The 144179-nt window shown below is 40.5% G+C and overlaps 2 protein-coding genes and 1 non-coding gene across 3 annotated transcripts in view; 2 read left to right on the top strand and 1 right to left on the bottom strand.

Annotated features, from left to right (window-relative positions):
- Positions 1–1732, top strand: part of SMARCA5 (SWI/SNF related, matrix associated, actin dependent regulator of chromatin, subfamily a, member 5) — a 41023-nt gene extending 39291 nt beyond the window's left edge. Inside the window, exon 25 of the mRNA XM_032412913.1 lies at positions 473–1732. Coding sequence (XP_032268804.1) covers positions 473–538 — 66 coding nt within the window. The 3' untranslated portion in view covers positions 539–1732. The remainder of the gene's footprint in view (positions 1–472) is intronic.
- Positions 1733–31911: 30179 nt separating this feature from the next.
- Positions 31912–113976, bottom strand: FREM3 (FRAS1 related extracellular matrix 3). The gene is made up of 8 exons (XM_032412914.1): positions 108798–113976; positions 107308–107397; positions 64671–64817; positions 61211–61441; positions 58190–58315; positions 47629–47880; positions 36129–36278; positions 31912–32857 (listed from the first exon to the last, which is right to left on the bottom strand). The coding sequence occupies exons 1-8, from the start codon at positions 113974–113976 to the stop codon at positions 32652–32654; spliced, it is 6381 nt and encodes a 2126-aa protein (XP_032268805.1). The 3' UTR covers positions 31912–32651.
- Positions 71506–71612, top strand: LOC116637660. Its single transcript, XR_004300522.1, has one exon. It is a non-coding gene; the product is annotated as a U6 spliceosomal RNA (small nuclear RNA).
- Positions 113977–144179: the final 30203 nt, after the last annotated feature.

The raw sequence follows: 144179 nt of genomic DNA on the forward strand, positions 1-144179 counted from the left end.
CATGTAAAGAAATAATAGGAAAGCAGTGGCTTTACAACCTCTACTAACTTCTGAGATTTAGTTTATTGTCCCAGTGATACCTTAGCAATGTGAAAACAGGTATTTTAGGAGGAAAAAAAAAGTCATCTTTTTATTTAGTAGTAATTTAGAAAGTCATGAGTAAATGAATGCCTGAGTAATGTCTGGTATTTATGTAAAACCTCATAAAATAATTAGTACTGCTTTCTTTTAGTATGAGGGCATGTTATATTTGTTTGGTATATTGATTTACTATTACAGATTACTTCATTGGCATTAAAATTTTTGTGTTTGTAAAAGGAGTAGATAAGAACTTGGAGAATTAAGATTATTCTGGGTAAGAAAGTCTAATACTTGTTACCGTGTAGCAGTTATTAGTAAAGTAAAAGAGTCCATATATTTTACCTTTAATATTAGTCTTGTGATGAAAAGGAATCCTTCTGTTCATTTGCAGACACAGAAACGTAAAATGGATGGAGCACCTGATGGTCGAGGAAGAAAAAAGAAGCTGAAACTATGAATACATATTTGTTTCATAATCACTAACTTTAAACCAGTAGTTCTTTAATTTACGGGTCTTCATAAGATGTACTGTACAATGCTCAATTGTTATGTCATTCAAAGACATCAGGTTCATCTGTTTACTGAGCTTAGAAACATAGTATGTAGTTCCACTTTTTTAAATGCAACAGCTGTGCTGAAATTTTTTTTTATCATTAACACTTGAAGTAATAAAACAGGCTTCATTTATTAATAAATGTTTCATTTGATTTATTTTTCTGTTATAGTTGCATTTGTGAAGATTGTGACTTTGTTTATCAGCTATAATTTCTACACTCAAAGCTTAAAAAACAAGCAAACAGCTAAAAAAATTGCAAATAACATTTGTCCCTTTGGTCTTCACTTAGTTGTGTAATTGTTTTAATTCACTTTGCCTTTGCAGAAATTTGGGTATCTTTGTAGTGCTATATAGAGTCTCATCTGGGAAGATTATGTAAATTGCATTCTCCTTGATTATTACATGGGTAGAATGGAACAAAAGGCAAGACAAATTATCATTAAATTCTATGCATATTTCTGTTATGCTTTCTGTTTCTGTAGTTGGTTCTGAGGTGTGAATATGCCCTATTCTGTTGGAAGACTGACCTTTTAGTTGTATAGCCAAAGACATTTAGTATTTTCTGGTTCCTTAAAGTGTTACTGTACTATTTTGTAAAAGGAATATTATTTTTAATTGTTTGGTAAATGTTTTGACAAATTACCTTCTCGAAGCAGCCACAACTTAGAAAGATAATGTCAAAACTAAGGTGATTTTTTGTTTTTTTAAAAAGACCCAGCCAGAATAAAGTATGGATTTGTCATACTGTTAAATTGAAATTGGTAACAGAATGCGTGTCCCCTTCCAGTTTACCTTGAGTTTTTAGAGTAATTGAAATTTTTATATTTTAAAATAATTTCTAAGTGTGAACGGCAAGATTGAGTGTAATACCAGTTTTTATTTTCTATGAACAGACTTGATAAACTGGAGACCCTGAAGCAGGATTACCCAAATTGTAGTGTCAGGATTTTAGCTGTACCAGAGGCCTTTATGTGCTACACATAATTTGTATAAAGTTTTATATGTGCAAATTGGGTACATAAACAGTTCTCCATTTTTCTAAGGGAATGCAATAAATGTAGCATCGTGAATAAATATAACTTTTATAATCCTAAAGTGGTCTTTTCTTTCCATTTCTTTAATTTTCTTAATTTGATTTTTCCCCCCTTAGGACATTATCTCTTTACCTTAGATTTCTTCTAAAATTTCTGTCATTTGTCACTGTTGTCAGCCCACACATAATTGAGGTTTTTATGTATAGTGCTGATTTCTAAAGTATTACTAATACTGCTTACGTTTGCAAAATGTGGAGTTGTTGCTGTGTCAAGCAAAATCAAGTGTTTATGGTAAATTGTAATTTGAGTTTCTGTTCTGCTCCCCCCAAATTGACCTCGTTTTAACCTTGGATTCTGGAAACAGTTATGGGTCTAATGTATTCAAAATTTGAGGAAATGGTTACTTTTTCATGAAAAGCGCTATTATTCTTAAGAGTAGTGGCCTAATTTTGGACAACCTACTTGGAAAACCATAAGGCTGAAGAAAACTATGGAAGTCACCAAAGAAATGTTTTCAAGAGGAAAAGAAACAGGCTAATACCATCTGGTTGGGGTGGGGCATTCGGAGTAGGAGTGGGAAAACACAGAGTGGGAATGTATTAAAGGAATCAAGTATAGTGCTTAGCCCTTGAGGGCTGAGAGACTAAAATAGAAACATACAAAGGGAAACAATTGAAAAAAGCATGAAAGAAAAATATCCAAATTCAGCATTGTAATTAGCCAAAGTATGAGACATTTCTTTTCCACGGGTCAATTAGGAAGTTATTGCATATTTAAGAATAGAGCCATGATTCTGATTATATTGCTAATTAAGAGAAGGAAAAATTAGCTAAAAGTACTTTCAAAAGAGGGAAAATGGTAGAGGAGTTAGACTCAAAATTGGAAATGAGTTTCTAATTGATAACCCTCAATTTTCAGTTGAAGAGCTAGGTATCCAAAAATAGAATAGTGCCTAAAGGCAATCTAGAAGAGACTAGGTAGTTTACATGGGTGACAAAGGTCACAGTAATCTGTTACCCAGAATTTATTTTTTTTTAAATATTTATTTGACAGGGAACACAAGCAGGGGGAATGAGCGAGGAAGCAGGCTTCCCGCTGAGCAGGGAGCCTGATGGGCTCGATCCCAGGACCCAGGGACCGTGACCTGAGCTGAAGGCAGACGCTTAACGACTGAGCCACCCACATGCCCCCAGAATATTTCATTTAATAATTAAGGTTTTATATTATTTGTTGGAAAGGTTATACTCTCTAGGGAAGATATCCAGATAAAACTAATAAAATATAATCATTACTTTCAACTTCAGTATTTTAAATAATCAGAACCTTGGAGAAAACAGATAATGGAAGTTTTTCCAATGGCAAACCTTTTAAAAATTTAAGACATTTCAGGGCGCCTGGGTGGCTCAGTTGGTTACGTGTCTGCCTTCGTCTCAGGTCATGATCCCAGGGTCCTGGGATTGAGTCCCACATCGGGCTCCCAGCTCAGCCGGGAGCCTGCTTGTCTCTCTGCGCCTCCCCCCTGCTCACTAGCATTCTCTTTCTCTCTCTCTCTCTTTCTCAAATTTTAGGACATTTAAAATTTATAAAGTAGACTTAAAGTGTTAGTTTTATAGCAGTGCTTGCATATGCTCATTACAGTGTTAGTTTTATTTACTTACGGAATCTGAACTAAACAGCCCTAATTTGGGATAGTTGCATTTATGGACCTCTAAATGTCTTTACAGGATACTCTATGTTTAGTTAAGGGAGATTGATAAATGAGAAGTAGCAATATATTGACCAGTTTTTGGTATCTAACAACCAATTTTAGCAGTTTCAACTTTTTTCCAACTAGAATTATACTTTTTAAATATTACAACAAGAAAATATAAAATATTTTTTAAAGATCTGCATGTCCTTAGAGTAATAGATGGGTTTAGTTCTAGTAACTTTTTTTTTTTTTAAGATTTTATTTGACAGAGACACAGCGAGAGAGGGAACACAAGCAGGGAGAGTGGGAGAGGGAGAAGCAGGTCCCAGATAAGCAGGGAGCCTGACGCAGGGTTCAATCCCAGGACCCTGGGATCATGACCCGAGCCGAAAGCAGCCGCTCAACCGACTGAGCCACCCAGGCGCCCCAGTTCTAGTAACATTTGAAGGAATATTTATAAATTCCATTTCTGAGGCGCTGCCAGCCCTTGACACCTTTGTTAGGGTTTTTGTGGGCAATTCAGTGGGCGGTCTCAAGCTGAAACAGTCTGAAGAGGTTGAATCAAGTGCAAAATGATGGGCTTGCTTTAGGCGTATGACAGTCTGTGACCTGATTTCCTAGGACCATTTTCAAGGAAGGAACAACTCTTTATAAAAATAGTGTAACCTATTTCAGTATAAAGGCATACCTCAGAGATAATGGGGGTTCAGTTCCAGACCCCTGCAATAAAGTGAATATTGCAATAAAGTGAGTCAAACGGCTATGTTGCATATAAAAGTTACACTGTAATATTGTAGTCTAAAAAAGCAATACCTTAATACTTTATTGCTAAAAATACCATCTGAGCTTTCAGCAAGTTGTAATCTTTTCACTGGTGGAGGGTCTTGCTCAATGTTGATAGCTGCTGACTGCTCAGAATGGTGGTTGCTGAAGGTCGGGGTGGCTGTGACAGTTTCTTAAAATAATGAAGTTTGCCACATGAAAGATTTCTTCCTCCTATGAAAGATTTCTCTGTAGCAGGCAGTGCTGTTTGATAGCATTTTACCCAACATTAGAAGTGCTTTCAAAATTGGAGTCCATCTTCTCAAACTCCGCTGCTGCTTTATTAACTAAGTTGATGGGATATTCCAAGTTCTTTGTCATTTCAGGAGTCTTCACAGCATCCTTGTCAGTAGATTCCATCTCAAGAAGCCACTTTCTTTGCTCATGTAAGCAACTCCTTATTCAGTAAAGTTTTATTATGAGATTGTAGCAGCTTAGTCATAACTTCAGACCCCACTTCTAGTTCTTCCCCCTACCCCGACTGCAGTTACTTTTTCCACTGAAGTGTTGAACCTTTCAAAATCATCCAAGAGGGTTGTACTCAACTTCTTCCAAACTCCTGTTACTGTTGACACTTTGACCTCTTCTCAATAATCACGAATCTTTTCAATGGTATCTAAAATGAATCCTGGGGGGTGTCTGGGTGGCTCAGATGGTTAGGCGTCTGCCTTCGGCTCAGGTCATGATCCCAGGGTCCTGGGATCGAGTCCCGCATCGGGCTCCCTGCTCGGCGGGGAGCCTGCTTCTCCCTCTGCCTCTCTCTCTCTCTCTGTCTCTCATGAATAAATAAATAAAATAAAATCTTAAAAAAAAAATAAAATGAATCCTGGGGTGCCTGGGCGGCTCAGTCGGTTAAGCGTCTACCTTCAGGTCATGATTTCGGGGTCCTGGGATCGAGCCCCATGTTGGACTCCCTGCTCAAAGTGGAGTCTGCTGCTTTTCCCTCTGCCCCTCCTCACCATCTGTGTTCTTTCTAGCTCTCTCAAATAAAATCTTTAAAAAAAAAAAAAAGGTGAATCCTTTCAAGAAGGTTTGTAGTGTACTTTGACCAGATCCATCAGAGGAATCATTATGCCAACTATAGCCTTATGAAATGTATTTCTTAAATTAAAAGACTTGAAAGTCAAAATGACTCCTGGATCCATGGGCTGCAAAATCGCTGCTGTTAGCATGCATGAAAGCAATGTTCATCCATCTATCTCCATCAGAACTCTTGGGTGGACCAGATGCATTGTCAATGATCAGTAATATTTTGAAAGAACTTTTTTCTGAGCAGGAGGTCTCAAGAGTTTGCTTAAAATACTCAGTAAACCATGTTGTAAACAGATGTGCTGTCATCCAAGCTTTGTTCTATTTATGGAGGACAGAGTACATTTAGCATAATTCTGAAGGGCCCTAGGATTTTCAGAATGGTCAATGAACATCGGTTTCAACTGAAAGTCACCAGCTGCATTAGCCCTTCACAAGAAAGCCTGGAGAGAAATGAGGAACAACTAGTTAGGGAAGCAGTGAAAACACACATAACATTTATCCATTAATTTTGCCTTCTTACATGGGCATGATTCATGGCACCCCAAAACAAAGTAACATCAAAGATCACAGATCACCATAACAAACATAATGAAGTTTGAAATACTGTGAGAATTACCAAAATGTGAATCAGAGACATGAAATGAGCAAATGCTGTTGTTAAAATGGCACTGATAGGCTTGCTCCATACGGGGTTGCCACAGACCTTCAATTTGTCAATAAATAAACACAGACCTTCAATTTGTAAGTAAGTAAATAAAGTATCCGCAAAGTACAATTAAATGAGGTATGGCTGTATCTGGATCCAAAATACTGGTACACAGGCCCCACACTTAGATTTGTGGCAGTCAAGTTTTAGAATTACCGCCTAAGATTAGGTGGTTGCTGATCGCTGGTAAACTTGCCAGCAGAAGCAGCGGGGGGAGCATTCTAATATCCTCACCGTGTACGACTCTCCTTTCCTGAAGCCACTTTTCTGCTTAGGTCTCCTGCATCACTCAGCAGTGTAAGTTTCACTTGACAAAAAGTATCACCATGAGTCCGATGTATTTTGAAAATTGAGATCACAGTAATCTTTGGACTTAACAGTGATTAGGTGAAGGTTTTTGAACCTTTCGAACCATTTTGTTAGAAATGCAGAATCTAAAGCCTCATACCAGGGGCACGTGGCTGGCTCAGTTGGAGGAGCAACTCTTGATCTTGGGGTAGTGAGTTTGAGCCCCACGTTGGGTGTAGAGATTACTAAAAATCTTCAAAAAATAAGAAAGAAAGCTCATGCCAGATTGGCTGAATTAAAATCTGCATTTTAATAAGATCCTCAAAGGTGATTCATATGCACAGAAAAATTTGCAGAGCACTGCTTTAAAACATTTTGCCAAAGCAAAATGAAATCTTAATAGCTGTTCAACAGATACCTTTATATTAACATGACATCAAAGTAACATGGATTTTCTTTTTAGTATTGAATGATTTTCCTCACCTAAACTATGTCAGAGAAAATGCTTTTATCTTAAATTTTAGAGATGCAGATAGTTTTACCAGGAATTTCTCTGGTATGTTTCAATATACTAGCATTTAAGTCATTACAGCCCAAATATATTAGAGCAATGTTACTCCACTGTGTGGTCTGAGGACCAGCAGCAGTGGCAGCAGCTGGGAGCTTGTTAAAAATACAGATTCCCACATGAACAGACATTTTTCCAAAGAAGACATCCAAATGGCCAACAGACACATGAAAAAGTGCTCAACATCGCTTGGCATCAGGGCAATCCAAATCAAAACCTCAATGAGATACCACCTCACACCAGTCAGAATGGCTAAAATTAACAAGTCAGGAAACAACAGATGTTGGCGGGGATGTGGAGAAAGGGGAACCCTCCTACACTGTTGGTGGGAATGCAAGCTGGTGCAGCTACTCTGGAAAACAGTATGGAGGTTCCTTAAAAAGTTGAAAATAGAGCTACCATACGATCCAGCAATTGCACTACTGGGTATTTACCCCAAAGATACAAATGTAGGGATCCGAAGGGATACGTGCACCCCGATGTTTATAGCAGCAATGTCCACAATAGCCAAACTATGGAAAGAGCCAAGATGTCCATCGACAGATGAATGGATAAAGAAGAAGTGGTATACACAATGGAATATTATGCAGCCATCAAAAGGAATGAGATCTTGCCATTTGCAACGACGTGGATGGAACTGGAGGGTGTTATGCTGAGCAAAATAAGTCAATCAGAGAAAGTCATATATCATATGACTTCACTGATATGAGGAATTCTTAATCTCAGGAAACAAACTGAGGGTTGCTGGAGTGCTGGGCGGGGAGGGATGGTGTGGCTGGGTGATAGACATTGGGGAGGGTATGTGCTTTGGTGAGTGCTGTGAATTGTGCAAGACTGTTGAATCACAGTCCTGTACCTCTGAAACAAATAATGCAATATATGTTAAGAAAAAAAAAAAGAAGAAGAAGATAGCAGGAGGGGAAGAATGAAGGGGGGGAAATCGGAGGGGGAGACGAACCATGAGAGACAACGGACTCTGAAAAACAAACTGAGGGTTCTAGAGGGGAGGGGGGTGGGAGGATGGGTTAGCCTGGTGATGGGTATTAAAGAGGGCACATTCTGCACGGAGCACTGGGTGTTATACACAAACAATGAATCATGGAACACTACATCTAAAACTAATGATGTAATGTATGGTGATTAACATAACAATAAAAAGATTAAAAAAAAAAGAAAAAAAATACAGATTCTCAGATCCCACTCTAATCTACAGAATCAAAATCTCTTGGGGAGCGGGGGCTTGAAATTTAAGTCTTAAACTCTTCAGGTAATTCTTCAGGCATACTGAAGTTTGAGATGCACTGTATTAGTACATCTCAAAATACCTGTTGGTTATTGTTTCCCTTTCCTTTAAAGGAAATAAATTATTGAACTTGTGATTGTGACTTGCTTTGTCTTACTCAAATTTATAAATCTAGTCATGAGACTATAAAAGGAATAATGCTGGGTGCCTGGGTGGCTCAGTCGTTAAGCGTCTGACTTCAGCTCAGGTTGTGATCCCAGGGTCCTGAGATTGAGTCCCTCATCGGGCTCCCTGCCCCACGGGGAGCCTGCTTCTCCCTTTGCCTCTGCCTCTCTCTCTGTCTCTCATGAATAAATAAAATCTTTTTTTTAAAAATAAAGGGAATAGTGCTGAGCATGTAGGTAATTCAATGAATGACACACGAGCAACCTCATTCTCGCAGTGAGCGCAACATCTCCTTACAGGTATGGGGTACAAAGCGTTTAGAGAACTAGACTTGCTGACAATGATTTTGGATGACTGGGCCATCTCTTTCGTAGGACAATTTTTAACATCAGAACATGTAAAAGTAATTCTCAGCACATTTATCTTGCTATATATTCTTTTAAGGCTTACTTTTAAATAGTGAATCTGGTTTGAAGTCATTAAAGTTGTTGCTAAAGTTGTCGAAGTCCCTATGTCGATGTAGACACAGTCAGATCTGCTACCCAAGTATGGTCAAGCTCCACTTGGCAGAGAAGTTCCTTTAAACTTCAGCAGGCAGTGTTGACTTCTGGGGAGTCATCATAACTATATAATGGAGTTACTGTCTGATTGCTCTTAACACTGCTTATAGATGGGTCAGATTTCTCATCTGAGGCCCTGAGCAGAAGGGAAGTCCATAATCCGAGGCTGCTCAGTAATGAGACAAAATGCACCCTCTAAAACGGATATGGTGCTGGTTTGGGTATCCGTACTTATAATTTCTAGACCCATTTGCTCATGAGCCTTGTCACCTGGGAATTAGTTTGGATTGAAGACAACTTATTTAGAGTGGTTTAGGGCGATATGTTGAATATTAGTGCCCCTGTTTTTATCAGCACCTACATTTTGAGATGGGGTCAGGAACCCAGGATTGGCTCTTCCACTGTGTTTCAACCTTTTGCCCCCAGCAAAGGAGAATATGGACGGATGATACTCCAGACTCCTCTTTCCAACTGCTGTTTGCCGGCTCTCTTGATCAGACAGTGTAAATTGTGTGGATATACCACTCTCTCCCAGGTGTCACCTTTGAAGCAAACAAAAATCTGCTTTGAGGAAGTTTATAAAGTATGGGAAGTGATAGGGGCAGCGAAGTTGGAGGCTACTGTTACAGTGTGAGTTGCTGGTCACATACCTGCAGAGGACAGCAGAGGACTGGCTGAAAGCATCGGATCCTGGCGGTTTCCCTAGAGGACGTGCTTCCTTGTGGCTGGCGGCTAACTGAGCGTCAAAATCCACAGTGCCAAGTTTTCTAACTTGAGTCTCTGGGGATGAGCTTTATCTTAGATGATGACAGGAGGGGGGCGCCTGGGTGGCTCAGTCGGTTAAGCGTCTGCCTTCGGCTCAGGTCATGATCCCAGGGTCCTGGGATCGAGCCCCGCATTGGGCTCCCTGCTCAGCGGGAAGCCTGCTTCTCCCTCTCCCACTACCCCTGCTTGTGTTCCTTCTCTTGCTGTGTCTCTCTCTGTCAAATAAATACATAAAATCTTAAAAAAAAAAAAAAGAAGATGACATGAGATATTATTAGCTTTGAAACACTAGTATTAAAAAGTAAGTGGTCCATAAGTTTCTTTCTGACTAAAGTGTAAATTTTTGATTTCAAGAATCACCATTAAATAAAGTTCATGAAACTGGGCTTGACGTATCTAATTGGCCAGCCACATTGTCCACTGGTAGCAATAACATACCCGGTCATTCCCCCTTTTCCCTAAGGTAGTATGTTACTGACCGTAGAGTGGATGTTAACATATAAACAAGAATTACATACCAGGATATTGAACCTGTGGAGTAGGGAGGGTAAGTCAGCCAAGCAACCATATTTCTTATGTTCTGGAATATTTGGGAACACATTTACCTGTTTCTGTACATAGAACACCTTCTCAATGTTGCAGTGTTGGACTGGGTCCACCTCTACATTACCCTAGATCATTGAACCTGAAAGAAAATACACAAGTCTGATGTCATGTTGACCATAGGGGAAAAGTCAGATCAGATTAGATTTCTGTGCTAAAGTGTGTTTGTGATTTTCTTAGATTTTCTTTTCTAGGTGTAAAGCTAGTGATTGCAAGTGTTTAAGAATGGGAAAAAATCATAAGGACCTAAAGGAGACATTTTCCAGATTTTGTCAACAGCAGCCAATATATCTGATGATTAATATAAAGTTCTCCTGGAACTTCCTTATAAAACTCTGAAATACTATAAAGGTATTGAGATAGAGGAGCCATTACACTCTCAAAGTTTTATTTTTTTAACCAGATTACTTATCCCGAAGAAATGAGGACTTTTCAAAGTCTTATTACTGAAAGTGATATTCTTGTGCCTAAGTTCATACTGACTAAAGTGTTTTGTTTTGTTTTTTAACCAAATTGAGATAAAATCTAGAGGGATACATGGCCAATGACAGCACACTCATAGCTGCGGCTTCTGTGGTATTTTAAATCAGAAATAGTATCGGGATGAGTTTCATCGCTCATGACAATTCTGATAATTAGTGGTAGCCACTTGGAGATTCGGGGGTTTCAGCAGGAAAGGGAGAGCATAGTTGATAATAATGTTAATCACATGTTTAAGTTTGGAAAGAGAATGATGTCGCACTGTTCCATGCGCCATGTATTTGCCACTGCTAGGCTAAAGATTATGGACTTACGTAACTATGAATGTAACTCTAAATTGTACCTTAGATATAGAAGGGCCTTCACCTTCAGAAAAGATCACATCAGTTTTTTCCTCGAAATCCATGGACCCATCAGACGTCCAGAGCTCCTTTTTGGAGAAGAGGAACATCTCGGTAGGTATCAAGACCAAATTTAGCTGCAGCTGGGTCGCTGACCTAATAGGTAGGAGAAAGACAGTTATGTAATGAAACCCAGATAATTCAAAATAGAGTTATGATTTATAAATCTGAAATGAGTTAGTAAACAATATAAATCTTCTACTCTCATACACAAAGCTTGCCAAGCACCACAGTGAAAGTGATAGATCCAGTGACTGTGTGGTTTAAAGACATGACTAACAGTACCGTGTTAAGTATCTGAGCATTCCTTTTTATTTATTTATTTATTTATTTATTTATTTATTTATTTATTTATTTGACACAGAGAGAGAGAGAGAGGAATCACAAGCAGGCAGAGTGGCAGGGAGCGGCAGAGGGAGAAGCAGCCTTCCCGCGGAGCAGGGAGCCCGATGTGGGACTCGATCCCAGGGTCCTGGGATCGTGACCTGAGCCGAAGGCAGACGCTTAACGACTGAGCCACCCAGGCGCCCCAAGTATCTGAGCATTCCTATCCTAGGGTAAGTTACAAAGGATAGATACATATTAGATATTAATGTATATCGGGGAATATAACTTATTAAAGAACAAGATCTTTTCCAAAGTGTGAGTGCTAGTATTCCCATACTGATCCAGGATTTTCTGAGTATCTAATAGGGTCAAAGCTACTTTTCTAGTCGGTGTAGACAACAGTAAGGAAGACCATACAAGTGTTTGGTATGGTATTTTGGAAAGCAGTGTGGATCTGAACGCCTTTTAATATCTATGCATAAAAAGCTAGGCTTTGGGAATAAGTTAGCAAGATAGACACAAACTCCCATGGAGTTTCTGTTAATCCTGGGCAGAGAAAGGATTTATATAAAAGAGTTTCTCAAATTCCATTCCATTGACATTTTGGGCAGGTAATTTACGGCAGGGCCTGTCCTGTGCACTGTTGGGTGTTTGGCAGCATCTCTGGCGTCTACCCACTAGATGTCAGTAACACTCTCCCTATGGTGACAATCAAAAACCGTCTCCAGACATTGTCGAACGTCCTCTGGGGAGTAAAATCCTTCCTGACTGAGAGCCCCTGATGTGTAACATTTTCATGAAGTGGTAAATGCTATGAAGAAAAATAAAGCAGAGTTTAAAAGACTGGGGAATAATGAGGGATAGACAAGTGTTCTTCTGGACAGGAGGTTTTCTGAGGAGGGTCCGTCCATTTAAGCAGAGACACGAAGTGAGGGAGTGAGCTCTGTGTAAATAGCTGGCTGAAGTCTGCAGGCAAAGGAAACAGCACGTGTAAAGACTGTGAGGTCAGAGGAGGCTAGAATTATGGAGAAACAGCAAGCTAGACCTTTGTGGCTAACAAGGAATAAGCGGGGGAAGAGTGGAGTTGAGGCTGCAGGGACGGAGGCGGGATAGTGTAGGGTCTTGTAGGACATGGTGGGAGATTGTGTTTTCACTCTGAGTGATACGAAGACAATTGAATTTTGAGTAAAAGAGCAGTATGAGTTATCTGTGGTTCTCAAACCAAATTTTTTTAGTCTTCAAAATTAAATTATTCCAAAAGAAGTATAATTTATATTTTTTTCTAAAACATATTTATGCCTTCTCAAATTACTAAGATTACTACAGAGCCTTAAATATTAAAATGGTGATTAAGGACACCTTATATACTGCTTAATTGTACATCTAGCAAAATAAAGTGCTGGTAGCTACTATAAACTATACAATATTGTTTTGGAAACACTCTGACATACTTTAACTGAATATATCCTGGGTTATATACTTTTAAAAGTAGCTGAAACACACCAAAAAGCTACACTATATTTCTAAGTCCTTCATAAAGCGGAGAGATGCAACGGTAGGTGTGGAGTACTTTGAACATGAATATAGGCCAGTTATGTGAACTGATCTGTAGTTATATAAGCTATCTTTGGCTTAGGTACATTTCTGAGTCTCAACTTTTAAAAACATGAAATACCGGGGTGCCTGAGTGGCTCAGTCGTTAAGCGTCTGCCTTCGGCTCAGGTCATGATCCCAGGGTCCTGGGATCGAGCCCTGCATTGGGCTCCCTGCTCAGCGGGAAGCCTGCTTCTCCCTCTCCCACTCCCCCTGCTTGTCTTCCCTCTCTCGCTGTGCCTCTCTCTGTCAAATAAATAAATAAAATCTTTTAAAAAAACACATGAAATACCACTTTGGTTTTCCTGAAAAACTGAGTTAAAAAAAAGTTCATTTATTTTTTACCCCTTTTTAGCCTTAAAAATCCCTTTGAGAGGATGTGCTATATGCAAGTCAATTGGTTTGGGGTAGAACATGTATGTGGTTAGACACTCCTAAAGATATAGGGATTTAAGGAGGAGATTTAAACAAGTGAATTGATAACCCAATATGAATGGATAAATCCAAACTAAGGAAATGCTAGAAAGCATGTATTAACCTAGTAGAAACCTTGAAATACATAGCTGTTACCAGTTGGAACCTGATGTCAAGGTCAAAGGTAACGGGCTCCTTCAGGTAACAGATAATAGGTAAGACATCCCTGGTGTGGAATCAGCGATACAAGGAATTAACTTCACTGTGTACATTTCAGAATAGCCTCGGATCTGTGCAGGTTTTATTAAACAGGATTTGCAGCATTAGCTTGACTGCGATTATCCAGAAGAGATTATGCCCTAAGAACCAACATTGTAGTGAGAAAAAGACAAATGATGGGATTCTAAATGGGAAAATAAAGAAGTGGGATAACTTATTGGTACACATAAAATATGGGAGAACATCATTTTGGAAGTGGACTGACACCTCACCTTCTCTGCCCACCTCAAGACTGACAACCTGGGGATCCTTTGTGTCTGGAGAGGTCCCTGAGCTCTGATGACAGATTTCATCTGGGAGTATTGAGGCTATGAGGGGACCGAGGGTCTAGGTGGTTGCGTGTAATTCTGTGGCACCCAAGATGGATGGGTCTTATCTCTAGGACATCATTGTTTAATACAGCGTAGCCTATATCTCCAGTACCAGAAAGTCTCTTGGAATTTAACTACAGCTGGTGGCTTTATATGGGCAAAAAGGGCTTTAATTAATGCTTGCAAAGTCTGATCAATTATGCATGTATTTTTCTTGCTACAGCATATTAGCTTTTCCGATGCTGTATTTTACAAGCTTGTCTTTATTTCTCTTCATCACTGAAGAACCCAGGATTTGAATGCCGTACTTGATCATGATAGAAACTTCGTTCTCATCCCAGACTAAATCCAGTCCTGAAAAGTGAATTCATCAGCAAATCAGAGATGAAATTCCAGCGCTGTGCTGATTTATGGAAAGTGGGTCTACTCCTCAAGAGGCTCAGAGTGAAGGGGTTATCAGGATGGGGTGCAGGTAGCACTTGAGAGGACGGAGAGGTGCTGAGTGGTTGGGAAAAGGACAGATCCTAGACAATAACAGCATCTTTCTAGAGCTCGGTTACAGCGAGCATCACTGTCACTCATCAGACATGCTCTGGTTTCAAAAAGGCTAGAGAAATCCAGCAAAGAAGCAGCATTGCTTCTACAGACCACGGGTATTTCTCTATGGTGGATATTTGAATGTTTGCCGAAGCTTCTCAACAGATTGGCAACTTCTCTGGGTAAGGTGGTGCTGTTGCCCGGGAGCAAGGCTTACCTTGATCAGGCGTTCCAGCTGCCTTGGAAGCAAATCTCGGTCCTGAGGTTCACCGGCAGCCTGCCTTCCTCATTCATGTGCACACTGGTTGGGAATACAGTGCCCGAGCAGAGCGGAAAAGAGGAATATTGTTGAGACAGGTTTGCTGTGAAGAGGAAAAGTTCTTCCCAGCTTTCCTTCATGAGTAGGTTGGTGATCAGCAGACTTTCTCTTTTCTAGGAGCTGGTTTGGGGCCATTTGGTCATCCTGACTTTGCAGGGAGTAACTTAACTCACTTTTTCAGTTTGGATGCCTTTTAATCCTAGTACATGAGTGTGTTTTCTTCCTAGTAGGTTTTCTGGTTGTAAAAAGGGTTTTTCCTTAGGGTACTCCCTCACCCCGCCCATTTCTTGCCCCTCTCTTTTTTGAGGAAATTAATGGCGCATGTCCTGCAGGATACCTCTGCCCATCTGTTTCTAAGTGTTGCAGACCCAGCAGTGTTCCTTCTCAACCTTAATAGTCCTAAAACAAGTGAGAGGGAGTTCCTTCAAAGGCAGACTGAGCATAGTTTCTCCACAGTAGGAATGAACCTTAAAAAAAAAAAAAAACCCCAAAACGAAAAACTCTTACATTTGCATCTTCCTCATATCTAGGACCCTGTGCTTGATAGGGGAAGAAACAGTTTAAGTAAAGTGGCATTGCCAATACTCCTAGAGATCTCCTCGGTTCTCACCTCGAAGCTCGGACTCCGTGGCACTGCAGCCCCCCGTCTCTCCACAGGATGGCAGTGTCCCACCTGAAGGGGGGGTCAAGGTGTACAGCCACCAACCCGGGCAGGGGCGCGAAAGACGCAGGAGACAAAGAGGGGCGCACACAGAGTCACGTAGGACTGGACAAGTTTTAACACCTGATAAGAAGAATAGAGGGTCAAACCCTCTTAAGGATACGTTGAGGACATTTTTGGTTTTCTGGCACTAACACTTTAAAACACAGGGAGGTAAACCATCCCTTTGGTTACAGGTAGTGCTCCCTCAGTTCAAATCTCTTGCTGCTTTTGCTTTTTCCACTGCTTAAGTTTCATATGATGGGTTGAGGTTGACACCAATGACTACACGCGCAAGCACATTCTTCCTCGAGCAGTTGACTCTGCTTGGTTTCTGATTTGCAGATCTCAGTTCTGGATACTTCCTAAGAGGAACAGGTGCTTCTGGAGGAGAAGCACCTTCTTGCCATTTTAAATGCCAGGCAACCAACAAAGAAAGGGCCTAAGAAAGTATTTCCTGGTTACATTATAAATAAGTCATCTAAGGTAATTTTCAAAGCTTTTTGTGTCTGGCTGGATATTAGTTCTCTAGATCTGTCTGACCTGCTGCTTATTTGCCCCAAAGGTGAGCATAGGGAAGCTCTGGACTCATGATAATGCACATAGGTACATCTCAGCCTCACCGGATCCAGAATCTCCACTGGTATCTCTTTGAGTTTTATACTTGAGCCCATCAGAACAGTGTACAGTTGACCCTTGAACCATGGGTCCCCCTAAACATGGGACTGGAACTGTATTTTCTCTGTATGGTTTTCTTAATGCTTTTTCTCTGGCTTACTTTGTTGTAAGAATACTGTATTAGATAATACATGTAACATACAAAACATGTGTTAATCGACTTATCAGTAAGACTTTGGTTACCTGTTTCAATCCCCCATCTTTTAATTGTTCCTCATTTTTGAGGAAATTGGGATGATGATCACATAGTTGCTTACTTGTAGGGGCCGCTCTTACCAAAATTAGGGCAATTGGTGAGGATTTTTTCCAAGTTGGTTTCTTGGCAACTTTTTGCCAAAGTTTCCACCCGCCACTATTTTTTTGTTTTTCCATTTTATTGGAGTTCCTAGGAAGCCCTTACTTTTTGTTAATGCCCAAGGCATTGGACGCTGCTCATGTGACTTTTGCCACAAATGCTACTCTGAATTATTAGCAGCAATCCAAACCTAGGAATAGTTTTGTTTAAGAAGTGTTCTGACATAGGGCGCCTGGGTGGCTCAGATGGTTAAGCGTCTGCCTTCGGCTCAGGTCATGATCCCGGGGTCCTGGGATCGAGCCCCGCATCGAGCTCCCTGCTTGGCGGGGAGCCTGCTTCTCCCTCTCCCTCTACTGTTCCCCCTGCTTGTGCTCTCTCACTCTCTCTATCAAATAAATAAATAAAATCTTTAAAAAAAAAAAAAAAGAAGTGTTCTGACAACTTCTGAGGCCTTCTCTGAAGGGTATGGAAAAGCTTCAACCCAACCTATAAAAGGGGTCTACAAATACTAGCAAATATTGAAAATTACCCATTGTTTTTTAGTAAAGTCTACCTGCCATTCTTCTTCGGGTTCAGTGCCTCCAAGTTGTATACCTTTTTAGAACTGCTGGAGACCCACTCTTAGGACTGTTTTTAGGACAAATGTCACATTTTTAGACTATCTTTTGAACAGTTCTCTGAATATTGGGACCCACAATATATTTTTGGATCCACTGAAGAGTAGCAACTCACTCATGATGGGTGCTTTGGTAAATATCACTAATTGTTTTTTTTATAAGATGTTCTGGGATAAGGACTAACCCTTGTTCATTATATTTCCAGCTGGCTTTTTAAAAAAATTTTAAAAAGATTTTATTTATTTATTTGAGGGAGAGAGAGCAAGTGAGCACAGAGGGGAGAGGGAGAAGCAGGCTCCCTTCTGAGCCAGGAGCCTGATCCCAGGACCCTGGGATCATGACCTGAGCCGAAGGCAGATGCTTAATCCACTGAGCCACCCAGGCGCCCTCCAGCTGGCTTTAATGCCAGCATTGTGTTCAAATCCTCATTCTTTAGCTCTTAAGAATAGAGTTGATAGGGGTGCCTATCAGGTCAAGATCCCAAGGTCCTGGGATCGGGTCCAGTGTCGGTGCTCCCTGCTCAGCAAGGAGTCTGCTTCTCCCTCTTCCTTTGCACCTCTCTCCACTCATGCACTCACGCTCTCTCTCTCTCTCATGCTCTCTCGCTCTCAAATAAATAAAATCTTAAAAAAAAAAAAATAGAGTTGATAGTTAAGTCTAGGTCTGGTACTAAAGCCATTATACAAGGTCTTTGTGCAGGCTGCAAGCTTGATCTGCCCGATTGCCCAAAGGAACAATCAAACTGTCTGATTTCTAGTGTTTTTGGCAATGGACGATAGCTGATGGGTCCCCACCAGCTCTTGGTTGTCCCTGATCTATAAAACTACTCCCATCTGTGACCATCTCAAGGTCTGGATTTTCCAACGGTAGGTCCCTATGGTTGGAATTAATTATAATTAACTTGGCCTAATTAATCATATAAGCACAGCAATAGTGATTAACCATATAGGTTTTTGTTGTTGTTTTTTTTTAAATCTGCTTTCCTGGAACTTTTCATAAGGAATTTCAGATTGAACTTCTAATAGCCTCTCAAGGCTGGGAAGCCAGGCTAAATACTTGCCATCCGACTTCACCCTCAATACCTAGAGGTTTGGGTGAATTCCTCTCTTCTTGGGGTTCCCAAAATAGCCTGAGTTTCTTGCACCTGCCAGGAAGTGACCTTCTTTACTCCCTGGGAAGGCAGCTGGTACCCCAGTAAGCAAGGTACCAGGTTGATTTTTCCAAGGGGTTTCATTGGCTTTATAAAGTCTAGCTTAGTTCCTTAAAGCTTTCTGGTCATATCTGAGTCTATGCATAGCTCCCTCAAATAGGACATTCTGGCCAAAGCCTTGGTAATAAAACCAATGTTTCCAGTTATGGCCTGACATAAGGACAACAGATTCTTATTAAACTTATACAAATAAATATGCTGCCATGAAAACAGAAGAATACTCACTAGGAATTTCTGAATTTGGAGAGATCAGGCAGGGAGAAAAAGGTAATGTTTCATATTTGTTTACAAAGGATTATTTTACCAGATTTCGGTAAGTCATAGATAGCTTAAGAGGCAAAGTTTCTTTAAATCTGGAAGAGCAAATGTTAGAGAACCAGCAACATTTCCAACAAGAGTCCTATAACCATCTGCCTCAATTCATTCAGTCCCATCTCATTAAGTCTTGTTCTATTTGATGCAGTTTTCCCATTAGTTCTGGAAATTCTTACTCTATTTAGCTTTATGATCTTACGGCTATCAGAGACCTGTATTTGTCATCCTAGTGCATCTGACAAGGAAATTCTGTGGCACACACTTCAATAATTAGAATTGCAGGTGATGACATTATACCAGGACATATCAAAACCTCAGGAATTTTATATAATTTCTGGAACAGTTAGCAATCAAGCATATAATACAACCTAAGAAGGTTTATCATCACTTACTGGACAACGCTTCCTATGTAATTTGACATACCAAATCAACAAGCCTAATTAGTCAAAAAGGCTTCATTTAGAAGTTGAATTTTGGAAAGTTTGGCAGAAATATCAGAAGGCTTTAATAAGACTCTAAAGGCAAGTACAGGGGTTACGTAGTTGTTTCAGCTTTAATCAAAGACCTAATAAAGACAAAACAGACACTTTGTTTTTCTAGGCAGATTCTATTAAAGATAAGAAAACTCACTTTGTTTATAATTTAGACTAATCTAATAAAACTGTCATTTTAACAGAGAAAAACCAAATTCCAATTTCATATGGTGTACTTCTGATATTAAGACTCGTTCAATCCAAAGGGGAATTTTTAAAAATTATGCAGTCTCTCCTTTTTTCCTCCCTGTCCTCTCCCATGTCGATGTTGAGACAAGGACGTCCAGGGCACTGCGAGGATCGGGGTTCTTGTGGCGGGTGCTGGGATGTGCGGACCAGAATCCCCAGCAGGAGCGAAGGGCTCTGGGCTGTAGGAAGGCTGCAGCAGTCCTCACCTCTCCGAGGCCAGCAGGACTGCTCTGACCCAAGACAATGGCCTCGCCAAGGGCGTGCCCTCCCCCCAGGTGGTCACGTCCAATGACTGTTCAACAGGAGGGTAGAGAAGTCCAGCCCTTTTGTCCCAATTCAGGGTGGTTCTGAAGGGTAATCCAACGTTTGGAACTCCTCGGAGAGTCAGCTAAGGCTTCTGTTGAGGCACCGCTGCTCACCTTCTGCCTGATCTTGCTGACTCTCCCTTCTCCTCCCCGGCTGGTGCTCACTCCCTGGTTAACTTGTTTACACACTAATCTCCATAATCTTAGTCCCGACCACGCACAAAATTCCTTTCCAAAGATTCCCTTTGCTCAAAAACCTACAACTTTCCTTTTATATTCATTCAGATTTTGTCCTAAGTTTTCTCCTTTAATTAAATAACCAGTCTTGCTTTCCTTGCATAGAGTTGTTTCCCTTATTTCCAGTAATCTTAAAACTTAGCATGAAACTGACTTTCAGTAAACACAGGCAGTTCTACAACTAATGCTGACCCCTCTAAAGACCTGTTCATTTTAATTAAACAACCATAAATTATCCTTTATATTAAATATTTTCCCAGATCACATAAACTTAAACATCTGGGTTAGTTTTCATTTTTCTGAGTTTTAGAATGCCCAATTCTCACAAGGGCTGGCCTTTAAACCAATTAAAAAGAGCTCTTTTACAAATTAATTTTAGCAGCACCATCCAGAGGTAGAGAAATTATCCCCCATTTACATCACACACGGACACGCGAACAAATACAAAAACAAGATGCAAACAAAATCTTATAGCCTTTGTTTTACTGGTATCTGTGGAGAACACATTAAAAGCCTAATTTTCAAATATCTCCCTTTTACAAATCTAATTACAAGACAGAATTAGGATTTATGGATCTGTTAGTCATTTTTCTCCAGAGTCTAATGAATACTGTGGCCAAGCAGTGTAGCAACAAGAACAACAAAGACCATCTTATTTCTTTTCATAGGTTCATAACTCAACATTCCCTCATTCCCTGGTTTGGGGAGGATAGAGCCCAAAGGGCTGCATTCAGGGATCAAATGGTCACTTCCCATCTTCCAGTTAGAACATGACTGGTTTTATCAGAAGATATGGAAAGCTGCAGGGACAAGCTAACCAAATGAAGCCCGGAGGACCTCTGTGAGCCTTGACTCCTCCCCAGAAGTCCCGGCTTCACTAATGAACCAAGCAGCTTCCTGGTCACCCCTTTCCCATCAAGCAAGAAAAAGGAGGCTAAGAGAGCCAAACCAAACAGGCAGAAGAAATCAGGGGCTGTTGCACACGAAGTACTCACCAACACAAGTTTGTCCACACTGAAACCCCAACTTGCTGCCAGACTAAAGGCTGAAAGTTGGCGGCACCCAGGAGGGGTGGGCGGACTAGGACGAAGAGCCTACGCAGCTGTTCGGACCTCGCCACTGGACTCCCATTACCAGCTGGGGGCCGGCCCAACCTGGGCAAAAACTCCCCACCGGCTCTTCAACTTTGTAACCAAACCCACGTCCTTCTGCCTCATGCACAGCAGAGCCAACCACTGAGCCGTCAAGGGTGAGGCAAACATAAGGCTTATCCGAGAGGCGGCCAAAGGAGGAGACCGGAGGACAAGCCTCCAATCCACTTCCTGGAAGGAAGAGAGTCAGGGACATTTAAAGGCAAAAAGGAACCTCCATACTGTTTTCCAGAGTGGCTGTACCAACTTGCATTCCCACCAACAGTGTAAGAGTGTTCCCCTTTCTCCACAACCTCTCCAACATTTGTTGTTTCTTGCCTTGTCAATTTTTGCCATTCTAACTGGTGTAAGGTGGTATCCCAATGTGGTTTTGATTTGAATTTCCCTGATGGCTAATGATGATGGACATTTTTTCATGTGTCTGTTAGCCATTCGTATGTCTTCTTTGGAGAAGTGTTTGTTCATGTCTTCTGCCCATTTTTTGACTTGATTATTTGTGTTTTGGGTATTGAGTTTGAGAAGTTCTTTATAGATCTTGGATACCAGCCCTTTATCTGTAGTGTCATTTGCAAATAGCTTCTCCCATTCTGATGGTTTCTTTTGATGTGCAGAAGCTTTTTATCTTGATGAAGTCTGCAAAGTTCATTTTCGCTTTTGTTTCACTTGCCTTTGGAGACGTGTCTTGAAAGAAGTTGCTGTGGCCAGTGTCGAAGACGTTACTGCCTATGTTCTTCTCTAGGATTTCGATGGATTCCTGTCTCACACTGAGGTCTTTCATCCATTTAGAGTTTACCTTTGCGTATGGTGTAAGAGAAAGGTCGAGTTTCATTCTTCTGTATATAGCTGTCCAATTTTCCCAGCACCATTTATTGAAGAGACTGTCTTTTTTCCATTGGATATTTTAGCCATCAGAAAGGACGAATACCCACCATTTGCATTGACATGGATGGAACTGGAGGAGATTATGCTAAGTGAAATAAGTCAAGCAGAGAAAGACAATTATATGGTTTCACTTATATGTGGAACATAAGGAATAGCATGGAGGACATTAGGAGAAGGAAGGGAAAAATGAAGGGGGGATATCAGAGGGAGAGATGAACCATGAGAGGCTATGGACTCTGAGAAACAAACTGAGGGTTCTAGAGGGGAGGGGGGTGGGGGGATGGGTTAGCCCGGTGATGGTATTAAGGAGGGCACGTACTGCATGGAGCACTGGGTGTTATACACAAACAATGAATGGTGGATCACCACATCAAAAACTAATGATGTACTGTATGGTGACTAACATAACATAATAAAATTTAAAAAAAGGTGAAAAGGAAAAGAAGTCTGAGTAAAAAGCTGCAGCTGTGCTTAGTAGGCCCATTAGCCCTTCGGTTACCCGCGTCAAGCTCACCATATTAAAGCACTTTGGCCCATACATTTCAGTTGAATCAATGCAAGCCTCAGTGTCCTCAGCATCCGGGATTCTTTGTACCTTGCATACCTACCAGCAACGTAGATCTGCTCATCTGCTCGTCACTGGTGCCTGAGCGCATGCTCTGCTTTATCCGGCACACTGTGCATGTGTAGAATTTGGGAGTGAGATGATGTGGGTTCAAGTCTTAACTCTGCCCCTGTTGCCTGAGTAACTCTGGGTGTTTTTATTTTGATTGTGCGGTGTTTGTAAATACTTCACATGAGATTAAGGATTAAATGAGAAAATGATTTAAAAAAAAAAAGCATTTTGTCAACTTCAAATAAGGCAACTAGTGGATAGTGGTATCTAAGCTCATTTGGAATTTAATTCTGGAGCAGCCTCACTAATGAACCAGTTTGGCTGGGGATCACCCGCCCTCAGGCTTTCTCCAAGCCTTGCATGGGTCGTCTGTTCTCAGTCCCAGAGTCTGGCATGCCGCTGTGCCCCGTCCCAGCAGAGACTCTCCCAAGCATACCTGGCCATCACCACGCTCAGCCAACAGTTCGGGAGTGTCATAGGAACTACTGATTTCCCAGAGGCAGGACTCTAGGTTGGGGTTCTCCTCCCAGCGAATGCAATTATTATACCTTTGGTTTTATGGTGATGCTTACCATCTGTGTTTGGCCTCATCACAGTTATTTTGATCAGATTGGGGTCATCAGGCCCCATCAGGCCCTGTATATTGAATCTTGGCTGAGGCAGTTTCAGCCCCTCCTGGGCCAAGCAGACGAGGCTGGCTGAGGCCTGGGGAAATGGATGCTAATGAAGACCTAAGGGACTGGCCAGGCCAGGGTTCATAGGAATAAGGAAGGAAATGGTATTTACAATTTTTCAGGCGCCTCCTAAGTACTAATGTACATACATCATCGCATTTATTCCCAACAATCTTACAAAGGACATCATTGTGCAGATGAGAAAATGGAGTCACTGACACAATTTTGTCTTTGTAAATTATTGACTTCTGTATTACAAGGGAAAAAAGCTTGGAAGACATTGACTAGTAATAATAATCCTTAAATGTATTTTTTTTTTAAAGTTTATTTACTTATTTTTAAGAAATCTCTACACCCACTGTGGGGCTTGAACTCACAACCCCAGATCAAGAGTCGCATGCTCTTCCGACTGAGCCAACTAGGCACCCGTCTTTTAATGTATTTTTGTCAAATAATTCCGTGTCCAAAGAGGCCTGATTTCTTGTTTCAACAAGATGCAAACCTGTGGAACACTTTCCTCAATGGAGGCACTCAGCTGACCCTCTGATGGCTTTCTTCTAGTCCTTGAAGGATAGGATTGTGGACATAAAAAATCATAGATACTCATGCACACAAATACATGCTTGGTGAAATTATTTCCTATTCGTTGATTTTTATGTAAAACACAACAGAGCAGATTCAGAATGACTTGAGAAAAGAAAGCGGAGGAAGAAAGGATTACTTATTGCCTACAATGGCCAGCCAGCCAGCTGGAGATTGCTGAGGGGTGGGGAGGGAGTCTGGACCCAGTGAAAACAATGATTATTAGGGCTAAAAATTGTGACATAGAGATTGCATTGATATGAGGTTCGGGTAGTTTGTAGAGGCTTCCTCCTCATGCAGAGTCCCACCCACCCGGCCCCGACCTGGACCCTTTATACACACAATTGCACGAGTGGGGTGTTCTGTTTCAGAGAAAGCTGCTGTCCACTTCACACACTGAGATTAGGCATGCATTCTGTGGGCTGGAGAAGGCTCTCCCTTTGCTTTAACATTCCTTTTATGAGTATAAAATCTGTAAATTTCAAGATTCTCCTCAGTTAATGTATTTCTAGTAGCGTTGTATCTTTTTGAGTTAAGCAATTCAGTTATAGATACCTCTACAATTGAAATCAATACCTTTGTCTGTACATAGTATGTGTAACATATATAATGTATTTTATTAAGTAGACATTGGAAATGTGTTGATCCTGACACTGTAAGGGCAATACCGATAACCTTTAAAAATTATTGTCTAGGAGATGCTTATAGATCTTACAGTACTTAGGGACATCATTACATCTGGTTTTTGTTTCTGTGCAGTCCAGTATTGAGGGACAGGCTGAGCTGGGAAGAACTCTAGCTCTAGAATCAGACTGAGTTGCAATCTTGACTCTCTAGATGACTTCGGACAAACCGTCCAACCTCTCAGAACCTCAGTCTCATTACCTGTAAAATGGTTCTTTCGCCTGAAGGTAATAATACATACCAAATAGGAATGCTGTAAGATTAAATGAAAAAAATGTGTGTAAAGCACTTAACAAGGTTCCTGGCCAATGGTCCACTCAAAATAAACGAGAGGGCCTATCATACAGCCCTGCTAATGTGGACATATGTGTTGGACTCGAACTTAGAAAACTTATAACACCTTGGAAAGTTTAAATTTTTTTTTTTTATTATTGAAGTATAGCTGACATACAATATTCTATTAGTTTCAGGTGCACAACATCATGATTCAGCAATTCTATATACTTTACATTGCTCACCATGTAAGTAGTTAGCGTCTGTCACCATACAACATTATTATAATATTATTGACTATATTCCCTATGCTGTACTTTTCATCTCTGTGACTTACTTATGTTATAACTGAAAGTTTGTACCTTTTAAAACCCTTCACCTATTTCACCCATCCCCCCACTCCCTTCCCTCTGGCAACCACCAGTTTGTTCTTTGTATTTATGAGTCTATTTCTATTTTTTATTTGCTTTGTTTTTTAGATTCCACATATAAGTGAAATCATGTGGCATTTATCTTTCTCTGTCTGAATTATTTCACTTAGCATAATGCCCTGTAGGTTCATCCATGTTGCTGTAAATGGCATGATCCCGTTCTTTTTTATGGCTGACTAATATTCCACTGTATGTGGAATTTTTCTTTAAGAATTTATTTATTTTTATTTATTTTTAAAGATTTTATTTATTTGAGAGCGAGCGAGCGAGAGAGAGCAAGAGAATGAGCGCGAGCCGGGGAGAGGAAGAGGGAGGGGGAGAGGGAGAGGGAGGAGAAGATTCCTCACTGAACAGGGAACCTGATGCTGGGCTCGATCCCAGGACCCCGAGATCATGACCTGAGCCAAAGGCAGACGCTTAACTGACTGAGCCACCCAGACATCCATGGAGTCCTCTTTATCCATTTGTCCACGGATGGACACTTAGGTTGCTTCCATTTCTTAGCTATTGTAAATAATGCTGCAATGAATATAGGGATGCATATATCTTTGAATCAGTGTTTTCATTTCCTTTGGGTAAATACCCAGTGGTGGAATTATTGGATTGTATGGCATTTCTATTTTTAATTTTTTGAGGAACCTCCATACTATTTTCCACAGTGGCTGCACCAATTTATATCCAAACTAACAGTGCATGAGGGTTTCTTTTTTGGAAAGTTTAAAAAAAAATCCATTTATCTTCCATTTGTCTCATTACAGTACAGAAAAAAATGCAAAATGGGTGTAAAAACAATCCCTGCCCCCAAATCTGGTTTATTGTGCTCTTAGATATTTTACATATATCGGAAATCATGTTATTTCAGTGGTAAAGAATGAATGTGACAGGGACCAACTTCCGCAGGTTTCAAGCAGTTCTAATTTTCTCTTTTCATTCTGCAGCCGAGGAATTTCCCATTGGGCTACTACCAGTGCCCATCTTTGTTTACGATGACAACTGGACTCAGAAGCGCAAGCCCCCATCACCAGCGGTAGTGACAGCTCGAGCTGCGCACTGTAGCCTTGAGCTGGCTTGGACGTAGATGGGGTCAAGTGTGATTGATTTCGTGTCGGTGAAGAAAGTGTTGCATCCGATTCCTGCGGTCCCCGTCGCTGGTGCTGGGAGCTGCGGCCAGCCGGCCACACAAGGTCAGGGTGTCATTAATGCTCTCGGCTGAGCAGATGGCTCTTGTCTTCTCGTAATTGGAAGATTTGGGCTGAAAATGAGATTTAAAAAATGGCAGAAAAAGATGCATTCTTTTAGGTTATGTCTGTGTGGATTAAATGTTTTTACAGACAGTAGCTCTGATCGCAAAAAGGCCACATACATGTTACCCTGGGGAGCTGAGCAAGAAGCTGAAATGACAAAACACTTTAAAATTTGTGGCTTGTCTCAGTAAGGAAAATTTTCTATTTTCATCCGTACTGTATTTGTTTTCATTAAAATGTTTCAAATACATATCACGAATGCTTGAGGGAGATGCATCAAATTTCACATTACGATCTGGTTTGGCACGCCCTGGCACCCAGGCAGATACCCATCGGGAAGCACCCACCCTCCAATTTGAGAAGAATCGGTATCTATTTACAGACTGAAACGCCGCATCAAGGTTTTAAAGTAATTCGAGCCTTAAAGGATTTCCGATTGTAGAGAAGTAAGAGTCAGCTAAAAGAGGAGGCTCACAGATTTTTGTCTACGTGATAGCTGTGGATTTGTTAGCTCGGAGGGCAAGTGACTGTCCTGAGGGCTGACGTGTGCTGGGATGAGCAGAGCCCTGGAAAATGTGTCCTACGGTCCTACACACTAGTGGGAAGCCAGGAGAGGTCTGTTTTTGTTTTTGGTGGCAGATGTGTCATCGTCGATGAGAAGAGACATCACTTGGGGCACGGCTGGAGAGGTAACATGTGTGACGCTATTGTTTCTTTCAATGTACACGATAGCTTTGGCCATCTGACATAGAGATATACAAACGTCATTTCCAAAACAGCCAAATGGGCCACATGTGGTCCCAGTGTATTTGCCATATTTGTTGTTAGATTATCTCAGTGTTCCGCTCTGGGATGTTTACTGACACTCCTGAAGTGACTGTACCGAAGAAACTGTAGTTCTTATTTTATTGCATTCATTGTCCCTTTGTCCTTCAGATTTGGATGTAGAACACCCACCCGGGGATGATGAACTGAGCTTCCTCAGACTCGGAGGCCCATAAGTCCTGTCAAGGCTGTCCATTCAGTTCACCTGTGAGCTGGTTATCGTCTCGGTCTGTCTCCCCCAAATGCACTGTCCCTGCTTCTCTGGTGCCTGAGGAGATGAGTCCAGTGGACCATGGCAACTGGGCTCCCTTTCCCTCTGGCCTCCTGTTGGATCTGCCTGATGGGAAGTGCCCACAGGAGAGCAGGGTGTAGGAGCAGAGAGCTTAGGAGACTGATTCCCTGGCTCGCCCTGCATATACGGCTCCTTTGGTTGGTTCCTCTCTCCATAGGGTTTCAGCTACTCTCCTTTCGAGGCTCTGGTCGCCGCTCTGTGCTTTCCCCTCAGGCCTCATGGTGGTGATGACTCCTAGTTGTCCCTGGTCCCTCAGTGCTTCTGCACCCCTTTTAGTTCCCTTAATCCTGCCCACACCTCTGCAACATTCCCCTCATTGAACACCCTCCAGTTAAATACTTTTGAGTGTGCCATGACTTGCCTGCTGGGACCTTGACCCAATAAAAATTCCTTTAGGAAGAAGAGCACTTTAGTCATATACTTGGGTCATCAATTTATTTACTCATTTACTTGTAATCTTGAAACACAATCCTATGTGCCACGTGTGGTGTCCGGTGCTGGACATAAAGAGTAACATGACACAGCCTCGACCTTTCTTTTACTGAAGGTGTTTTTAAGAATGTCAAATGCATAATCTGCATTCAGTCATTTATGCGGGTGCTTAGTGCTACTCACAGTCAGGAAATGAGGCATAATGTACAACACCCCAGTCTCGTTTCCTTATGGAACACTATCACATCCACAGTGCTTACCTCTTATAGAAGCAAACTGGTTTGTTTTTTTTTTCTCATTCTTCCTAACATTTACAAAACAAATAGATCATACTAAGAACAGTAAGCAAACTGCTCAATTTCTGGAAAGATGGTTGAGTAGTTCTGGTTAATTAAACTTTTTGGTTAGTAGAGAGTCACTGCATGAATCACCAATTTTTAGGGAAGTACAATAAAATATTCTTTTTTTTTTTACAATAAAATATTCTTAACACAAAATTATGGTAGACTTCTTTGGGGGTTGTAATTTTGAACTCAAATTCCTAGTTTAACATTATAAATGTGGGGGTGGGGTAGAAGAGGCAAGCTTTTGTGATGATTTCTGACTGCCTATCATTTTTTTTTTTTAAAGATTTTATTTATTTATTTGACAGAGAGAGACACAGCAAGAGAGGGAACACAAGCAGGGGGAGCGGGAGAGGGAGAAGCAGGCTCCCCGCTGAGCAGGGAGCCTGATGTGGGACTCGATCCCAGGACCCTGGGACCATGACCTGAGCCGAAGGCAGACGCTTAACCACTGAGCCACCCAGGTGCCCCCTATCATTTTTTTAAAATTGATATTCCATTGTAGAGTCAAAGAAGAAGGCTTTGTACCAAGTCCAGCAATTTGTGTTTGCTCTCAACTGGATCCAGTTGACATATCATAGTGTCAAGATATGCCACCATACTAAGAATGGAAGGATCTGAGGCACTGGTCCTTCAAATGACAACATGAACCTCAGGTCAAGAGAGACTGGTGAATGAGTAAAGAGAAAGGAAGACAGCTGCATATATGTCCCTTGCTCTGAAAATATCCTTTCAAGGCTATGAAGATCACTTGCCCTTCATCTGAGCATTATGAATTTGACTTACAGAGGGATACAAGTGTAGAAGTCTGAAATCAGTATCACCGGGACAAAGTCTAGATGATGGCAGGGCTCACTTCTCCCAGGGGCTCTAGAGGGGGATCCACTTCTGGCCTCTCCCAGCTCGGGTGGTTGCCGGCCTCCCTTGGCTTGTGGCCCCATCACCCAATCTTTTCTCTTCTATGTGTGCTCTCCATCAACTCTCTCTTACGAGGATGCTTGTGATTATGGTGAGTTAGGGCCCACCCTGGAGAGTCTTCCCATCTCCAGATCCTTAATTTAATTTCATGTGCCAAGATCCTTTCTCCAGGTAAGTGAAATTCATACATTCTAGGAAGACCTGAATTCTTTGGAGGCCATTTTCAGCCTACTACACCTGTCAAACTCTGTTTTGTTTCCTTGTCTCTACCTCATCATATTTAGAGACACATTTGGTGAAGCCCCGTTTCTCTACCCTGCTTACCTTTTCTTTTTATTTTCACTTTTATTGTATTTAGTTTTGGTGATACCTCTTTGTATCCAGCTCATTTTTCTAAAGTCAGGGCTAATGTTCCCAAGGGACCCATTTGACTCTGTCATAAGTTGTGATAATATAACAGAGTGAGGTCGTTATAACCTGCTTAATTTCCTTAATTTCATAAATAGCAAAAACTTGCTCTTGAACATATATTTACCAATGTAACTATAGAGTAAGTTTGGAAAAAAAAAAATGGCTGATAATCTCCTGACCCTAACACAAAGTTATTATCTTTTCCAGGCATGTCCTTTTACTCTTTTCCATATTTTTAAAGGTTGCAATAGCAACATGATCACTGGTAACCTAGAATTCATACTATTCTATCAAGTAGATATCCCACAATTCAATTAACAATTTCCTTAGTATGGGCCATTTAGGTTGCTTATAATTATTCACTATTATAATAAGGTTAGGAGGTACAACATTGTGGTGCCTTGTGACAAAAAATTTTAGAATGCTTGCCTGGTAGAAAATGCATTGTGGAGTCAGCAGTGTTGGGCTGTCCCTTATGGGCCATCATCACCTGGGCTGAGCCCTGGTGGGTACAGCCGTGCATGGAGGACTTAACGCCTGGTGTCTCCTCCACTTCAGTAAATGACTGCCCTTGGCTGCCTGTGGTTTTCATTCACTCTGTAAATGGGATCCTTAAACCGGGCCCTGGATACTAGAATAAAATGTACAACACCTTTCCATTTATAGTTTATTCAGTAATAGTGACATTATGGGGCAACTGGTATAACTCCATGATGCTTTCTAAATCCCTAAGAAAACGGGAGTGTTTTTTTAAAGATTGATTTATTTATTTAAGAGAGAGAGAGAGAAAGAGCATGGAAGGGAGGGGCAGAGGGAGAGGGAATTTTAAGCAGACTCAGCTCACAATGGAGCCCGATGGGGGGCTCGATCCATTGACCCCGAGATCACGACCAGAGCAGAAACCAAGTCGGTTGCTGAACTGACTGTGCCACCCAGGTGCCTAGAAAGCTGAAGTATTAATGAGAAAAAAATGTATATACTTTTTATTCCATAAAAATGTTAGCATGAGAGAAGAATACATGAGGAATGAAAATGAGCCCAATTTTTCATAGTGTGTCAGTCCATTCTTGGTAGGAAATTGGGTATTTTTCACTCCTTTAGACCACTAGATCACTTTCATTCAGTATGTACATTCATTTAGTACAATTAAAGTCATATGTAGAATACACTGGGTTTTATCCTAGAAGCCAAAAAAAAGTAGTTTTGCTTTCTGGCATGTCTTTCTGGGAGGAAACTAGGAATGAAACAGACTTCACAGAAAGCACTGTTGGTAATGTCACCCAGGAAAAAAGATGTATGCGTAAACACAGCATTCTTCTGGATGGAGTTCCTTAACAAAAGACAGGACAAGAGAGTGAGAGAGAGGGATTGTCTGAAAAACACTGAAAGACTGGGATTAATTTCAGGTTCAAAACCAAATCCTCTGTGGCTTTCTTGACAAAGCTGACAATGTGGATTTTTCCCAGGCACAGTGGTACTCAGCGGGAAATTCAGGATGGTTGCTTTATTTGGGGACCGTTGGATGTATCTGACAGTTATCCTGGCCAATATGTAGTTTTTTCATTATTTTTTTTTTTTAACATTTGTGAAGGGTTCATATCTTTCTGACATGTTAGAGAAGCCCGATAAATATCTGTTGAATTGAACTGAGTTTAAAAGGTTTTTTTTTTAAGATTTTATTTTTAAGTAATCTTTATACCCAGCATGGGGCTTGAACTCACAACCCCAAGATCAAGAGTCACATCCTCCACTGACTGAGTGAGCCAGACATCCCGAGTTTAAAAGAATTTTGATCCTGGTACCTGGGTAAATTATAAGATGAAGGAGGGTGATTTTCTGTTGGTAGATAAGTACTCAGACAGGAATTAGAACTGGAAATCGAGGTCAGATTTCTCATTTTACAGAAGGGAAAGTGAGGTCAAGAGTTGCAGAGTAGCTTGGAAAAATCTCTCTGGTGGGGGAAGCTGACACTGTCCAGCAAGGAAGCAAAACCCAGGCTGATGATAGATACACTGCTTATATATGCAGACTGCATGGGAGCCAAGGGCCTTCTTGTCCCCTCTTCAGTATCTGTGGGGAAGGCTTCTTGAAATGGTTTTTTTTTTTTTTAATTGGTTTTTATCATGTGCTATGTTGGCTTGTGAATAGGTTAAGTCATGTCTGAAACACAAATTTAAAGGAATTAGAAAAAAAAATAAAAATAAAACAGATTTGCATAAGAAATACCTAAAAGATAATGACCAGAATGAAGATGTGGTTTTCAAAATAATTTGGAAACTCTGATTTATGTGGTATTAGCTGAGGCATGCTGATGGTATTTATATTGCCAACTTAAACTTAGTTAAGAACAAATTGGGCAGTTTGGGGCTTATGCAACCCTTCAACTTTTCTTTCTTCTTCATGATACTTGCATTTTTAAAGATCATTTTATTTTTTTTATCCTCTTTTATAAAGGAATTTGCAAAGGAAGGGACAGCTGATGAAAGAATTTCCCTACCTAAGTGGCTCTGAGTAAGACTTGTGGAGGAAAACAGAGCAATTGGCAAAAAGGAGCTTTGGGCTTCTCTGCAAATTTCACTTAGGGAACTCTTAATCACAATAACCTGAAACACTGAAAGAGGGTGAGAGTATGTATACAGTTGAAAGGTGCTTCATGTCCAGCATCAATTGGCAAAGAGAAGCTGATCCTTTTGTTCTTAACTTTTGATTTAATTGGTGACAATGGCTTTCATTAGCTTCAGAAACAAAGTAAAAGAAAATAGGAAAAGGAAAATAAGAGCACAGTCTAATCCTTTCTGGGCTCAATCCTTTCTCTGTATATGTGTCTCTCTCTCTATATATATCCATACAGCCACATAAACTCTATTTGCACATATCACCAGAATATATATAACACAATGACAGTACAATATCACTGATATCTCAGAGTTGCTAAGTTCTAAATGTGTACAGTTTCATTCTGTTGTTAAGAGACGTCTTTTGGGTGTTTAAGTCCTTAAAGTCTTTCAATCAAATGAACTACAAGCACTCTGCTTACAGTCAGATGGCGTCATTGATGAAAATGGTGGTTTTATGTGGTTCTCCAAGCACTGCACCCACTGGCATCTGGAGAACTAATTCAAACCTCTCTGGGCCCTCCAAGATGGGCTGTCCCAGGTCATCAAGGATCATCACTTGGAATATCTGCAGATGCACTCCCGGAGCAAAGGTGAGATTTCGGCTGATGCCAACATAATCTATTCCAGCTAGTGGGAAAGGCAAAGTCAAGAGTGAGACTGTAGGATTCATTGTCATAAGTTTTCCTTCAGAGAAAAATTTCCTTCAGAGAAAAATAGCATTCTCTTATGTACACAGCACCCTCAGAATCATATTTTGTGGGCTCAATGCCCAAGAAGGGCAAGTTCCCATATTCTACCAAATGCCATGATAGTCACTCATCCATGAACATGGGCTGTCCTCATCAGGGCTCTCCATGTTGAGACCAAGCACATTACCTTCCAAACACTTCCACAAAAATCTCACTGATAGACTGAAGCCTCTCTGAAAGCAACTTCAATTTGTAATAAAGAACTTCACATTTTTAATTTTTAATTGTTAAAGTCACTATCATGAATTTTATTTTCATTAGGTTTCACTCATTCACCTTTGCCAGATATTTGGTTAATCTTACCACATTCTGCTTGGTTTTACTAAGGCATGGAGTTTCTGCTGCTTTCTGGGTTATTAATTATTTTGTAAGTTGGGTCACCTGATCCTATAGCTTCTTTACTACTTATTTAAAAAGTCATCAAATGTAATGATAGCAATAAATTATAACCAATGGAATAAAATAGAAAACCTTAAGTAATATAAATAAATATGCTAATCAAGGAACAGAATATTTATATTGTCTCAAGGCATCTCTCCATAAAATATTTATTAATTGCAAAGGAAGAAAAACAACTTCATAGTGGAGAAACCTGGCAGATACCACCTTAACCAAGTGATCAAAGTTAACACCACCATTGATAGGATAAATGGAAACTGTGTGCCATTTGATAGAATCCAACGAGAACACAGTGTCATCTCTGCAAACATTCCTGCCAAAGATGCAGAGCCTGAATCTAATTATAAGGAAACATCAGACAAGCCCAAGCTGGGGGACATTTTACATGCTACCAAACCTGGTAATCTTCAAAAATATCAAGGTCATGAAAGTCAAGGAAAGACAAGGAACTATTTCAGGTTGAAAGAAACTCAATAGACATGACAACTAAATAGAGTGGGAGTCTCAACTGGACTCTTTTGCTGTAGAGAATGACTGGGCAACACCTGGTGGATCTCGAATGAGGTCTGAGGACTGGACTGTGGTAATGTATCAGGTTAAGTTCCTGATTTCATGCTTGCATTGTGGTCACAGAGGAGAATGCCTTTGTAGAAATGGCATTCTAAGTTTTCATAGATGATTCCAATTTATTGACAACTTGCTCTCAATGATTCAGGAAAAAAAGTGTTTTTTCACTGTACTTGTCGCTTTTCTGTAAGTTTGAGATTGTTGCAAAGATATTTTTTCTTTTTTTTTAAGATTTTATTTATTCATGAGAGAGAGAGAGAGAGAGAGAGCAAAAGGAGGGGGGGGGGGGGGTTGGCGGGGCAGAGGGACAAGTAGACTCCAAGCCCAGCATAGAGCCTGACTCGGGATCATGACTTGAGCCAAAGTCAGAAGCTTAACCGACTGAGCCACCCAGGCGCCCACGAAGATATTTTTCTAAAAAGCCATTAAATAATTATGATAAGAAAAACAAAACAAGATTACACTGAAAAGTGCCAAGGCAGAGAGTAAGGGAGATAGACCTTGGGATCTTCTGCACTATGGTTTGGATCTTGAGTCCATCGCTTACTTGTACAAACTATTTAACCTCCTTGAGTCTCAGTTTCTTTAACTGCAAAATGGGGATAATTATTGCTATTTTACAAGGTTGCTAAGATGATTAGCTATAATACAGGAAGGATTCTAGCATGGAGTCTGGCAAATAGTAGGCATCTAGTACAAAGAAATTATAATTATTATTTATGTAACAAGTTATAATGATATAGTTAACCACATATGCATAATTATTATTGTGAATTAACCAAGCTGAGCAGATGCATTACTTCTATTAGTCCATCTCTACCTGAGAGCTTACAGAAGGGTCATTACTTGCGTGCAAGGGGATTTATCTAAATGAACTCGAGGGGCTCAGTCGGGTAAGTGTCGGCATTCGGCTCGGGTCATAATGCCAGAGTACTGGGATCGAGCCCTGCGTCGGGCTCTCTGCTCACTGGGGAGCCTGCTTCTCCCTCTCCCTCTGCCACTCCCCTTGCTTGTGCTCTCTCTCTCTCTGTCAAATAAATAAATAAAAATCTTAAAAAAAAATAAAAAAAGTGTAAAAAAATAAATGAATTCGAATTTATTTTCCAACCAGAAGCCAAATAGCCCAATGAGCCAATTAGTCTATTTATTTTCATTTCCACAAACAGAGAGTAAAAAATGATCTTCTCTGAAAATTAAGAAAAAGAAAGAAAAGAAAAAAAAAGCAAAAAAATTACTTGTAAGCATCATTACTAGTGTCATGTACCATATGCTATGATATAGTCACTGGAGGGTTATAACCTGTGAATTCTTCCAAAAGCAAGCACTGTGCTCTAAACCCAATTGGCTGTCTTTATTTCCCTTAACTTTCTGGGTACATGCTGAAACTGGGTTTGCATTTTCAGAGGTAAATGCCTATTTTACTCTCTTTATGCCTCATTGGTTAGTATAGGCTTTTATATTGTTGGGTTTTATTTGCAGGATTTGTGCTTTTCTCTTAAAATATTCTCACTGACTAGATGATGCTAGTCCTGAACTAACTGATCGCCCATAACCCAGAAGACTAAAAGGTCTCAGGTGGCAAAAGAGAAAATGTGGGTATCAATGTAATTGGAAATTTCCCCTTCTTTTCCTGTTGAATTCTTCTTTGCTCTTGGGGTTATTTTTTGGTAAAGCAGCTGACAGGCTCCCCAGAGGAAGTTTTATTCAGAACTGCCTAGCTCCTCTTATGGCCAGGCCCTGATTGTCCCTATCAAGAGAGGCAAAGATGAGTGGGACATGAGGACATGCTGCTTGAAGCCAAGGAAAACGCCTAAGTCCGAATGCAAACCTCCTATCCTTCTAGGGTCTTAACAGGGGCCTGGATTTTCCCAGGAGATGGGCCTTGCTCAGCAATTAAAAGGGTACCTTGGTCTAAAATACTGTTTTGAGCAGCTTACAGTATCTACAAATATTCTGAACTCTGGAAAATTAATTTGGGTCCATGACAAGCCAGTGGGTAAAGAATGAATCATAAAAGTTACTGTTTGAATAGTCATTCATATGCAGACCATTTATGCGCTCAGGTAGGAGAAACTTAAAATCAAAGTCTATCAACAAAGACCAGGCATACTACACTTGATAGACTAGACCCCACCCTATACGTATATCTTGATAATGATATAATTTTTAAATGGCCCTCTCACCTTCTGCTGCTGCTGGCTCTGTCTTCCTGGAGCGCACAGTGACAGACGACGCTTGGGAAAGGTCAGGGCCTGTCCTCCAGACACAGATCTCCACGGAGCCAGCCCTTTCCTCCACATGATACTCGGCATCCCCGAAGCGCAGGGTAGGCTCTAGGGAGGCATCGAAGGACAGACTGAGAATACTTCAGCCCTCCAGGCCAACTATCTCGTTGGTTCCTGCGACCCTGGGTGTTTGTCACAATCATCAGACTTGACAGATCCCACAGGCTCGAGGAGAAAACAACAAAACACACACACACACACACACACACACACGCACGCACCATGTCACAAATGTGATTCCAGGAGGTGCAGTGAGATAAGATCGGTTAGAAATTTATTCATTTTTCCATTTCAAGAGATTTCTGTCGTATAAAGAAATTGCCCTGTGGGGGAAAACTGGCCAGCTAGCTGTAACTCAGGCACATCAGCTATTATTTGGGAAAAGATGGCGTGCAATTTAGAAGGCTTCTTCTCAGGAGAAGTTGCTCTTTATGTTGGGGGACAGTCCATCCAGGGTTCTGAATTCGGGGACTGCTTCTGTTCCTTTTCTCATGACATTTGTTGACCACAGGGATGGACAGAAATGCTGGGGGGAGGCAGGGTCCCATCAGCTGAGGCGCCAGAAATGCTCCCCTGGAGGCAGAGAAGGGGCTCCTTAGAAAGAGAAGGTTGAAGGAAGCCCGAGTGGGCATCAGACTTTGGGGGTCAGGTGCAAGAGTAGTGTACATCTCCTGAAGGCGGGGAGTCTGACAATGAGAAAGTTGGGATTTTTATGGGCATCCCTGTTTATATCTAGTTCTCTGTGTTTCAGGAAGTCGCCTATGAACTTAGCTGACTGTTTAAACCTTGTACAAGGTCTAGCTGGTATACTAGATGTGCTGCCATGAAAAGATTTGAAATGAATGTTTGTTTAGACTGTGAAATCTGGAGGCAAAAAAATGTAAACACCAGGAAGCAGCTTCCCCACGGAGGCACGACCCCCGAGATGGTAAATGGAAAATTAACATCATAGATATGACACCTTTGCAAGCATAATGCAATACAGAAGCATATCTGAGTTAAATTTAAAAAATTTGGAAGGTAGAAATCAAGTTAATAAGTATTATCTTCTCAGGATGTATGTTAGTAGATTTCTTAATGTTGAGGAATGTTTTACTGTAAGTTTTACCATGGTGTACAAGGCTTCTCTCCTTACCTGACTGGAGTCCATTTTTTCTGGAATCACTGGGCACCACAACTGGCCCTGTGCCCTGTTGCACCAAACAGCTCACCATGTACCCAACACACCATGTGTTTAGGGGCCTCCATTGTTGCTGGTGATGTTCTCTGAGCTGGAACTCTCTTCCCAAAGTCCCAATTTCACACATTTCTACTCATTCTTTAAGACTGTGATTAAGAGTTACCTGCTTTGGGAAGCGTATATAACTCCCTCAAGAAATTAGGCATTCTTTACCCCATGCTTAACATTTTGAATAGCTCTATAGCTGCGATGATGGGCCACATTTGCTATTGGTTCACCTCGGGTGTCCCGCAGGTGGGAGGCCTGCACTCAGAGAAGGGGGCGGATCCTCTTTTTTCTTCTTGCCAAGACCTTTCACACCATCTCCCTATTGCTGCTGATGAATGTTTCTGATACCTTTGGGCTTGGGACAGGAAAGAGGGAGGAGAGGCAAGAGGAGCAGGGAAGTTTTTTCTTGGTAGGTATTATCATGGTGATCACACTCTCTGGTCTTAGATGATGGAAGAAAACGGATTCTGTTTCTCATGGGCACTTTTGTGTGTTCTGTGGAGACCCCTCACTCCCATAGTTGGGTATTTCTCATCTGCTGCTCTCTTGAGGATGATGCCTCTCTATTCTTGCTGGTCACTTAATCCTCCCTCAACCTATTAGCGTTGACAATACTTCTGCTGAGGATTGTTCACCCCTCTAGATGGCGCTTTTAGACAAGCCCTAAGACAAGTTCATTCCTGTTCTCTCTTGTGTGTGAGGCTCACATTTGGTCCATGGCAACCCTCCTGCCACCGTTGCCTTGATCAACTCTAGGAACACTGTCTAATCCTGATGCAGCCTCTCTCTTTTGCTCATCCCTCAGAGCAGCCAACCAGTTTGTCTCCTACGTTGTGATGTTCCAGGTAAAGCCAGACCTCCATTCACTGTGTCTTCCATATTGCACATGACACACATTACTTCCCAAATGGTTTCCTTAGAACTCTTTCTTCCGATTTATGAATTTGGGGAAAAGTTAAAATGTTAAAGCTAACAAGCTCACACGTTGCTCTGTATTTTTCTTAGAACCATACAAACTTTTCAGGGTCAATGACCCAAAATCCAAGTGTCTTTGCCCCCTTAGTGACACAGAGGCTAGTATATAATAAGTACTTAAGAATTTGTCGAATGGATAATTTTAACTCACTTCTGATATATTTTGAACTTATTACAAAGGTTTTCTTCTAAAAAAAGTTGGGACAAAGTGATCTGATTTTTTAGCACAGAACTTATTCTGTATGGTATCAGGAAAGGGCAAGAGGTAAGAAAGGGAAAACACATTTGGGTCACTTACAATGCTGTGCAGAGAAAAAATGGATCAAGTCTCTATGAATATAGTCAGATACAAGATGTAAGAGGAGGATGGTGTCACTTAGAGGAAAAATCATGAAACTCTTCTGGGATGCTCTGTATATTGAGCATCAGGGGATTTGTTGAAATAGAGGAAACAGCTCCTCTACGTTGTCCAGCAGTATCTCTAGTTCTCTTTGGCCTCGCTCTGTCTAAAGAACTGAGACAGTTTTTAAGGCAGTAATCCTTAAGGGTGGGCAGTTATGAGAGTATGATGTTTTGACCACATCATGCTTACATTAAATTGATTCCACAGCCATAGATGTATTTTTATCTCCTTTCAAAGAGAATGCTCTTTAAATGGAAATAGGGAAAAGGAATATGACAAGTTGGGAAGTGAAGCTCTCAAAAGAGACCATCATTTAAAATTAATTCAATGTCCAGATTCAGAGAAATTTCATGACAAGGTCCAAAAGGGACTTGCAGATGAAGTGACAGAAACACTATTGGTAAACTTGGAGAAACCACTCAGGACAAGATAGATGTCAAAAGATGGAAGATAGGAAAATGTTTTTTTTTCAGTTGCCTCAGCAGAGAAAATAAAATCTAGAAGCAAACTGGTAAGCTTAATCTCTAGAAAAAAAATCTAGAATAGCTTATTTAAAATGATTTCTGAATTCTTAGAAAAGAAAGAGGTGATGCCTATGAGTCAATATTAATTCTTTAATATCAGGCTTCATGTAGTCAAATTCAATTTTTTTTTGTTGTTCAGTTGAACATCTACTGAGCATCCTCTCTGCTCTAAGCACTCTGGTAGCTATGCGGATGTAGAGAAATACAAATTTTTTGTCGTTGAGGTGTTTTTGGTATGAGAGGGCAGCCACACCAATTTCAATCAGCTAACCCCTGAGTGCTTTGACAAAAGAAGAAACCAGCCTCAAGGCTCAGAGGAAGAGCATTGGGAGAAATAAAGCTAGATCTGAAAGATGAACAAGAATGGACCAGTGGGAAAGGTGGGAGGAATGTTTCAGAGTGACTAATATGGAAAAAGTCATACATGACTGAAGAAGCCCAGTGTCTGGGGAGAAATACAAGCGTTTGTTTCTTAGTGATGTATGAGATGAGAGTAAAGGGATGTTGGGAATGAATTAGAGAGGAAGATAGAAGCCAGATGCAGCAGGGACTTGGATCCATTTGAAGTAGATGCGTCTTTACTTTTTAGACTCTATATCATGTGGGAACCAATTTTAAGCAGTGGAAAGGTGGTTGGTTTTGTTGTTGTTATTGTTGTTGTCTCTGTACATCTGTCTACCTTCAGTGTGAGCCACAGATTTAAGGAAGAGTTAAGGCTACCAATTAGGAAGCTATTGCAATTATCCAGATGAGATATGAGCATGGTTTGAACTATGCACTAGTATTAGGGTGGAAGTGGGAGATGAGCAGCAGGCAGCGGTTGGATGTAGGGGCTTCTAAGATGATGCCCTGGGGATGTGGGAGTGGGACTGTCAATAACTTAGTTGGGAATATAAGAGGGGAAATAGCCTCTACTGGGGGTAAGAGAGGGCAAAATGATGGCATCTGATGGGATATCCAAGTAAATAGGTCTAGAAAGGCTTTAATGTATGAATCTGGAGTTCAAGAATCAGGTAAGGCCTGGAGATAAGATTTGAGAGTGTTAAGCACATAAGTTGGAGTCAATCCTGTAATATATGATATAATCATCCATATGGATGAATAAAGAGAATTGTAGTGGGGGCATCAACCCTTAGGGAGACTGGCAGAAAAGAAAGAGCTCAAAAAGACAAAAAAGAAAAGAAAGAAAAAGAAAGGAAGGAAGGGAGGAAGGAAGGAAGGAAGGGAGGAAGGAAGGAAGGAAGGAAGGAAGGAAGGAAGGAAGGAAGGAAGGAAGGAAGGAAAGAAGAAAAGGACTGATAGCGAAAGAGGAATAGAACCAGGGAAATCAAGAGCAGAGAGTAGTGAGAAGAATGAGTGGTCACAATGTCAAATGCAGCAAGCATATCCAGAAAGATATGTGCAAGCCAACAGTGGCAATCAGTGCAAAATAGCCAAAATACATCTTATGAAACTTTAAGCTGCAAAAAGTGAACTTGGCACCCAAGTTTAAGAATAAGAACTGAAATCAGTTTTTTTCTACTTGTGAAGAAAGTGGCAATTGTATTGCCATAAGAATAGCCCTATAAAGCATAGCGATGCTCTTTCTTCTGAATGGTTTCCTGGTTTTATAGCACTGCAATGTGTCTTTCAAGTTTTAAAAACATTTACATGTTGAAGTTTATCTTGGTCCATGCAATAGTATTAACCCCATAAAAAAAAAAGTTGGATGTGCCAAATTCACCAAAATGACACTTGGTTTATGTGCCATTTTTCTTTACAATGTTTTCTTAAACCTGTCATTATTCTGTTAGCTACCCATTTAATGATAAAGATACTAATCTAGCTGGCAATCTTTACAGGCAAATTTTATGCATGTTATACAAATCTTATTGCCTCAGGACAAAACTAACAGCCTTCTATGAAATTGGACATCAATTCTTTTTTTTGTAGCAGATTTTAAGTTTTCTTTTCTTTTTTTTTTTTTTAAGATTTTATTTGTCAGAGAGAGACAGAGAGCACAAGCAGGGGGAGTGGCAGGCAGGGGGAGAAGCAGACTCCCGGTAGAGCAGGGAGCCCAACGTGGGGCTCGATCCCAGGGCCCTGGGATCATGCCCTGAGCTGAAGGCAGACGCTTAACGACTGAGCCACCCAAGCAACCCGTAGATTATAAGTTTATAAAGCACATGTTAAAAACGGAAAGAAACATCCTCGGTAGAAAAGCAGAAACCTGCTGTAAGTGTTTATATATAAAACAGACACAATTTGTTAATTAACAAGTGTCCTCAGTTTCCTCCTGTCCCTGGCACTGTCCCTGGAAGCTAGGGTCCGAAGCCCAGTGAATGCATATGAAGCCTGCCATGCATTCAGCTAACACTTATTGGCCGTGGTCCGTGGTGTCTGCCCTCATGCAGCTGAGGTTTTTTTTATAAGGGTTCCTGTGGCAGGGTAGGGCCAGGATCTTGGGAGGTAAGGTTGCCTCTGCTTCTATATGATTTATTTTCTTAGCATTACTCCACGGTAGTTGCCTTTACAAAGGTATTCCTGTAGGTGACCCATTTGATAAGGATATATTTGATCTCTGTTTAAGGAAGCAAAACATTTCTCAGAATCTAGCTAAAGAGAATGAAAACACGTCATCCCTGAAAAGGTACAGTACAGTACAGGGAATATGGTCATTGGTATTGTAATAGTCGTGTATGGTGACCGATGGTAGCTATGCTGGTGATGAATGTAACAACATATAGAGTTGTCAGATCACTGTGTTGTGAAACTAATGTAACATCGTGTGTCAACTATACTTCAACTAAAAAAATTATCTAAAAAACCCCAAACGAACCAAACCAAACAAAACCCATTTCATCCCAATTCTAACTAGAAAAAAGAGAGTTTTCCTTCGACTTACTTGAGTACATCTTCAGATTGCTGGATACGGTGTCACCAGTTGGCCAAAAGAAAACATGCTTTCGTTACAAGATGATAGACGTAACAGGTCTGATTAAAGAAAGCACTATTGGTACTTAACGAATGCCTGGACTGTGGCCAATTACATACAAAATCGTAACCTTGGAAAAAGACCATGGACTTTCCTCCCTTTTTCCCAAAATGTCAATTTTGTATGACACTTGTTTTTATTCCTGACTGAAATGACAACTATATTACTACCTGAGACACACAACACATTAGAGTTTGATAAAAGTCTAATGCTTCAAAACTGAATTAGAGGAATTATTGCTTCACATCAGCATTTCAAAAGATCATAATCATGTGGTTAGCTACGCCTAGAGCACTGTGGATGTTTTCTCAAGGAGGAGATGAAGTAGTTCCAAAGGAACCTTTAGCATCATGAATGGCAAAATCTCCGACTATCTTTAGTCTAAAGATAGATTAAAATGGAAATAGTACCGTAGTAGTCACTCAAGGGCACCTGCTAAATGAGCACCTGCTGGGGACCCAAAAGGGGAGGAAGTCACACTTTGGAATTTTACAGAACACCTTTTTGGAAATATCATTAATTCCGGCCATGGAGATTGGGATATCCTAGGGCGCTGACTCAGTAGAGTCAATCTTGGGCTACGGGGAATGTCACCAGGCCGCCTCAGGAGAGTGGGGCTAGATTAGTAGGGTCACATGTGTAGCAAAACTGTTTTAGCTGAAGTTCACTCTGTGTGGAACCTGGAAAAGAGAAAGCAGCCAGAAGAAAGAATGGGCTGCCCATTTTCAGCCATATTAAAGGAATTATTATTCTGACCACGGACCTTGAGGGTCCAGGAGCCCTGGCCATATTTGCCCAGGGGTAGAGGTGGTTCTGTGGCTTGATGGTGTTGCTAAGATCCCACACTTATCAAACAATTTCCTGCTTATAAGGTCGCTGACCGTGTAGAGTCTCCTTTAAGAAGAACGTATGTTAACGAGTGGGTATTGGGGTTTTTCAAGCTTAGCAAAGTGTTCAGTTGTCAATAAATGTTATAGGATCTGAATGCAAGTTTCCTGGATTCAGCAATTATTAACAGTGACTTGCTCAGAAAAATGTGTAGTGATTAAGATTGTTTATACTGAACTAAAAATCTTCCACCATTACTTTTGCACATGATTTTTTTTTCCCCATTCAAAAACCTTCATGAGTTTGAGAATAGTCAAATAAGAGATCAAGTCAGATGTGATAGAAGGCAGGAGAAAGACCTTTATGACTTTGTGGCCCTATCCTAAGCGCACAGTAGGCCATGGTAAATGTTTCTTGAATGAATTAATTACTTAAGTATCTACTAAAATCATTTCAAATAATACTGCAAGTTAACAACTGTATCATATACTGGACTTTGTGTTGATTTTCTTCCCTTTTTGTTCTATTTTTTTCCTTTTCTTTTTATATTTGGCGTTGGAGGGTTTCACCATTTCTCTGTTCTAAACATGGGAAGATTTAAAACTACTACGGTTTTAAAGTAAAAAGTAAGTGGGGATATGTCAGCGCTCAAAGAGAAAATATTTCTTCAAGAAATAGATACTAAGACTTTTATTTATTTTTGCACATTCCTGTTAGAGGCTGTTAGGGTCTAACACGATGCCTGGAGGCCAGCAAAGAGGAAGCCAGGTCCAGCTACTGGCAGAGTCAGAGGCCAGTCCTGGCAGCGCCCCAAAACAAAGTCACAGGAAGTCAGATCAACCCAGACAGGCCCAAGAAGGCTGACAAGGCAGGCTGGAACTCCCCGACCAAACAAGGAAGACAAGGCCCGAAACCCCTCTCCCAGAAGTCCCCGCCCCAAGTAATGAATATTCTACCCTCCTAGTTAACAATATTCAATAAAAGATAGAAACCCAAGCCTTGGGGTGTGTATCTCTCTCTGCCTCTCTGTCTCTCTGTCTCTGTCTCTCTCCCTTGCCTGCTCTCACATCTTGAGAGTGTAATTTTGCCTTAATAAACTTTCCTGCTTGTGTTGCTCATCGCTTGTGTTGTGTCCGTCCTTGAATTCTTTCTTGTGATAAGACCAAGTGGCTTCCGCAACATCTTTGGGACTCGCTGGGTCTGGGCCTCAGGGCCCGGGGTCTCCCCAGTTCACCTAGCAACATTCCTTAGTACAGTTACCCCCTACACGTTAGTCCCATTTAGTTCATCTTACTTTGTTGTTCACATAATGACCCTGTTGTTCATATAATGCCATGGCACTAACAAAATTCATCTCAGGCATTTCTGGCTTTTGCTACTGGAATTTGATTAGTCAGTCTATTGTAACAGTGGCCACCATGACTTAAAGATGTAAGTTTATTACTTGAAATATAAACAACACAGTCAAAGAGAGAGAAAAATGTAGCCAAAATGGATTACCAGGAGATGCAGAGAATTAATGAAGAAAGCACTGATCATCTGTGGTTCCATCATCACATTTTTCTCTCACTGATCCTCCTGCCTCTCTTTTATAAGGACCTTTGTGATTATATTGGGCTTACTTCGATAATCCAGGCTAATCTATCCATCTCAGGATCCCCAATTTAATCCCATCTACAGTCTTTCCCAAGTAAGGTAACATACTAATGAATTTTAGGGATTAGGACATGGATTTATTTGGGGGCCATTAATCCACTTACCACACTGACCAATGGACTTGAATATCCAACCCCTTGACAGCCATTCATTTCTTACTATACATACAAACACTGACATTTGGGTTAGGAAGTTCTGTCCAAGTTCTTCTGTGAGGTGGTTCCAAGAGTAAACTCACTTTTGAGCACACTAACAAAGTTGTAGTCCATGTCGAGCCCTGTGAATTTGCTTGTTTAACTCTGATGTCTGTTGAATCATTTATGACTATCTCTGGTGTTTGTAATTTTAGGGGACACTCTGGTTTTTTGATAAACTCTTAGAAAGAGTTAGGTAAAGACATTGCAGGAAACATACTTCTTATTGGGAAAAAAGAGAATCATTAAAGGTCAGACAATCTTATTCTTTACTTTTGCTTTAGTTTTTCAGGATGAGTCTTAAGAAACATGTCCTCCTAAATATGTGGGTGAGATTGTAATGTACTTCCTTATCAAAATATAACTCATTATATTCTTAGAAAATGTTAAAGCATGGAAAACTATATAGCTTTATTTTGGGGGTCTCCTAGCACCCAAGTAGGGAAAAATAGCATGAGTCAAACAATAGAAATTTATTTATCTGGGGGAAACCTTGGAGAAATAGAAGACAAAATGGATAACCCGAATCACATAACCATTCGAGTTCAGTGATTAGCTCTGTTCTTTATCTGACTTTTTAGGAGTAAAATTTTAACAACAATTTTTAAGTTCATGACAAAATTTTATTTAAAAAATACTCAAATCTCCTACAGGATACTTCATTTTATGAGTATGAGTAATAATTAACTAAAGCCTTCATCTTAAAATGACTTCAAGAACCATCAAATTCTAGAGATAGAAGTGTCCCTAGAGACCACCCATTTAAACCTCCTTATTTTATGAATTGGGAAAAGGAGCCCCAGAGAACTCAACCTGCCCAAGGTCACCTGGAGCGGTAGTGGTGCCCAGGTTCAAGATCCAAGTCTCCAGGCTCCCAGTGCAAGCTTTCCTCACTCTGGCATTCCCCTTCCTGATTCTCCTTCTCCCCCTACCTAACCGCCCCTATCTTTTTTCTTGTGTACTTGGAGCTATAACTAGGTCCAGCAAAAAAAACTCAGATTGTACTGATACCACTCTTTCTGGCGATAGGGAAAGGTATCATAGTGAAAGGAAAAGGAAATTGAAGCTTTATTTTTATAGGTTTCAATCTTTTCATGTGAAGTCCTCCTCACCAGAGAAAACTGAGAATTGGTTATAAAAGGAAAGAGCTACTAAGAAAAAAAGTATGTAGAATAATCTAAGAAGTCCCTCCCTTTCTCTTCTTGTTTTGTGCTGAACTTCTCAGTCTCTGGAACTCAGTCCAGCAAACTTTCCCTACCTCTCAGTGAGAGTTAGATGCTCTAGCCATAATCCTAATCATAACCCCAATATTAAAAATAATCTAATCTGTCATTTGAGCTCCAAAAACCACATAACACCATATTATCATTCTTTCCTTTCAGACAGTTCCTATTTTTTACTGACTCTTCATATTTATCAAATAGACTTTGAGGTATTAGATTTTTCTGGAGTCTCAAACAATTAAATTTACTCAGATTTTCCTTCTCTTCTGTTGGGAAGACAACAGATAACTTATATGTAAGACTATGAATGACATTTCTCTTTCCAGAAAAATTGGATAATCAATATTGATATTCTTAGTAGACACTTCCTAATAACTCTTTGGCTTAGCAGAGAAGATAATACAAATTCTAAATTTCCATACAATGAAAAATCATACACATATTTGAAGAAAACAATAATTCTCTTAATTCTAATGGGGAAATTTTTGAAAAGAAAAGTATACAATGAAGGAAGCCTAGACCTCAGGGTCTATACTTACTCTTAGCCCTTGATATGTGTGAAAATATGTTTTGGAATGGAACTTAGTCCATGCTGATTTTTTTTTTCTTTTCAATGGAACAAAACTGGTCAATTGCACAACTCTGAGATTTTGTCCACAGGGCGCAACATCAACAAATAAACCCACTTTTAATTTCACTCATATCTTCTTTTGTTCTATGGTTGTTAGAAAAACATCATGTCACCCAGAACGTGGAGCACATCTGTCATACCAGCTAGAGTGTGTGCACTCTCCAGCCCCGACTCTGTGTTTATCCCTTGGCACCGCTCTCGGTTTCATGGAAGCTCTGGGCGTAGTCATAAAGCAGTCACCCTAATTTTGGGTCTGTGGTAGCAGCCAGTCTAATCCTGCCTAGATCTGAACACGGCAACTCACAGCCACTCAAATCCTGATGGAGGCATGTTTGAGAGGTGAAGCAGTCTGAGACTAGTAATAAACTAGTCTGATCTTGCCCCTGGCTTGACCCACATTTTCTCTTTTTGAAAGTGCCTCTTGTAGAAAGGGCAGTAGAGACCGAGGAAAATCATACTGGGCTTGATACTTAACTTTGGTCCTCTTCTTGGCTTCTTTTTAAGTCTTAGGTCACTTCTTTAGGCTATTTTTTTTTTTTAAGTAAAGTCATACACAAATATTTTATCTCCCTGAATTGCTATTTTGTTTTTGGTGTTGGTGATATCTATGTATTTGACAAGCCACGCACAGCTTTGGAGAAAGAGGAACACCAGTTATTCCTTTAATGGATACTTAAAGGGAGATTTGTCTCTCAACTGTTGAAGGACAGCGTAAGAAGAAGACAGTTATTGCCAAGAGTTGAAAGCAGGAAATGGACTTACCATCACCACGATCAGCCAGGATAACCACCCTGGTGGTGGGGAACTGGGCTCCCAGTCGCCCTCCCACTGGCAGGCTCAGGGAAACCCTAAAGGATTCCTCCTCTTCATAGAGGGAGTCATCGATGATCAAGACCCGGCAGCTCTTCTCAGCCTCATCCTTGTCAAAGTGGAGGATGCTGGTGTGGTCTTCTGGACGTGAGATGTAGTCAGAGAAAGATAATGCTGTTGAAGGAATGGAGCCTGTGGCAAAACCTATAGGAATATGAGATGGAACAGAGAAGGTGAGAAGAAACCTATGCTCCCACCACTGGTTCTTCAAACTGTTTTGAGGCAATAGCATTGAGCACAAGGCTGTATGAATTATAAATCACACTTATCTCTGACAGTCACAGATATTAATATTGTAATTAGAAGGCTTTCAGAACAGACCCTGTTTTTTTTTTTTTCTAAAGGTTTTTTTTTTATTTTGACAGAGAGAGAGAGGGTACAAGGAGGGGGAGTGGCAAGCAGAGGGAGAGGGAGAAGCAGACTCCCCGCTGAGCAGGGAGCCCGATGCGGGGCTCGATCCCAGGACCCTGGGATCATGACCTGAGCCAAAGGCAGATGCTTAACCATCTGAGCCACCCAGGCGCCCCTGGACCCTGTTTTTTTTGACACGATCCACAGTTAAAGTGGTCTCTAAACAGAGTATATATTGAATAAGGTCTGTTTGGATTAGGGGTTAAATAAACTGAAGGATCGTAAGACACTAGGCCTGGTTTCACTCAATTTGTTCATGTTACAGATGGGAAAACTGAAGTGCAGAGAGATGCGGACCAGAGAATGGGGCCGAGGTCGTGGTGCAGGTGTTTTCCTGCCCTGCCCTACCCTTCCCACCGCGGCAGAGCTGCAAGCCGCAGCGAGCAATCCGACTCCCACGCCCTGACTGGAGGTCTTTGCGTGGCACTGAAATGCAGCCACAAAAGTACCTGTTACTTTACAAGAAGTACAGGATTGATGGGAAGATTTCAGTTTGGATGTAGTGTGTTTTAAATTTTATTATAATAATTTACATACATTAACATTCACAAATTCACACGCACTATTTGATGAGTTTTGACAAATGTATACAGTCGTGTAATCTACACCACAGACATAACAGAACATTTTTATCCACCCCAGGAAGTTGGCGTATACCCCTTGCAACACCTCTCCTTCCCTGTCTCCCGACCCTGGAAACCACTAATCTGTCTTGTCACTACAGATTTACTTGCCTTTGTGAGAATTTCATATACATGAAATATACAGTTCTTGCTCTTCTAGGTCTGATTTCTCTCATTTAGCACAATGCTTTCGAGATGCATCAGGGTTTTTTTTTTTTTCCCTTTGTATTGCTGAATAGTATTCTCCATTGTATGGCTATACTAAAATTTGTTTTTCCATTTACCAGTTGATAATTCAGGTTTTTTTCAGTTTTTAGCTATTCTGAATAATGCTGCCATGAATATTCTAGTACAGGTCTTTGAGTGGATATATAATTTATTTCTCTTGAGTAAATACTTAGGAATAGGATTCCTGGGAATTAGTGCGATGTTTTTATTATGGTAAAAGAAACATAACCTAAAATTTACCATTTTGACCATTTTTGAGTGTACATATCAGTAGTGTCATCTGTTCACATTATTGTGAAATAGATATCCAGAATTTTTTTCGTCTTGCAAAGTGGAAACTCTATGCTCATTAAATAATAACTCTCCATTTCCTCCCCTCCACCCTGCCCCCAGTCTCTGGCAACCACCATGAATTCGTCAACTCTAGGTACTTTATGTAAGTGGAATTATATAGTATTTGTCTTTTTTTGTGACTGGCTTGTTTCACTGAGCACAGTGTCCTCAAGATTCATCCATGTTGTAGCATGTAAGGGGATTTTCTTCTTTTTTAAGGCTGAGTAATAGTCCATTGTATGTTTATCTATCCATTTGTCCATGAATACTTGGGTTGCTTCACCTTGGCTATTGTGAATAATGTTGCTACGAATAAGGGTGTGCAAATATCTCTTCAATTTTGCTTTTAACTTCTTTGGATACATACCCAGAAGTGGGGTTGCTGGACCATATAGCGGTTCTATTTTTAATTTTTTTTAAAGATTTTTTAAATTTATTTGACAGAGAGAGACACAGCGAGAGAGGGAACACAAACAGGGGGAGTGGGAGAGGGAGAAGCAGGCTTCCCACTGAGCAGGGAGCCCGATGTGGGACTCGATCCCAAGACCCTGGGATCATGACCTGAGCCGGAGGCAGACGTCCAATGACTGAGGCACCCAGGCACCCCTATTTTTAATTTTTTGAGCAACCTCTGTGCTGTCTTCCATAGCAGCTGTGCCATCTTATAATCCCCATCAATAGTTCAAGTCAGTGCATTTTTTTGCAGTATTAAAAAAATAACAACACAGATTGAGAGCTAAAAGAGTAAAAATTCGTCACAGTAATTTAAATGTTTTAGGCAGACCAAATTTAGGTAGAATAAAGACTGTGTAAAATAACGCAATATGTTAAATAAGCAATTTTTGAAAAGCCTAAATATTTCCCAACACACTTCTCCTTAATGAGAAGCAGTGGGGATATGACAGTGAACTTCTGAACTGACACTCTAGTCTTGCAAGGGTCTCTCTTGCTTGTAGCCGTGGTGTATGCATATAACATGCGGGCTAACACCAATGTCCGCTGTGTTCTTGCTAATGGGAATCAGCATAAATACAAGTTGATATCTACGGGTGTGTGTTGCATGTATATGTACAGCTTGTTAAAAAATGAAAATGCTTTCCAAATTGACTTCCTAGGTTTTGCTCAAAGGGGCACTAACTCACAAAATATTTCAGGATGATTTTTCAATAGAACAAATTTTAGAATTACCAGGTCGCGACAAGTGGACTGTTTTGTTATTCTGGAAACCGAAAGAAAAGGTCAGAGTCGGAGGGATTGATGAGAATAAAGCTTGTGCACAAAAGCAGAGGGCAAGAACTGCTAGACCTGGATAGCTACAGGGGGGTGAGCATTTGCTGGGACAGCTAGCCAAGTTTCAGGGCCAGACTGTGCCTTGAACTTTATTCCTTCATGACATTCCCTCCCGCTTCAGTCCTGTGAAATCTATGCACCGAAAAGCTCTCTGAGCCAAATCAGGAAGGAGAGGTTGGCCCTTAACATGTCAGAGACAGAGACATCAGCAAGGGCTAGAGAGAGGCATCCCCAGCAAAACAGAGAGGTGAGTGGCTCCAATAAAGAAAGCTCACAGGACACGATGACACACTGTTGGGGAGACTTCTTATGCTTCAGGATATACACAAAAAATGGGAAAAAGGTCAATAACTCTTACAATAATCTGATGAGATAACAAACAACCTTTGGGATGCTTTTTTAAGAGTGCAAAGTTTAAAAGGGGTTATACATGAGAATACACTTTTTTTCCCCCTAGTGATCTGGCTTGCCGAATGTTGATATGACAGCAGATGTGAGAAAACAACCTTATCAGAATCTGCACATTTAGCATCTCAGGATAAATACCAAAAGCAGATACACACTGGACTTGTATAGTGAGTATCTAATGCTGTCTTTATTAAATGGCAACTATCTTTATTAAATCTCTTTCGTAATATATTTTGTCTAGTGAATGGTCAAATAATGATTTATCATAGTTCATAAAACAGAAGTGATTGGGATTTTCCCCTTTTCTGTTCAATTTTTTCAGCTGGCTGATCCACTTGGTGAAGTAGACATTCATTTAATTAGGTAGTTTTCTGGATTCAGTGAAAGATTGAAATATAATTCTTATTGAAAATCATTTGGCTGTGGAACTCTACTAAAACAAAAAGTGAAACAATACATTTTAGCATTTTTTTTAGCAAGTTTTAAAAAAAAGATTTATTTATTTATTCTTAGACAGAGAGGGAGAGAGAGAGCGTGTGTGCATGCGGGGGCAGGAGCAGAGGGAGACAGAGAACCTCAAGCAGACTCCCTGCTGAGCGTGGAGCCCGACCCTGGGGCTCGGTCCGAGGACCCTGAGATCATGACCTGAGCCAAAATCAAGAGTCTGCCGCTTAACTGACTCAGCTGCCCAGGCGCCCCTAGCAAAAATTTTTAAAACACCTAGTGTTGATAGAAGAGAGTCTAATTTGCATATCATTTAATAAAAAAAATTCAGTTTATCTAAATGGCCCATTCTTCCTAGGATTCTGGAACTTTCAGTTTGGAAAACCAATGATGTAATAGTCAAGAACAGAGAATACTGGTATTTATTTTAGTTTAAATAAAAAGCACTGTTTTATTGGTAGCAAGTTAAGAATTCCCAGGATTTAAGAGAGAAAATTCTGTTCTGAGAACATTAAATATAACCTGAGGTATAAGAACAGGTCCTTGGCAATGGTTTGTGCATATCTCCTATGTAATAGTGAAGCATGTCCAAGGAGTATGAATGGTGTTCCAGGTTGTTTTCAAAAAGATGCTTTAGCAACTGAGCCTCAAGTCTTATAGGGCCACTAGCCAGTGGTTGTGTTATAGCATTTTTACAAGGAACATTAGAGAAGGCTCTCATATAATATGTCCCTTGTTGTTTGTGGAGGTAGATTATGAGGCAGGATGGACTGTCTTAGTGAGTATCGCTTAGTTTTCCAAAATTAAGGTTAGACCCAAGGATTCATTTAATACTAACCTAAGAACCACCCTCTCCCCTCCACCACCAGCATGAAGGTTCGCTGGTAACGTCTAACAACTGGCTCTCCTACATCAAAAACTGATGATGTACTATACAGTGGCTAACTAATATAAAAAAACCAAAAACCAAAAACCAAAAAACAACTGGCTCTCCAAATAAACAAAACACCCAAAAGCCCTGATCTGTAGTCTTTGCTGATTATTGTCATGTAAATATTCCCACCAGCCAGTTTCACTATGAATGTGAAGTCAGAACCTAGATTTGGGATGACAACGTACACAACTGACTCTTACCCACAGTTTCTAGCCGGATCCAGCATGCCACTGCATCCATAATGATGATGGCATAGATTTTCCCGGGTCCAAGCCCATCTCAGACATCACTGGGAGTCTGAGAATCTATGAAGTTATAGTAAAAAAAAAAAAATTGTTTCTTTACAGAGAGTATATATGGCTCCTTTTCTGTGGCTACATAGTACATTTGCTTTATAAAGGTCATAGATCATACTTAAAGTCAGAGAAAGCCCTATCAAGAAACTATACTAAAGGGCAATTGAATCACTATATTATGGTATTTGATAACTTTATGAGGTAGCGAGGCATTTTATCAATGAGAAAATTGAGGCAGGGAGCGCCCCGGTGACTTATCCGTGAGTCAAAGACACGTCTCCTGATGGGGCAGATTTTACTTCGCCACATTATCTTTAGTTATTATATTACTTAATTATATATTCTTTTAAACATACAAATTTCCTTTAGTATAGATTTTAAATAGGGCAGCAAGACAGGAAATCACCCATCTTTAAAAGCACAGCATTTGACTCCTGGTTGGAGCCGGTCTTAGTCAGAAGCCCCAGGCACAGTTCATGTCATGCCCAGGAGGGTCTGTGACTGGGACAGGTTGGGGAGCAAGTGGAGAGAAAGGAAGGGTGGGGAATGCTGGGCTGGAGTGGCACGGGAGCTCTGTCTAGAAGAGTCTTTGGGACACTCTCCCCAGTAGTTTGGCTGAAGAGGTACTCTGGGGTGCTCTCCCACTACAAAATATGCAGAAGAAATATTATTCTGGCTTTTCTCTGCTCATAGGAATAATGAAAATCATCAAGGGTCAGAATAAAACAAAAACAATATCCTAAAACCCCTAAACTCCAAATCCCATAAAACTAGAGAAGGGAATTCCATTTAGAAGCGGCGTGGTCCCGAGAGTAAGTACAGCATCAGCCCTGCAGGGGACGCTGTGCTCCACCAGGGAGCAGAATCTGAAACTCTGCAATTAAGCCTGGGGATGCAGGGGAGCAGGAGTGTTTCTGGGTCAGCACTGCTCTTAAATCCTGGAAGAAGCAACACAAATCCTCCTTGGAAGAAAGCCTCCTCAAGTAAAGCCCTCAGATCTTTCACAGATTCAGTCAAATAAAAGCGAGAAGATCTAGAACCCATAGAAAAGACAGATCACTGCAAAGATGACTTTAGACCATAGGCAGGCTTTTTAACAACAGTGGAAGGTGGAAGATGCTGAAACTTCAAAATGCTGGGAGAAAGTAACTATCAACCTAGAATTGCAAGACTGAGGTTGAAATAAAAACATATTCCAATAAACAAAAAACTGAAGTTTATCCTCCACAAGTCTCCAGTCAAGGACCTTCTAGATGATCTAAAGGAGCCCTCCGAGATGCAAGGTGTAGCTTCTATAACCTATATACACTCTTATAACCAAATAAATAGACACAGAATTTTTTTTAAGAAAAAAAAAAAAAAAGAGAGAAAGTCTTCTGTTTGGATGTGCTTGGAACCTGCTCGGAATAATCTGCTTTCTACCTCCTCCTTAACATGACCCGGAGAAACAGCCCAATCAAAGAAGTGGGGCTGGACCATGGCTTGTGGTTCACCACACAATCCTTTGCAAATGGATAAAGTCGATCATTTAAAAACCTCAACCTATTTGACTTGGGGCTGACCAAAACCACGGGATGATTCACTACCATTCCTGGACTGTTGGTTTTAGGTTCTGTGGTTTGCTCTTCATCAGCTGTTTTTTTCCTATAAGAGCAGCTTCCTAACAAGGAAGTGACTATTGAGAAGAAAAAGATGAACGACATCTATCTTAAGAATAAAACAGGGCCAAAAACTGACTTGCACACATCCGTTCCCAAGGTATCCTTGAGCTTAAAATGTTTCTCTAGAGAGTCATAGTTCTCCATCATGGAGGGAGTTAATCCCTCCAACTCTTCTTCTCCCAAACAATTTTTTTTTAATACAATGCCTCCATGTCATTGTCTGAGAATACTGATGATAGATATTATAGGCATGTAGCAAGGACAGGCAATGCCATGGCAGACTGGGACGTTAATGGTGGGACCTTGACATCCCCATCAAAGCACAACATAAAACTAGTCACTCCTTTCATCTACAGCAGGTGTAATATGCGTTCAGTGTTTGTGAATTACTACTAATGTACAAAGCATGAGTTTGCTTTCTGTTCAACTGTTCATACAGCTTATGCTTATTTTACTCATGAAAATAAGAATTGGTAAAGATTCACTTTAATAAGAATTCCATAAAGGTTTAAATAACCAAATTAAGGAGTGTCTGTGTGGTACAGTCAGTTAAGCGTCAGACTCTTGGTTTTGGCTCAGGTTGTGATCTTGGGGTCATAAGATCGAGCCCCCATTGGGCTCTGCACTCAGTGGGAAGTCTGCTTAAGACTCTCTCTCCCTCTCCCTCTGCCCCTTCCCCCATTCTCTCTCTCTCTAAAAAACAAATAAATAAATCTTTAAATAACCAAATTAAACTCTCACCCTCTGAGATTTTTAAGTATCTGTGTGGATTAGGTGAGGATAAATACCACAATGCCACTCAAATGTGCATACAAAATTTACAAGTTCTTGGTCTCTTGTGATTCCATAGAGGTGTGCAAGAATCAGGGTGTGACCATGAATGCCGTGGCTTTGTGCTCCAGGGAAGGACCTTGGCCCTGTCATACTTTTTAAACTTTTTTTTTTTTTAATTTTTTACTGAAAGCATGAGAACTGTCTTTTGTGTGGGTCAAGACTCAGGCACTGAGTACTATGAATTGTGTGTCTCCAGCTAAGTAGGGAGTTTTCTGGGACTATCAGTCTTGAACCTGGAGACCTTATCGGAAGTTGGGTCCCATTGAGGAGTTCTATGGGAAGCTAGATCTGGGTGTAGCTTCTTTCATGTGGGGCAGAGGCATCCCTTTATCCTAACTGACTCATGGCCAAGTCTTCTGAACTTCCTAGTTTGTTCTGCTGATCTTTCTACAATGTAGCTCTTTCCAGAAGCAGAGGGATGGGCAGACTTTGGTGGTCCTTTAGCAATTGCCACTGATCTTCCAGGTTGGGCTATTTACCACCTCTTTTCTCCCATTCACATCTGGTAAACTCTAGAATCCTTGTCTTCCACACAGTATGCATGTGGGCAGAGAATATGCCACTGGTACCAGAAGAAGCCCAGCTGGAAGCCTACAGCAGAGAATGAGCTTCTCTGCTGAGCTGCAGCCCCTCCCCTGCATGCCCAGGTCCTCATTCATTCTAAGACTTAAACTAGAGCCCAGTGTGGACTTGGAAGAGAGAGCGAAACACATCCTCCCAGGGATCACTTGGCAAAGAAGACCTCAAGGACTGCCTCACCTTGTAATTTCTTCTCCTTGCTTTTCACTTCCTGCACGGGGTAACACCAGGTTAAAACGTAAGTTACATGTAGCTGGCAGTGTCTGATGCCTTCAAGAGGTGAGTCTTAGTTAAAGAATAGGCTTTAATGAACAGGGCAGTTCATCTCTGGACATAAAGCCAAAAACAAACGTGAAGATCTCGAAGATGTACTACAGAGCCTTGTCCTTGTAGTTGACTTTGAAAATCTCAAAATAAATTACCTGCTTACTGCCAAATTCCTTGTCCTCGGGGCAGAGGAGAATTTATTCTCGTTCCTTTCCTCAACCTTGGCACTATTAATAGATTTGGTAGATGATTCTTAATTGTGGGGGCTGTGCTGTGCGTTGTTGGATGTTTAGCAAGTGTGAGCATAGATTTGGAGAGATTGTATAAATGAACGGAGAGTGGTCAGACCATATATAAAAATAGAAATCTGACCCACCATCTGCAGCAACTCGTTTAGGAAGTGAAACCACTACCTCTGTGACATTTGGCCTCAAATGGTCAGGACTTAATAACTGCCAATTTCTGTAATTTTTGCACTGGCTTCCAATTTAGGACCGACCAGAGAAAGCCAAACATACTTCCCTAATCAACCACGTAGGCCTCCAGCTTCCTTATGCCAACAGCCTCCAATCAGGGTACACCTTCCCTTTTTTCTATTATAAAGCAGTCCACTCCTCTGCCTGCCTTTGAGTCTCTGCCAAGTGCAAGTGATGGTGGCTGACCCTCTAGCTATAGTGAGCTCTGAATAAATTAGCCTGGGACATAAGTAATATATATATTTGGTTCCTGTCCCTGTTTCCTGGCACACAAGCTCCTTAAACCCTTAGAATCTTTGAAGTGATATGTCTTTCTGCATGCTAATGAGATGACTGGTGCTGGGGGCTCCTAGATGGCATTGGTGGTGGGACACTAGTTGCCAGGGAAACCAACCAGTGATTAGAGTGTTAGGATTTTCTGCCCCACTCCCCTAACCCCCCAGGGAGGGGAGGGGATCTGGGGGATGATTTAATCACCAATGGTCGATGATTTAATCAACCATGCCTATGTAATGAAGCCTCCAGAAAAAAAGCCTAACCAAAGGGGTTCAGAAAGCTTCTGGGTTGCTGAACACCTCTAGGTGCTGGGAAGGGCATGCTCCCAGAGAGAACGAGGGAGCTCTGTGCCCCTTTCCACATACCTTGCCTATGCATTTCTTCCATCTGGTTGTTCCTGAGTTGTATCCTTTATAACAAACCTGTAATCTAGTAAGTAAATGGCTTCCTGAGTTCTGTAGGCTATTCTAGAAAATTATCAAACCCAAACAGGGGTAGTGGGAACCTCCAGTAGGTCAGAAACACAGTGACAACCTAAACTTGGGATAGGTATCTGAAGTGGAGGCGGTCTTGTGGGATGGAGCCCTTACCCTGTAGGGTCTGTGTTATCTCCAGGTAGATGGTGTCAGAATTGAATTTGAGGACACCCAGCTGGTGTGCACAGAAATTGGAGAATTGCTTGGTATGGTAAAAACCTGCACACATCTGGTATTGGAGGTGAAATATTGGTGTGAGTGTAGAAAAATGTAGTTTACTTTTATAGCTTATTCTTCTCATTTGTGTGGTCTTCTTATAGGTCCATTGTTTTTGTCTATTACATAGTTCTAATGAGTGAAAACATAGGACCTCGAGGGATTGGACAGAGGACAGCTAAATTTTGACTGTATAGAAATAGAGAGGTCAGAAAGAATGGGACATTGTTTTGAGGGGTAAGGACACCTGGGCCCATGATTAGGGGACATTTTTCATTGTTGGAGTTGGGGAGGGAGGAGAAGAGACCGAGTCGTACATACAGACTATTTTACCTTGTTTCTTCGGTGCAATGCAGACCATTAAAAGTAAGAATCCCTTATTTATATTTTCCACCAGCATATAAAAACCAATTTCACATAAAATGTCTCATTTGACCCTCAAACAACTTTATGAGGTAGTCACAACATGCGTTTTCATCCCAGTTTCCAGTGAAATTTTCCCCTTGGTTGAAGAGACCCGATCCCCCAGAGTTAGAGCACCTGCACGTGGTCGCAAGGTTGTCAGGTAGCAGGGCCCGGACCAGGGCTGACCCAGGCTTCAGTCCTCTGCAAGCGCTTGGCCCACCACCCAGCTACTCCCCGTAGCCCCACGGTCCTAAGAATCTTATTCCTGGATGTCAGTACCCCGCAAAGCCTCCTACCTTCATGTGTAGAGCAAATGACCGTTAGTTCTTGGCTAGCATCTCCAGACCGTCTTACTGGAATCAAAAGCTCTCCAACATGCTCCTCTATTCTGTATTCTGCCTCTGGAATATAAACCGTTGGATCTAGAAAAGATGGTAGAAGACACTTCAGCAAGACGTCAAGTGGACTGGTGATATTGGTGATATTCTAACCTGAGTAGAAATGTACATAGTCTTTGACCCCTAAATTTTTCTAACATGATTAACTGTATGAGATACAGTGGGAATAGGAAATGTTTCTTATTAAGTGGAGCTGGAGAGGCAGTGGAATTGGGTTTAGGAGGCTTTTGAAAGGTTAAAAAGAAAAGCTGGCACTAAAATGGAAAGGAAAATCTTGCAGCAGATGTGTCTTTCTTTTTTTTTTTTTTTGAGATCAAATTTTAGGTCTTCTAAATAGAGATCACACATTTCTACCCTTGCTTTCCTTTTACTGCTTACTTTTTTTAAAATGCTTTTAACGATCAAGTAAGCTAATACATTAACACGGAAATAAGTTTTTCCTGATTTATTCCACGAACATTTTATTCAACACTTATTGTGCAGATATTGTGTGAAGACACTGGCCAATTAATATTTTGGGAAAAATAAGTTACTGGTTTTCCCCTAAATTTTTTATTAAGCTTTTTAATTCTGGTATCGTTAACATACTCCTATCCTTAATGTTTAAAATAACATTCCCATTGGAATTTACCGAGCTGTGTGTGTGCATCTGTATGCACGCACATGTGTGTATATTTATGCATATATACACATCACAGAACATCCACTGAAATATGAATATGAATATTGGTTATCTCTTGTTGATGGAATTATATGTAGTATTTTTCTTTTTTTTTCAACATTTTTCAAGGCTTTTCATTAAGCATGCATTGTGCAATTAAATATATGTGTTTGTTTAAAAAAATAGAAATTTAAGTGTGTTGTTCCTACTCACAGAGTCAAATGGACAACTAATCAAACCACATTCAACTTCTTTAGTTCTTTCTTTCATAACATATATACACATAGAGTCTTCCTCTTGCAAGCAAGAAGGAAAAATATTGTATAGACCATCATTTCTTCTTTTGGAACTATTACTAAGTGATAACCCAGAATTCAATGTTGAATTGTCTAGTTATCATGAGTTAATTTTTACTTCTTTATTTTGCTGCCTAAATGAGTTTCAACAGATACCGATATCTACCTCTAGGAAAATAGTGGTCCCGATTTACAGAGGAAAAGACCAGCGATAATTTTCTTTCTGCCATTTTACCCTCCTATGGTAGTCTACTGTCTTGACATCTCTTGATTCAAAAGGTTGGCATCATGGAAGAAGCTAAAAGTAAGTTAAAATTATTATCATCATGTGAAAAAACTGGAAAAATACATTAATACTGAGTTGTTCAGACATGTTTTCTATTTTCTCATTTTGAAAAGCCTGCTCCCTTCCATCAGGGAATCCAAACCCCATTAATTCTTTAAGACTCAGCTCAAACCCTCCCTCCTCCAGGAGGCTTAACTGCTTACGACTATGATGATCTCTCCAATTTCTTACCTCAGAACTCTTGACTGCTTTAGCCAAGTATCCTAACATTGGGCTTTCCTAATTGATTCATGTGTCTAAGTGTTTTCGTCAACAAAACTGATAAGATACTTTGTTCATTGGGTAATGGGGCAACGTTTTCTACTTTTGCCTGCCAAAAACCAAAGTGTATAGAACAATATTTCCCAAATTGTATTTAAAGAAAACTATAACTAAGAGATTTTATAGGATATTCCTTGGGGACAATAAATTAAAAAAAAAAGAGTATATGTTCTAGTTTGGGAAAACCAATTAAACAAAGTTAAACAGGTTTCTTTGTAGGAGAATTTCTTAGAAAGTTTATTATGCTAGCGTGAATTATGATGCTTCAAAGGAAGGAAGATATTTGAAACAGTTTCTAGATTTATTTGGTCCATGGAAAGCTTTCTAATCCTGTTGTAGAAATTCTATTATACTACGGTTCTCTGCTATGCAGTTTGGGACATACGAATACAGAGGACTCTCCATGCATTCTTGTGAATTAACTAAGACTTACGCTTTGGTAGTAAGTCATGCAATTCTAGGGGATGCCTGAATTCTTTCAACTATTATGACAATCAATGTGTCTAATTGAAATTCAAAGATGAATACTAAAACCTTCCTTAAGGGAGTATTCTTCCCCTTTCAAGAAAAGGGGCAACCAGTAGCACAATTACTAGTTAAAACTTCTTTTTCCCTTTTAAATTTATCTTGGGAGGTATTTGCTGTATGAATGAATGAGTAAATGAATAAAATGAACCCGTGAATTCAAGAATATGAGGCACAGCTATAACAGAACTTTGTGGAACACATGCTAAAACCAACAAGTTGACGGGGCCTGGCAGCCACATCTAGGACCAGGTATATCTGAAGTCCTTCCCTGATCTGATGAGGTGCTCCCAGAAAATGGTGAGAAGTTAGCGGGTCTGGAATGAGCCCTGAGGATCAGCCATCTGGAGGCAATGCTGGGCCATACCGAGTGTGTAGAGAGCTAACTATGAGGGCTTGTGCATATTCTAAAGGAATGCTGGTAAAGTCATGACTATTTCAATCTCTTATATTCCTTTTCAAAAATCCTAAGAGCAGGGGCACCTGGATGGCTCAGTCGGTTAAGCGTCTGCCTGATCTCAGGGTCCTGGGATCAAGTCCTGCATCGGGCTCCCCAGTCAGGGGAGAGTCTGCTTCCCCTTCTCCCTCTGCCTCCTCTCCCCACCCCCCACTCGTGCTCTCTCACTATGTCTCAAATAAATAATTAAAATCTTTAAAAAAAATCCTAAGAGCAAAGGAAAAATTACTGCCTTAAAGTGATTACTTAACTTTAAATCCTAAATGGTATGAACATATTCAGTGGCTTATGGAGCCTGAGGGAGGTATGAATGCCTGAAATGGATGCAGGAACATGTACTAGTTAATAAATCATACCAACATAAATCACATACCATCTCCAGGGTCGACAATTTCAACAGTTGCCATTTCCGGAAACTCCAGTGCAGCCATGACAGGGTTCAACAGAATGATCTGGAAGGTCTCCGAAGCCTCGTATTTATTGTCAGATATAATTCTCACTCTCCATGTGGCCGTAGTCTGTCCAGGATTGAAGTGGACCTGTTTCTGGGACTTTCCTTTAAAATCTTTATCTTTCTTTGCAGTTTCATCTTTGGTTACAATGCCTAAATAAAAAGTGGGAAACTATGAATGTAAAGCCAAGTCACTGAAGAAAGATTCTTTCAGAGAGGATTCTTTTGTTGATGAAAAACAGATAACATGGAAGTTGCTTCTTTTAATGCTCCCAAAAGACATTTATAAACTATACTTATTGGCTAAGAGTGTACATAAGCAGAAGTGGAGGGAAGTGAACGGGAAGCAGGGAAGGAGGAGAGACAAAAAAGAGAGAACAGAGAACAGTCATTAACTTATTTATTTTACAAATATTTGCCGAGGGCATCTGATATGCCAAACTCTACCAGGTCCTCAGGATTCGGAGATGAGTATGAAACCGTTCCAGCTTCCAGAGAAGCCATTAGAAGGGGCACCATATGGAGGTGGAGATCTTTGGCTGTTTTGTTCACTGGTGATTACGGCAGTGCCTGGCGTGGAAGAAGTAGTCCATAAATATTTTTTTTAAAGATGTTATTTATTCATTTGTCAGAGAGAGACACAGCGAGAGAAGGAACACAAGCAGGGGGAGTGGGAGAGGGAGAAGCAGGCTTCCCGCGGAACAGGGAGCCTGAAGCGGGGCTCGATCCCAGGACCCTGGGACCATGACCTGAGCCGAAGGCAGATGCTTAACCGACTGAGTCACCCAGGGGTCCCCCATAAATATTTTTTGAATGAATATTTTGTATCTAATAATTTCAATAGTTTTAATTAATGAAATTAATTTTTCCTCATGCAGATCTTTACTCATGGTGGCTTGAATCCTTCTGTGTTTAGTAATTTGTAATTGTAAGAAGATTGGTAGTGATTTTCCAGACACATAGGGCTCTGTTGGTAAAAATGGAGAGGTGGGGTTAGGTTTGAGGTATGTTAGGAAACAGAAATTGGTGACTCACTGAAGAAACTGAACAACAGCAACATAATGTTAAAAGTACCCAATGTGAGATACAAGGTGAAAGGTGCTAACCCCTCCAGGCTGAACAGAGCCTCCCCTCACCACAAAATGTTCAATAGTGTTCTAGATTGTTTGGTTTTGATTTTAACATCCTAATGAAGGCCTAATGAAGCAAGAATACCTCTACCTCATCACTTTGGGTCTCATTATAAGGTGAAGACTCTCCAGTTGTCCGAATGTGTGAAATCAAATATTACCACCCGACACCAGCTATTGTGAAAAGCTTTACATAAAATGAGATGAATAGCTCCTTTTGCCCTTCCCTCTGTCTCATTCTCAGAGAATCTGATATCTTGTAAAAGACACCCAAGCCTATAAAGTGCGAACATAATTTCCAGGATAAGAGCTCGCGTTGAGTTTTTAAAACTGTTGAAGAAAGCTTGTATCGATACTAGTTTGGTAACTGAGAATGAATGTCCGACGTTTAGGAAGAGCCTCCTCTGGCCATGTTGGCCTTGGAGAAGATAAGGAAGAGGGAGTGGTGTCCTTAGCCACAGCTTAAGTACAGGTAGCTGGGACTGCTGCATAAACTGAGTAGGCACGTGACCATTTAATACTTGGTGAGCATCGGCTCTGTGTGAGGGTCTGAGAAGGCCATGCTGAATTCGGTAGGGCCACTACTATCCCTAAGAGGTTTACAAGGGGAAAGAAACACATGATTTCAATTCTGTTTGATGAGTGATGACAGTTAACATTTACTGATTATTTAATGTATGCCAGGGACTATGCTAGATTGATTTACACTCATCATATTTAATCCACAAACAACTCAGCATGGGGTGGGGTGAGCGGATTAGGAGGGCTTCTTGGAGCACTGAGTAAGGTCCTCTAGTGTGGTGTTGATGTGGTTTTCAAGGAGTGTTTTGTAGGACAGAAGAGTTGATTATATGTAGCTTACTTAACAACACATACTGGGCGACTACCATATACCCTGTGCTGTTTTCAGTGTTGGGCATAACCCAGGTTGTGGTGCCTGCCCTAATGGAGCTGGAAATGTACTGAGGAGGACACACGGTGGACAGATGGACATATGATGCCTGCCAGGGATGCTCAGTGCTATGAAGAATAAAGCAGGGCCCAGGGATAGCACCCGTGGAGAGGCTGGTTCAGGTAGGGAGACTGGGGGCTTCTCTCTGAGGAGTTTATTCAAATAGTTCTGGGCAGATAGATGAGTTTTTTTCTTGAGTAGGATATGAAGATACTCCTTGACATAATAACCCAAATCTTGTGCCCATGAGAAATCCCTGAGGTAAAGAATTATAAAGATAGAAAGGAGGCATATTTCAGCTCAAGTTCCTGTGGTAAATTCCACTCTGGGTTGACAAAGTGACCTGCAGTGTAGACTGAGGCTAGGGGCCACCCAGAAATCAGAGTGCTCTTTCGCCAACCACTTTTAGGGGAACAGTCCTATATCAGAGCCTCGGGCCTGGAGAGGAGACTGGGGAAAAGCTTGCCTTTTCTTGATCGCCTGTTCTCAGCCATCTCCTTCTGGCTTGTCTCCAACAGTTTTGATATGTTGGCAGGTCTTTGATTAGATTCCGAACGTCTGGGCAACTCAGAATGCTCATTTGTGAAATGAAGATAACACACTCCTATCTGTTTTCTCAATAGGTTATGAAAATAAAGACAAAATGATCTCTGAAAGTTTTGGCAGCTAAAGATGTCATAAAAATATAATGCATTATTAGAACAATTATTACTATTAATGATGAAAATGACATGTATTATGTAGGCATTTTATATCTGTTTACTCCCAGGAGACATAGGTCTTTGTAGCACATAGAAAAATTTGATGCTGTACATGTTTTGGAAGAATTTAGAACCTAAAGCAGGGTAAAAACAGTTATGTATAATCAAAAGAAATAGCTACAATAAAACATAATAATATATCATGTACTCACAAATAATTTTTCAAAAGAAATAGCTAGAACTAAGCATCATCATATAGAGCATGCTTAAAAGCAATTTTAAAAGAAACTGAGTGACTTGGGGATTGTGGTATATGGCTTTGAAATGTTTTATTTTTCCTGGCGTCTTTTGGGTTGAAACAGAAAGACTTAACCTTCCAGAAGGGGGCAACCCAGAGGAGGAGGATGAAAAGTTGGAGTGTATATTTAACCCTGTAACCCACATGGAATAAAAACTATGGCATAATTTCACACATTTTTTTAGAGCTTTCCCCAAACCTGCTTTTGATTCTTTTCCAATGTATTCTCTCATAATTATTTTTAAGTTTAGATTTCATGTTTCCATTACCTATTGCCGACAACCAATCTAAATTTACTTACTGATAAAAGATGTTTCTTCAAGATAACCTCTGCGTGTGAGGGTCACTTCTAAGAACGTGGAGTCTTCATCCACAATGTAGTACTCTTTCTCCAAAGAAATCCAAGCCCAGTTCAGATGGAAAGGCTGCTGTGTTAGCTTATTTCCTTCTGCAATTGATAGGGGTACAGGAGATAATGGACGAAAGTTGAATCATATGGAAAAATCATCTAATGCAGGGTTTGCATTTTGCTTCTAAAGCCAAGGGTTTCAAAATATATGCTCCTTTTTAATATAGAGAGAAGTGCTTTGCTTTTCTAGAGAGTGTCATGAGCACTATTCCCCCTGCTTAATGTGGGATTATTCATATGGGTCTATTCCTAAAAGGCCTTATGCACCAGAGTTGCAAAGAGTCAAAGCTTGGTAGTTTTAAATTCCACTCATATTCAATACTTTCATCCTTTGCTCACTGCTTCCTTTGTTTGCCTCCTCTCTCCCTGCCTCCTTCCCTCCTTTTCTTCCTCTGCCCTCTGATCTACTCCTTTGTATTGTTCATGTATCCATTTGCTCTCACAACAGACTAGAAGTTCCTTAAAGACAGTGCCCACATTATATTTCTTTATTTTATCACTGTGAGGATCTGGTATGGTGTCTTGAACTCAGATTCTTAATATTTAAAAACTGTCTGAGGGGAGTGCAAGAGACAAGGATATAAGGCTCTCTCTGATTTGCCCTTGTCCACACTAGGTCACAGGCCTCTTTGATGATGGTCAATCTAGCCCCATACTGGTGCTGTGCAATGTGTGTGGATTGGAAGAAAGAACAGGTCTCCCTCAACTGGGGAGCAGTCGTGACAAATAATCACTTGTAAAAGGATGTTGAAATAGGACTCTCTATGACTCAGTTTCAACTGATGCACCAGTATAATAGATATCAGATAACAAAGTGAGTGCAGGCAGACTACCATATGCAAAGTTTACAACAGAAAGCTTTACTAACCAGTTCCATAACTACTGAAACCCTAAATCAGATGAAGCATATAAAAAAAGGGCAACACATAGATAAGAAAGGAGGATTTGTGAAGAGAGTACTTTAGAAAAAGCTGGTGGGAATCTCTACCACCACCCAAGATGAGTGTGGGCATGGAGTAGGGCTGCAGTTTTCACCTCCAGCCTAGAGGGTGTGGGCTTCATGAAACTTGTGGAAAGTTGACATGTCCTTCTGTAATTGTAGGTCCATGTGACGAATGCACTCTCCAAAGTTTACATAGGCTTGGCAGGGTAGGGAGATTGGATGGGCCTGCATTTGGGAAGTAATTAAGTATCCACAAAAAGTGGGACAAAGAAAGCATGCATGTGGCCCCGAGGTGGGTCATCTGTCCAACAGGCCCTGTTGAGGAGGCAGTGGGATCTCAGCGGAAGGAGGCTGGAAGCTGACCACCAGATTTCTATCATCAACCGTAGAAACAGTAAAAGACAGGGAACTACAGATTCCAGAGTCAGGAATCTTTAAGGAACTCATGAAAACACCAACAAAAGAGAGAGTCACTGTTAAATAGTTGTCATCCAGTGTCCCCAGCATGAGATGACCATACTTCCCTTACCAGACTGTGCTCTGTCCCCCATCCCCTCTCTCCCTGGGGCCAACCCAAGGATCCAAACCTTGCTAGGCAGCTAGGGGAACCGCGAGCATGGAGAGCGCAAACACTGACCTCTACCCTCCCCCCACTGGCACAGGTTCCGGCTAAGAGCTGCAGAGAAGACTTAACACAGAACAAGTTCTGAGACGTAATTCCTGCTGGGGGCTGTGAATTCTAATGACCAGACTGACACAGCTTTTCATTTAATATGACGGTAAGATGTTTTTATCTGAGAGTGATTAGAAAAGTTGTGTGACCTGCCCAAGTTTCCATTGTAGGAGGAGGGGAAGAACGTCGGGCCTCCCAACACCACCACTGAATAGTAAAAGGACAGACAGCTAAAATTATAATTTGATTATATCACAAATCATGCTCATTTGGCATCCCAGGAACTCACTGAGCTTTAACTGCTGGGTAAATGCACCTGCTGGATTTCATGTTTATTCTCCATCTGTCGTCTCTCTCTCTTTAGAGATAACATTATTGGATATTATTGTGGGTATTCCAATAAATACAGAAAAATGTAAGACAAATATACCAGAAATCCTTTCGTGTTATTAAAAAATATGATCTTGGTCTTTCTAGTTTGAAACCATTTTAATTCTTCCAGTATGCAGTTTTTTGGATTTTGAAATCATGAGTCAAAATAATAGTTTATGTTTACTTATTCTTTTCCAAAGTTCTCTCATGTAATCTTTATTTTATTCTGACAACCACACTACAGAGTAGGACAAATATTAGTCTCATTGTATATCTAAAGCAAACAGTTTCAGGCCAGTGAAGTGACTTGGCCAGGTCATTGCAGCATAGTGGCAAGGTCCTATCTTGTCTGGACTGCAGACTTCTAGTTCTGTGTTCTGTTTTTGACTCTGAACTGCCACTCCTATATCAATGCTCCTGGATCAATGCAACCCAAATACCTCAAAAGGGAACTGGGCAAAATCTATTGCAAACAAGACCCTTTGAGTCAACACATGTTATGTTAAAAAAGGATCAACAATTAGAGACAAAACCATTTTCACAGCCCAAATATATATGATACGGATTTCTCAAAAAAGTGGGCCATAGTATTGAAAATCTTTAGTCCCGAGCAGCTCCCCTAAGTCTCTGCCCCTAGAGCCCTACGGTTTCTTGTTAAGCCTTCTCTCGCGGTGTTTGCTTCATTCTATGTCCTCTGAAGACCAGCTGGCTTTCTCCACTTGTCCATGCATGTGGCCCTGCTCATCTTGAGTTCGCTTATCTTTCTATCACATGACCAGCAGAGAGAGATCCGCATCTTGGCCTCTCAGCGGCCGAGTGTGGGTCTGGTCAGCTATGGTGTTGTTAGCTGTGGCTTTGCTGATTGAGGAGGAAGGCAGCTCTCAGAGAAGAGGGCTCACAGATCTAGAGATTTAAATGGTATTTACCTTTAATATTAGAACGCAAAAACGAGGTGAAAATAGTAGAGGGCCCCTTTTACATTCTCATCTCCAGTAAATTTTCTGTACTCAGATTCCTAAAATAAAATGTGCAGATAGTCCAAGGAAGCAGTGAGGTGGCATAGAGATAGCAGGGACTTTAGTCTGCTACTAATTAGCGACATGGACTTGAAAAAGTTACCGAGGACCTTTGAGGTTTAGATTCCTGGACTGTTAAATGAGCACAATAACAATAACAATAACAAGGACAGGAATACTATCTTCATCACTGAATTGTAAGGATTACCCTGGAGAGTGAAGGGGGCAGTGAGTGGCCCGATGCCCGGCACACAGTAGGCTCTCAAGAAACGGGTCACGTGAAGCTTATGTTGACATCGATGCACACATTGTAATGGAGAGACAGGAGAAAATAAGCACAAATCAGTTTTTTTTAATGCGTGAATCAATTAGGTACATACAGAGGACCATTCACTTGCTCATTTACACCTCCTATAAATAATGACTTCAAATTCCAGCCAGTCAGCAGACATAGTGTGAAGCACTGTGCTAAGTGTTGTGAATCAAAAGAAACGCAAGTGATAAAGTTAATTTGTATATCAGGACCCACACCATGGAGGCCCCCAGTGGCCCAGTCCATGTCACAAATCTAAACCTAAGTCAGCCTGCACTTACCCAAAACACCTGTCAAGGAAACCCAACATACACCAATCACAAGCCTTCGACTCACCTTTAGCTAGTTTACCTTACTCTAGAAAACAGAACCTGCTCAAGGCTTATAAGGAAGTCTCCAACCTCCTAGCCAATCATACTCTGTTTCTGAGTTGTATCTTCTAATGCTCTGTGAGACTTGCTCTTGCCCCAAATCCCTCGGGAATAGTGCTCGGCTGCTGGTGAAGCCCTGTCTCCCCAGTCCATGAATTGCTTTCCCTTGAATAAACAATATCAAACTGGTTGCTCAATTGTATTATTTTTGTCACTTGACACAAGGTATAATTTCTTCAGAGAGGATGTGAACAGATTTCATGAGGCAGTGAGGGCTTAAGCACTGGGCAGTGATAGTGGAGAGGAAAAGGACGGTTTAGGGAGAAATAAGGGAGAATTGACAGGTTTGGGGGACAAGAAACCAGCACGTGGGAGGCAGGCCATCAGAGATGATTCAGAGCTCAAATCGGGTGGCTGGAGGAATTGCATAGTGTGAGCTGATAGAAGTCAGGAGGGGAAGACAGCTTGCAAGTTTAACTTCAGATTTGGCTTTGAGGATGGTAAGAAGTCCAAGGGAAAAGTCCATCCGCTCCTTGGAAACGTGCATATATGGGGAAAAAGGTCTGGGGGAGGGACAAAGGCAAGAAATGTATATTTGGGTGTACTGTGATACAGAAAATTTCTGAAAGGGCGTTTTAAAGTCCAGTTTTTCAAAGTGTAACAATAGAGAGCTAAATCCATATTATACAATCTCTGCATTTTGTCAGGCATTGCCTCTCGAAGGAGCCATGCGATGGTGGAGGCGGATAAGGACACTTATAGTAGTAGGATCCCAGCTGAGCACCTGACAGCAGACATCCTGGGGCCCTGAAGAAGCTGATTCAGGCCTTGCCCTTCTCTGCCCTCAGACCTGTCGGTCCCTGGACTTTGAAAGTCCAAGCCAGGGTGACGTGAGGAAAGGACTTGGTCTCTACCAGCCACCTTGCCTCTGCGTGCGTGGCTCTGATTTAGCCTCCTGGGGTGTTTGGCTCTGCACCATCCATTGCTGAGGAAGGGGGTGGAGGTAGAGGGGAGAAGGGAATGCAATATGAGAAAGAGGAGGCGCTTGGAATGGCCAGGGGACCCCTGCTAAGCTGGAGGCCCCACAATGTGTGAGGGTTGTTTCAGGACCCTCGGCTTTTGAAGTCAGGGAGTTCTGAGGGGGGAGGGGGATGGGAGCGTGACTGGGGGCCCTCCCGGTAGGGGCCAGAGACGTGGTTGCCTAGGCTTTAGCTCTGCCCTCACAGGCTTCCTTTGGGGCACAGGTGCAGCTCCTTCCCCTGGACCCAGAAGCAGGCAGCGGGCCAGCTGATTAACGATTACTTTCCAGGTAATGGGAGGTGGCTTAATGTATAGTGAATAAGAGTGCAGAGTCTGGATTCCAAGTTATGTAAGACTTTGCATAGACAAAGTTCTGTACTTCAATGAGGAAATAACTGTGAACAAAGAGGACCAAGAACTAAACTTTGGGGACAGTTGCATTTGGGAGCCAGTGAAGGAAAATAAGCAACAGAATGGAAAATAAGAAGCCTGTGAGTTTTATCACAGTGTGGAACTCTGATAGAAAACTATCACCTAGAAGGAAAAAAGAACAGTTTCAAGCAGAACTATAATCTTCTTATCCAAGGATGATACCTCTTTATTTGCTATATCAAGCTATCATAGCTACATATCTAGTTATACCTTAGGGAGGCATTTTTCAACCTCAGTACTACTGGCATTTAGGCTGGAGAAGTCTTTGTTGTGAGAGGTCGTCCTGTGGATCGTAGGATGTTCAGCAGCATCCTTGACCTCTACCTACTAGATGCCAACAGCAGTCCCTCACCCACCCCTGTCCTCCACCTGTAACAATAACAAAAATAAAAAACATTTTGCCACATGTCCCCGAAGGAGAAAAGTAACCTCTCATTCAGAACCACTGGTGTAAAGGATTTTACTGCATCTCTGATAAAAGTCTTCCTGTGTTTCATACTCGTGTTTTAGGAGAATGCCAAAAGAAACATTTTAGATTTGAATTTGGCATTGATAATCAAACATTCCTTATTGGCTTTGGAACGTAGCCTGATCTAAGTCAATAAACTATTTTTCCTGTTGGAAAATCAGACTTTAAAGTTGGGGACAAGAGCTATATCCGTGGGATCTGGTTTCCCATCACACTTTTCCTGGGCAGCTGTAGAAGAGGAAGCAAAAGGTCGTCAGGTTTAGGAGGGAGGACTGGAGGCTGCCCTCCCACGCGTGATCTCTATGCCCTAGGCAAGTGCCTCCATCCCCGTTCCCTCACCTGTAAACGGAGGTAAAGATAGGCGCACAGGAGGCGCCGGATGGGTAGGGAAGTGTGGGCGTGTCGTTTTGATGGTTTGCGCTATTATTATTAAGTTCCCTTTTCTCCTTCATACGTCAGGAGAATGAATTGTTAAGAAAAGAACTATGTAGAACAAAATTAATGTTCTAAATAGAACCTATAAGCTCATAATGGGGGGATGGAGGACGGGGGTAAAGAGGGACCAACACGCACCAAGTGCCCGGTATGTGCCGAGCGCGGGGCTAGGAAGTGTGCAATAGGCCAAGGAAAAAGAAAAAGAAAAAGAAGAGACAAATGAGATGAAGCAGACGGGAGTCGGCGAACAGGAACTGATGGCACCTGTCTGGACAATGGAAAGATCTGAGTGCATGGTGAGGGGAAGGGAAGTAGAAAGGCGAATTTTGGAATAGGAATGGCTTAGAAAGCAACTATGGAAATAATAATGGAGAAAAATACCCAACTGCAGAATTTCTAACTTCTTGAATTGAAGAGCTTATAATGCATTTACATTTTCACAATTATATCCTGTTGGGTTAAAAAAAAAAAAAAGGGAAAAATACACTAAGAATTTATCCAAATACTATATTTGGGAAGAGTTAATTTTGATATAACTTATTTACCAATTATAGTTTCTGATATAATCTCTTCTTTTAAAAATGCAATAATTTAAAAAATAAAAAAAAACCCTTAAAAAGAAAAAGAGATTACATATCGCTAAGGCACAATTTTGAAAATACACCTAATAAATGCTGACTCTCGTGCTTGCTTTGGCAACACATATACTAACATTGGAACAATACAGTGAAGATTGGCATGGTCCTTGCTCAAGAATGACACACAAATTCATGAAGCATTCCATATTAAAAAAAAATAATGAAAAAATAAATGCTGACTCTCAAATGAGTAAAATAAAGTACTAAATGATAAGGTAGCTGCTATTGTCAAATGTTAATGGCTTATGGCCTTGAACTTCAAAAAAAGATTTAATTGATTAGGATATTTGGTCTCAAATGTTTAATAATTATCCAAAGAAAATCTAATATTATACTTATGTTTTTTAATACTCCATGACATTTTCAAATAGCTTCTTCATCATAAGCATTTAGGTTCTTCAGCTACCAACTTTAAACTGTATCTGAATTCCTTATGCACCTCCTCATCATAATACTTGTACTGTCAATTGTCACATAGTGTCAGTTAATATCATTCGTCTTTGGAAAATGCTTCACAGTGTCTCATTGTGATGAAATGTGATGAAATTGTGGCTTGCTGTGTACAGCTAAATTGCACGTCTACAGGACATCAATATAATAAATATAATGTATTCTCCCCCAGGAGAGTTATAATTTCAGGGAAAAGAAAGGAACTTGAGATAGAAGAATTAGCAAAATTAGGTAAGAGAAAAAGTCAAATTGCATGTCCGACAGATCTCCATTTTCTTCCCCTAGCTGTCTCCAGTGCTCCTGGGGCTGTGGGTAGCAATTTGAAAAATGTGCTTTGCTGGGTGAGATACGCTACATCCCCCTTCCTGCACAAGGATATTATTCCACTCCCATTTCTTTTGTGTAATTCACTTCTCTTCAGTAATTCCACAGGCCTGCCTGATTCTCCCTTCAGTGCTTCAGGGTGCAACCACGCACGACCCAAAGCGGGGAAGGAGAGGTGGCCTCCTCTAGGTGTCTCCAACACACAGGTGCACGTCCATTCTCTTCTTAAGGAACAATAGCTATCGTAGATTGTTTTGTGCAACCGCACAGCAGGTTTTTCAGAAAAGGGGGGGAGAACGAAAGAAGAGCACACAGATGAGACCTTTGCAGTCATTTCTCTCCTTGTGTCCTTCTAAGCTACAGCAATGTTACCTCCCAGACCATGTTTCTATATCTACTTCTGCAATCTTTGGAAATGTCGGGGCAGGTGGGTGGGTGAGGCAGCGAGGGGGGAGATGGTGGTGGCAGGTGCAATGCAATTTGAAAGAGGTGTTTGGTATAATCTTTTTGGAGATGTCCCCAAACTGTCTTGATGATGTGTCTGGCTCTCCATTTTGAAGAATAAAAACCCAACATGTTACTGCTATGTATAACAAGTTTTCCGTGCCCTTTTTTGCCTTCCTAAAATAGAGTTCTTCAATATTAGCACAGTGGAAGCAGTGGGAAAAAATTAAAGACCAGAAGCTTTTTATTTTTTTTATTTTTTATTTTTATTTTTTTAAAGATTTTATTTATTTTTTGACAGAGAGAGAGACAGCGAGAGAGGGAACACAAGCAGGGGGAGTGGGAGAGAGAGAAGCAGGCTTCCCACTGAGCAGAGAGCCCAACGTGGGGCTCGATCCCAGGACCCTGGGATCATGACCTGAGCCGAAGGCAGACGCTTAACGACTGAGCTACCCAGGCGCCCCAAGACCAGAAGCTTTTTAAAGATTCTTTTGCATGCTCAATAGGGGTACCACATCCTGCTTTTGACACAACACGAAACTACCCAAAGTACTCTCAAAGCAAGATTTTAGAGAATTAAAAAAAGGATAAGACTGTATTAGCAGAAGGTTCCAACTACCAGGAAAGTAAAAACATACCGAGTATATGATCACATGCAATGGCCATTTCTCTTTGGGATTTGGGGCTCCACATGGCTTAACTGGAAGGGAGAAAATTGTGCCTTCTTCATTCTCAAGACTGTATGGGATTCAAGGAGGATGTTGAAGCAAACTCTTCCTTCCAGAGAATGTAATGTCATGTCATGCAATGCAATATATATAGCAAATTCCTCTTTGGAGATCAGAATAATCTTGCTCATTTTTGGATACAATCTAGATAGAGCCAGAGAAAGCAACTGGGTCCTTGTCAGAACCTTCTTATTCTTCTCTCCCATGAGGGTTGGAATTAGAACCTTTCTGAGTTCCTTCCAGGTTTAACATTCCATAATGCTTCCTGCCCCCCTTGGCAGGTGGCACTGTCACACCAATAAAGAAAACATAGACACTTATTATGTCCCAGTTTGGAAAAAGAACATTACTCAACATAAGTTGGCATACAAACTTGATAAATTCGATGTGAACTTTAAGCTCTCAGGAGGCCTACATCTATGTGAGGAGGATGAGTTCTCAGGAAGGCACACAAACTGGGGACAGAGGGGCCCTGCAACATCCCGAGGTGTGATCTTGGCCCCATCTGCGAATTATCATCGAATCCTTTGATATCTGTGATGTCATGTGAAAATCCAGTGCTTACCACCACCCTGAAGAGTGGGAGTGGGCGTATGTGACATTCGACGAGCAAAGTCCCTGTAGCTGTGCCTCCCTCAAGGTCACAGAGCTGGTCGATACATTTAAAAGTGTGCAAAGCCCTCCGTGATCTGGATCCTTGCTACCTCCCCATCATCTCCTACCTCTCTTGCTGCCTTTGGAGTCTATGAGAGCTTATTCTAAGTTATGTGCACTTTGTGAAGCTAACAGTGTGGCTTCACAGCTCTGAAAACTCTTAGTCATCCCTCAAGGCTCAGTTGGAGCCTTGCTCCTGGGAAAAACCTCCCCGGGTGATGGCTCATCTCTGTCCCTCATGCCCATTACCTCCTGGCTAGTGCTGCTCACAGAACTGCAGTGAATCGTCTCTATGTCTGCTTCTCTTTCCACATCAGTAGGTGCTTTTCATCTTGGAGTCCCTAGCGCTTGGCACAGAGCCTAGAAATTACAGGGGCTCGATAAATACCTGCTGGATGACTGAAGGCCTCCTGGAGAAAAGCTGACCTAAATATAGATTTAAAGAAGAATAGAATGAGCACTGCTAATAATTTAACCTATGTACAATTTGTAAATATGTTACCTTGCTTCATAAGAATGTAGATAATGGTTTTAGAAAATCTAGTGATATCATAGTATAGACCTATAGTTTTATTCTAGTTAGAAAGAGAGCCAGAACCTGCTCTCCAGATTCTTATACTCTTAGCTTAGAGCTTCTTGTATGCAATACTGTGTGTATAGGTTGTGAAATGATCTTTAAGTTTGAGGGTCTAGTTTTAGAGAGACCTTTTAAAAAAATAATAAAAATATTATTTTACATTTCCATAGGATGTATTACTTAACGTTCCCCCCCACAGTCCAGTGTTCTGCTCATGTTCTGGAAACTGATCACATCACACCGGGCATATAAGTTTGTGCTTGATTGGCATTAGAAATGAAACGGTATAATAAAAATTATACATGTATATATAATGAAAAGCAATATTTCCTGAAAAGCCATAATACACTCTGTATCTTAGGGAGACCTAACCAGAGAAAGCTCCTACAGTTTTTTTTTTTTAAGATTTTATTTATTTATTTGAGAGAGAGAGCGAAAGTGAGAGAGAGAGAGAGAGATTGAGAGAATGTGTGGGGGTAGGGGCAGAGGGAAAAGCAGACTTCCCGCTGAGCAGGGAGCCTGAGTGGGGCTCCATCCCAGGACCCTGGGATCATGACCTGAGCCGAAGGCAGACGCTTAACCGACTGAGCCACCCAGGCATCCTAAGCCCCTACAGTTTCTTATAGGTGTTCAACACAGGACACATCCCCCTGGGGGTCTCCTCTAATGTCAGTGACTAGCAGCTCTGAAATGGTGGGTATGAAAGTTAGAATCACTTATTCTCCTACAAAGAAAGAGATAAATGTCACATCCCCATCCCAGCTTATGTCCACAGTTAGCTCAAAGGAGATATAAGACTGTTCCAAGAGCAATTTGATTTGTAAGTGCTGGGAAGGAAGGAGCCATGTGAAAAAAGTGTCAAAAGGAAGCTTTGTGGAGGCATAAAAATAAAGTTCCCCTCATTACAGCCCAGATTGTAGAGCCAAGTGTATTCACACACTCTTGTAAGTGGGTTTGGCCAAACCTTGGAACCGTCTAACTAAGCTCTAAGTGAATGAGGAATGATCTCTGGTAGAGTTCTTAGGGTTTGACAAAACAATAATTAGGGAGGAAAGTTTGGAAATTAAAGGAAACCACAGCCTAGCTCTGTGTCATCTCCATTGTTAGTTAGTCCAGGCATTATAAAAATGGGCAAGCCAGAGAGCCAACAGATGTCATTAGCCTAGTTCTTGGCAAGCACTTATCAGGCAAAGAATATAAGCTGAGCTTTTTTTTTCCCTGGGGAGGTATTCCATTTGTCAGCAATTTCTCTCTGCCAGACCACAAATCAACAATTGCTAGATAAATGAAATGCTTCCACTCAACTTACAAACTCTTGGGTAAAGTATTTATTTTCTAGAAACAAAAATGCCTTTTTTATAGCACAAGATATAAATGGTCCCAGTGGGTCCCACTAAAGCAATCAAATGCCAGATCTATAAATCTTATAGACCCTTATGGAAAATGGAAGCAGCTCTGTTAGGCATCACAATGAATGATGCTATAGGTTCACAGAGAAAATGGCAGAATAGGTCATAGCTAATAGGTCAGTGACAGACTGAACCCATTGCTGTGGTAATGGTAAGGGAAATTCAGTGTAACAATAGCTTAAGACATATTTTATGAAGACAACATTTGTTTTGAAGACCTTGGATTATATATTTTTTGAATTATGCTGCAGTATAATTTGACATTAGATATACTATCATATATAATGATCAGGAGACATTCAAATGTGGAAAGAAATGTGACTGTGGCCTAACACATAGTCTAGGCTCTCTGTCTCTCTGTGTCTTTCCTTCACATTTATTCCTTCCTGCTGTGTGTGTGTGTGTGTGTGTGTGTGTGTGTGCTTGCTTTGTTAAAGCCCCTCCTTGCTTCTTTCATCTTGCCCTTCCCATGTATCTGCCTCCCCCGTATTTTTGCATGAGCTCTTTCCAGCTTCTAGAAGACTAGTTAGTATTTGTATACACTATATTTAAAAAATTTAAAACATAAGGAATGGTGATTCCATAAGCAGCATCTACAAAGAGGTTTCTCAATTTATTCTTTGCCTGTAACATACCGAATGGAATCCAATCTGGTAGTTCCCTTGAGGTTTATGATAAAATCTCAAGGTAATGCTTCACTCCCATATCTTTCAATGAACATGCTGAAATATAAAACTGGGTATAAACTAATAAAAAATAAAAAATAAATTTAAAAAATGGGTACAATCTTTGAGGTCATTTTCGGCCTTCGGGTCTATGATTCTAAGTGGGTATAATAACACCCATAATAGTTTTTATAATTTTGCTCTTTTTAAAATAATAAGATGAAAGCTCAATCTATAAGGCATATTAATTCTTTAAAAAAGTGTTCCTTGGGGTTTGTAAGGAAAGGAAACATTTTCCTACTAAGAGCATATGAATTTTATGGTGCCAGCAATAGAACAAAAATACAATTGCCCCTTAAGCTCAGGTCCTTTGCCCAGCATGGAGTTTCCACAGTTATATTCGATTAAATGGCCTTTTGGTTTCCCAAGGCAGGCCCAGGCAAAAGTCATGAATCAAGGACTAAAACATGCTGTTTCTATCAAGACTACCCTTTCCAAAATGATTATTTCCATAATTTTCCAGGTTCTGGATTTCTTTCTGTGTATTAATAACGGGTGACACAACAAACTGGGAATAAGTATCACTAGGGAAAAGAGGAGGAACATGTCTTAAGCCACATGAGGCAGCTTTTCTCTTGCAGTTTGGGCAGGAGATTCCATGGTTGCTGAGGGGGATCTGCAGTCGGCCTCCAGATGAGAGCCAGCCAGCACCCGGGGGGAACAGTGGGATAATCTGGGAAAGCAGTGGGGTTTTGCTGGGGGTGAGCCAAGACCGTAATGGTCTCTGCAAATGCTTACTAGCTCTTCTGTGCTCCCCTAGTAGTTAAGCCAAGAAAAAGAGACACTGTTATGCCTTGACTGGCTTTTCATCAAGTGAGGGCACTTGTACTTGTTTCAGGATGGTTAAAACTTTTTGGCAGAACCATTGCTATGATGGTTACTTTTATGTGTCAACTTGGCTGGATAACAGCACCCAGCGTTTTTGTCTAATGCTCGTCTAGATGTTGCTGTGGAGGTATTCTTTAGCGGTGATTAACATTTACAATCAGTTGAATTTAAGTAAGGCATAACGCTCATGGCCCTCATCCACTCAGCTGAAGGCCTTAAGAGCAATGACAGGCTTCTCCAAAGTGATTCTACCTCAAGACTGCAACATAGAAACCTGCCTCAGTTTCCCACCTCCTGGCCTGCCCTGAAGATTTCGGACAGAAAACTGCAACTTTTATCTGAACTTTAGATTGGCCAGCTCCACAACTGTGTGAACCAATACCTGTCTCTGTGCCTCTCCCTGTCACACACACACACACACACACACACACACACACCTCCTACTCTTCTGCGTTTCTGGGTTCAGAACTGTGACTAATGCAGTCACCATAATACCTGCCCCTCCTCTTTTTTCCTCTGATACATTAAGCTATTCTATTCTAGAAACTATTCTGAGGCAAGCATCTTCCAACATGTCCTTTTAATCATATTTAGATGTTTGGACCCTGTTTTCCTGTTTTATTTGCTTGTTTTAATCCAGTCAGATGCATTTAGCACACAGCCATTGCAAGATGAATTCTCTGGGAAGAATTTTTCCCTTTCCCCAGTGACAGAGATGAACCATTTTAATCTACCTAATTTGCCCAAAGAGCTTTTATGAAGCTTGAAACTCAGATCCTTCAAAAAAGACAACATTAATAGATGGAAAAGAAAAATCTATGTTTCTAAAACTGACTGAACCTTTACCACTGCTTGAAAATGCTAGGAAAGATTGGAGATACAACACAAAGATTTAAGAGTGTTTTTACATAATATATACCTAATATACATTCAAAAATCCTCCAGGGCAAAACTTGAGTTGTAGAAGAGATGTATTAGCAAGGATTACTTAAAGTGTTAGGATATATCCTGATGTATTTTCTGGAGCTAAGGATTAAGTTTTGTTTTGTTTTTTTTTTAACTTAAATTCTGTGGCTTGCAAATCTTAGTTTTACAAAATAGAGTCATTTTCACATTTTAATAAGGATAGTAAAATGAGAATGTCATTTATAGAAAAAAATAATCAGAACAAGATTCTATGACTGGTAAATTTCCCTTGAGTTCTAAATGCATTTGATTGCACTTGTGGATTCAGCCGCACCAGTGTGAAACATTGTAACTAAGTTTTCTTTAGTTATACTCATGTTCCAGATCCCATGTTTTTCCTCTGCTTCTCGTGTTCATCAGGCAACCTCTGATCAGCACTGAAGCTTTCGGAAAACCTCTGCATTCCTCCTGATACCATACATGGATGTATACACACTCTTGTTTATTTTTCCTTTGTGAAAGTTCAATCTATTAATGCCAACCCAGGGAAAGAGAAATGCCAATCTGGGAGTGTTAATAAGGCGCTTCTCAAGATTTAAATTTCTCATTATCTTGAGGCATCAATAAATACCCACTGACCATACTTTTCTTTAATTCTTTACCCATAGTTTCCCCACTCCCCCTTCCTGCCCAGTTTAATTGAGAAAAGTTTAAGGTATGCAGCATGATGATTTGATTTACATGTATTGTGAAATGATTTCCACAATAAGTTCAGCTAGCATCTATTTTCTCATACAGGTACAATAAAAAGAAAAGGAAGAAGACAAGGAAAAAAGGAAAAAAATTTCTCCTTGTGATGAGAACTCTTTAGAATCTATTCTCATGACAACTTTCCTATATACCTAGTGCTTATTTATCTTGTAGCTAGAAGCTAGTACTTTTTGACCATCTTCCTCCAATCCCCCCTCCCCCCAACAATCCACTTCTGGTAACCACAAGACTGATCCCTTTTTCTGTGAGGTGTTTTTTTTTTTTTTTTTTTTTAGATTCCACATTTAAGTGAGATCATACAGTATTTGTCTTTCTCTGTCTGGCTTATTTCACTTAGCATAATGCCTTCAAGGTCCATCCATGTTCTCAAAAATGGTAGGATTTCCTTGTTTCATGGCTAAATAATATTCAATTGTATATATATACCACAACTTCTTTATTCATTTATCCATTGATGGACACTTAGTTGTTTCTATGTCTTGACTATTTTATTTTATTTTATTTTATTTTTTTAAAGATTTTATTTATTTATTTGACAGAGAGAGAGACAGCTTGCTTGCTTGCTGTTGAGTTGTACGAGTTATATTAACTCCTTATCAAATCTATGGTTTGCAAATTTTTTCTCCATTTCATAGGTTATCTTTTCACTTTGTTGATGGTTTCTTTTGCTGTGCAGAAGCATTTTAATTTGATCTAATTTCACGTATTGATTTTTTATTTTGTTGCTTGTGTTTTAGATATCATTTCTGAAAAATCATTACCAGTACTCATGTCAATAACTTTGTCCCTATGTTTTCTTCTAGGAGTTTCATGGTTTCAGGTGTTATATTTAAGTCTATAATCCATTTTGAGTTAGTTTTTGTGAGTGGTTTAAGATATGGGTCCAGTTTTATCCTTTTACATGTGAATATCCAATTTTCCCAGCATCATTTATTGAAGAGACTCTTTTCTCCAGGGAATATTCTTGGCTTCCCTGTCAAACATTAATTGACCATACTAATATGCTAGGTTTTATTTTTGGACTCTTGATTTTGTTTCATTGGTCTATTTGTTTGGTTTTATGCCAGTACTATAACTGTTTTCATGACCATAGCTTTATAGTATAGCTTGAAGTCAGGAAGTGTGATGCCTCCTCTTTGTTCTTTCTCAGGATTTTTTTGGCTCTTTGAGGTCTTTGTTGTTCCATATAAATTTTAAGAGTGTTTTTTTCACTTCTGTAAAATATGCCATTGGAATTTTGATAGGAATTGTATTGAATCTATAGATGGCTTTTATATAGAAACACTACTGATTTTTGTGTGTTAATTTTGTATCCTGCTACTTTACTGAATTTATTGATTAGATCTAATGGATTTTTTGGTTGAATCTTTAGGATATTCTATATTATAAAATCATGGCATCTGAAAATTGAGACAATTTTACTTCTTCTTTTCCAATTCTGATCGATTTCTCTCTTTCTTTTTCTTTCTTTCTTTCTTTCTTTCTTTCTTTCTTTCTTTCTTTCTTTCTTTCTTTCTTTCTTCTTTCTTTCTTTCTTTCTTTCTTTCTCTTTCTTTCTTTCTCTCTCCCTTCCTTCCTTCTTTCCTTCCCTCCCTCCCTTCTTTATCTCTTTCTCTTTTTCCCTCTTTCTTTCTTTCCCTCTCTTTCTCTTTCTTTGCCTGATTGCTCTGGCTAGGATTTCCATTACTTTGTTGAATAGAAATGGTGAGAGTGGGCACCCTTGTCTTGTTCCTGATTTTAGAAGAAAAGTTTTCAACTTTTCACCATTGAGCATGATATTATCTGTGGCTTGTCATATATGCCTTTATTATGTTGAGATATGTTCCTGCTATGCTTAATTTGTTAAGACTATTTGTCATGAATGGATGTTGGATTTTGTCAAATGCTTTTTCTGCATCTGTTGAGTTGATCATATGATTCTTTTCTTCCATTCTATTATTGTGACATACCACACTGATTGATTCATGTATGTTGAACTATCCTTGCATCTTCAGGATAAAGCCCGTTAGATCATGGTACATGATCCTTTTAATGTGCTGCTGAATTTGGGTTGCTAGTATTTTATTGCATCTATATGTAGACACTGGCCTGTAGTTTTCTTTTCTAGGTGTCCTTTTCTCTGACACGCTTTTGAGGATAGGTAGCCCTTCTTGGAAGAGTTGAATACACTCATCACTTTTTATTTTCTATGACACTTTTTAACATGGCTCAGAGTACCTACATTAGAAAGCTGTATACAAATCTTCCTCTCGCCTTGTCTGTCATTCCATAGGAAACTATATATGAAGTACACAATTCATACATGACCTCCATGCACTAGCAGAACTGCTCCAGTTTATTTTCTGGCAAATCAAGGTTCTGTGTTCACATGGGTTAGCATCTTTTTTTGCTTCTGGGGGAAAGTTTTAGGACCAGTTCATGGGACTTGCATAACATTTAGAACAAAACAACCAGTCGTTAAAATTGAACAAACCAATCTATGGCATCTACTTTCATGGCTTGGGCTTGGCAAAACAGGAAGTTAGTTGGGCGTATTCTATACACATTAGTTATGCTTTTTCTATCCTTGTTCCTAATTATTGCTGTTGTCACGTCAATTGTTAACAGAATCATCCATGTTGTTGTACAGTCACTATTCCAACTGTTCATACATCTGATGGTTACAGAACAGAAAGATCTGAAGGGACTCTGAGAAAGACAGTGATATTGGATAAAATTAGCCCCCCTCACCAAAATAGTGGTGTAGACCTGAAAATCTGATAATTTGCCTATCCTTCTGTAGTCACTGTATTTTGTCTGCATAGATGAAAATCAATAGGAGGGACTGTAAATGAACTATGTACGTGTAGCAGCTCTTGCCCAGGAGATATCCAAAGTGGATGCTGTACCTCCCACCATTGGTTCTAACCATCCATAGCTGATAAACTGCTATGAATTTAAAGCACCCACTAGCTAAAGATGATCAGTGACTGGTAGGCTAGTCTTCCACGGTCAATGAACAATGGGACTTGTTGTAATCAGTTATATCAGTACTACGGAATCATTTCACTTTCCCCTGTATGTAGGCTGTGGTCCTTAATTAGTACACAGTGAGCTTCCCCTTTCTGGGATACATGGGTCCCTGACTCTTCCTCTTCAGTGAACCATGCTGAATTTCCTCATTGATATGTACCTCTTTGCCTAGCAAGTCAGCAAACTCAGTGTTCATTTATTTGACCACTGCAGTAGTCTCAGTATTTCTGTATTTCTTTTAATAATCTTCATATGTCTCTATATTATTCACTATGTAAATAAGAAATAATTCTATGGTAGTGGTTTTTCTTTTCTTTTCTTTTTTTTTTGCCAGGTAAGTAATATAACTCCACAGTGTTAAACAAGGACTTAAAAGAACAACAGGATTCTTAAGTGGTTTTTAAAACACATCCCACTCCCACCCCTTCTAACATATTGCTAGTTTTCCTCCAATTGTCACATACTCTAGAAGCAAAGAGTTAATGTTCATCATTAGACAGTTTCTCTATCATTTGCTAAATTTCTTTAAGCATTTGGCTTGCTGTACATGAATTGAGCAAGATAGAAACTTTTGATTTCCTATGAACTCAGTAGGAGTTCAGAGGATGGGTGAAAACATACCTTAAAAAAGATCAACATCCCAATTCTCAAATACCAAATACTTCAGATAAGATGGCTTAGAGTTTCCCTGGAAAGTATCTGACACCTATGATCGGGATGTGCAAATTCAGAGACACAGCACAGGAGGCTGGCACCTGGAGGGCCTTAGAATTCATTTACTAACAGAGGGTAACTTTGCTTTCATTTCAGTGGGGACTGATTAGTAAAGCGGTCAACTAAAATACTATACATCTGTTTCTTTTATTCACGAGTTCATTTGACCCTCAAAACAACCGGTTTCTATATTAATCAGAATTGTGAGCACCCAATAAGGCCATTAGAAAATCCTTTAGCCTCTGAGAAAGAAATGAAAGCCATCCTAAATTCAAGTCTATTTCTCTCTATACTTCTTAGAAGATAAAGGAGGAGAGGAAGGTACAGACGGTATAGGGCAAAGGGATCCATTAAGCACTGAATGGAATTGTGTTCTTTACTTCAATATTACCATAATTTCATTTCAATGGACTAGTTCTTAGTGCTACATTTATTTTAGTCTCTGAAGAACTAATGGTTTAAAATTTTTTTCTATCTTTTGTATTTTTGCGTAAGTCCCCAGCTGCATATAGCATCTCTCCATTTTGTGCTTAATGTTAAATGTTGCCAGTTTCCTCTCTGTTTATTTGGTTTTCTGGTGTGCTCTAAAGACGTAATTTTAAAAATAATTAAACCGTTCCTTCAAATGGACTTTTTTTTCCCTTTAGAAGAAAAGAATAATACGTAAGGGCTTTAAAAGCCATAATGAAAACAATGAATCGTGGATCACTACATCAAAAACTAATGATGTATTGTATGGTGACTAACATAACATAGTGAAATAAAATTAAAAAAAAAGAAAGATTATAGTTAGGTTATCGAAAAAAAAAGCCATAATGAACAATAGAACTTAAAGTTGGAAAATTTAAGAATATAGTATAGATACAGAAATGAATCCCATTCAGCTCTCCAGATTCAGACCTAGTTTGTGATGACATGGCTACAGGCACGAAGAAGGTCAGCATCATTGGTAAATATGGAACCCATTATGGCGCCTCTCTCGGGAAAATGGTGAAGAAAATTGAAATCAGCGCACCAAGTACACTTGCACCTTCTGTGGCCAACCCAAGATGAAGAGATAAGCTGTGGGCTCTGGCACAGGGGTTCCTGCACAAAAACAGTAACCGGCGGTACCTGGACCCACAACAACCACCTTCTGCCATCACGGTAACGTCGGCCGTCGGAAGACTGAAAGAGTTGAAACGCCAGTGGAAACCACTGTTTGAAACATTGCTATCCTATCAGAAATGAGTTAGTTTATGTAACAACAACAAAAAGAAAAAAGTAAAGGAAGGAAGGAAGGAAAAAAAGAGAGAAAAGGAAAGGAAAGAAAGGAAAGAAATCTCATTCAGTCCCTTTGGGGATTGTGAGTTGGACAGACTGAGATGAAGACCATGCATGCTTGCTATAATTCTGACACCGATTCCAATGTGTAATTTTCCAGGACTACCAAGCAATTCTCTGACACCAGCTGGGGGTCCTACAATTCAACTTACTTCTGACACTCTCTACCCTGAGATAGTATCCAGTCCCATAGGTTAAGGGCTCTGTCCCACAAGACTGCCTTCACTTTATTTTTTTATTGTTTAAAGATTTTATTCATTTACTTATTTTGAGAGAGAGAGAGAGACGGGAGTGGGGGGAGGAGGAGAAGGAGAGGGACAAGCAGACTCCCCACTAAATGCAGAGCCCAATGTGGGGTTCAATCTCACGACCCTGAGATCATGACCTGAGCCAAATCCAGAGTTGGATGCTTAACCTCTATTCTTTAATATTCTGGGCAAACCTTACCAGGTATTGGTGGTAAAACTGAAACACAGATGCTCTGACATAATTATTAGAGAGTGGTTCCTGTGTTTGCTTTCTACTGTCATGTAAAAATTGCCATAAACTTAGAAGCTGAATAAAACACACATACATTATCTTATAGTTTCGGTGGATCAGGAAGACAGACATGGCTTAGCTGAGTCCCTGGCTCAGGGTCTCACAAGACAGCAATCACAGTGTTAGTTGGACTGCATCCTTACCCAAAATCTTGACTGGGAAGAATCTGCTTCCACACTGCTCTGTAGCGATAGATGCTTCTGGGATTTGTCCCGCATAACCGGCCACCTGGGTACACAGGCAGGCTAAGGAGTGTTGTTTGTGAGCCTCATGCTGTGTGAAGAACCTTGGGAACCTAGTGGTTTGAAATATATTATCTGGCCTCCAGGTCAGAATGGGCCCTTCTGTTTTGGATGCCAGGAGCCGTAAATCTTGTCTCACATCCCCTCCTGCTCCAGGCTGGGCTGGCCCCACCAGAATGGAATCTGGGAGGGGAGGCAGACACACATAGCCCAGACTCCTTGAAAATCTAGAAACATGATAACATAGAAATGCAGCTTGCTCCTAACTGCACATAAGTGAACAAATGTTTAATTTCAGACCCTGTTATTTGCCCTATAAGTACAGCCCTTACGGGGACGGTCAGTTGGAAGTCTCACCTGACGGGGGGATGCTCCGTGCAGGCCCAGGCCTCTCAGTCAGGACTCCAGCCTGGGTGTCTCCACGGTGCTCCCCCAGCTAACGAGGTTGGGTGCTGGAAGTACCCAGTTTGATGTAACTGCCTTATTCTCATTTCTTGCCTACTATTACCTTCATCTATGTGTAGATTCCTTTCTTCTTCTATTAGGTTTATATAATAATAATAAAGTTTTCTTTCCTTTTCAAAACCGATACAAGGCTGTTGTGAATCTTTTGTTCAGAACACGAGCTCATTCAGACTATTGACAAAATTCATTTTCCTGTTCTTGTGTGACCGAGAGTCCCAGCTTCTTACTGGCTATTGGCTGGATACTGCCCTCAGCCTCTCAAGGCCTCCTGAAGTTTCTTGCAGTGTGGGGCTTCCAACAGGTAGTTTGCAATGTGGCCATTTGTTTCTTCAAGGCCAGCAGAGAATCTCTCTAGTAGGGGCTAGCAACATACACACTGATTTAAATTCAGGCTTCAGAACAACAAATTAAAAAATCTTTTGTCTACAAATTAACATTTAGGAACTTGGAGTGAAATGAAAAAAGTAATAAAATGATTGTTGGTAACAATAAAAGGAAGCGATAAATTAGAGCGGATCCAATTCTTTCAAATCTTCTAGCTGTACTTACTTTCCATTAAATGCGGCTCATGTTTTGCCATATAATTTATAACCAGGTTCTTCCTAAACAACTGTGAGTAAAGCAATGCCATCCACTCATCTGCAGTGGCCCTGTTCTCATTGGCATTTGAAACTCCTGCCAAAGAGAGGGAAAATTCAACTTTCCTAAACTTGCCACACAACCACCCTTCAAGCAGTATTTCCAAACTGGGGTTCTTTCTAGGATACCGTACTTCTTTGCAGTGAACTGTGCTGGGTATGCTGGGCCTTGTAATGAAACAGGTCAGAGTTAAAGAGATATGTAAATGAAGGAATCAGAGCATGCAGGGAGGAATGGCTGGTGGGAATAGTCCTAGTGGAGCTGTTCCCTCCATTTTTTAAAATATTGTTATTAACATATAATGTATTATTTGTTTCAGGGGTACAGATCTGTGATTCATCAGTCTTACACAATTCGCAGCGCTCACCATAGCACCTACCCTCCCCAATGTCTATCACCCAGCCACCTCATCCCTCTCACCCCCCACCACTCCAGCAACCCTCAGTTTTTTTCCTGAGATTGAGAGTCTCTTATGGTTTGTCTCCCTCTCTGGTTTCATCTTGTTTCATTTTCCCCTCCCTTCCCTTGTGATCCTTTGTCTTGTTGTTCAAATTCCTCATATCAGTGAGATCATACGATACTTGTCTTTCTCTGATTGACTTATTCCGCTTAGCATAATACCCTCTAGTTCCATCCACGTCATTGCAAATGGCAAGATTTCATTTTTTCAAGGCTGCATAATATTCCATTGTATATATATACACCACATCTTCTTTATCCATCCATCTGTTAATGGACATCTGGGCTCTTTCCATAGTTTGGCTATTGTGGACATTGCTGCTATAAACATTGGGGTGCACATGCCCCTTCAGATCACTACATTTGTATGTTTGGGGTAAATACCCAGGAGTGCAATTGCTGGGTCATAGGGAACTCTATTTTCAACTTTTTGAGGAACCTCCATACTGTGTTCCCTCCATTTCTACACCAGGTGGTCCAGGCAGGGAACCGAGTCTTGGGGGCAGAGGCTGTAGCTAGGACCTATAGAGACCTGTCAGAGACCCCTTCCAAATATCCCAGTTATATCGTACACCAGCAGGTTCCTGGTTAGGGCTTTTTTCCTAACAAATGTGTTCACAGGAGAGAAAAATTGGAGCTGCAAAGGAAAATCAATTTAAAGCGTGAAAGGTGAAATTGTGTAGAAAAAAAAAATCACCCTTTCATGCTTAATTAATCACAGAAAATGTGTCTGCCAGCGTGCAGCCATTTTATCAGAAAACAGCCCAGGTGAAACAGTTACAGAAATGGCATTACCAATCCCAACACGGTCACACATGAGCAAACGAGAGAAGAGAAACATTGTAGGAGGACAAAACTGTCTTCAGTGGTTCATAAAATTGGAGTGTTTTACATCTAGAGAGTACTCTCTCATGAGTATCTCCTCCCATTTGGGAGGGTTTCTAATTAAAATGTTTTGGTTAACTTAACTTTTGAACCAAAAGGCAAAGGTTTAACGTTTGTGAAATGCTCTGCAGTCCTAAGGTTGAAGGTTGTAGCTGGTAGTTTTAGATCTTTCATTTTGAGCAAGAGATAAGAGAACTCTCTGGCATCTGAGAAGTTTTAAATTAAAGAAACTATACACTTGTTAAAACCGTTATTTCTCAAACTTATTCGAATACAGGATTTTTGCTTTTTTCTTTTAACACAACATCTTTCAACAACTAGTTCTATGGGATTCCATTCAGGAAATACCATTTAAATTATTTTGAAGTCATGTCACACCATATGTAAAAAAAAATTCATTCCATCAGTGCTTCTCAAACCTCACACCAAAATAACCCTAAGGACCTATCATAGTGAACTTGTCCTGAGGAGGGGTGAGAACTAGGGACCTGGCGCATAGCTGTAGGCCATGAGCTTTGAAGTCTTAGAGATATCTTAAAACTTCCCTGTGAATTCTGTAGTCTGTTTCATAATAGAAAAACTTGTGTGTTAATTGAAAGTAAAACTCTGCTCAGGGGATCTGTGCCCAATTTACTGAGTCTTCTCACACGTACCCTAGCTCAGGGACACAAACCCTGTATTAATGTCGGATGTCACTTGCAATGAGCATTATTGAAGTTATGAAGTCTCTAAGGAGAAGAGACTACAATCTTAGGTTACCGAGCCTCTCTCATGCACTGCTCTACAGATTTCTCACCCTGTTATAAGTACAAACTTGAAAACAACTGATTTGTGCACGCTTAAAAAGTGCCTAGTCCTGGGGCGCCTGGGTGGCTCAGTCGGTTAAGCGACGGATTCTTGATTTCAGCTGAGGTCATGATCTCAGGGTCCTGGGATCAAGCCCTGCGTAAAGCTCCACACTCAACAAGGAGTCTGCTTGAGGATTGTCTCTCCCTTTGTCCCTCCCCCCCACCTCTCAAGTAAATACATAAATCTTTAAAAAAAAAAAAAAAGCTTAGCCCTAACATGTGTTTTCAAAAGAAATTCAAGTGATTTCCTATTAGTTGACAATCATTATTAGTCTTCCAACTGAAATAAAGTGTTCCTCAAGGCATCAATGACAGCACATATTAAACCCTGGGTTTTTTTTTTTTAAAGATTTATTTATTTTGAGAAAGAGAGAGAGCACATGTGCATGTGAACAGGGAGAGGGGCAGAGGGAGAGGCAGAGAATCTCTAGCAGACTCCCTTCTGAGCACGGAGCAGCATGCGGGGCTCAATGCCACGACCCCGAGATCATGACCTGAAATCAAGAGTTAGTTGATCAACTGACTGAGTCACCCAGACACCCCTCCCCTCGCCCTGGGTTCTTACAAGTTAGGGGCAGACTTCCACTCCTAGGTATATATCTGAGAGAAATGAAAACATACATCCACACAAACACTTGCTCATGACTGCTCCTAACATTATTCATAACATCCAAAAAGTGGAAACAAGCCAAATGTCCATCAGTTGATGAATGGGTAAATAATAAGTGGTATATCCATATAACAGAATATTATTCATCCGGAAAAGGAGTGATGTACTGATATATGCTACAATGTGGATGAACTTTGAAAACATTATGCTAAGTGAGAGAAACCAGACAAAAGACCACACATTCCATGATTCCATTTATATGAAAAGTCCACCATAGGCCAATCTACAGAGACAGAAATAGGTCAGTGTTGGCAAGGCCTAGAGTGGGGAAGCAGGCTGGGGAAAATGAGAGGGACTGCTGGTAGGTATGGGATTTTTTTCTGGGGCAATGAAAATGTTAGAAAACTAGATTGTGGTGATGGTTGTATATCCTGGGAACGTATTAAAACCCCTGAATTGTGTACTTTAAATGGGTGAATTATATAATATATGAATTATGTCTCCACAAAGGTATTAAAATATTGTATTTACATTTCATATATTTTTATATACTTATATTTCATGCAAATAAATAGATTTTGTAAAAAACAAAACAAAAACTAAGGGGCAGGGGAAGCCCCAGGAGTGGCTGATTATATTCAACAATGCAGAACGTAAAATAACTTAGCAGGGAATTGTTTAGCGCTTTACAGATTTTCTGCTGTTTGCAATTAAAGGCACAAGGGAAAACCAAGCTGTATGTATTCAATCCACAAAATGAAATCCAACAGGAGATACTAGAATTACTTCATACCTTGACTGTTTATTGCACCAAATGAATCACATTTTACATTCGCTTAGTCATATTCAATTATACTGTAAACACATTCACAGTATATCAAGTAACATATTAATCACATATGTACTTGTTTGTGTAATAATGGTTCTCAGAAAGCTTAAGCCTTCTTTTCTCCATAAAGTAGGTTAACGTGAATGAAAATTCTTGAACTGCTTTCCATAAGAATAATCCCCCTTAAACCTACTAAGATCATGCTGGATATCCAATAGATTTTAATAAAGCAGTTAACAGCATTCTTATAATTTTTAAAAAGATTTTATTTATTTGTCAGAGAGAGAGAGAGAGAGCATGAGCGGGGGAGCAGCAGGCAGAGGGAGAAGCAGGCTCCCCGCTGACCTGAGCCGAAGGCAGATGCTTAACCAACTGAACCACCCAGGCGTCCCAAGCAGTCTTATAATTTTAGGGCTAGAAGGGCCCTTGGAGATGAATAATTCAACTTCTTCATTTTTCAGAGGAGGACCAGTATTCCATCAGGGAACTAGCAAGCACTCAAGTGTTCTGATTCCCAGGCTTGAACTCTCCTGCTAAGCCTATCTCCAAATGGTAATTGATGATAGCAACGATGACACTGAATAAGGTTTTAATTAGTTCCTGAGGCACTGATCTCAATCACACTACTTTTCAGTTGTATAGTTTATAAAGGGCTTTCACAAACATAATTTATTAAGAGTCTCATCACATCCCGAGAACCAGACAGAAATCAGCGTCTCTCTTTTGGACAGAGGTTCAAAAAGGAGATAAGATTGGCCCAAGGCCATAGGGCTGGTAAGTACTGGCTCTGGAATGAGAACTTGACACTCAACATTTTCCAAGCAGAATTCATTATTCCTTGCCACCAGGTCACCCAGGTTCTCATGTTAGAAATCTGGGCATCACTTTGTTTTAGGTAATACAAACAGATTTTATTGAACACTTCACGAAGTGACCAGTCTCCTTTAGGAGAACTGCAAAGTGGGTGGAGGGCAAGTTTTTTGTTGTTGTTTTTAAAGATTTTATTTATTTATTTATTTATTTATTTATTTATTTATTTATTTATTTATTATTAATTTATTTATTTAGTTAGCAGGGGGAGGGGCAAAGGAAAAGGGAGAGAGGGCATTCTTAACAGACTCCACACTGATTCCGGAGCCCGACTTGGGGCTCAATCTCACTACCCCTGACATCATGACCTGAGCCAAAATCAAGAGTTGGATGCTTAAGCAACTGAACCACCCAGGTGCCCCAGCCAAAAGCTTTTATAGGATAAAGACCAAGGAATAGGGCACCTGGGTGGCTCAGTTGGTTAAGCGTCTGCCTTTGGCTCAGGTCATGATCCCAGGGTCCTGGGATAGAGCCCTGTGTCCATCATCCACAGGGCTCCTTGCTCAGCGGGGAGCCTGCTTCTCCCTCTCCCTCTGCCCCTCCCCCTCACTTGTGCACTCTCTCCCTCTCAAAATAGATAAATAAAATCTTAAAAAAAAATGAAACAGTGTTTAAGAATAAAGATCAAGAAAGAAACAAATAGAGAATATCTGATTGGCTGGGCCATGTAGTCAACCTTTTTTGGGGTGAGAAGGCCCAGAGTTGGCTTGGTATTTGGAGACTGGATGCCTTGGGTACACTGCATTTCTGGTCAAGCGGAGCATTTGCAGGGACATGGACATTATCTAAGTTTCGGTTCCCTGATGTGGCACCCTGGGCAGAAGCAGCTCCATCTTGGGCCTAGAAATTTATGTCAACAGTCTCCCCTTTTGATTATTCTCTTGACCATTCAAGAGGTTTGATCAAAACTAGCAATCTTAGCGTGACTCTCAGTTACCATTGCCTCTTCGGGTCTCACTGTGGTTTGTACAAAAGGCAGTATTAATTAGGCTTGTATTCTTAGAGCTGGTTATGTTTTTCTGTTCTCTTTTGTTGTTCTAGTGGGAGACGGACCATCTGTTACGGGCCAATGGCTGCCCACATGCATTTAAAACTTGGAGAGAACACAGCATATCAGGGAGATAATCATGTTAGAAGGAAAACACCAAGCATCACTCTTGACTTCCTTTCCTTACTCCCTCAAATTCAAGAACTGTCCATTCTAGCTCCTACAAATTAAAAAAAATCTATCCATCTCTTTCCACACTTACTGCTACCAGTTAAGGTTATACCAACCTTATTTATCACTTATTTTCCTTCAATCTCCTCCTTTCTACTTTTGTTTCTACCTGTGGTCTATTCTCTATAATGCAAAGTTTTGTGCACAGAGTGCCTGGTAATCATCTCACCACTCTGTCTGAACTTTTACTGTTTTTTCATCACCTTCAGGATAAAGTCTGTTGACACATTTAGAACATCTTTCTTGGTCTGGAGCCTGCTCATTGCTTCAGCTCCCACCACAGCCCCTGCTCTCTGGTCTATGTGGTCAGAGAGAGCTCACAGCAGTCCCCAAATTTCCTCTGCTCTTTCTTGCCATTATATCTGTCTTTTCTTTCTTTTTTTTTTTTTTTAAGGTTTTATTTATTTATTTGAGAGAGAGAGCAGGAGGCAGGGAAGAGGGAGAGGGAGAAGCAGACTCCCTGATGAGAAGGGAGCCCCATGTGGGGCTCTATTCCAGGACCCCAGGATCACAACCCGAGATGAAGGCAGACGTTTAACCAACTGAGCCACCCAGGTGCCCCAGCTGACTCTTAATATAGCATTTACCCTGCCTTTTTTTTTTTTTATAGATTTTATTTATTTATTTGAGAGAGAGAGAATGAGAAAGAGAGAGAGAGAGCACGAGAAGGGGGAAGGTCAGAGGGAGAAGCAGACTCCCTGCTGAGCAGGGAGCCCGATGCGGGACTCGATCCCAGGACTCCAGGATCATGACCTGAGCCGAAGGCAGTTGCTTAACCAACTGAGCCACCCAGGTGCCCTACCCTTATGTCATAAGGCTATTAAAAAAAGAAATTTCCAATAGTAATCACCACCAGAATTTCAAAGTAATGATGAATATAAAGGATACTTTGACATCTCTACACTTCCTATAATTTGATATTAAAATATCTGTTATTTCTACTGGTTACAAAGCCCCTAAGGGCTGCCGGTCATGTTGTCGTTTGTTACCTACATTTATAATTGGGGGGAAAGCTGTATTTTAGGTGGAGGTTAGTAAAAATAAAGATAACATTTTTTTTTCATTCAAGTTCACTGAGCCTCTCAATTCTATCTATAGATCTCTTGGGTTAAGATCTACAGATTTATTTTACTAAAAAGAAACTACAAAGGAGAAAAACTGGATTTGCCTTTGATGTTTTTAATTCATCTACATACATAATTCTGGCCACTGAGACTCTGATGCGGGGCAGCATTTATTCATTTAAAAAAAGGAAATGGGAAATCTATTACAAGTCTTCCCCCAAATAATCATTGAACTCCAGCAGTTCTTTGCAGTCACTTAAAAAGACTAGGAAGTCATTGTCTCAAGAAACCTATTATCTTTTCTCTTAATGCTGTGCCAGCTGGTGCATATTCCACTTTCATCACAGGAAGCAGAGAAACAGCCATTTTTAGTCTATCATAATTGCTTCCACAGAGGACCCCAACTGGCTGTCTCCTGAACAAAGATGCTTCCAGCTGGAACTTGGCCAACTCCACCAAGGGCCCGTCCTGAGCATGGGGGAGTATCCGCCCTGATGATTAAAGAGAGGACAGCTAGTTGGGGTACCTGGGTGGCTCAGTGGGTTAAGCGTCTGCCTTCGGGATCCTGGGATCAGGCTCCCTGCTCAGCCGAGAGCCTGCTTCTCCCTCCCCTTCTGCCTGCTGCTCTGCCTACTTGTGCTCTCTATCTCTCTATCAAATAAATAAATAAAATCTTAAAAAAAAATGAGAGAGAGAGAGAGGATGACTAGCTCCTTGAAGCTCATCATGCAAGTGAAACTTTTTACATGGCTGATCTCGAAGGGATTCAATATCCCTCCATTCAGTACGATTTTATTTTCTAGCAGATGTTTCCAATGTCCTTGGCTTCTTTGGGTAGACATCATAACACCTCGTTCTGTTTCAGAAAATTTTTACTTCTAACCATAACAAATTGCACACCTTCCTCAGCACATTTATTAGATATAACTAAGGTTAGGTATTAAGAACGTTCTCATTATGAGATGTAGGGATTGCTTTAATAATTGTATTGCTATCCTTTTTCAAACACTTTTAAAATAAATACACCAAAGGATATTATGTTTTCTGGAAACTGTCTCAGAGAATGGAAAAGAAGGCATAAGGAGGATTAAGTAATGTAAATAAAGTCACAGGTGGAATATATTGTGGGGCTGGGAAAAAACCAAGGGGAATATGATGAGCATCCAGAACTAATTCTATAAGGTGTGCAGAAGAAATTAAAAGCAAATGAGGGAAATAAAACGCATCCGAATCAGCAAAGAAGAAGTCAAACTCTCACTCTTTGCAGATGACATGATACTCTTTGTGGAAAACCCAAAAGACTCCACCCCAAAACTGCTAGAACTCATACAGGAATTTAGTAAAGTGGCAGGATATAAAATCAATGCACAGAAATCAGTAGCATTTCTATACACCAACAACAAGATAGAAGAAAGAGAAATTAAGGAGTTGATCCCACTTACAACTGCACCCAAAACCATAAGATACCTAGGAATAAATCTAACAAAAGAGGCAAAGAATCTGTACTCAGAAAACTATAAAATACTCATGAAAGAAATTTAGGAGGACACAAAGAAATGGAAAAATGTTTCATGCTCATGGATTAGAAGGACAAATATTGTGAAAATGTCTATGCTACCTAGAGCAATCTACATATTTAATGAAATCCTTATCAAAATACCATCCACTTTTTTCAAAGAAATGGAACAAATAATCCTAAAATTTGTATGGAACCAGAAAAGACCCCGAATAGCCAGAGGAGTGTTGAAAAAGCAAAGCAAAGCTGGTGGCATCACAATTTCGGACTTCCAGCTCTATTGCAAAGCTGTCATCATCAAGACAGCATGGTACTGGCACAAAAACAGACACATAGATCAGTGGAACAGAATAGAGAGCCCAGAAATGGACCCTCAAGCCTATGGTCAACTAATCTTCGACAAAGCAGGAAAGAATATCCAATGGAAAAAAGACAGTCTCTTCAACAAATGGTGTTGGGAAAATTGGAAAGCCACATGCAGAAGAATGAAACTGGACCATTTCCTTACACCACACACAAAAATAGACTCAAAATGGATGAAACACCTCAATGTGAGACAGGAATCCATCAAAATCCTAGAGGAGAACACAGGCAGTAACCTCTTCCACCTCAGCCGCAGCAACTTCTTCTCGCCAAAGGCAAGGGAAGCAAGGGCAAAAATGAACTATTGGGACTTCATCAACATAAAAAGCTTTTGCACAGCAAAGGAAACAGTCAACAAAACCAAAAGACAACTGACAGAATGGGAGAAGATATTTGCAAATGACACATCAGATAAAGGGCTAGTATCCAAAATCTATAAAGAACTTATCAAACTCAACACCCAAAGAACAAATGATCCAATCAAGAAATGGGCAGAAGACATGAACAGATATTTTCCCAAAGAAGACATCCAAATGGCCAACAGACACATGAAAAAGTGCTCAACATCACTCGGCATCAGGGAAATCCAAATCAAAACCTCAATGAGATACCACCTCACAGCAGTCAGAATGGCTAAAATTAACAAGTCAGGAAATGACAGACGGCGAGGATGCAGAGAAAGGGGAACCCTCTTACACTGTTGGTGGGAATGCAAGCTGATGCAGCCATTCTGGAAAACAGTATGGAGTTTCCTCAAAAAGTTGAAAATAGAGCTACCCTACGACCCAGCAATTGCACTACTGGGTATTTACCCCAAAGACACAAATGTAGTGATCCAAAGGGGTACGTGCACCCCGATGTTTATAGCAGCAATGTCCACAATAGCCAAACTATGGAAAGAGCCAAGATGTCCATCAAGATGTGATATATATATACACACACACACATACACACACACACACACACACACACACACACACACACACACACACACAATGGAATATTATGCAGCCATCAAAAACCCCTGAAATCTTGCCATTTACAACGACGTGGATGGAACTAGAGGGTATTATGCTAAGCGAAATAAGTCAATCAGAGAAAGACAAGTATCATATAATCTCACTTAATCTCAGGAAACAAACTGAGGGTTGCTGGAGTGGTGGGGGGTGAGAGGGATGAGGTGGCTGGGTGATAGACATTGGGGAGGGTATGTGTTATGGTGAGTGCTGTGAATTGTGCAAGACTGTTGAATCACAGACCTGTACCTCTGAAACAAATACATTATATGTTAGAAAAATAAAAGAAGATAGAAGGGATAATTGAAGGGGGGGAAAGGAGGGGGAGACGAACCATGAGAGACTATGGACTCTGAGAAACAAACTGAGGGTTCTGGAGGGGAGGGGGGAGGGGGGATGGGTTAGCCTGGTGATGGGTATTAAAGAAGGCATGCACTGAATGGAGCACTGGGTGTTATACGCAAACAATGAATCATGGAACACTACATCAAAAACTAATGATGTAATGAATGGTGACTAACATAACATAAAAAAAAAAAAAGCAAATGAGGAAGAAAATGAGGATAGAAGGTGAAACAAGAGGTAGAAAGAAGAAGAAAGTCAAAGCCGAAAACCGGAATACCAAAGGCATCACTAACAATGATTTGGAGGCTCCAAGGGTCCCTCTGCTTATGCCACCCAGCGGAACAATACATTCCCATGTTCACTTTCGTAATCTATTGTCAAAAAAGAACATGAAAGCCAAACATTCTCCTTGCACACCTTCTAATGCACAACATTCTAATAACACACCTAACGAACAAAACACTGTGATCCTTGATCATTTTAGCAGTTATCCCTTACCCTTGAGCTTGGCTTGAGATTTCAAGGGGCAGAAATCACACTGCTACTGACTTTCTGGTTTTGTGCTACTGCGAGGGCACAGCCTCGGAAACCTGACCGGGTTAAGCACCACGTATGTTTAGCATATTTTACCACCTGGTTTCCTGCTAATGAGGTCAGGGTTTGATACACATTCTGAGCTTCTTACATATGTTTTGTTTCTCTGTCAGTTTCTTATAAATTTGGTCTGAGAGTGTGCAGATGGATATATGCATATTCATTCCCACTTTTTGTAAATTACTTTAGGAAAGTCTGAATCACTATCATACATGGAGACAATGTGTCTGTGTCCTGATAGACAATGATGAACAAAATGCCCGGCAGCCCGACTTATTTGAAGCTCGGTCAGAACGCGATCTGTAGATAATTTTTCTATTAAGATTATTGTCTTCAGTGACCCTAGTCATTCAAAACTACAGATGAGTCATCCGACCTAAATTGAAACAGTGATTTCTGATTCCTAAACGTGGCAACGGCATCCAGTCATTTGTGCTTCTTGCCTTCCTTTCCTTCCAAATATTTCCTATAATTTCTGCTTTAAATATCTTCTGCATTCCAGAGAAACATGTAATTTTTTTTAAAGATTTTATTTATTTATTTGTCAGAGAGAGAGAGAGAGAGCAAGCAAGCACAAGCAGGGGGAGCAGCACACAGAGGGAGAAGCAGGATTCTCGCTGAGCAAGGAGCCCAATGTGGGACTCGATCCCAGGACCCTGGGATCAGGACCTGAGCTGAACGCAGACGCTTACCTGACTGAGCCACCCAGGCGTCCTGAGAACCATGTAATTTTTGGACAAAGAGTCGATCAATATGTAAGGATAATTTTAATACTGACTTAATTTCATAAGGATTAGGATTTTGCGATGGTCTTATCCTTCCATATGACTCCTTAGAATGTTCAAGTGCTAATAACATTAATAATAATTTCACTCAATGTCACCAAGACTTAGCTTTTTTTAATCTATAAAATGGGGGATAATATCTATCTCATGATGGTACTGTGGAGATTAAATGAGAGGTGAGGTACTTAAATGTCTAGTATAACACCTGGGACAAGACAGATGTTCAATAAATGATGAGCCTGAATTTGAAGTCAGACTATTTTACTTTATCATCAAGAAGATGGGTACATGTTAACTAGCCATTCCAAATGAGTCAAAATATTTTTCTCATTGTAGAGAGCTCTGTGTGTTCATCTCTACCTCATAAACTAATATATATATGTTCATATATACACATATGTATTTGTTTACTTATAATTATTTATTAGGTACATGTATTATGTACACAGAATTTAGGACCTAATCCTGAGGTTGTCTAGATCCCTGAAGTGATTATTTAAGAGCCTGTTTACATAACACAAGGTAAAAACAGCTTTGCTGTTTTTAAGCAATAAATTCTCTTTTCAAGCAAGAAAGCGTTTCTTAAATTGATGTATGTGGTAATGAGGTTATTTAGCAACTGGAAAATGAAAAGCAAGAGATACACATTAATGTGATCTAAATGAGACACTCCCTGAATATAGTAGGCATTGATTTACCAGTCGAGAATACTAAAAGAGCATCATTCATAGTATTTCTTTGCTTTCAAAAACATTTTCTCCTTTCATTAATCATCTTTGTGAAGTGTGATTATTTTCTTGTACCAGAGCTTTCCTAGGTTACTACATGCTCAACTTGGCTTCCTATTTTTATACATAGAATTGCACTGTTTAAAAAATAGATTTTGGTTAAATAATAAGCCTGTGTTTTATTTTATGGGGAGAAAAATATGAACAAAATGCTTTCATACAAATACTCAAAGATAAGGAGACCAAAGCCATTTTTCTTTGAGGTTATTTGCTGTGGATCATAATTTTTTAATCATCAAAATTTTTTAATTTTGAAGTTTCTTCCCAAATTATCCACAACTAGGATCAATATTATTTTTTGAATCACAACTATAACTAAGCATACAGCCTCTACAAATCATAAAATGGATTTGAGATTTGGTCATTTTTTTCATGAATTTGTATTTATCCTGTTATTCAACCACCATGATTTGAGCACCTATCATATACCAGGTGTTGTTGGGGAGCATGTCAATTCTAACACAGATTATGATCAGGATTATATGATTTGATTGAGCATATCAACTTAATTAGCCAGATTATCTCCTCTTTTTCTTTGCCTGGCACACACAGCCCAGAATACAATTCTAAATAGCTTCCATTTACATAAAGATTAAAAATCAGACAATAAGTAAATAAAATTTTTATCTGCTATCTCCCAGACCTCCAGGACTTTAAACATTAATGGAAGACATAATTACAGCAAGACGTATGTGTGTATGCTAACATTTGCTTATGTAAAAACAATTTTTGGTTTCATGTGGGATAGGACTATGGATGGGAACAGGAGAGAACTTCGCTTTTTATTTTATACTCTTTGGTACTATTTGAATATTGTACTCTTTACACTATTTTGTACTATTTGAATATTTGTACTGTTTGTGCACATATTATTTTTAGTTTTAAAAAATGTGGCCGAAAACATTAGGGATGTTTTAGCACCAACAGAATAAAATGGAGAACTGAGAAAATCATCTGAAAATTATTTCACTTTTACCTCAATATCTGGAAAACTTTTATCTCAAATCCCCACCTAATTTTCTATGTGGAAACTAAGTAAGGAATTCTACTTGTTATTAAAGTATATGAAAAAGCAGCTATGTTTCTTAAGCATGGGCAAGCCGATGTCAAAAAATAAGGTGTGGGACTTATCTAGAAGTAGGAGGTTTAATAGTCAAGCACCCAGCACTGATATACAATGTTTTATAAAATGTTGTGACTTAGACTCAGCTCTGCCGGGTGTCATGTAAATGGATGAGGTTGCCCGTCTCTCTCATTGTCACCGTGCGGTGGTCCTCACGACCCCTAGTGAGGTCGTGACTAGTGAGCTAGTGAGCTAGAAGTTAGCAAAACTTCTTTTGATCTGTACTCAGAGAAGCTGACCATCTTGGGGCAGTTCACTATACCTGTGACTTCAGACTTAATTCTAAATTGCAGACTTAATCCTTGCAAGTTCAGCATGACAGACCTTAAAAACACCAAAATTAGAGACTCCTCCAGAGTCAGCCTTGGCAGAGACAAGGAAGCAAGAAATCTGGGGGGTTTCTGGGAGCACCTACCAGCAGAAAAGGCTTTGCTTGTTTTTTTTTTTTTTTTTTCCTTTGCTCATACTTTTTAACTTCTAAGGATTCATAGTTAATTTTGGAATAAACTGCTTTCACATTTTCTATCTGAACTACATGTCTGTCTTGGTACCCTCGTATGAGAAAGCCTTGTATGTCTGAAGCAACTATGAATTTAGGGAAAAGTTAGAATATTTTAGACATGCAAATACCCAGGTTAAGTCAGCATTTTCACTGCTAAGAAAAGGTATGCATTCACAACTGTAGGCCAAGAGTAAGTTCATGGCAGCATTGAAAATGAGTGAGAAAAAAATATAGCCACATATATGTAAGAACAATTTTTTTTTATATAGCCATAAAAAATATTATGTAGCTGTCTAAAAAAGGATAAAGCAGATAAGGTAGATCTGTTTGTGCTAGTTCAGTATATGTCTGGATATAACCTAGATGTACATTAAACAAAAGAAGGCAAGGCTCAGAGCCGAGCATAAAAAAGTAATCTCTTTTGTGTAAATAAAAAGGATATACATCTATTTTCTGCTATGTGATTAATTTTCTTTTTGAAAGAAAACAGAAGGAAAGGGATTAGATATCAATGCACAGTTTAATTATTATGATTCTTTAACTATGTACATGTATTTATTTTTAAAAAATGTTTATAGCAAGTTATCTGGTGGAGGAATTACAAGCCATTTAAAAAATTTTAGGCTATTTATGTTAAAAATACCTATACAGTCAGGTATTTTAATGCAGAATTGTAGACTTAAAGCTTTCAGCTGGAAGTATAATTAGCAATGCTAAAAACAAGGCTTAAATAGTGTGCCATGAAGGTAGTTTTCAATATTGTTCCTTACCATTTTCCCGTTTGTCGAATGCGTGCCTAAAAATGACTCAATAGTGGAGGTTGTGAAAAGGTGTCACCATTTCTAAAAGAATTACTTTGTAGCAAAATATTACTGTAGGGCCGATATACTCCAGGTATGGCCTCCAAACAGAGATAGGATATATGGCTGAGGTGACTGTCTAGACAGCTTGTAAGGTGATCCAAATAGAAGTACCTCTTCCATTTTTCTAGAAAGAACCGATGGTTTCAGCATGAAAGTGAGAAAACCAAATTAAATCACAAATGACACAAAGGGAAGATTACCTGGCATATTTCACAAAGGAAAGGGGATGACATAAAGTTTTGCTTACCACAGTATGAGCCCACCCAACGTTCTAGCTTTTTCCTATACCTCGTGACTCTGAACTAATTCTTCCACAGATTGAGCATGGGGACACTGGTGGTGAGCCTTGCCTGTCCCTCTAGCTGTCTGCTCCGGTACCTCTGGACCTGCCTTGCTTATAGCTTGCCCGAGAGTTAACAATTCATTTCTGGTCATGGTATGAAGGAATAATAGATACAAGGAGGAAGGACTCATGAGGGAAAGGGTCAGCAACAAGTATAATTGTTGATTCCTTCCTGCCTGAGAAGAACCCACCCTGATTCTCCTTTGTTTGGATTTTTAAATCTATGACATTATTAAGGGGGACATTTTTGAATTATTTATAAACCAGAATAACATGTTTAGCCATTTAAATCAATATTATTGAACCGAGTTGGTTGTGACGTAGTCCAGTGTTCTTTTTTCTTAAGTGGAAATTGCTTTTTTTTTTTCTGATAATAATGGTCATTGTAAAGCATTTACACAAGAAAATGTAAAGAAAATCAAAAGAAATAAAAACAACTTAAAATCCATCACTGCCATTATAAACCATTTTTAACATCTTGCTACATATACTTTAGACTTTTTCCTGTGCAAATATATATAAGCATGTATACATGAAAATGTGAACGTCCTTTACAACTTTACACAGTTTTCTACTTGGTTTTCTTTTTAACAATACATTGGGAACCTCTTTCCATATTATCTATGGGTTTATTATGACATCATCCTGACGACTTGCAAAACGTTTTATAATCTTACTGCAGTTACACTTCTGCCGTATTATAGAAATATGTTGAACGTTTTGTCTCTTCACTACATTTGTCTCTTCACTACATTGCCTCTTGGTTTCTCCTGAATTTGAATTCTTTGGCTGCTCATTTTTATCTATCTCTTCTGCATCCTGTAGGTCTCTGATTTTAACCCCGACTCTCTTCTTACCACTGTTTTTCTTTAAAATAAAATTAGAATTGTTTGGGAAATAAGAGTAAATAGACTCCAACTAAGGGCTTCTTTGAGTCAAGTGTGAAAATATCGGGCCACAGATTTTGAGTTAACTATTCAGAGACATTTTCTGCCTTGCTCTTGAATTCTTAGATGTGTTCTAGAGAGTTAAAGCCCTCAACAAGTTTGTTATTACCTTAACTGCATGGGCAGACTTACTGGACTTACGTTAGTTCTATCACTGGTCCTAAAAAAACCTTTTTGTTGTTCTTACTTTACTTTCATAACTTGCTTAAAAAAGACACTTCAGGGCACCTGGGTGGCTCAGTTGGTTAAGCAACTGCCTTCGGCTCAGGTCATGATCTTGGAGTCCCAGGATTGAGTCCCACATCGGGCTCCCTGCTCAGCAGGGAGTCTGCTTCTCCCTCTGACCCTCCCCCCTCCCATGCTCTCTCTCTCTCTCTCCCTCTCTCATTCTCCCTCTCAAATAAATAAATAAAATCTTAAAAAAAAAAGACACTTCACCTACAAGGAAAACTGGTACTCATAGGGACCATGAGGCATGTATCAGGTTAAATTAAAAAAAAAAATTCAAATATCAAAATTCATAGTGTTAATCAGATTGGTTTTAGACACTGAATAATTTAAGAGGAAATAAAACAATTTGTTTCAGGTCTTAAGGAGAATGTGAAATATCTGTAACACATCCCCAAACTAAAATTGTCTCACTCCCATATAATCATTTAGTGTGGCTTATTAGAAAGTATTGACTTAATGTTTCTGATGGTTCCTTTGTATGGATCATTTTAATTCTTCAAGCCCACTTCTACATCTTAAAATCTGAGATGATAATTTCTGTCTTACAAGTTATAGTAAAGGTCAATTGGAATAACATCTATAAAAACACTTTGTAGAAATATTAAGTGCTATATAAATTTAAGGTTATGTTATTATATGGCAAGTAGAACAGATCCATTCAGCATTACATATAGTAGAGATACGCAAAATTTCAAGACAAATCTATGAGTATAATGACTTACAGAGAGGAAGATGGATGAACTTGACAGTATGCTTAATTGGTACAGTTCAGAGCTTTAGAAATCTAAAATGCATTCCCTATTTTACCAGTGGCTTTCACGATAAACTTGAACGTAATGAAATTTACCACCAATGTTATAAAAGAGACGGCAATGGCCTTAGTCTGAGTTACTCAAAATTGATGATGCAGAAACAGATGGAACACACAAACTAGGTACATTGTAAACAATTTCCATTTGAATTCCCAGTTCAGCTGTGTACACAAGTATAGGTATGCGCATAACTATTGGAGAGCAAAGAAGAAAAGAAAACTCGTATTTATTGGGGAATTGATGGATGGTGGGTATCCTATTATATTTTTGGCATATGTTACTTCATTTAACTATAGCAGAGCAAAAAGAAAAAGGCACAATTGCTACAGGAAACGGGATGTGGATAGGCAAGGTATTCCTGTGCGCCCTGGCTCAGCGTGCAGTGGCAAAGCCTAGAACAGTGGATCTGAGTTACTTCCTCTTCTTCCTTTGTCTCCTTAGTGGACTTTTTTTTTTCTTAGTGGGCTTCTAATAAATACGAAATCAGTTTATAAGTGGGCAGAGAAAAAGATGAGAAGCCAAGAGTTCCAGGCAATACCCCAATAAGATAATTCACCATAATAGTTTAAAAGTTGAATTTTGGGGGGTTCCTGGGTGGCTCAGTAGGTTAAGCGTCTGCCTACGGTCATGATCCCCGGGGTCCGGGAATCGAGCCCCACGTTGGGCTCCCTGCTCGGCTCAGAGGGGAGCCTGCTTCTCCCTCTACCCGCCGCTCCCCCTGCCTGTACTGTCTCTCTGTCAAATAAATAAATAAAATCTTAAAAAAAAAAGTTGAAATTTTTATATAATCAACAGATCTAACTATAGATTTTCAGGAATAAATTGTTACTTTTCTTTTTACCTGAAAAAAGAGAAATACAACACTTGGTATCTCCGCTGATAATTCTACCGTGTGCTTGCTTTGTGCACAGGCTCTCTTCAGTGCCTCGTGCACGTTGTTTCTTTAATGCTTGCGGTACTTAGGATGATGGCCCCCTAAAGATGTCCATATCTTCATTCCCAGAACCTGTGCATGTATCACATGGAAAAAGGGACTCTGCAGGTGTGATTAAAGATTCTGAGATGGGGACAGCATCCTGGATTATCCAGGTGAGCCCGATGTAATCACAGGGATTCTTGTAGGGAAAGAGGGAGGCAGGAGAGTTGGGGCCAGAGTGAAACAACACGAGAAAGACTGGACACTTCTGGCTTTGAATATGGAAGAATGGGACAGTTCCTAGAAGCTAGAAAGGGCAAGGACATGGGTTCTCCCCTAGAGAAAGGAAGGGAGCCTTGCCCAAACCTTGATGTTAGCCCAGTAAGAACCACTTTGGACTTCTGAACGACAGACTTGTCAGTCTGGGTTGTTTTAAGCCACTAAATTTGTGGTAATTCATTGTAGCAGCAATGGGAAACCAATGAAATCCTCATAATAATCCTGTGAGATACACACTATAATCATCTCCAATTCACAGAGGAGCAAACTAAAGCACAGTTTCTCAAAGATACACAACCACTAAATGGTGGCACTGGAGTTCGAGTGCAGACAACCTGGTTTCAGAGCCTGTGGATTGGAAACCTTCCTGCTATCAAGCTTGGGGTTCTAATAAATTGCAGCTCTGGAGTCATATTGCCGATACGTCCACCTTTAAGACCCCTGAGCTCATCTGAGGATGTGCCTAATACATAGTCCTGGCGGTAGGGCACAGTCTTCTTTTAATGCCTTGAAAGTTGGTACCACCACCACCACCAACACCAACAACAAATTCTACTTCAGCCCATTGGTAAAAAATGCATCCTTAGAAGTGTATCCAATTCCAAAAGCTTAAATAACTGGAAGCAGTACTTTCTGCTAGTGCTGTATGCTGTCAAGATAAAAATATTAATAAATTGTAAATTTATTCAACATTCCATTTGGGAAATATTTTAAAAATTGGGATATTTTATTTTTTATTATTTTTTAATATATATTTTTAAAGAATTTATTTATTTATTTGACACAGAGAGAGAGACAGCACAGCAGGGATAGCGGCAGGTGGAGGGAGAGGGAGAGGGAGAAGCAGGCTCTCCGCCAAGTGGGGAGCTTGAGGTGGGGCTCGGACCCAGGATCCTGGATCATGACCTGAGCTGAAGGCAGACACTTAACCAACTGAGCCACCCAGGCGCCCGCCCCCCACCCCCCCGCAACTGGGATATTTTAAAAGAAAAGTTCAAGTTGGCTCTTGTAGAGAAATAAATTTATAAAATTTGAAAATACCTGACACGAAAATGTTTAAGCGAGTAATTCAACAGTTGTGAGCTATCCCAAGAATGGTCAAAATGGGCAGATACGGCTCTGTGCAGGATACTCAGAAAACAACAAAAAAATCCAGGGAACAAATAACTGCATAAATATTGAATCAGCGTATGGACATCCAACTATGAACAAATGTGTCCTCAAATATTTTGGAGTCCATGTTTGGTTATTATTATCACTTTAATTTACTAGGGGCTTCTTTGTGAGGTGAGAAAGTGCTGTCTTTGCCTTATTCCCTGACTTTTGTCCATGGTTTTGGCTTAATGAACAGAGGTAGTGTAGCAATCGTGCTTAAGAACCTTAGCTTTGGAATCTGCAATATCTGGGTTTGATTTCAGTTCACCTGTTTATTACCTGCATGACTTCAGTCCAGTTAGTCAACCTTGGTGCCTTCATTTTAAAATGGGCATCATAATGTTTACCTCTTATTTTACAGTGAGGATCAGAAGTCACAATGTATGTAAGCATGGCCTGGTCCACAGAAAGTACTCAAGAATGGTAGCAATATAAAATTCACATTTATCATCACAGACTGACTCTTGTTTCTGATGTCCCCCAGAAAGTATAGTGTCCAAGTCAGATACACATCTTTTTAGAATATCATCCTTCTAGAAAACAGAAAGAAAAATAGTCACTATAAACTATTTGAACCTCACATGTGCTTTACGTTAGTGAGTCAGTTTGGAAGGCTTAAATGTATCTTCATCTTTTTAGTGACTTTGGTCCTTGGGAACTTGGAGAATGAAGGAAAGATCAGATTTTAAACTTGAAGTGAGAAGATAGAGAGGAGGTGTCAGGGGTTTCCACTGCAGTTTGTCTCATCAGAGGTGGAGAGGGTGACTCATTATTAATGAGCATCTACTTTGTGCCAAATGCTTTACATATATTATCTCACTTAATCCTCTTGGCAGCCCTTTGGAAGTGGTATGAAGACCACCATTTTATACATGAGTGAAATCAGTCACAGAGAGGACCAGGTTACTTTTTTGAAGGTCACATAGGGTGGGCTGGGATTCAAACTCAGTATACTACACAGCCTTCATATAAGACTGTTTTCCAAAACAGTCCTGAATGATGGCACACGATTGAGGAAGAAAATTGGAACACGATTGGCATGTTACTTACTAGGAAGGAGTAATGATTTATACTGAAAGGTTATCGAGTGGCAAGCAGCACACGGACATAAGTTTTGCAATTATTCTGTCATACTGCAAAGTAATTTTTCTTTGACAACATCATCAGCCCATTCCTAGCTGAGTAGAGCGCCTTCCATTAGCTCGTCGCTTCCCATTATGCTACTTTGAGGACAGAGTAAACAGATACAGGTGCAGCGTACGCAGGCAATTTTTAGAGCAAGTTTTCCTCTATGCTGGTCAACCTATTTTTCACCCCATCCAGGAAGATTACAATTTGGAGATCAAGGAGCCACTAAGATTCAGTTCTGGGGCTGAAAATCCTCACAAAATCTAAAGGTGGGCTTTCTAATTTGTTCCAGAATGACAGAAACCACCAATCAGATTCTCAGAACCACCGGAAGAGATTGACTTGCCTATAGGATGTCACACATAATCTAGGTCAGGTAAAAAACTTCACATCTCATTATTGAAATTCCTCATTGCTTCCCCTTCCAAAACAGTGATTTGTCAAGAATCATTTGGCATAGGATTGCAAATAGAGCAAAAAGAATTCATTTGTTGGTACTCTGACATACACCGATCGTGATTACTGTGTAAATAATTTAATTTTTTTCAGTTTCATATTGATTTTAAATAACCAAGGCTCCCTTTTAAGGTTTCAATGCTGACTTACCATTGTCTTCAACAGAGAAGTAGAAGATATCCTTTGTTTCTTTGCTGCCTTCATTCAAGACGTAACAGATCCTCCTTTCATCAATGTCAGCTAATAAAAGACCAAGTATCACTCATCATATTGGCACAATAGAAAATGAGTATGTTAGGAACTTCAATGGGTTAAGGCATGGAAATACTACAATAAAGAAATTTTAAAATAATTAAATGCCTACAAATCTAACTTTAAAAAAATGATTAAGTGAATGTGAATCTAATTTTTTCTTAAAGTTACACTGGGAAAAATAGAACATTATTTAAAATTTTGTTACCGTGCTATGTGTATGATCTGTAGGATCATCCCCAACAAGAAAGACATTCTAGTGATGCATGTTTTACAACATCCTCTATGGAAAATTGAGTCTATCTGGTTTAGGTCTTCTGCACAAGCCTGGAGCTTGGCATGATGGTGGTTATTCATTAACTCTTAGTCAAAATGAATTTAAACAAGAATAACTGCTGCATTCTTAGAAAAAAGAAAATGGGAATAAAATGATTTTTTATTGCCTATTCTCTTGGATTTTTGAGAATTTGTCACTTGGTCTGTAATTGTGTTTTTTGTATTGATAATTATTAGTATATTAAAGACAATTTGCATTTTGGGGGTATTTATTTAGAAAGATAATTCTTATAAAACCACATGATTTCATTGGCTTTAGAAGCGATTCTGAAAATGTAACCAAACTATTTTTTAAACACCCTTCATAAGTTTTACTCTAAGATTGCATTTAGGTATATATGTATCACATGTAGAAAAATTCCATGTATCTCTTCACATTTCATGCGTAAAGCTACATGAAAAAGTTTTAAGACAATGTAAAGAGCTGCCACAGACAGCAGGTGTCACTTTACCTGGGAAAACAGAGGAACCTGCCTCAAGTTCACCATTAGTAATAATGACAAATGTATTTTTAAAAAGATCTTTAAAACATATCCCTCCACAAACTTAGGAAAATTTAGTTCTATGCTTTTTTTTTAGATGCAGAAGTTACATTTGAATAGTACAATAAAATGTGCAGTGTAATATTTATCTCCAAAATCTAAGTACAAAATATCATCTTCAGAAATCTAAATTTACTGATAAACTATGAAAACAGTTCCTAGGTATGTCATTCTTTGAAATTAAACTGATAATATCAAAATTAATGTAATCATATCTTACGATGATATTTCAGAAACAGAAACTGTCCACCTGCATTCTGCAATTTTAGGGCATAACTACCAGCCTTACTGGATGTCCGAGAGTTCCTGTTAAATGGGCATCCTGATGAAATGGCTAGAAAAGGACTAGTTGCCCTTTTTTGTTATCAGAATAATCTCATATTCCACCGTATTTCATTAGAATCAAGATCTGTCTGTCAATGGGCTGAGGTTGGGAAAATTTTATTCAGAATTGGGAGACCTGATCTGCTCATGGAGAGGGACTGAGGTATTGGGAATATCATTACTAACCTTGCAGAAACACTTGCGTGCTCTGGTTTCCAAGGCCAGTGTTGATAATGAAGCCATGCTCTGGTCCTCTGGTCACTTCATACTTCAGGAGCCCATGGAAACCGTCTTGATCCTCTGCCCTCAGAGACCTGTTGGTAATCAGGAAGCTCATGTGTCCAGTGTGAAGGCGCTTCAAGGCTGATGCACCTCTGTTAGTGGCAATCTGGGGGAGCCTGTTGTCTAGAGAACTTATGTGGATCCTCATTACCTGAGGTTTGTGTGTCTCTAGGACAGTGTCTGGGAAGACATAGAAATCAGCATGAGTGCCATCTGTCACAGTCAAGGAGAGACTGTCCTCAGTCGTCTCACTGCCATCGTGCCAGTAGCTAATCAGGTTATCATTCAGGTCCCGCTTGGTGAAGGTGGTCACAGAATGACTGCCATTGTACAAAATCCTACCATGGATGGGGAGCTGGGTGACAGTAAAGAGGAGAAGATCATCTGGAGTATCCTTGTCTTCCACTGTCAACTCAAAGGGAGTGATGTGTTTGCTTTCCCCTTCCTGCAGTATTAGCTTATGGATGGTCAAGATAGGTTTCTTATCATCCACATCTGTGATGAAGATCCTGAAGGTTTGGAACACAGGGTTGAGTCCATCAGTCACGTGAAACTCAAAGCTGTCCGTCTTTATCTCATCATTTGAAGTGTGGACATAGAATATTTTGTTGCTAGCCAACTGAAGCTGAGTGAAAGAGGCAATGGGCTTCCCAGGGTGGTCAGAGCTCTCTAAGTGCCCCATGCTAGGAGCCCGTGTGATCCTGAAGTGAAGCTGTTCATTAGAGCTGTTGATGTCACTGGTGCTAAGCAGATTGGTGGTAAGGGTCACTCTGTCACCTTCTGTCAGGGTAAGCCCTTTGCTAACCACCTCAGGGAAGACCCTGTCTAAGCTGTCAATAGTGATGTAGAAGTAGCGGTCTATCAAAGGGTTAATCCCATCAGTCACATCAAACTTGATAATGTCAAGGACTCCATCTTGGCCTGTGTGGGTGTAACAGATGAGGCTTCTGTCAATCTCATCCTGGGTGAAGTTCATTCCTAGGGTGAGGTTATTTCTCACTTCCCCTCTGGGTTTTCTCAGCCGCTGTAGAAGCCCCTGTTGAGGCCCTGAACGGAGAACAAAACTGAGGCTCTTTTCATTGGAGTCAAGATCTGTGGCCTTAAGGACCCAATTTGTGATGACCTTGGTGTGTCCAGTCTCTACCTCCAGCCCATCATTGGTGGTCAGTTGAGGGGTTTCATCATCCACCAGGATCACCATAATGGGTACCTTCCTGTGGGTGGTGTGCTTGCCATCACTCAGCCAGACCTCAAAACTATCCTCTGTGGTTTCAGAGTCATCATGTTCATACACAATAGTGGAGGCCTCCTGGATCTCCTGTAAGGTGAAGCTGTGGATGGGCTGGCTGCCTGTGGCCAGCTGCTGTACGATTCGGCCATGCTGAGGGAGGGCTGTGAGCTGAAAGTGAAGTTCATTTGGTGGCAAGTCAGCATCTGCTCCATTGAGCAGTGGGGTGTCTATGACCAGGCTCATCCCCTCTAATACCACAAACTCACCGGCAAAAAGTTCAGGCTGCTCATCATTGGTGGGTAAAATGATTATAGGGAAGAAGACATTTGGGGAGAAGTTGATGCCATCAGAACAATGAAAGGTGAATTGATCTTTTTGTGGCTCTACCCCCTTGTGAATACTCTGTACATAATTGATATGCCTCGCTTGGACATCTCTGATGGAGAAAGCACTGATGGGACTACCAGCCCGTGATTCTTTTGAGCCAGGAGCCAGTGCAATGTTTTCCAGGTAGCCAGAGGCTGGCTGACCAGTAACTGTGCATAGGATTTCATCTTGGGGTGTGTCCACATCTTCAATATTGAGATGTCGTAAGGTCAAGGGACTCTTCCCGCCTTCATCAACAATATAGAACTCCCCCACCAAGACTGTGGGTGCCACATTGTCCACAGGCAGCACAACCACTTGCACCTGCACTCTCTCCACTATGCTGTCTCCCACCACCCATTGATAAGAATCCTTGGAGAGGGTGAGGCTGAAGGTATCATGTTGTTTCTGGAAACCAACTTCACCCCCAGTGTGGACGTAGACTACTGTCCCACTGATGAGGTCCTCTTGGGTGAATCGTTCTGCAGGTAAGCCATTCACTAGAAGAGTACCCAATTTTGGGCTATCCTCCATAATGAAAGACAGCATCAAGTCACCTGCGCCCTTCTTTTTGCCATGTATGATGCCCATGGTGATCTCAGTGACTCTGCTCTCTAGTACATCTAAGGAAACATCTAATAATGGACTACCTGTAATAGAGATCCTGGGAGTTTTGTCAGTAGTGGGATGCACGGAAATCTGGACGGTGATGGGTATGTGGTGCACCCTGTCACTTACCTCCAGATGGAAGGTGTCATTGGTAATCTGGTCTCTGCTGTGCTGGTAAGAGACACTCCCATTAATAATGTCAGCTTGCATGAAAAGTTCCCCTGGAACCATATGTTTATTTAAGTAGTGCAGGTGTCCATGTTGGGGACCCCAGACTAACATGAAGACAATCTGGTCAACATCTGTGTCAGGGTCTATGACATCCAGTTCATTACTGCTGAGGATAAAATTTCCTCCTTCTAAGACAGTAAAGCCTCTGTTGGTGACTTCTGGAGGCTGGTTGTCCACAGGCTTCAGGAATAATGTGAATATGCCAGGTACACTGTTGCCTGCAGCATCCTCCACTTGGTAGGTGAACTGCACAACCCGTGGTACAATACCCAGTTTCTTCTGTGGGGGCTGGTAGGCAACTTTTTGGAGATTTACCTGGGCCTGGGTGAAGCGCATGATGGGCGTATCTGGCGAATCAGTGAGCACAATTTCTCCAGCTCGGACTCGGTGGTTGTCATCTGTGTCAGTTGGGGGTGTCAGTAAGGTGTACCACAGGTTCTGGTCATCTGAGTCCTGGTCAATATATTGGAGGAATTTCTTCTGGAAGTGAGTGAGTTGGTACTGGTGCACGGTCATTTCTAAGGTAGTTCCTGGAAATAGTTCTGGACTCTGCAGATCCACTGGTTGGACCGTGATGGTGAAGAAGTGCTGGTTGGATAGATTGGGTGGGTCATGGTCATCCTGTACATGGAAAGTCAGCTGGATCATTACAGGTTGAGGGCTATGGGGTCCAAGATGGCGGTAGAAGAGTTTCCCTTCCATGATGTCTTGCTGAAGCCACTCAGTCACCACCTTCTCATAAAGTCCTTCTTTTTCCACATAATACCAGTCTTCATCTTCAGGGGTCAGAGGTGGTTCAGCCTGCCGCAGCAGCATCTCTCCCAGGTGCTGAGTTGAGTAAGAGGAACCAGGGACCAGATCCCACCCTCTTTCTTCCTTTTTTTCTTCTAGAGGCTGGTCCTCCAGCACAAAATGGATGGTTGAGTCATCAGAGTCAATATCAGTAGCACTCAGGACAAAGGGGGAAATCTGGACCACCTGTCCTTCTGTAACTGAGAGCCCGGTGTTGGCCTTGACCTTCGGTGGTTCATCATCAACAGGTATTATGGTGACAGGGAAGAGGAATTCCACCTGGTGGTGCCCATCCTCCATCCGGAAAATGATATTGTCACTGTAGGTGTTGCTGCCATCATGCTGGTACACCACTCGCCCTGCTACCAGGTCCTCTGGTGTGAAATGCTTGCGCCCAGCAGGTGCCCCAAGCACCACCAGCTGCCCGTGTCTCAAGCCCCTTACTGCAGTTACTATCACCTCCTCTCGGTTATCATTATCACTGATCTGAAGGCTGTGGGTGCTGGACAGGGGCTTTAACTGACCTTCAAATAGCAGTAGTCCCTGGTTATATCCAGCCACTGGGGCCAGGGTGTTCATGGGCTTCATTATCACCATGAAGGCAAAGGGGTCTGAGGTGGCGCCATCTCCGTCCACCACCTCCAGCTCCAGCTGGAAGAGGTGCTCTGAATCTAATTTCTCTGTCGGGGGCTGATAGGCAATTTTCAGTTCCCGCAGCTCCTGCTGGGTGAAGAAAGAGACTGGAAGACCCAGGGGGTCGTCAGTGCTGACCACGTATCCCTGGTGCCCTGGCGTGGTTGTGGGGGCATTGAGAATGTTGAAGACCAGGTCATCAGGGTCAGACTCCGTGTCCTCCGCAGCCAGTGAGTCAGGGGTCAGGGCTGTTAGCAAGAACTGACTGACCTCCATCATCATCAGGGCCACAAAGCTGGGCCTAGGTGCAGTGTTCTCTACTCCGTCGCGGATGCTCACCAGCAGCTGGAAGTGCTCGCGGAGCAGCACCTCCTCTGACCCAGTGCCTCTGTCTTCTGGCCCTAGCAGCTCCGCCATCAAGGACACATAGTCCCGATTCGGCGACGGGGTGGTGGCGGTATGCTGGTAGCGCACCCCAGCTCTGACAAAAGCCTCACAGTCTACGCTCTTGCCCCTGGGGAGAGGGGCCCCCATGGCGTCCACCAAACGCCCATACTTGGGCGGTGGGCCGCCCTGGGGAGGAAAAAGGGTGAGCCGGCACCTGCTGGTAGTAGAGGCTCCGTTCCCCAGGGAGGCGAAGTCCAGCACTCTCCTGTCGATGGCTTGGCTCCAGCCCCGCGCCTTCTCCACCAACAAAGGCCTGTTGCGCGTCACCAGCTCCGGCGGGGGGAAGACCACGTCCACAGCCAGCGTGAAGGGCAGTGCCAGCGTGTAAGTCGGGGCGTGGTAGCGCAGCTGCAGCCGCACCCGCGCGCGTCCCGGGCTTCGGGAGCCGAAGTGAGTGTACTGGACTTGGCGGGGCCGGAAGGCGCAGGGGAAGCGGCTAGGGGAGAGCGCACCGTGGCTCAGCGGCAGGGCGTCCAGCACCGTCACCTCGCACCAGTGCCCGGGCTGCACTCGAATCACCAGGTCCCGGAGCGGATCGAGCCAAAGCGAGCGGCCCACGGGAACCCGGAGTCCCGGGTTGGCGATCAGGACGCTGGGGCCGTCGGGGCTACCGCGGGCCAGAGCGCCCCAGGTGGGCATGTAGAGCGCAGGGTGGGGTTCAGTCCCAGGCGAGGGTACCTGTCCCCGTAGCACTGGGCAGCTCAGGAGCACGTAGGCGAGCGCCGCGACAAACTGCCGGGGCGTCCCAGCGGGGCGCGGAGAAGTCCCAGCCATGGGACCTTGACGCTGGGATGCCCGCAGAGTACCCTGTCCGAAGAGCGCCGGCTCAACTGCAAGTGCAGGCTGGGGAGGAGGAGGCTGCTGTCCAGTCGGGAGCGAGGCGCGGACTCAGCAAGAGCCAGTGGCCATGCTTCAGCTGTGGCAGGTAAAAGCAGCGGGGAGAGAGGGCTCTGCCCACCTTCTGCTCTGCCTGCGTCCCAAGCGTCTCCTCGGCTGGCTCCGGGGACCGCCTAGAAATGCCCCAGCGCCCGGAGACCCCGCTCCTTTGTGCCTTTAACCTCGCTACCTTACTGACCTTCGTGCCCGGAGGGGTAGTCGGCCACTGTGCAGCCCCCGCTGCCCGCTTCAAACCAGCTGGTCGGGATACTCTCCCCGGGTGCCTCAAAGAGATTGTTCTTTAGGACTGGGAGACAGCGACTGTACCCGGGTCAGTTCTGCGCGTGGAAGACATTGCGCTCCCGCGGTCCATTCATCCAGGCAACGGTGTTTCTGATGGGGGGAGGGGGGAGCCACCATTCCTCTTCCTTACCGCTGACAGGCGTGCATTTTCTAGCCAAAATTGAGTCTCACTTCGGACATAAAAGAAGCTAGTGGGAGCTATTTTGCAAATAGGATTTTCTAGCTGCCTGTCTGATGAAGCAGCTTATTCCAGATCTTGTAATTCGGTGCTTCCAAAATAACCCTGGCATTTTTCTTCAGCTCAGTTCTTGAGGAAAAAGATTAGCATCCAGGCTGACGAACTTGAACAGCTTTTAAAATCTGTTTCTAGTCAGTGGGTCCCACATACCACAACCGGGTGTGCACGTTGGCTTCCTTCCATTTTTTTTTAGAATGTGGTTTCCATATCTGATCAACAGTGGCTCCCTCTGAGTTTATTAGACATGCTGTTTCCTAAATATTTTCTTTGTAGAAAAATATATAGTAGCCAGAGGCGAGAATGTCAAGAGAAACAGTAGCAGAGAAAATACCCCAGATATTTCTGTGAATTAATCTATTTAACACTTGGAATTGGGCGCTTTCTTTGTGGCTTTTAGTTAAGGATGCCTGCCCTGGGTGGGTGTAATGTTAGCTACTTAATTTCATATCTTTTATTTTTTTAAGATTTTATTTATTTATTTGAGAGAGAAAAAAAGAGGGGGGAGGGCATAGCGAGAGAGGGGGAACAGCAGACTCCTTGCTGAGCTGAGTGCAGAGGGGATGGGGCTCAATCCCAGGACCCTGAGATCTTGACCTGAGCCCAAGTCGGATACTTAACAAACTGAGCCACCCAGGCGCCCCTTCAAGTCTATTTTTTCAAATATTAGAGGTGTCCATTTAAGCACAGGGCAGACTAATCTTTTCCTGTAATTAAAATGGTAATGTGCTTTCTTATGCAATTAATGTAAATGCTAGACTTGCTGATGTCAATGAAAATAGATGTGTCCAAAACTGTAGTGATAAATATGGCTTCAAGGGGAATATATGTGTACAATATTATCCTCAAATTATTTTATTTTACTGTGTTGCAGATACCTGTCTTATGCATTTCAGCAGCAGCTGCACTGAGTCCCAGAGCAGAAATAATCTGCTGTTGGCTTGAAAGCATTAATATTCTCTTTAAATATTTAATTTAATCAGCCAGTGAAAGGCCATGGGTCTATATAATCCACAAAGTGGAATGCTAGTACACCTCATTAGCACAGATTAGGCCAATTTGTTCATATAATTGGATATTAAGAGATAGTAAATTTGAAACAAAATGTTTAGCTAATTATGATGGTCCAGTGTGTCTAGAAATTATTTTAAAAAATATTTTAAATTGAAACAGGTAAATTCCATTGTAAATGAAAGAGACACTATATTTCATAAAGCTACTGCTTTGTCCAAAGGATGGTTTTTCTATATTAGAACTTTTTTGCATATATTAAGTTTCACCCAATGAATATTCCTGTATGAGTGTAATTTTGGTTCCTGTCCAAGCACCACTCACTCTGGGCAACTATGTTGTCCATGTGCTATTTTCATTATAGGCAGAGATGGGGGTAGGGACCAGAGATGACAAACAACGAAGCTACTAGGTTTTTAATTTTGTCCTCTGACCCTCCCCATCCAGGTAACATTCTTTCTACTGTTCTTCTGTTCTTCCCTACCAAGCTTCCTGAAAGTGGGGTTTTTGTTTTTTCCTGCTATCTACATGACTTATTCTCCCACTCACTCCCTCTTAGAACACTCCAGTCTGGCTTCCACTTTAAAAACATCAACACCATTCTGTGTGAGGTCATTAGTAACCTCCATGTGGCAAAATCCCGTGACTATTTCTCATTTTGTCCACTTGCCACACATCCTCTGGTTTTCCTCCTTCTTTGTGGTTTAAGTCTATCTTCTTCAGAAAGCCTTTTTCCTATGCTCCTCAAGCCATATTAAATCTGTTTGTAATTCTGCATTTGTGGATAACATGATTAAGCTGCATGAGAGCAAGGAGCTTGCAATATTGACCCCTGATAGCCACTGATGTCAAGAACTGGTGCACAGCAGGTACATAAAAGTATTTGTTGATTGAAGGAATAAGAGATTGAGAAGTAGTAATCACGTACTGTGAAGTCTAGGTGCCAGGCAATAAATAAATAAATAAATAAATAAATAAATAAATAAATAATAAAAACCCAAATCAGTGCAAGTATCAAGTATAGGATAGCTTCTTTTGTAACCTAACCCAAGTCCATCTGCCTGATGCACAGCAAAGACAATCACTGAGACGCTGAGCATGCAAGGAAAGGGTTGATTCTAGGGGCAGCCAAAGGAGGGGACGAGGAGACAGGAGGACAAGCCTCAGCTCCACCTCCCTGAAGGAGACTGTCAGGGAAATTTAAAGGCAAATGAAAAAGGTCTGGGTAGAAGTTGCAGCTGTGCTTATCTGCCCTGTTAACCCTTTGGTTACCAGTGTCTTTTGATTATTGCTCATTCTTGAGGGAATTGGGATAATGACCATTCTGGTTACTTCCTGCTAAAATGGGGCAAAGATCAGGATTAGAGGAATGGAAACTTTCCTCACTCATTTAGAAATCTTTAGTTCCACGTTGAAACCCAATGTTCTACTTTTTTTTTTTTTTTTTACCAGGATTTTCGTACTTTGGTTTGTAGTTCTTATACTATTTTATCTAGGGCTTAGGGGAGATTTGTTGTAACCAAGTAGCTTGTTGTACTTGTTCATGGATTTCTTTGGACCAGCTCTCCTAAACAGTAGTTACAGGTCCGTCAGAGGCTTGCTGGTCCAAGCAGGGTTCTTTTTGATGTTTATTCTGTTTTTCCAGTCTATTTGGGTCTCCAGGAAGGAGTTTAATTTCCATTAATGCCCAAGGCTGTGGACACGTCTTGTGTGACTTCTGCCACAAATCCAGCTCACTGTCACTCTGGATGATCTTGCTGAAAGTGTTTTAACAATTTCTGAGGCCTTCTCTGAACAGGAAAAGCTTCAACCCAATTTGTAAAGTTGTCTATAAATGCTAGCAAATACAAAAAATTACCTGTTGTTTTTGATATCCTGGTAAAATCTACTTGCCAGTCTTCTTCAGGTTTGGGGTCTCTGAGTTGTGTACCTTTTAGAATGGGTAGGGGCCCGGTCTTAGGATTGTTTTTAGCACAAATGTCACATTTTTTTTTTTAATAGTTCTCTAAAGAGTGGGACCTGCAATACACTTCTGGATCCATTGAAGAGTAGCATCTCACCCATTATAGGTGCTTTGGGGAATACAGTTAAATATTTCTCCCATAAGATGTTCTGGGATAAGGATTCATTATATTTCCAGCTGGCCCTTGTGCCGGCATGGTGTTTTAATCCCCATTCCTTGGCTCTTTTTAGGCCCTCCAAGGAATATTGAGGTTGATACTTTAGTTAAGTCTATGTCTGGTACTAAAGCCATTATAGAGGGTTTTGGATCTTTGTAGAGGCTGCCAACTTGGTAGCTTGATCTGCCCAGTTGTTCCCTTGGGCGATCAGTTTGATTTCTGGTGTTCTCAGCAGTGGACAATAGCTGCTGGGTCACCATGGCATCCAGCTCTTAATGGTCTTTGATCCATGGAACTGTTCTTGTCCATAAACATCTCAAAGTCTGGATTTCCCAGTGGCAGATCCATCAGATCAGGATGGCTGGAATAAACTTGCTCAATTATCTGTAGGTCTCTGGGGGATCTTTGAGTGGTTTATACAGCAACAGGCATGAAGATGGCCTGAACATGGGCCATTGTGGTGGTTCCTCTCTGAAGTTTAACCTCAAGCTGTCTAGTTTCAGTTTGCAGGGCTTTAAGAAAAAGAGCAGTTTTATTTCTCAGTGATTCCAAGTCAAGAGAATGGGAGAAAATTGGAAATACTAGCGTGGAGAGTCTTGGCCAGATATTTGAGGACACCAGAACTGAGAATCCAGCTCAGTTTTATAGGCAAACAATAAGCACTCACAAACAGTTAATCAGAAGTAAAATCTAACATCCACAATGGTGTGTTACTGAAACATCATTTCTCTAAAATCACCTTCTTTTCCAAAGATAGCCAAATTAGGACTAATTTGTCTGTAAAATAATTTGTTTGTAAAATGTTTGTTACAAACTTGGCCTAATTATTTACCTAAGTGCAGCAAAATAGTGATTGGCCATATAGGTTTTTGTTTGTTTGCTTGTTTTTTAAATCTGTTTTCCTGGAACTTTTCATAAGAAATTTCAGATTGAACTTCTAATAGCCTCCCAAGCTAAGAAGCCAAGCTAAATACTTGCCATCGGATTTCACCTATAGTACCTAGAGGTTTGGGTGAATTCCTTTCTTCTTGGGGTTCCCAAAATAGCCAGAGTTTCCTGCATTTGCTAGGAAGTGACCTTCTTTACTAATCTCGGAAGGCTGCTGGTACCCCTGGAAGCAGGGTATCAGGCCAGTTTTTCCAAAGGACTTTATTGGCTCCATCAAGTCAACCTTAGCTCCTTAAAGCTGTCTGGTCATAGCTGAGCCTATGCATATCTCCCTCAAATAGGACATTCCGGCCAAAGCCTTGGTAATATAACCAATGTTTCCAATTGTGTCCGGACATAAGGAGAACAGATTCTTATTAAACTTATGCAAATAAATGCATTGCTATGGAAATAGAAGAATACTCACTGAGAGTTTCTGAATTCTGGAGGGATCAGGTAGGGAAATAAAGATACATGTTTTATATTTGTTTACAAAGGAATGTTTTACTAAATTTCTATAAGTCATAGATAGCCTTAAATCTGGGAGAACAAACATTAGAGAATCAGCAATGTTTCAAACAAGAGTCTGTTTGAATGCAGTTTTCCCATTAGTTCCAGATATTCTCACCCAGTTTAGTTTTGTGACCTTAAAGATATCAAAGACCTGTAATCGTTATTATAATGCAATTGACAAGGAAATTCAGTGACATACAACACTTTAATAATTAGAATTACAGGTGATGACATTATACCAGGACATATCAAATCCTTAGGAATTTTATACAATTTCTGGAACAGTGATAGCAATCAACCCCACTGTACAACCTAAGGAGGTTTATCATCACTTATTGGACAACGCTTCCCATGTAATTTGACATACCAAATCAACAAGCCTAATTAGTCAAAAAGGCTTCATTTAGAAGTTGAATTCTGAAAAGTTTGTCAGAAATATCAGACGGCTTTAAACAATACACCTAGGTAGGATTAGAGGTCATTCCAAAACTTAATACTTTTATATTTAGGCAAGGTGGCAACAAGATTTTAAAGGCAAGTGCAGAGGGTTACATAGTTATCTCAACTTTAACTAATCAAAGACCTAATAAAGACAAAACAGACACTTTGTTTTTCTAGGCAGATTCTATTAAAGATAAAAAAACTCACTTTGTTTATAATTTAGACTAATCTAAGAAAACTGTCACTTTAACAGAGAAAAACCAAATTCCAATTTCATATGGTGTACTTCTGATATTAAGACTCGTTCAATCCAAAGGGAATTTTTAAAAATTATGCAGTCTCTCCTTTTTTCCTCCCTGTCCTCTCCCATGTCGATGTTGAGACAAGGACGTCCAGGGCACTGCGAGGATCGGGGTTCTTGTGGCGGGTGCTGGGATGTGCGGACCAGAATCCCCAGCAGGAGCGAAGGGCTCTGGGCTGTAGGAAGGCTGCAGCAGTCCTCACCTCTCCGAGGCCAGCAGGACTGCTCTGACCCAAGACAATGGCCTCGCCAAGGGCGTGCCCTCCCCCCAGGTGGTCACGTCCAATGACTGTTCAACAGGAGGGTAGAGAAGTCCAGCCCTTTTGTCCCAATTCAGGGTGGTTCTGAAGGGTAATCCAACGTTTGGAACTCCTCGGAGAGTCAGCTAAGGCTTCTGTTGAGGCACCGCTGCTCACCTTCTGCCTGATCTTGCTGACTCTCCCTTCTCCTCCCCGGCTGGTGCTCACTCCCTGGTTAACTTGTTTACACACTAATCTCCATAATCTTAGTCCCGACCATGCACAAAATTCCTTTCCAAAGATTCCCTTTGCTCAAAAACCTACAGCTTTCCTTTTATATTCATTCAGATTTTGTCCTAAGTTTTCTCTCTTTAAATAGCCAGTCTTGCTTTCCTTGCATACAGAGTTGTTCCCCTACTATTTCTAGTAGTCTTAATTACATTTATTAAAATTATTTACATCTATTTGTTCTTAGATTACCCATAAAACTTTGAGGCATTTGACAAAGTTCTCAGGTCTTTTTTTCTTTTCTGACAAATTTTGCAATGAAGGTAACATGAACTTATTTGACTTTCAGTTAACACAAGCCAAATAAAAGTTTTACATTTACTGCTGATAATTCTAAAGACATGTCCACTTTAATTGAACCAACAACCTTAAATTAGCTTTAATACTGAGTATTTTTCAAGATTGCATGAACTTGAAATACATTTAGGTTAGTTTCTATTTTTCTGAATTTTAGAATGTCCAATTCTTATAAGCTCTTGCCTTTAGACCAACTAAATAGAGCTCTTTTACAAATTAATTTTAGCAACATCATCGAAGGTAGAGAAATTATCTAGCAGGTACGACACACAGGAGCATACACAAATACACGAACCAGATGCAAACAAAATCTTAAAGGCCCAATTTCCAAATATCTTCCTTTTACAAAACAAAGCTGACTGTAAGATAGTATTATAATTCACAGATCCATTAACTGGTCATTTTTCTCAGGAATCTAATGAATATTGTGGTCAAGCAGTGTTGCAAAAAAAAAAAAAAAAAAAAGAGGAAGTTTTGTAGAATACAGCCCAAAGGGCTGCATCTGGGAATCAAATTGTCATTTCCCATTTTCCAGTTAGAACACAGCCAGTTTTATGCAAAGCTATGGAAAGCTGCACGGGCAAGCAAATCAAATGAAGCCCAGAGGACCTCTGTGAGCGTTGGCTCCTCCTCAGAAGTTGGGGCTTTTCCGACTGAACCAAATAGCTTTCTACTTTCTGGTTCCTCCCGAAAGGTCAGAGCATCACTGACTGAATGAAATGGCTTCCTTATCAGCTTTATAAGCTAGGAAAGGAGGCGAAGAGACCCCCAAACCCCCAACCAACTGGGAGGAAGAAATCTAGGAGAGCCAAGGCAAACAGGAGGAAGAAATATGCTCAGGTGATATTCCACAGGAAGTACTCACCAAGAGATGTCTGTCTGTGGAAACCAAACCCCAAAACCATTTCCTTGCAGCAAGAATTAAATTAGGTGCCAAAGGTTAGGTGCCCGGTGTGGTGGGGCCCCAGGGATGGTCCCTAGGAAAAAGAGCCTAGGCAGCTGCTTGGATTCATCACTGAACTCTGATTACCATCGGGGGGTGGGGAGCCCATGAACCACAGGCAAAAAGCTCCCAGTTGGCTTGTCAACTTTGTAACCAAACCTAAATTCATGCGCCTGATAGGCAGCCAAGATGATCACTGAGATATGAAGAGTGCAGAAAGAAAAGGGCTTTTCCGAGGGGCAGCCAAACGAGGAGACCAGAAGACAAACCTCCAATCCACCTCCTGGAAGGAGGAGAGTCAGGGAAATTTAAAGGCAAATGAAAAAGATCTGAGTAAAAATTTGGAGCATTTGGAGCTGGGCTTATTGGTCCCATTGACCCTTTGGTTACTGGTTTTACTTTCTTCCATCCTCAGACTTTGTCAGTTCCTTAGAGGCTGGTGACAGTTCTGTGTAGAGAATGCAAATTTAATTTCTAGCCAAATATTTATTTTATCCAAGTTCCCCCCCACCGACAGAACAATTTCACTTATCCATATTGTATGTCCTTTTTATCCCTCATCAACCCAAATTTATTCTTTAAAACTGAGTGGCATTTTACCTTGTAAATTAATTCAACTTTCCCTAAAAGTATGTCCTATGGGTTAGGACTCCTCATATGTCTCTGTCACTCCAGGGAACTTTCCCTCAAGTCCCACTCCATAAATAATTGTCTCTGCCCTAAGTACATAAATGACACTTAATAGGTCACAGAAAGGAGACAATGTGTCCAAATAGCCTGCCTGTGCTTTGGCAGGGAGACAGTCCATTTTCTGAAAAGTCACATCCAGCTTTTCGGAGAATTGACTGAGTACAAAGTAGGGCGGGTTTCTGCCCTGTGAACTGAGACGTTCTACCATGGTGTCTCTGCTCTGGGTCAAGGCTAAGCTGTTCAACCTGGTCTTTGCTGAAGCTGTTTTTCTTTTTCTCTACCAGCTGGGGAATAGAAGGGCCTAAATCTTAAATATCACAAGATGAATGCCTTGAATCAGATTGCTTGCAAATGTTTAACATTATATATGACAGTAAAGCCTACCTGGAGGCTTTATTCTAATGGGCCTTGGAGCCAGCAATGGTCTCTTAGACATTGAAGAATATGTTTCAGGGAGGCTATAGGTTAAAAAATCAAATAAGCCTCCCCCTCAAAAAAAAAAAAAATGACATCCATTGGCTGTGTAGGTCATTTGTCATCTGTTAGGACAGTAGCTTCAAGAGAGGTTAAGTAAGTTAAGCACACAGCCTGTCAGTGACCAAGTCAGCCTTGTTCCCACAGAGTCACTGGGGCGCCTCCACTTCTTACCAGCCCCTCCCATCCTGAAGAATGCAGTGGTTGCAGCCCCACCCCAGTGATTGTATCCCGGGGGCCATAGTTGCCTTTGCGTAGATCTGGGTAGATCTGGTCTGGGATCTTCAGGTCCTGGGATGGGCACCATTGTTCTCTGTGCCTCCACACGTCATAGGGTGTTGTTAAAGGTGAGCTTCACCCAACGGGGCAAGGAGATCATCATGCCCAATGGGAGAAACCACGCAGCTTTTTTTAAGATACGGCGCTGCATTCATTCACTTCTAAAATTTTCCCAGCAATTACTTCTAGTCATCCTATTAATGTAAAGTATTAAAGTATCCTATTAATGTTATTGTCAGAGCCTTTGGGAACTAGGGGGTGTGGGGAAGGACAGGGAGGAGAAGAATCAGAATATTTTGTCTGCCCTTCTGAGATTTCAACTGCCATCTGGAAAAGAGCAGGTAGTCCTAGCTCTCTCATGCCAGGAAGAGCCATCCTTCAGGCCATAGGGTGCAAGATCCCTGACTCCCGGGGCTCCTGTTCCAGCTGTGGCTGCTCAGGGAAGGTGGTGGTAGCAAGGAGTCCAGCGCGGGGGAGCCTGTGGGAGGTAGATGATGAAGGTTCTCTTTGGCTCTGCACCAGGACAAAGAGCTGATTCAAATTCCCTCATTCCTGGTTGAAAATAAGACCCTGGAAGAACAAAAGGCATTATTCAGCAGTAATTTGTGACATATTACTTCAAACCATACCATATAAAAAAAGTAACTATTTTTTATTTCAAAGGAAGGCATGAAGAACACATTTAAAAAAAGAATCAAAGTTAAAAGATTGAGTTTTTCTAGTCTATTTGGTATTCTTTATTCATTTATAGTATATGTAGGTACAATGTCTATTCGGCAGAGATTTCCTTTTAATTAGTTTCAAATTTTAGAAGCAAAAGCTCTCATGAATGGTATTTAATTGGCAGTGGTTTTTGGAGATACCTCAATGGAATCTGACGTCAGAATGGCTTAAAGATACTGTTTTGTTTGTTATTTGGGTTTTTCATTAATCTAATTTGAGTGAGTTAAGAGGAAGTCTGACTCTTAGTCATAGTCCTATTTATTTGTATACAAGTTTTATCTGATGGGGAATTATGCATTTTTAATAAATCAGCTTTTTCTTTCTCTTAAGAATTGATCTGTTGAATATTACAATCATGGTTTCAGCTCTGAAATGTAAAGCTCAGCCAAATTCTGAAAATGACCTGGTAGTGTATTTATCAATTAAATATAATTACTATTACTTCTCATATTTTTCTTTTGTATGTGCTTTCAGAGTGTTATATTTTGACTTTTTTCCTTTTAATCAAATATATAAATGCAGAATATGCATAACAATTACATGACTATCAAGATATAATTCTACCATTTTTAATTATGTTTTTTGTTTTTTTAAAAATTTTTTTAAGATTTTATTTATTTGCGAGAGAGAGAATGAGAGACAGCATGAGAGGGAGGAGGGTCAGAGGGAGAAGCAGACTCCCTGCTCAGCAGGGAGCCCGATGCGGGACTCGATCCCGGGACTCCAGGATCATGACCTGAGCCGAAGGCAGTCGCTTAACCAACTGAGCCACCCAGGCGCCCTAATTATGTTTTATAAGGAAATTAAAGCTTTTTCAATATCTTACTGCAAAATATAATTAATAGCATTGATGTTCAAATATCACATAAACATTATGATTTAAGTATCAACATATTTTCTATGTTAAATCATTAGTATTAAATGGTGTTGTGTTAGTTTGCTAGGGCTGCTATAAAAAAGTACCACACACTGGGCGGCTTAAACAATAGACATTTATAATCTCACAGCTCTGGAGGCTGGAAGTCAGAAATCAAGGTTCAACAAGCTTGGCTCCTTCCTAGGGCTGTGAGGGGAGGCTCTGGTCGAGGCTTCTCTCCTTGATTTGTAGATGGCTGTCTCCTCCTTCTGTGTCTTCATATCATCTTCCCTCTATGCATATCTCTGTGCCCAAATTTCCCTTTTTTTTCAGGACACCAATTATATTGGATTAGGATCCACTCTAATGGCTTCATTTAAACTTTATCATCTTTGTAGAGACTCTATTTCCAAATATGATCACATTGTGAGGCACTGAGAGTCAGGACTGCGATGTATGATCTTGGGAGATACAATTTAACCCATAGCACTTTTGCTTTGGCCCTCCAGATTCATACCCTTTTCACATACAAAACACATTCATCCTATCCCAACATCGCCAAATGTCTTAACCTATTCTGGCATCAACTCTAAGTTCAAAATATCTATATACCATATATATAAATCTGTTATGGGTGACACTGGACACATAATTCATCTTGGGACAAAATTCCCTTCCACCTGTGAACCTATAAAACTAGAAAACAAAGTTATCTGCTTCCAAAATACAATGGTGGGCAGGCATAGGATAGACATTTCCAATCTAAAAGGGTAAGATCACAAAGGAAGAAAGAGTCCTGAGTCCCAAGCACGTCTGACAGTGGCTGGGCAAATGTCATTAGATTTTAAGCCTCTTTGGCTGGATGTTCTGACTGCTCTGTCCTTCGGAGCCACCTGAGTAGGAGTCTCACTCTTCAGCCAAGGGTGGGTATGTAACAATATTCTGAACTAGTTGTAACCTGTAAAGATTACTAACTTGGTAGGAAAACATTTGCCAGGCAAGTTGAAGGGGGAAAAAAAATCTAATTTAAATTCTAACTCATTAATAAGGGACTGATTAGGGGCACCTGGGTGGCTCAGTGGGTTAAGCGACTGCCTTCAGCTCAGGTCATGATCCTGGGGTCCTGGAATCAAGCCCTGAGTTGGACTCTCTGCTCAGCGGGGTGTCTGCTTCTCCCTCTCCCTCTGCCCCTCCCCCTGCTCATGTTCTCTCTCTCTCTCAAATAAATAAAATCTTTTAAAAAATAAGGGACTGATTATTCATGCTTAGAGTTAATGCAATGCTCCATGTAAATTCATATGCGGGTGGTTAGGTAGGAAATCTATTCTGGAAGCTCTTACAGAGAAGAGCAATCCACTTTATTATTAGTTTTTTTCCCCCAGAAATAATGATAATAAAAATTATCAACAATGTATCATGTAGCTACACTATTCCTACCATGATTTTTTTCTCTAGAGTCAAATTTTTGCAAACCAACACCAAACTGACATATGGAAAATCCTCAGGTTATAGATATGTACATTTCCCTCAGATTGGACTAAAAACTAGTGCGACTTTTCTCATTTGAAGTGACCCAGGAATGAGGATGGAGAGGAAGCCATGTAAATGTTGCTTCATTAATTGACTTGTCGATTTTGAAATCTCATTCAGAATAACTGCAAGGAGGCTTTCATTATGATGTTTGCAATATTTTTAAAGTGGCGAATTTATTTAATTTTCACTTTCAAGGGCATTTCCAATACATTTCGGTAAACTCAAACAAGTTTTATTAAACATTTTCTGTTAGGGATTCCCAAGGAAATTGAACTAATAATTTGCTAAAGACTAATTTATAACTGGCATATCTAAAGTATTTTTAAAAGAAGATTCTAAAAGTAGCAGGATGATCCAATGAGACTATATTTGTATGTGTGGATGAGTATGTGTGCTGTCCCAGCAAGAGAGAAACATGTTGGACTTGCTGAAGGCAGCCTGGAGACCAGCAGATGGGGCTTCTTGAAATCACATCAAGCAGCACAACCCATCATTTTTCCCCACTCCCCACTAAAGGGTAGGTGTGGGTACTTTGGAGTTACTGCCAACATTTTGCTTAGGAGATAAACTTATTTTTGAATCATTAATTAAGGCCAAATGTTACCATTATTTTGGAGAGTTGACAAGGTTAACAGGAGTGATCAGACTGTATTTGGAGAATTCAAAGGACCTCTGATCTCAACTACTTAAAGGTTAGACAGATAGCATGAATTAATCAAGACATAGGGGCAGAAGAAAGAAGAGGAGAGAGACTGTTTCTTGATCTGGGCTGTCCAAAGTGCACACTTTACACTCAACCACTTGCCATCTATTAAATGACACAGTGTTGTTTCACAAAGTGTCTTTTGCTTGCTGAGATGTACGATTTTTGGAAGATGTCCATCTTTTAGGTATTATGGGAATATTTAGCACCACAGGGTGTATAGTGTAACATCATGGGCCAGGGAGAAAGGACTTTCATATACATGTAGTTTCATTTTAAATTGAGATCATGAGAAATGACCATTAGTATAGAGCTGTGTCCATTGACCCCATAGTAGAGAAGGAAACTACATGGCAAAAAAGCTTCCGGGGGACATAGCAGTTGACCTTGGAGGGCTGTAATGCAGCAGGGATGTTGAAGCCAAAACGGGGTTCCATAGTGACGGTGATCTTAAATTTTATATGCAGGCCATCTTTTGGACCAATATCCACTCAGTGCCTCATTCTATTTTGGAGGATTTATGGGGGGAAAGTAGAATGTTTTAGGGGAAGGAAATGACAGAGGAAAGGAAAGCGGTGGTGGATAATTGTAAGGGAAGACGCAACAGAAAGGGAGAGAAGGCTCACAGGAGGGAGAGAATGAAGACAATAGGATGACCTCTCAGAGGGAGATTTAAAGGAGATGATGTGGAAGGTGCTTGGCATGGAGGCATCCAGGCCTCCCAGCACTTGTGATTTCCTTGCTCTTTCCTTCCCTTTAGGGGCAAGAATTCCTTTTTCATTTATTTGTGTCCCCAGAACCCGGCACGTGGTGGTATCCAATAAGATTTTTTCACTGAATCATTCCATAATTTACGTCCAGTTGTCATAGTTCACATAATTACATGGTATGCTATGTATAGATCTTTCTGGGTTTGGCCTTAGTATCTAGAATACGCAGAGGAATAAATAGTTTAAATTTTGAAGATTGTGTCTATTTTCCTTTTCAGGACTTCTTGAAGCAAAAATCTTGTAAACAGATGCAAATACTCAGTATATGAAGTTTATTAAGATTTGACCCCATCCATTCTTATATTTGAGCACGTAGACCCATTGCAATATAGAGACTGAGATTTACGGTTTTAAATTTAAAAAGTTATATTTTTTGGGCTATGAGGGAAAATTTTAAAGTGGTCCAAATCAATACAGCATTTTTAAAAAGTCTAGTTTGCTTTAGTGTCTGTTGCAAAATGTAAAGTTTTAATAATAGAAAACAGCTGCAGGAGAGCACACCATACCAGATGCTCTTTTTTCTTTTGTTACTGTTGTTGAATGAGTTTATTTTTAGTAATGCAACATGTTTATTATTCATTTAAAGTGATTGTAAAAACAAATTTTGAATGGATGCTTTATGCACACATATAAATTCTCTGTGAGTTTCCTTATTGCATGCATTATCTTGAGTAATATTTTTATTGGTTTATTTGTTATCCAGACATTTATGGTGTTCAGTACCATTACTTTTACTTCTATGCCTTATAACATCAGATGCTCTAAATTAAAGATGTGGTTGGTAATTACATAGTTATTTGGATTTGTGAGCTAAGTTTGCAAACTGCAGCCTTTATGAGAAAGAATTGGATAACATTTTCAGACTTGGCAGAAATAGAGAATGTCCTTTTATATAAAAAGGTCCACAGAAGCATTGATAAGAAAATGATGAACAATTGAGAGAAGAATTTCAACTAAATAATCTGTTTGGGGGATTAAAAAAATTTTTTTCCTGGTCTTAAAATAGCTACCTCCATGAGTAATACTCATTGGGTAAGAGTTTAACCCCTTCTATGTCTCTGTGATATAGTCCAGTCATGCCAGGTGTGGTTCACGTTTGGTGTCATTATAGGTCCTTGGGATGTGAGGTCTGTTGAACCATCGTCAGGATTGTCTTTATCCCCTTGGACGTATAGCGCGGCTAGACAGCAATCCCCGAGACTGGGTCTTTTTGGTGCTGCAGTTCCAAGCAGGGTACAATCAGTCCTTTTTTTTTAAAAAATTACTTTGACCTCATAATTGCTTCACAGAGTTATAGAAGTTTGGTGTGAGAACTTAGGAAAGAAGACCTTCATCCCCGAGAAAGGAATGACTCATGTTACTGTAGAGATGCCAGCAGGACCTGACTTAAAAATAATTTTGTGGATCAGTTACAGATTAGGTGTACTAAAGGGGAACAGGATAACAGAAATATTCCAATTCAACACAGTTAGCACATTTCACTCTACAGGCAGACTTTGGAGATATTGCAGGTTCAGTTCCAAACCACGACATTAAAGCAAATATCTCAATAAAGTGAGTCAAATGAATTTTTTGATTTCCCAGGGCATATAAAAGTTATGTCTATACTCTACTGTAGTCTATTAAGTGTGCGATAGCATTATGTCTAAAAAATGTATATACCTTATTTAAAAAATACTCTATTGCTAAAAAATGCTAACCATCATCTGAGCTTTCAGCAAGTCATAGTCTTTTTGCTGGTGAAGCGTCTTGCCTTGATGTTTTTGGTTGCTGACCAGGGTGGTGGCTGCTGAAGTTCAGGGTGTCTGGGGCAATTTCTTAAAATAAGACAACAATGAAGTCTGCCACATCAATTGACTCTTCCTTTAATGAATGATTTCTCTGTAGCATGCGATGATATTGTATAGCATTTTACCCACAGCAGAATTTTCAAAATTGGAGTCAGTCCTCTCAAACCCTGCCTCTCCTTTATCAACCAAGTCGATGGAATATTCTAAATCCTTTGTTGTCATTTTAACAATCTTCACAGCATCTTCACCAGGAGCAACTTCCATATCAAGAAACCACATTCTTTGTTCATCTGTAACAAGCAACTCCTCATCCTTTAACGTTTTATCATGAGATTGCAGCAACTCAAGTATAATAATAATGAGAAATAATTGAAGTATTGTGAAAATTACCAAAATGTGACACAGAGACACCATGTGAGCAAACGCTGTTGGAAAAATGGCACTGATTAGGCTTGCTTGAGGCACGGCTGCCACAAGCCTTCAGTTTGTAAGAAACACAATTATCTTTGAAGCACAATAAAACGAGGTATGGTTGTAGTTATTTTTAAGATCAGAACTACCTCACCACTGATTTTCCCATTTTAATGTTCAGTGCTACCTTTCTTCTAGTTGCTTACGTTCAAAGTGTAATCATCAAAAGTCTTCCTTCTCTTATCTTCTGTGTTCATTTTCTCTGCAAATAGCCAGATACCCAAATATCCACTTGCTAAGAGTCAGGCACTGTGATGAATACAAGGCAATCTCTGTCCTCTAGGGGGTGTCGAGTCTCTTCAGAGCCTTGGCTACTTAGGACTTAATTTTTTTTTTTTTTTTAAAGATTTTATTTATTTATTTGACAGAGAGAGACACAGCGAGAGAGGGAATACAAGCGGGGGGAATGGGAGAGGGAGAAGCAGGCTTCCCGTGGAGCAGGGAGCCCGATGCAGGGCTCGATCCCAGGACCCTGGGATCATGACCTGAGCCGAAGGCAGACGCTTAACGACTGAGCCACCCAGGCGCCCCAGGACTTAATTTTTCTCCTATCTTCGCTTTCCCTTTCCACCGCAACTACCCTTCTCCAGACTTTTGTCACTTCATGCCTGGACTATTGTACTATTCTCCAAGTCTCTAATCATGTTGCATTCTACCACTTTGATCATGCTTCTCCCTTCCCTCAAAGCTTTCTGTGGTTGCTCTTACCTTCCAGATAGAGTTCAAATTCTATAGTCTGTCAGGTAGAGCCTCCCACAGAACGCTACAGCCTGCCCCCCTTTTTTTCTTAAACTATGAAGTGATCTGTGGTATCTCCTTTGCCCGGAATGCCCTTCTTCCGTTTTTTGGCGAGTCCAGCGTCAGTCACCTATCGGACACCAGCTGGACCCCCACTACAACATCCTTAGTCCCCAGGAGGGAAGCCTTTTCTCCCTCTTCTGAACCATTTGACTACTTACTGTTCACACTAGTCTCATGGTACTCATTATTCACTTCTATGTAAGGTTGGTTATCTGTTCCTGTTTGCACTTCATTATTAACTTCTGTTAGACTGTGTCTTTATATCCCCTAGAGTTCATAACCCTGAGCTTTCAGCAAGCAGAAGCCCCACTCAGTAAATATCCATGGATTGATTGCCTCAAATAAAGATGAATTAACTCATTTGTTTATTCATTCATATGAAGCTCAGGCACAGGAATATAATTATCTAAGTCCAATTCTACAGCATTGTAAGCTCCTGTCATAGCCTTCTTATACAATCCAATTAATTCTTGTTGATAAAATTACTTGGTTATTACCTCTATTGTTTTTTTCAAAGACTCAGAGCAAACTTCAGTGGCATACACATAGAGTAATACCTTGTTTTTCAAATACTTGGTTCTAATTTCAAGTCTATGTATGTATTTATATATGTTGCTGTCTATATATGTATCTCTGTGTATGTATATACATAAGTATGTGTCACATATATCACATATGTGTATATACATACATGTGTGAGAATGTATGCACACAGACACTATTTAAACTGTGTTATAAAAACAACAGGTACATTGAATGGAATTCTGTACCTTCACACATTGGAGGTGATCAACACTATAATTTGTGCTGCCAGCTTAACTAATTTTTGTGCAGTTATTGAAAAAATGCTTTTCCTGCTATTTTTATTTAATTGACGTTTTCCTGAAATTATGAGAGGAGCTGTTAAGAAATTGTTACCATTTACAACTGTGTATCCACTTGAATCAGATTTCCTACATACTATGCAATCAAAGCAGAATAAAGAAACAAACTGGATCTTAAGCTGATGAAACATGCTAAAATCTATATGGTAGGTGAAGTTGTTGCCTGCAGTAAAGTTTGGTGCTTCTGGTTATAACAGAGGAGTCCAAATGTGAGCTACTGGGAGGAGGAATGGGCTTGTTTGGGGAAGAGCTGGGCTCTGCTTATTAGTTATGTTCCCTTAGCTAAGTGCCACAGCTCAGGTCCCCTCTGGGTCTCTGTTCCTGTGGCTGCAACATGTAGTTAATAGTACCTGCCTCCCCACAATGAGGTCTGAATACAGTAATGTATGTGAAAGCTCTCTGTAATACGTGAAATCCTCTGTAAGGTAAATGACAACCCGATCTGGAATCTTGTTTTGTGCAACCCTTGCTAGAAGTGCTGCTCCATCCTCCTCCCATGTTCCCTGTCCTATGCTGACCTCTGTCCTCTGGGACTGTCCTCTGTCCTCTGGTTGTTGGGAATTTCTCTGTTTTTCTTTCTTTTTATTTTTTTATTTTTTTATTTTTTTTAAAGATTTTATTTATTTATTTGAGAGAGAGAGAATGAGAGAGAGCACATGAGAGGGGGGAGGGTCAGAGGGAGAAGCAGACTCCCTGCTGAGCAGGGAGCCCGATGCGGGACTCGATCCAGGGACTCCAGGATCATGACCTGAGCTGAAGGCAGTCACTTAACCAACTGAGCCACCCAGGCGCCCTTTCTCTGTTTTTCTTGACTTCCCTCAACAAACTGACTTGTCCCTACAGCCTTCCCCCCATCCCCAACGCTTCCCCTGACAGATAACATCTGTGGTGGGTTTTTAATGTGGATTTTTGGCATGAGATGGGTTAAATTCGTGAAATGAGATGTTTGATAAAGTGCTGTGAAATTAGATGTTGCCCCCTCCACATGCCTTTTTTACGGCTTCATAGACAACAAAAGATCCAGTTTATAAATTAGTATTTGAATGTTGAATATAAGGGTGATTTATTCATGTCTGGGTCACCAATGTCTGGGGCTGAAATTTTACCTAACTCCAGAAAGTCTGTTGGTAATAGTCTATCCTTTCTAATTTTTAAATTCAGAAACACTTTTTTAAAGCAATTCAAAATTTCAGAGTTCTCATTGGAGCTAAAGGATTTCAGTTCATCCAAAGGTAATAATAGCAGATAATAATGAAGGTAATGTGTTCTTTGCCTCAGTTTCTGTGTTTGAGAAAATAGAAATGAAGTAAAATTTTCATGTATGTTGAGAGACTTGTACTTCCTGCTTAAAAAGAACAAAATTAAGTTTTCCAGAATATGAAGCTAGTAAGGTAAATTATATGTTGAGTGTTTGCTGAAGAAGAAATTGTATCTTACTTATCTCCCCAGCGTCCTATGGCAAAATAATTTAAATCCTTAGGAACATGTAGAAAGCATGTTTGAACTTTCTGCAAGAGGACATGGGACCATCAAGTAAAATTAAGACATTTGTAATTGGGAGTAGATCTTTTATGTGGTATTTGATTATGTGTTACATTTGTAATATGATATACAACAAGTTTCTGAAGCATTATTTTATGTGATGTACATTTATTGAAAAAATGGGATAGTTTCACTAGGGTTATACCAGTTAATTCGGTGGTCATCACAAACAAAATGTACTATAGAAAAAAAATCTACCTTTCACTATCATATGGTGTTTTGCTTGCAAATAGTTAAACTTCATTTGGCTACTAGTGGAAAAGAATTTTATGGTTTCATCTCTTAAAGCATTTTTTTCCTTGGCTTAAATACTCTACATTTGGGGGCGCATGGGTGGCTCAGTCTGTTAAGCATCTGACTCTTGATTTTGGCTCAGGTCATGATCTCAGGGTCATGAGGTCGAGCCCTGCACTGGGCTCCACACTATGTGTGGAGTTTGCTTAAGGTTCTCTCTTTCCCTCTTCCTCTGTCTCCCCCACCACCCTGCTCTCTCTTTTTCTCTCAAAAAAAAAAAAAAGTAAATACTCTATATTTTGCCAAAAGCATGCAATTTTCTTCTTCCCAACCATGTTTGACTTCCTGGTATTATTCACCTTGCAAATGCTGCAAAGATATTATCATCTCTGTATTTTACAAGCCAGGATGTCCCCTGTTTCTTGTTCACTTTTAAAACATTTTGCAAAAAAACAGCAAAAAAAAAACCCACAAAAAAAAACCATTTTGCAACACAGGTAATGACTTAATTAATTATTTGCAGGTCTGGTTTAATCTTGATTTTTTTCTCTGTAGAACTGTAAGCTTTCTGAGGGCAGGAACTTGCTGCCCTCTGTGTACATGACACTTCTGGGGTCTAGTACTGTGTCTGGCACATGGTAAGTGTGAGACAGAATTTTATTCACTGACTGAAAATGGTGGATAAAACTCTGGCTCTAACACTTCACTAACTAGTGAATAAATCCCACTTTTTAAAGATATGGCGAGTATGCTTAAATGGGCTTATTCAGCATGAGATGAAAAATGAGAATATAGAATGTCATCTTCAATTATTACTAGATGAAGATATTAAGCATACAGCAAATCAGAACAGCGCTCAATATTTTAGGAACTCTGTGACTTCATGGTCTAAGCCCCTGGAAATCCACTTAAGGTAATTAAGGTGGAGCAATAAGTAGAATCTGAATCTCAAGAAGTCTCAAGTTCAAAGAAAGAGGTAATTTGTGGAAGGAAAGATAACTTAGCTGATGGATTCAATCTGATCAACAAACTATTTCCTTTTTCTTTTCTTTAGCTTTATTGAGCTATAATTGACAAAATCGTAATGTATTTAGGGTACAAAGTGATGATCTGATATATGTATACAATGTGAAAGGTTTCCCACCACTAAGTTAATGAACATACCCATCACTTCACATATTTATCTCATAATAATAATTATTATTAGTGGGAATATTTAAGTTCTACTCTCTTTGCAAATTTCAGTTATACAATACAGAACTATTAACCACAATTACCATGTTACACGTTAGGTCCTCAGATATTATTCGTCTTATAACCGCAAGTTCGTACCCTTTTATCAGTCTCTCCTTGTATCACTCTCGCCTCCCAAGCCCCTGACAACCACTATTCTCTATTTCTATGAGTTCAACTTTCTTTTTTCTTCTTTTTCTCATTCTATATATAAGTGATACCATGCAGTATTTATTTGTCTTTTTCTGTTTGACTTATTTCACTTAGCATAATGTCCTCCAGGTCCTTCCATTTCATTGCAAGTGGAAGGCTTTCCTTTTTTTTTTTTTTTTTTTTTAGAGCCGAATACTATTCTATTGTGTATATATACCACATTTTCTTCATCTGTTCTTTCAGCAACAGACAGTTAGGTTGTTTCCATATCTTGGCTGTAATGAACATTGGAGTGTGGCTGTCTCTTGGAGGTAATAATTTCATTTGGATATATACCCATGATTAGGATTGCTGGAACAAAGTATGTTCCTCAATAACAGTATGAACAATGCCTTTTTTTTTTTTTATCCTATACAGCAGAATCTCAGTACTAAAACTGAATCAAATATAAGGTGATTCTGCTTTGGAGTTCATCCCAAAGATTAAAGGTATTCTAAGGTAGGAGGAATAATTATAGAAAGAGTTTGTGTGGTATCTTGGTAATTTGTAGAGTTAATGGGTCATTTATTTATTTTATTTTGTCTTTTTTTTTAAAGATTTTATTTATTTATTTGACAAAGAGAGAGAGAAAGAGTGCAAGCACAAGCAGGGGTAGAGGGAGAAGCAGGCTCCCTGCTCAATGGGGAGCCCTATGCGGGGCTTGATCCAAGGACCCTGGAATCATGTCCTGAGCTGAAGGCAGACGCTCAAACAACAGAGCCACCCAGGTGCCCCATTAATGGGTCATTTAAAGTGAATTTTTTTTTATAAGAGAGAAAGGCAAGTGCTATATTTTAGGAGCAGTTGTATTATTTTTTATTTTGCTTGATTTCTTTTTAAAGCAGGATTTCAGAGAATTGACTCTTGTAGAGTAGGGTATCTTTCCTCTCTCCTCATGTAAGTGGGAGGGGATCTTTTGTAGACTGCCCAGGATTTCATTCTTCAAGTACTGCAGGGGCTGAGGGATAGTTTTAGCATCACTTAGCCTTCTTGGCATACTTCCAGGTCCATTCCATCCTGAAGGTTTCTCCTTAGAGATCCTGGTTGTTTCCTCACCTTGAACAATCATACCTAAGTCAAAACTTTTCCTTCCTCTATAAATACCTTTTATTTACTTTTTATTATGGAAAATTTCAAGCATGTAGAAAAGTAGAGAGTATACTACAATGAACACCCATGCCTTACTATAATGAACACCAGAATCCAAGTGTTGGACATAGCAATTATTAATGTTCTGCCATTTTGTTTCATCATCCTTTTTTGCTGAAATAATCCAAAGAAAACCACATACATCACCACAGTGTACCTCTGAATATCACAGCCTTTATCTCCAAAAACAAGGACTCCTTCTTACCCAATCCACTACCATCACTACATCAAATACTGCCCCCCAACACCATAATACATACCATTTAACATGCAGTCCTAATTTGTGTTTTTTTAAAATTTCTAATATGTCTTTTACAACTGTTTTTTTCAGAACCCAATGAAGAACTACTGGTTGCATTTGGATCTATGTATCTTAAATCTCTTAAAAACCTTGGTCTAGGACCTGAATATCTAGGTTGGGAAAGGAATAACTGAGAGGGCTCAGTTTGTAGACTTGGCAAGTCTCCCAAGTCTAAGTCAGACCCTGATGGGCAAGAGATGGGACTCTGAGACTTGGGACAGAAACATTAGTGTGGATGTGCTGGAGAACAGTAATCCCCAGGCAGGCATGCAGAGAACATGCCTAGAAATGGGTATTGAGGGGGGGTTGGACAGGGGTGTGGAGGCAGAATATAAGGCTGAGTGAGAATTTATTGATATGCATAATTTGCCAATGATTTAGGATACAATGCTCTCACAAGGGCTCCTGGAAACATTCTTACACTGCTAGGATGGCTCTTAAGTTTGGAAGAAATAAGAACACACATTAAATGAGGTGGAGGTGCCACAGTTGTCTTGGTAGACTATTGAGAAAGAGCTCAAAAGGTGTAGAGAAATAAGGATATTTGAATGGATTCTGTATTACATTCTATAAGATCCCATCTGAGACTTTCCAGATGATGATGTTCTTTAGGTGGGGAGTCCAGAGGACACTCCTTTCACTAAGGTATTAAGAAATCGGCTGGAATCATTTAGAAACTCGATAATGGCTGTCCTTGTACAAATGACGTTAGTAGGATATTCTATTATGAAATGCAACTTGCTAGTGTAATGGAAATGATAGAAGTTGAGACTGGATGATCAGAGGCAAAATGTAGATAAATAATGGGCAACAAGGTCAGACTGGCAGCCAGGGAGCTCTGGCCCCGTACAGACACATGCGGATGACTAACAGACTACTATGTTCATAAGGACATCTAAAGAGGAATTGTATAATCAAAAGATACCAGAATGGATGAACATAAGTCAGATGTTAGACACCCCAGTGGGTTTTCATAAATGAGCTAGTTCTTAGACACAAAGTTCATGGAATGAATGGCTGTGTCCTCTTGAAGAAGCCCTCTGCAATAGGACAGCAAATGTATACAATAGCAATTCCCCCCAGTCTTTCCCCAAATGGATCAATGGCCACTTACCAAGGAACTGGGCACTAACTGTCCACTAGGTGTTCTGAGGGCAGTTGGATACAGAGTTTGGCCTGACACTGATAGCAAGGGACCCAAGCCACCACCTATCATGAGCCCTTTGTTAGAGTAGAGGCATGTGGAGTTCAGGTGATAAATTCATTCCTGGCATGGGATGGACATTATAGAAGCTAGAATAATTCTCATTTTGATTCATTGAATTATGAAATAAAAACTGTATTATAGGGAAAGGCTGAATGGAAGCTCCCGACCCCTTCCCTGACACCTCTGAAACTGCCAAGTTAAGAAAATAAACCACCAAATAATAAAAGTATGAGTGGTCCCACTCACCATCATTCACTGTAAGCCCTTAGGGAATTTTTTTGTTACTGGTTCCAATAGCTTTAGGTTCTATGGGTGGAGAGGTCTGCTTCCTAGAGAGGAGATTCAGTAAGAATCCTATTAAAGCTAAAACTCCAGAGGTTGCCTGGTCATTTGGTTGCTGTTCAATCAGCAGGCAATTGATTCAGTTTATCCTGAGGAGGTATAATTGCTATTACACAATGGGGATAGAGCAAAGTGTGTTTGGAATTTGTGGGATCCACGAGGCATCTTTTGGTACTCTTATGCCTAAATTCAACTGCAAATGGACAATTATTCAACCACTGCCTGAGAAGATCATGGTCACAAGCAGCCCACCAGGAATGAAGGCCAGGATGAAGATTTTCCCATCAGGTAAGAAACTTAGACAGCAGAAGAGCTAAGCAAGGGTGAGGAAATATAAAGTGGGTGGTATGATTAGTTTCAGCATCCACACCAGCTATAGCAGCGGAGACTGCAGTGTGTGCCAGTGATCCTTCTCTTGTCATTTTTCTCACTAGACATTGTGACCAAGCACCATTCTAAAGCACACAACAGAATGGACTAAAATATGGGTGCATCTGAGCAGTTCATGGAGTGGACCATAGTAGGTAGAACTGATGCTCTGCTCCAATCAGATGTCCTTCATTGCCATAGTACCATTTCTGTGAATAGCTTTGGTGTACTTTCCCCACTCCCCGGTAGATTGACCTTGAGCTATATAGTACCTTTACCTCCACATCTTTCAGAGACCCAGAAATGCCACAGACACATGTCCCCCTAACCTCCTACTGGCAGTTCTTCATGAATGACTGATGAGAACAAGAGTATGAAATCTCAGCTTTCTTGCCTGAAACCTCGAAGGCATAAGTCACACTCTAAAGCAGGGTTTCTCAACCATGGCACTTTGACATCTTGGATGTGATAGTTCCTTGTTGTGAGTGCTGGCCTATGCATTGTAGGATGGTTAGCCACATCCCTGCCTTCTCCCCATTAGATGTTGGTAGCAACCCCCAATTGTGACCATCAAAAATATCTGCAGACATTGCCAGATGTCCCGTGGTGTCAAAAATCACCCTTGTTGAGAACCACTGCTTTAGAGGTTTCCTGCAGGACGGGCTGTAACTACTTTCTGTAGGGCCGCCTGAGATTGCACTCTTGGTTGGCTTTCTCCCTTCCCTTGCTTCCAACTCTCTTATAGCTTTCCCTGGAAACATGTACTTATTTGAGTCACCTGCACAAAGATCCTCATTTTAGGAACTACTTCCAAAGCGCTCAACCTAAGACAGCATCCATATTTAAACAGTCCAGGTGGTTTAAAGTATTAAATGTAAATGGCAAAAGCACAAAGCTTTTTGAAAAGTTATAAAAATATACTTTTGTGTCCTTGCTGTTGGTCTAGGTCAGGTTTTCTCAGATAAAATACAAAAATCTTTACCCACAAAGGAAATGACTGATCGATTCTAGTGAAGTAATATTAAGAACTTCTGTACATATAAAAAATCTCTATAAAAAGAGAGAAAAGACAAGCTATAGAATGTTGAAGGTACACACAATACATGTAGCCAATAAGAACTTGTATCCATATATAAGGAATGCTCATAAGTTGACAAGAAAGACAGATATCCTAATAGAAAAGTGGGCAAAGGACTTGAGTAGGCCTCTTATGAGAACCTAACTCCAAATAAGCAATGATCATATAAAAAGATGTTCAGTCTCACTAGTAATGAAGAAATTGAAAATCCACATGTATTTTTATATATTAAGCAACTACCAGATTAATAATTTAAAAATCTGACAACAATAAATATTGATGAAGGTGTGGAGCAATAGGAATTTTTAGACATTGCAGGTGGGAGCATAAATTGGTCAAACCATTTGGGAAAATCATTTGGCATAATCTGCTAAAATTCACAAATCCTGCAACCCTTCAATTCCTTTCCTAGTTATGTATTCTAGAGAAATTTGTGCACAAATGAACCAAGATGTTTATACAAATATGTGCATTGCAGTACTGTGATAACACCCCAAACTGGAAATGACCCAGTGCACATTGACAGTCAAATGGATAAATTGTGGTACATACAATATAATATTATATATCATTGAAAATTAAAAAAACTATAGCTATTTGCAAAAATATGGTTGTATATTACAAATATAAGGAAAGAACAAAGGAATATCAATTACAAAAGAATACATTCAAAATTACTCCATTTAAATATAGTTTAGAAATAGACAAAACCAAACTATATAGTTTAGGGAAAATACATAGGTAGCAAAACTACGGAAAAGCCAGAAATGATTTTCACAAAAGTAAAAGTGATTATCTCCTGAAGAAAGGAAGAGGGTATTGGATCAAAGGGCTTCTAGGATTCTGGAAACTTTTTTTTTTTTTGACATAGTGGTTCATTTCATAATTATTTTAAAAATCTTAATCTTTATGTACATTTTTTTCCTCACATAAAAGAGTTCAAAGAAAATCTAATACTCTTCTCTTTGATCACTGTTTTAATTTGTTCAGGCTGCTCTGACAAATTACCATCGACTGGGTGGCTTATAAACAACAGACATTTATTTCTCACAGTTCTGGAGGCTGGAAGTGGGAGATCAAAGAACCAGTGTATTCCGTGTCTAGTGAGAGCCTACTTTCTGGTTCATGGATGTCGCCTTCTCCCTGGGTCCTCACATGCTGAAAGGGGTGAGCTAACTCTCTGGAGTCTCTTTCATGAGGGCACTAATCTCATTCATGAGGGCTCCGTCCTCATGATCTAATCACCTCCCAAAAGCCCCATCTCCTAATACCATCACCTCAGGGGGCAAGGATTTCAGCAGAGGAATTTTAGGGGACACACTCAGACCAAAGCAACCATAGTCTTTTATATACTCCATTATCTCAGCCCCCTCTCCAATGTCTGATTTCAATGTCACCTTAGTCCTTTGATTACTTTTTTTTTTTTTTTTTTCAAAGCCACCAATCCTTGCCTGAGTAGTCCTTTCCCCTATGGAGACCCCCTGGCATTTCACACTGGTCGTTCATGTTGTGTTAGCACTTTTAGCTTCTTTAGTCCTTTGCCTTCTCACCACATTTGTTCAGGAAACTGTCAACGTTGCAGTTTTGATCATTTGCCTTCTCACAGGCTCTGGACTCTGGGGTGATGCAGGGATAATCAAACATTAAAAGAGATTTACAACTTGACTCACTTATGTTATTTAGTCTTGGTTAGACTGTCAATCTGCCTGGAAATCATTTTTATGGTCCCAGTTTGCTTTTTACTCCATTCTCTCAAGTGACTGTGCTTTAATTTTATTACTCACCTAAAATTCCCTCTCATGTTTTTGCTGAGTTCTATACCCTTTTTATAAACGTTCCACTGGATATCACCACCTGAATATCATATAGCCACCTCAAACTCAGTATGGCCACACTGAAGTCATCATATCCCTTCTCCTTGGAAGAAGGAATATCTGCTCTCCTCAGTACATTCCCTCCGGGACACACCACCTAGGAATCTAAGCCAGACATCCAGGACTCAGTGTAGAAGTCCTCTTTCTTAATACTTATCACAAATTCTTTACCATGTCTCATACTGTACAAACTCAGTATCATTCATATTTCTTCTCTCTCTTTAGCCTCTCAGGCACTGTCCTGATGCAATCCACCATGATTCTCAAGTAGACAGTTGAAGAATTCTCTGTAGCCTTTCTGTCTCCAGACTCACTGCCCAGCGTAGCCACTGAATGCCAACTCCTTGCACAATTATGCAGGTAATATCCTTTAAAAGTGCCCCAAACTTATAGGGGAAAAAACCTCCAATTCTGTAGTCTGTGTATGCAGTTTTTATACTCTGAACACAGCCTCTTGACCGACTCTTCTACTGTCTTGTCTCATTTATTCTTTGGTCCAGCCAGATTGACCTTTTTGCTATTATCTGATTATGCCTCCATGCCTTTGCACGTTCTTTCCTAGTGAGCTGTGCTATCTTCCGAACCCTAGCAAAAGCCCTTTCCTCATTTGTGGATTCTTCTCACCTCTCTGTGTCTGATCTAGTTGTTTCCTTTGCCACCTTACCGCTTCACCTTGCACATAATTCTCCTGTAGCTTTGATCACATTGTGCAGTCTGTCTAAGTGCCCACCTCATGCCCTGCACTGGGAGTAGGTCTTTTAAACTTTATATTTCTGGAAGTATCACAAGACCTGGAAACCTTAACACAATGACTTCATGCGTAGTGCTGTATCTTTAAATTTGGGGATGACTGGTGATGTTGAATAGGAGAGGACTTAGGTTTGGGCGAATACATAGCAAAATGATCACAACATTTTTATAAAGATGTCATAAGAAGTTTTAAAGCCCTATAAAATAAAAACAAGTCTTCTCATCTGCTTTTTTATGCCTGTAATCAAAGGGGATGAAGGATATAGAGCATTCGTGCTACAATAGTGGATCAAAGGTCTAGATTCCAAAAGATAGCTATAAATCTACAATAAATTTCCTTTATTTTATTCTCAGTGTGTGGAAGAGGTTGTTAGCTGGTTGCCAAGTTTGTCCTCTTCCCAGGGCACTTTGAATGACCATTTTTCCAGACTCACTTGGAGATAAGTATGGCCACATGACTCAGTTCTGCCAATGGACTGTGAGTGGAAAGGACATGTGCTGTATCTTGGCTGAGTCACAGAAACCTCTCCAACACAATCTTGCATGCTCTTTTCCACTTGTAGGCGGCAGGAAAGGGAAGGATTTCCATGGGGACCTTGGAAACCAGGTGTTAGAGAAGAGAACACAAGATGGAAAGGACTCTGTTCCTTTGCCACTGCAAAGAGGAAAGGTGCTTAACCAGGAATACCCAGAGGTCAGACTGTTATGTGAACAAGAAATAAACTTTTATTGTGAAAATGTTGAATGATGAGATATGTTTGTTATACTAGTAAGCATAACCTTAACCTATACAGAAAAATATTTCTTTCCTCAGCTATTTGTTCATGCATTCCTTTCCTTTGAATTATTTAAAATGTCCAAATAGGTTTAGACCATGTTTTTCTTCTTCTTCTTCTTCTTTTTTAAATTATGTTATGTTAATCACCATATATTACATCATTAGTTTTTGATGTAGTGTTCCATGATTCATTGTTTGGGTATGACACCCAGTGCTCCATGCAGAACGTGCCCTCTTTAATACCCATCACCAGGCTAACCCATTCCCCCACCCCCTCCCCTCTAGAACCCTCAGTTTGTTTTTCAGAGTCCATAGTCTCTCATGGTTCGTCTCCCCCTTCGATTTCCCCCCCTCCATTCTTCCCCTCCTGCTATCTTCTTCTAGGACCATGTTTTTCTCCTACTCCCACCATAATACAAAAAACAAATTTATTTTTTTTAAAGATTTTATTTATTTATTTGACAGAGAGAGAGACAGTGAGAGAGGGAACACAAGCAGGGGCAGTGGGAGAGGGAGAAGCAGACTCCCCACTGAGGAGAGAGCCCAATGTGGGGCTCCATCCCAGGACCCTGGGATCATGACCTGAGCTGAAGGCAGATGCTTAACAACTGAGCCACCCAGGCCCCCCTAAGAAAAACAAATTTAAAAAGAGTTTTATCCATAGTCAAACTCTGTGGGTACAATATCTCACTTTACTGCTTTGTCATCCACTCTAGCTTGTCCTTGTCTGAACGGCTTAGGTGGCTCACCTCCCTGAACATCCTCCTGACCTTAGGAGGGGGAAAGACAGAGTCCAGAGTCCAGAGCAAGCAGCTTTTTAGTTAAAGAGATGATGACTCGGAATTACACACAGCACTTCCCCTCAAAGCTCATTGATTTAAAAGAGTAGTGGAAAATGTAGTCTCTAGATGGTAAGCCTGTTCCCAGCTTCTGTTACTAAAAGAAAGAAGAGAAAACTGGTATTGGGGAACACATACCTGTTCTGATGACCCAAGTATCCATACACACTTACTTTCACTCTTACACCACCTTCATTCTCTCCCCAAGACAGACAAATCAGATCAGAGTCCAGAACACTAAATGGTACACAGTCCTTTCCATCAGTTTCAAATGTGGTTCTTTGGGCTCTAGAAATCTGAAGAGTAATACATAAATAATGTATATCCAACTCTCATCTATAATAATAATCTATTACTGTGTAACAAATTACTCCAAAACTTAACAGCTTAAAACAACAAACATCTATATCTCACAGTTTTTGTGGCTCAGGTGGGACAGGTCCTGGGAGGGAGTCTTCCCACTGCTGCTGCTAGCAATTCTCCACCAACACTTTTCACAGGGGCACAGCCCCCAGACTCTTGCTAGGGGTGCACTGCATTGTAGGCGTGACAATTCATATCGTAGTCACTTACCACCACTCAGGTGGCAAGGTGGAGGGAAGACTTTTGTTCTTTGATTTT

This window comes from Phoca vitulina, unplaced genomic scaffold, assembly GCF_004348235.1.
Source record: "Phoca vitulina isolate PV1807 unplaced genomic scaffold, GSC_HSeal_1.0 scaffold14, whole genome shotgun sequence".
NCBI classification, from domain to species: Eukaryota; Metazoa; Chordata; class Mammalia; order Carnivora; family Phocidae; genus Phoca; species Phoca vitulina.

Bases quoted from the DNA above. Each gene is read 5' to 3' on its own strand.
- FREM3 (XM_032412914.1), bottom strand. From the start codon at position 113,976: ATGGCTGGGACTTCTCCGCGCCCCGCTGGGACGCCCCGGCAGTTTGTC. The intron at 61,442-64,670 runs GTAAGTAAATTT...CTTTTTATTTAG, and splicing joins TGAAGAAACATCTTTTATCA to GCATTGTAACCAAAGATGAA. The intron at 36,279-47,628 runs GTAAGTCCATTT...ATGCCTCCCTAG, and splicing joins CCTGGCTGATCGTGGTGATG to AGCCTACCCTGCGCTTCGGG.